Here is a 144,179-nt window from a genome sequence, read left to right on the forward strand (position 1 = left end):
ATACATTGCAAGGGGAAAGGCCAAAAGCTTCCTTGAAGTGACACTCTGGCTCCTCATGGCCCACCAGGCATGCTGAAAGAGGCTGTTAACTTGTGGAGCCGGCAGTTCCCCACTCCCTTTCACTGCCTGGTTTCCCGACTATTGGGAAACTTGTGCAGCAATAGTCAATTAAAAATTGGGCTCCCAATTGAGCCGTGGGAACCCAATTTATATATGTTAATTAAGTGTCCTGCCCTGGCCAGGATGCCCCGATATTCCACGGCGGGTGTGTGCTCATGTGCAGCAGGTTGGGGCTGCATTCCCCGTATTTAACCCTGTAACCCCCTCCCTCCCGACCCTCTCCCGCACATCATGGAGGGGGCTAAATTGGGACCATTAACTTAAAAATAAACAAAAACAAATTCTGACAGACAGAAATTAATTATTAATAAAAGCAAACTTGATCTCAATGTATGACTTCTGAGCACAGTGGCTCTGCTCACAGCTAAGTGTCAGTCAAGAAAAACACTGTATTTAATAGGCATTTTGTATGCAAAAATTCTCCTTATTTTACTCAGAACACACGTCTTAGATGAGCGAGAAGGATTATAAATTATTGAAATCACATCAAAGCTATTCTGTAATAATGCCAAGTTTTATTTCACAAAGCTTCAATGGGGGAATTAGATAACAAAGCTAATGCACAAAGTTAAGGCACTTTTTGCTACACCATAAATGCCACAAGCAGCACAGAATGAACAGTTGGATTGGACTGTATAGTTGCCATGTACCACAATGCAAATAAAAGACATATCTTTGGTTAAAGATCGGGTTGTAAACAGATCCAGCTAATTTTGCAATTACATTTATAACAGTAATCTTAATAGAGTGGGCAGTAATGGCCACTGCACAGCATGGACCTGAAACTTGGTGATAGTGTGCTGATGACAGCATTGCATTACCAGCGCTCTTCAAAGTTCTCTCTGGATGTGTCAGGAGGCACTTATATTTAATACGCAGCCCCAAGAGGGCACCACTCAGAGACATGTGACGCTGTGTGCTGCTGCTCCTGGTTTATGGTGGTGCTGCTCCTCAAAAAATCTCTCCTTGGTAGATAAGTACGACCGACAGCAGTTCATGGGACCCATCAAAATGTGAGTTTCTGATGCCATTTTGTACCTGGAGGTCAACCAGCTTAATACTAGAGTGCTGTCAATGACAGGAGAACCGTGTTCTTCCATTGATAGCATTGTCTTAATGTAAAAGTGCCTATGCTCTGATTCTCTATCAAGCATTCAGGACAGTTTTCTTAACTACATGAATTATGTGCTTGTACGGCCTGGCAAATGACCAATGACAGTGCCACGTTAAGTGGGAAACTTGGTCTCTCCAATGCATTCACTTAGGGATTATTATGCTCAGCATTGGTGAAGAAAGGAAAAAGGGCATTTGATGCAACTGAGAGAATTTGAACTTTTTGAACACTGCAGTTCAATTCTAATTTAAAAATACAAGTGCGCATGCATGGAATTTTGCACACAGGCAGTTGTTCTCTTAATAAAGACAAATGACAAGGTAATTTACAACTGAATGTGTACATATCTTTGCATATATACAAGTACACTATCAGTGCATTCTGCAGTTTGAATTGAGAAAATCTGAACCAAAAAAGACTCACTCATCTGTATTTCTTAGTTGCACACCAACATTTGTACAATTTTCACTTTCAGCAAGGCTTGAGAACAGGTATAACACAATCTGAGCTGACAATTAAATTTTGGATTGCTTACTGAGTAAGTACCGAAAACATTGAGTGATGATCCTTGAACGCTTCATTTGACCTGACTTTATATTGGGTGAAGGGCATCTTCAACATGTACTTAATCTGTATCAATAGTAAAAATCCAAAGTGAGCATTTAAATATAAAAAACACACACAGGCCAAATGACCTCATGATGTGAAATTCTGCAACTTTCACCAAATTAAGTTCTGACTCAAAAGGATTTTTTTTCTCACAGTGGTGTAAATCTGTCATTTTGTCAGTATCGTGAAGCTTTTATTGAATTATAGAGGCAGAGTGTATTGGAAGGAAGTAGGGGGAGTGGGTGGGCGGGATGTGAATATCACCCAAGAATACCAAGTTAACAAAATTCCTCTTCCATTCATGCCAGGGGAAAGCAGCATTTGCTAAATACTATAGTTACAAGTGTTTCTGAGAGTGAAAGTATTCGGAATAGCTCAGGGAGAAATATTAGCAATCAATTGCGCCCTTATCTATAATCCAGCCATTCTTCTTCAACCAAAGTGAATGGAGCCTTATAACCTGAAGCTCGCAAGTGGCACCACTATGCCACAGTACAGAGAAAACACTTCAAGGTCACCTTCAAAGCCTCCTTGAAAAAATGTAACATCTCCACCGGCTCTTGGGAATCACTGGCCCAAGATTGCTCAAAGTGGAGGAGAAGCAATCGAGAAGGCGCCGAACACTTCGAGTCTCTTCGCCGGGAGCACGCGGAAGTCAAGTACAAACAGCGGAAGGAGCGTACGACAACCCAAGCACCCCACCCACCCGTCCCTCCAACCACCACCTGCCCCACCTGTGACAGATCCCACATAAGACTCATCAGTCACCTTAGAACTCATATTAATGTGGAAGCAAGTCATCCTCGACTCCGGGGGACTGCCTAAGAAGAAGACAATAACTGCCCAAAGAATGGAAACTCCCGCCAGCACTGTCATGTAGACCTCTTGTTCAAAAAACAAAGATATTCCAAATGGTAGTTCAACGGTGCACTTAAACCATGTGGCTAACCATAAATCAGTCAGTTCATGGCCAACCTTTAAACATATGGTGGATTGTGATGGATGTTAGTGTTTAACACTATACGCCAGACCATCCAATTCCTATTCTTGTATCTTGATATGAATAATGACAATGAATGTGCTTTCCATAAAGTGATTTATGGACCATCTGCTGAAGAAGAGTCTGTAAGATTCTGTTTTGGGAGTGTTAATGCATAGAGAATAAGCCCACCCCGAGTCCTTGGATGCAGCGTGGTTTGCTGCAAACAGCGGTGTGACAATATCTCCCAGTGAATGAAGGAGTGATTGAGAAAGGTCCACAGCTGAAAATAAACAGGGATTGTAGACAGGAACAACAGCAGGTGAACCAGCACAGTATTGTGAGAGCACGAAACACAGAGAACTCTTCCGATTCACAGAGCTTCCATAGATCGACAGGGGCGGAAGAGCATCAGAATCTGGGAAGAGGAATACAGGGTAGAAGATCCAACATATTCAAGAATGAGAATGGACACAGAAGAAGCTTTCGAAGAATAGGGCCGAGCAACGGCGCACGGGTGGCGGCCCACCAGTGCTCAGTGAGCTGACGGACATTGAGGAGTAGGCGCTGGCACTAGTGGGGAATCCACAACCGCTCGTTCACCCATGCAGCAGCAGAACCTGATGTTATGCCACTTCAGCCAAGAGCGCAGTCACTGCCAACAGCACCGAGGCGAGGTGATGATCCGGCGGCGGCATCTGCAATGGATCATGCTTCTGCTGGTGTTGAGGGACCCCGTATATCGCCCGTTGAGCTGCAGGATGTCCTCTCCACTGAGGACAGTGAGGAGTTGGACATCGTGGGCTGCCCTGACCTGTGTGAGAACACCACCGCAGGGCTATAGAGCTGGAATGCCGGGCCCTGGAACATCGTGGGTGAAGGTGCGGTGAATGAGGGTACGGGGCCCAGAAGAGCCGAGGGCCCAGGGGCAGCATGGACCTGCCCACACTGTGATATGTGTGCGCACTAGGTCCGTGCAGCAGAGCAGGTCTCCAGTCGTCCTGGTTCAACCCTTGTCACTGGATAAAGACTTAGCTTTGTCGAGCCCGTGTGGTGGCTGATGTGCAACAGTCACCACACGTTAAAAAAATCCACGCACAGGCATCTTCCACCCCCTCAATTGGAGTTCAGGACTGGAACATCGGGTCCTTCATTGAAATATCTGTGAACTCTTCTGGAAGCAAGTCATCCTCGTTCGAAGGACCGCCTATGATGATGAATGACCCATTCACTTATTACAAATAATATAGAAAACTGTCTCCATCCACTGTACAACATGTTTTGTAAATTGCTTTCAAAATCAGTGTAGTTCTTTTAATCAAACTATCCAGGGTGTGAAGCCAAGTGGTTTACAGATTTCACATGAATTGAAACTCCGTAGAAAGACACTCATCATTCATTTAAAAATAAAATGTCTCTATTGTGTGGTCATCATGAATTGTAACAAAGTTCTGTCATGGTCCTGACAGATTTAGTCTTCATCTGCTCTTAGGTAGCTTAACCACGAACACCATTGGGTCCAGGGATTTGTTACTGTAAGATCGACGGATAATATCCACTGCTTGTCGGTGTGTGACATTTTGTAGGCTTTCTCCATCAACTGAAACCAATTCATAACCAGCCTGCAGCAAGGGAAGAAAAGATCACAATTACTGCTTGTAATGTATTTGCTTCATGGGTTCTTTGCTTAAGAATTCATAGCGACACATTGCTATTAAGAACTAATTGGTTTATTGGAAAAGGTTTAATAATCACACGACACATTACCAGTTCATCCACCAGGCTCACAACCGCATGCTTCAGCGTGGATCCCCCAAACCGAACAAGCTGGGGATTCACTAGGTTGATTCTGGAGATGAGGGGGTTGACTTATGAAGATAGGTTGAGTAGGTTGGGCCTATACTCATTGGAGTTCAGAACAATGAGAGATGATCTTATTGAAATTTATAAGATAATGAGGGGGCTCGACAAGGTGGAGGGTTGTAAATCTATGGAATTCTCTACCCCAGAGAGCTGTTGCGGCTAGGTCATTGAATATATTTAAGGCGGGGATCGACAGATTTTTGAGCGATAAGGGAGTAAAGGGTTATGGGGAGCGGGCGGGGAAGTGGAGCTGAGTCCATGATCAGATCAGCCATGATCGTATTGAATGGCGGAGTAGGCTCGAGGGGCCAAATGGCCTACTCCTGCTCCTATTCCTTATGTTCGTATTGAGTCTTGTGAACATCACGTGACTGGCTAAGCCACTCCCAACTCAACAGCTCAGCTAAGAACTAGTAAGTATGTGCGCTGCCATTCGGATGCTGTTGTTAAGAGGGCATTAATGGAGATTTTCCAGTCCTGGTGCTGAAATGGAAGAACCCCAGTTCAGAGAGCATTGCACGCACCGAAGTTCAATAGAGCTGACCCTGCCAAAGTTTCCAGGATCTGCTCTAATTACCTATGCATGGCGAGCTCCGATTGAGCCTGAGGGAAGGAGTTTGCCAAAGAGGAGAGGGTGGGAAATCAATGCTAACAGCTGTCGACCTGATCATGGTTACACTTTTGGGCCTTTTTATCCTTTTTATTCCAATTGTATTTTTAGCTTCAGATCTTCAGACAGCTCTCATAAGTCCCAGTTCCCTTTTGTGTTCAAGAATGTTTTCACTTGCCCCGCTATCCATGTAAAATATTGCAGTGCATTTTTTTAAATGTATTAATTCATGGGATGTGGGCATTGTCGGCAAGGCCAGCATTTATTGCCCATCCCCGATTTCCCTCAAGAAGGTGGTGGTGAGCCGTCATTTCAGAGAGCAGTTAAAAGACTCACATGTAGGCCAGACAGGGTATGGACAGCAGATTTATTTTGCTAATGGACATTAGTGAAGCAGATGGGTTTTTACCACCATCTGGTAGTTTCATGATCGCCATTACTGATACTAGTTTTTTTATTATTCCAGATTTATTTAATTAACTGAATTTAAATTCCCCAGCTGCCATGGTAGGATTTGAACTCACATCTCTGGATCATTAGTCCAGACCTCTGGATTACCAGTCATGTGACATAACCACTGTGCTGCCGTACCCGTGCACCCAGGAGAATGAACTGGCAATCCTATTTACATTACTTCAGTGATTAGTTCTATCCTGGAATCTTCCTCATTTAAATAAGGCAGCAGACTAATATTCCACTGGAACTTGTTTAAGGCAAACCAATTTATAAAATATTAATAGAGCACCTATCTCCACCTACAGTAAGAAAAATAAGTAGTTCATAACTGTTGTAATAGAATGATAGTGTAATCAATTTTCTTATGTAGTGAATAATTTTTCTTTATTTCATTAGTTACAGAAGTTATTTGTCTTAATGAGCTTTCTTCAAAAGTTGTAGACAAATTGTCTTCAAATATTCCAGATCAAACTCACTGACTTGGAAAGGGTTTAGCTCATAAATACCTCTGAAATGGTGACCAGGCTTTGTGAATTTAAATAACTGCTGGTTATTTAAATCTAAAAGCAGCTGCCCATTAAACACATATATGAAGACATTACACAGAATAGTTGTATTTGAATTCAATGGTTTGCTCCCCAACTTCCTCAGACACTTGTATTTTCAGACAAACCTACAGATTATTGCACCAAATGTGCCAAAATGAGCTGAAACATTCTTCATAATTACAGAATAGTTGTATTTGAATTCAATGGTTTGCTCCCCAACTTCCTCAGACACTTGTATTTTCAGACAAACCTACAGATTATTGCACCAAATGTGCCAAAATGAGCTGAAACATTCTTCATAATTAAAATTATTTTTAAAATGCCAATATCAAGCTAAATCTCTGACAAAATTGCTTAATCCTTTTGTCCTTTTGTGTTGCTGGTTTATTCCAGGTTATGCCTGTTTGTTGTTCACAGATATGTGAAGGAGGACGCAGCAGGGCCAATGATTTCACTACAGTTGTAGCTCTCCTGTCTGACACCCTTGGGAACTGACCGGTGCCAGACCAATTAATTTTCCGGGCCACGAAAGGTCACGCTGACCCTAGCGTTGTCAGCAGTACCCTAGACTTACCGGGTACTGCTGACAACGCTGCTGACAACTTCCCAGCCACGTTCTACGCATGTGCTGCCCAAAAGCCTACTGCGCAGCATTTCTCAGGCCTAGCTTCGGCGCCTCAGTCAGCTGCCACGCTTCTCGCTCCCTCTCCGCGCCAACCCAACCAAGAAGGGAACACCGGAGGCAGCGGGGAGAAGAGGAGCAGCCAGCCCCAGGATACAGCGCGCTGACTCAACCTCGGAGGGAACATCGGAGGCAGCGGGGAGAAGAGGAGCAGCCAGCCCCAGGACACAGAGCAGGTCGCGACCCCCCGCCAGGAATGATGCCTGACCAAAGAGTCTTGGACTGGACAGGTACAACCTGTACTTTGTTGCTGACCTATAGCACCAATATGAGACCAACACGATTTTGCAAGACTAATGGCCTGGATTTTGCAGCGCCGGGAGTGAAAACCCGGAACATACGTTCTGTCAAGTTTCTCCTTGACAGATCGTCTGCATGCACCCAAATACACTGGCGCAGAGTTGGGCTATTTGCCCAATTACTGTCCACAAAATCCTTAATCCTGATAAAAGCAGGTGTAAGGGTTAAAATGTTAAATTAAAATTCTAAAAATGATTAAAACATACAAAAACAATGAGTTCATGCAAATTTTGGGGTGGATTAAAATGTTATTTTTTTTCAAAAAATTAACCTTTTGTTTTAAATGCTTAATCAAGGGGACATTTAATAAATTTTGAACATGGAAATATTTATTTTTATTAGAATTATGTTAATTATTTATTTATTTGGGGGATTTCTCATAAGCTTATGGGGATACCGTCGTAAATGGAATCCCCCTTTCTAATTGATTGGCCTGGCCCACCTGCATCCCTGGGATCCGTGGGCCTTTACGCAGGCGTATGCCTGGAGGCCCAGGAGCCAAAGACTCTGAAGCTCAGGAGCCAACAGATACTTTTGGGTTTTTTTTCCGGGTTGGAGGTGTACTCTGGAAGTATGCCTCCGACCGCAAATTTCAGCCCATTGTTTTTCCCCAGAATCCAAAGCGTCATCATCTGCATCCATGTTACCATTTGGCTCCCTGTGAACAATCCTGTTCCCGATAAGGAACTGAAAAGATTTATTTCCTGGTCTCAATATGCACAGGGTAGATGAGTGGATGAACGCTGGGAATTTTCCCAGAAACAAATAATTGTAAAGAAGCATTACTGGAATATCCTTTAGTGTTGATCACATTTTGCTTAGGTGTGGTAATGAACCGAAGAACATAGCTTCAACCTGGGCAGTTATCAAATCTTACATTACACTGAAGATGAGGGACATATTGGGTTGCAGTATAAGTAACACTGCAGCAGGAGAAGAGGGAATCATGTTAAAGGGGAAGATGAACCCTTCCGAAGGCATCAGGTGAGACTGAGGTCTGTAGCAGGCAAGTGTTTGGGAATGAAATAGAGAGATAGAGAGAGGAGGGTGCTACAAGGTTCTCTCCCTCCAACAGGAGATTTCAGATTCTTCTCGTTCCTATCCCAGGGACTTTCACCAGAGGTTTGACAGGAATAGCTTCCCGGATCCAAGCAGCGGGTGAGAAAGGGATGACAACCAGCGAGAACATGGTAGCCACATTGCAGCACCACTGCCATTTCCCTCAGCGCTCCTATTTACTGGTGGGCATTCTGCTGAGTGTCCGCAAGGAATAGCCAATGACCCCTGACCCAGGAAACTGGGTTGGAATCATGATGCGATTGGGGTGGAGGGTGGAATTCCTGCCCCAAACTAGCTTGTGCGGGAAAAGGAAAATCTAGTTCTCGCAATCTTGGCTCATAAAATTAAGAATTACTGGGGATGGTATTAAAGGATATCAGGGCTCAGTACTATCAGAAGAGGAGAAAGAAAGACTTGCATTTATATAGCGTTTTTGTCGACCACTGAACGTCTCAAAGCGCTTTACAGCCAATTAAGTACTTTTGGAGTGGTCACTGTTGTAATGTGGGAAACGCGGCAGCCAACTTGCGCATAGAAACTCCCACAAACAGCAATGTGATAATGATCACTATTTTTAGTGATGTTGATTGAGGGATAAATATTGGCCAGAATACTGGGGATAACTCCCCTGCTCTTCTTCGAAATAATGCCATGGGATATTTTATGTCCACCTGGGAGGGCAGACGTGGCCTTGGTTTAACATCTCATTTGAAAGACGGCACCTCTGACAGTACAGCGCTCCATCGGCACTGCACTGGAGTATCAGCCTGGATTTTTTTTTATTAGCTCAACCTACAACCTTCTGACTCAGAGGCGAATGTGCTGCCCACTGAGCCACAGCTGACAGAGGGAGAAAACTGGTGTAAAAGAAAAGGAAAAATGAACTTTTAGCAGACATACTGAGTAATTACGGGGCCAGAATGAAACCACTTATGTCTCTCCTGGGAAAGGTATCCAATCTTTCAGGCAAAAATGTATTTGGTCTGGAAAAACTCAACTAAAATTACTATAATCTACCCTGCACATTCTTTTACCTTGGGCATTTATTATGATGTACTGTTCCTCACAATGGGCAGTGCTGCTTAATTTAAGAAAGAGCTCCAGGCATTTTGAAGCATAGGAGTAGAGAATAGATATTTATTTTTTTCAAGTGTTGGTATTTGTTAACAGGGTATCCTTGAAGCAGAATGAATTGTGCCAGAGTAAATGAGATTTTCTGCGCAGCAACTTGTAATCCATTAAATATGAAACGAAAAACAAAAAGGACTGCGGGGTAAACCCTCAATTCTTCATAATACTGCTTACAAACCTTCCGGGAACATTATCAAAAAAAAATTCCTATTTCACACATTGTCCTTAAATCAACCAAAAAGACGAACTTGGAACTTGGCCCGAGACCATTAATGCATGGTTTCCTCTTCCATATCACAATTGCTCAGACATCATGGTCCTTCTCAAGGCATAAACAGATCTCATTCCATCAAATTAATTTGTTAGTGACTCACAGTTTTCTTCATTAACAGAAGGGATGTGAAACTGCATCAGTAAGCAAAGTGACAGATGGGCTACACTGTACACAGCTCAAAGAAACTGCTGGATAAGGATGCCAATTTCCATAATTATTTCTGATTTGGAAGTAAAAATCTGTTCCATACAATGCCATCACTTCGCTAGGGAAGACTTGTCAGGGGCTATCTTAAGTAGCAATTACTCAAGGATACAATGTACCAAAATAAAAGCAGGAACGTGCTTAAAATCGTAGGATGCTTTCGCCGGGCATTTTTACATGCAAGTTTTTCATAATAAGGTCAAAGTTTTTAAAAACTGTGCTTATTAGAGTGTACCAATAAACAAAAGAGATTATTGCAATATAACTGAGACAATCACAAGAAAACCACGGTCATACACTGTTTTTCAATTGTCAACTGTCGTTTTTCAGGCAAGAAATGGGGGCGGCTCAGAAAAATCAAGGCAGAGCGAGTCCTGCTCTTTGTCACTGTGTCTCTGCTTCCACCCACCTGATTGGTCCTGCTGTCTCTTCCTGTCCACTTGGGGACTGTAAAGATTATGCACCTACTCTATGAGAGTGAAATGAGATACGATGGGAATAAAAAATAGATTTAAAAAAAATTTTGATTTTTAGAACAGGCCACTGGTCTTAGAACCGTAGTGATTATGGCAACTTTTCTTGACCTTAAGTGTAGTGCTGAGGGAGTGCTGCGCTGCCAGAGATGCCGTCTTTCGGATGAGACGTTAAACCAAAGCCCCGTCCACTCTCTCAGGTGGATGTAAAAGATCCCATGGCACTATTTCGAAGAAGAGCAGGGGAGTTACCCCGGTGTCCTGGCCAATATTTATCCTTCAATCAGCATAACAAAAACAGTTTATCTGGTCATTATTACATTGTGGTGTGTGGGAGTTTGCTGTGCGCAAATTGGCTGCGGCGTTTCCCACATTACAATAGTGACTATACTTCAAAAGTACTTCATTAGCTGTAAAGCACTTTAAGACCACCGGTGGTCGTGAAAGACTCTATATAAACGCACATCTATCTTTCTTTCATAAAATTATTGGTAACTGCACAACACTCTCTTCATCACTCCTTGTCTGGACCGAGGAAAACTTTGCAACAGGCAGCATGATGATTGCCAAAGGGTTATGCCCTAGTTCTTTCACTCACTCATGTTCTGCCTCTATCCTTGTATTCTCTTTATCAAGTAGAGTAACAGATGTGACAATGATACAATCACATCTGTTATCAAACCATGAACTGCTGAGGAAATGGAATCAGACTCCAGCTGGGTAGGAACATCCAGCTGCAGTTCCCTCCAAACACACCTATTGAACCAATTGAAAAAGGAAGCCATAATAGATGTTTAATGAATTTGGCTTTGAAATTACATTGTGTGATACTAAAGTAAATGGATTAAAGCTTCTGTTGAAATAAATAAATTTTGTACAAAAGTGTTAAGAATCCATACACTAATATTGCACAGTCATCTCAGTCATTTTTAAAAAGATTGAAAGGTAGAATGTTAGAAATAGAACTGCAATGCTGACAATGTCAAATTAAGGGACATGTCAGCCATGGCTCAGTGGGTAGCACTCTCGCCTCTGGGTCAGAAGGTTGTAGGTTCAAGTCCCACTCCAGGGACTTGAGCACAAAAATCTAAGGCTGACACTCCAGTGCAGTACTGAGGAAGAGTTGCACTGTTGGAGGTGCCATCTTTCAGATGAGACATTAAACCGAGGCCCTGTCTGCTCTCTCATGTGAACGTAAAAGATCACATGGCATTATTTCGAAGAAGAGCAAGAAGGTTATCCCAAGTATCCTCGACAATATTTGTCCATCAATAAACAGATTATCCAATCATTATCACATTGCTGTTTGTGGGAGCTTGCTGTGCATAAATTGACTGCTGCATTTCCTGCTTTACAACAGTGATTAAACTTCAAAAAGTACTTCATTGGGTTGTAAAGTGCTTTGGGATGTCCGACGGTTGTGAAATGCACTATATAAATGCAAGTCTTTCTTTAAGCATGCAACAAGGAGTTAACTGTGTGCAGTAATTGCATGCAAATTTTAGTCTGGACCAAGATTTTGAACATTCAAGTCATGAATCTGTGGTCAGGTTTAACCACATTTAAATACTACAGCTGTGGCAAGTGTGGTAGGATTATCAGATTTTCATTGAGTAAATAAAAGCCCTTGAACATCAAACAATGCAATGTCATTTTCCTCTTTCAGGCAAACATATACAGTGTAATGATTTTTCAAAGAGAGTTCAAGTTTCCCCGACAGCCATAGGGCCCCTTGGGATACTGCAGAGCAGCTATCTCCCTTTTCCAACAGTTATAATTAGCTAACATCCACTGACATCATTTTAATCTAATCTTTTAATTGCGAGCAGTACCTCACTGAATAGCTCTCAATTTGATCAAGTTACTGCGTGTGGATACGAGTCCTGAGAGTCCCCATTTATATTCTGCAGTTAAGAAAGTATAATTTGTTTTTGCATTCCTTATTTTGCCCTTTTTAATTCTCTACTTGGACAAAATATTCAAAATATATTGAAGATTAGACACCGGGAGTGTCAGTTTTAATTGCATGGTTATTTAGATTTCTTTACTTAACACCAATGCTAGTGGACTTATCCCTGTCCTTCAAGGAACCTTAGTGTGGCCATCTCTAATGTTGACACCGTTTATGTCCCTTCTGGGAGTGATAACGCTACACCTGTAAGCAAATGGGCTCACAGTAATTAAGCAATATATCTTCTACTACATAATAAACTGTTAAAATTACACTGCCTAAAATTACCTTCATGAATAATTGAGAAATATTTAATTATTCTTCTTTTGTTAATAAACTGTAATCTGTCATACTCCCATGCAGAGTTCATTAACTGCACAGACAGAAGCCAAGTGATTCAACCTGCATTCATTACTTGCAGAAGAACATAAGAAATAGGAGCAGGAGTAGGCCATGTGGCCCCTCGGGCCTGCTCCGCCATTTAATGAGATCATGGCTGATCTGATCATGGACTCAGCTCCACTTCCCTGCCCGCTTCCCATTACCCTTTATTCCCTTATCACTCAAAAATCTGTCGATCTCCGCCTTAAATATATTCAATGACCCAGCCTCCACAGCTCACTGGGGCAGATAATTCCTCCTCCTCATCTCAGTTTTAAATGGGCGGCCCCTTATTCTGAGACTATGCCTCCGAGTTCTAGTTTCCCCTGTGAGAGGAAATATCCTCCATGCATCCACCTTGTCGAGCCCCCTCATTATCTCATATGTTTCGATAAGATCACCTCATATCCTTCTGAAGGCCAATGAATACAGGCCTAACCTACTCAACCTATCTTCATAAGTCAACCCCTCATCTCCGGAATCAACCAAGTGAACCTTCTCTGAACTGCCTCCAATGCAAGTATATTCTTCCTTAAATATGGAGATCAAAACTAAATAAGGACAGGTCCAGCTGTGGTTTGTATCTACTGTCTTTCAGATGAGACGTTAAACCGAGTCTCCGTCTGCTCTCTCAGGTGGATGTAAAAGATCCCATGGCACTATTTCGAAGAAGAGCAGGGGAGTTATCCCCAGTGCCCTGGCCAATATTTATCCCTCAATCAACATAACAAAAAACAGATTATCTTGTCATTATCACATTGCTGTCTGTGGGAGCTTGCTTGTACGCAAATTGGCTGCTGCGTTTCCTACATTACAATGGTGACTACACTCCAAAAGTACTTTATTGGCTGTAAAGCACTTTAAGACATCCGGTGGTTGTGAAAGGAGCTATATAAATCCAAGTCTTTCTTTCTTTCGATCTCCAGGACTGATGGTGACAATTTGGCACATAATGCATACCAAGTTGCTTTCCTTCCCTACATTTGTTCAGTCACCAGTATTGCCTTCTTCCACCTTTGCAATATCGTTCATTTCTGCCTCTATCTCTTCCCCACTACGAACAAAACACGAATCCAAGCTTTAGTTACTTCAAGGATGAATTACTCTAATGATCTCCTAGCAAACCACCCCCACAAACTACAACTCTTTCAGAATGATACTGATTGAACCCTCACTCACTCAGTTCCTGCTGGGCTCCAGTAATTCCCTGTGCCCCAAGAAATGGGCTTCAAGGTCCTTGTCTTAACCTTTAAATGCCTCTCTAATCTCACTCTATCCCACCTCGGTGACCTTCTTCACCTCCATGTACACGTTTTCACTCTTTGTTCCTCTCTCCCCATCCTGTTTGCTCTATTGGCAGCCATTCTTTCAGTCGCAATGCTCATGTTCTTTTAAACATCTTCATAAAATCGCTCTGCCTTCCATCCTCACTTCCTACTAAAGGCTTCAACTATCTTTCTGTCCTGGCGCTAACTCTATTCTGCCTGCTTCATTTCCCCCACTTGATTATCATTTTCTCCTTTTCTCTGAATAGTCTGCTAAATATATGCAAGTTGCTGTTGCTTTGAAAACTTCAGTTCACAACATGAAATGTGAAGGTTCTGAGGTAGTGCCCTTTATAAATAATAGATATAATACAATCTTACTTCCTGCGGTTATTCTGTGAATGTGTGGCTGCACTTTGATAATGTGTAACAAAGGTTGTGGTGGAACTGAGATTTTATAAATTTGAGATGAAAATAATGAAACATATAAACTACTTATTCACAGCCCATTTATATCATTCATAATTCAATTCTGTCATATTTGTAACTACAATGTAACACCGCTGTATTACTGTATACACTCAACACAGATGCACACCTTGACCACAGGGGGTGAACTTGTGGGAGACACTCCTTACCTGATCACTCAGGTATATAAAGGGAGGTCCCACGCAGGGTCATCACTTCTGGAGTGCTGTAATAAAGAGTTAAGGTTACTGAGTGGCCTTGTCCCTGGAATGTGCCTCGTGTGGTTTCATGCTGTAGAGTAAGGACCTTACATTGGTGACGAGAAACGGGAATTCACGACCCACGAGAATGGCCACCGGTAGCACAGATGAACGGTACTGTGTTAGGGAAGACTGGGACGATTTTGTTGAGAGGCTTCAGCAGAGCTTTGTCACGAAGACTGGCTGGGGGATGCAATGGCCGACAAGCGTCGGGCTCAGCTTTTGACCAGCTGCGGGCCAAAGACTTATGTGCTCATGAAGGACTTACTGGCACCCAAAAAGCCGTCAGACAAAAACCTTTGAAAAGCTTAGCAAGTTGATTGGGGAGCACCTCAAGCCGATGAGCAGCATACACATGGCTCGACACAGATTCTACACCCACCGACATCGTGAAGGACAGAGCATACCGGACTTTGTAGCAGACCTCAGGCGCTTGGCCAGCCTCTGTAAGTTCACAGATGTCTGCAGGGGGGAGATGCTAAGGGACTTCTTTATCGAGGATATCGGTCATGCGGGAATTTTTCGCAAGTTAATTGAAACCAAGGACTTGACCTTGGAAGCGGCGGCGTTGTTGGCTCAGACTTTCATGGCGGGGGAGGAAGAGACGAAAATGATTTCCGCGCGCAATTCTGCCTCCAATGCGGCGATGGATTAGGGAGTCAACATCCTCAATGCTACTCAGAGCCCCGCGGGCAGGCAGGGGCAATCCGACATTCATCAGGCAGTAATAGACCCCAGAGTAGGACCTCAAAAGAGACAATGGCATGCTGAACGGATGTTCACGCCATCACAGTGGACTATGCGGCCCGGGATGGGGCCATTGACACCGACTAATAGGGTACTTAAGAGCAGTCAGAGGGACAGTCAGCACAGAATTCCTGGCCACAGCCCTTTTGTCCCCAACAATGGAAATTTTAACTCGTGCTGGAGGTGTGGGGGAAAACACTCAGCCAGATCTTGCAGATTCCAACAGTTTATCTGCAGAAACTGCAACCTCAGTGGTCATTTAGCTCGTATGTGCAGAAAGCCTGCAACCAGACTGATATATGAGGCAGATGGACTAGAAGAGGGTTCTGTGAGGCAGGATGACTTTTGGGACAAATCGATGGACTCCGAGGTTCAGCGGGTCCATGCGGTGAATATTCACAGTCCATACACCAAAACGCCACCAATGATGATGAGGGTTTTATTGAACGGTATCCCAGTACGCATGGAGCTGGACACGGGAGCCAGCCAGTCACTCATGGGCGTTCAACAATTTGAGAAGCTATGGCCACTCAAAGCCAGTAGACCCAAATTAGAACGTATCGAGACACAATTAAGGACTTACACCAAAGAAATCATTCCGGTGCTAGGCAGTATAATGTTGGCTATCACGCACGATGGCTTAGTGAACCGGCTGCTGCTCTGGATTGTCCCGGGCAATGGTCCCGCATTGTTGGGGAGGAGCTGGTTAGCCGAGATGAACTGGAAATGGGGGGATGTTCATGCAATGTCCTCGGTGGAGAGAAGTTCGTGCTCACAAGTCCTACAACAATTCGAGTCACTTTTCCAACCGGGCGTCGGGACTTTCAAAGGCACTAAAGTAGTGATACACATCACCCCGGACGCCAGGACGGTGCACCACAAAGCCAGAGCGGTGCCGTATGTAATGTGGGAGAAAATCGAGAGTGAATTGGACCGGCTATTGCGAGAGGGCATCATCTCGCATGTTGAATTCAGCGACTGGGCGAGCCCCATCGTCCCCATTCTTAAAGCGGATGGCTCTGTCAGGATCTGTGGCGACTACAAGGCCACCATCAATCGGGTGTTCTTACAAGACCAATACCCGCTCCCAAGAGCGAGGACCTCTTCGCCACGCTGGCAGGCGGCAAGCTGTTCACCAAGTTGGACCTCACTTCAGCCTATATGACCCAGGAACTGGCCGACGAATCTAAACTGCTGACCACCATCACCAGGCACAAGGGACTGTTTGCGTATAACAGGTGCCCATTTGGTATTCGATCAGCGGCCGCGATTTTTCAACGCAACATGGAAAGCCTGCTTAAATCCATCCCTGGAACGATCGTATTCCAGGACGACATCCTCATCACGGGTCGAGACACCGAGGAACATCTCCACAACCTGGAGGAGGTGCTGCGCCGACTGGACTGGGTAGGCCTGCGACTCAAGAAGTCTAAATGCATGTTCTTAGCCTCCGAGGTTGAGTTTCTGGGCAGGAGGGTTGCTGCAGATGGGTTTCGGCCCACCGAATCCAAAACAGAGGCGATTCGACGAGCATCCAGGCCCTGCAACACATCGGGGCTGCGTTCATTCCTGGGACTGTTGAACTATTTCGGGAACTTTCTGCCGAACTTGAGCACGTTGTTGGAGCCGCTACACATGCTCCTGCGTAAGGGTTGCGATTGGTTTTGGGGGGACGGGCTTTTGATCGGGCGCGAAACCTACTGTATTCAAACAAGCTGTTGACCCTGTACGACCCTTGCAAAAATTTAGTTATGACATGTGATGCATCGTCCTATGGGGTTGGGTGCGTGTTGCAGCAGGGTAATGCTGAGGGTCAGCTACAACCTGTGGCTTATGCCTCCAGGTCACTCTCTGAAGCAGAACAGGGCTATGGGATGGTTGAGAAGGAAGCGCTTGCATATGTCTATGGTGTAAAGAAAATGCATCAGTACCTCTTTGGTAGGAAGTTTGAATTAGAGACGGACCATAAGCCACTCACATCCTGTTGTCAGACAGCAAGGCTGTCAATGCCAACGCATCAGCTCGGATACAGCGATGGGCTTTCACACTAGCGGTCTATGACTACGCCATCCGGCACCGGCCCGGCACTGAAAACTGCGTTGACGTGCTCAGCAGGCTCCCACTGGCCACCACCGAGGGGGCAGCTGAGCAAAGCGCTGAGATGGTCATGGCTGTCGATGCCTTCGACAGCGCAGGCTCGCCTATCACAGCCCGCCAGATCAAAATCTGGACAAACAGGGATCCCCTCCTATCCCTGATTAAGAAATGTGTCCTGATTGGGGATTGGGCGCCCACACACGGAGCATGCCCTGAGGAGGTCAGACCATTTCACAGACGGATGGATGAGCTCTCCATCCAAGCTGACTGCCTACTATGGGGCAGCCGGGTAGTCATGCCCCAGAAGGGCAGGGAGGCATTTATCAGGGAACTCCACAGCGAGCACCCAGGCATTGTGATGATGAAGGCCATTGACCGGTCACACGTTTGGTGGCCCGGAATTGACTCAGACCTGGAACACTGTGTTCGCAGGTGCACGACATGTGCCCAGCTGGGCAATGCCCGTGGCCCTGGCCCACCAAGCCATGGTCACGCATTCACGTTGACTACGCGGGCCCATTCATGGGGAAGATGTTCCTTATCGTTGTAGATGCGTACTCAAAATGGATCGAGTGCATCATCCTGAATTCATGCACGTCATCCACCACCGTGGAAAGCCTACGTGCGATCTTCGCAACCCATGGCTTGCCGGACATCCTGGTTAGTGATAATGGCCCGTGTTTCACGAGCTATGAATTCCAGGAATTTATGTCGGGCAATGGCATCAACCACGTCAGGACTGCGCCGTTCAAGCCGGCCTCCAATGGCCAGGCGGAACGTGCAGTCCAAATCGTTAAGCAAAGGATGCTCAGGATTCAAGGGCCCTCCCTACAATGCCGCCTATCGCGCCTCCTGCTGGCCTATAGGTCCCGCCTGCACTCGCTCACGGGGATCCCGCCCGCAGAGCTACTCATGAAACGGACACTCAAAACTCGTTGTCCCTCATCCATCCAGTCCTGACCGACATAGTTAAGGGAAAGCGTAAGGCACAAAACGAGTACCATGACCGTAATTCGAGGGGGAGATGTATAGAAATAAATGATTCTGTATTTGTCCTCAATCACGCCATGGGGCCCAAAGGGCTCGAGGGTACTGCAATTGACAAAGAAGGGAATAGGGTCATTGTGGTAAAACTCAACAATGGCCAGATGTGCCGTAAGCATCTGGACCAAGTAAAAAAAAGATTCAGCAATGGAGGAACCCGAAGAAGACCATGGGATGGAGCTCACACTACCGCCAGTGAACGTGCAACAAAAGCAATCAAAGGAATGCACAGTTCCTGAGGTCAGCTCGGAATCACCACAGGTGACAGATACTCACGTCAGTGTCCAAAAACCAGAGCCCCAACTGCGGCGCTCCACGAGGAAGCGCAGACCACCTGAAAGACTAAACCTCTGATCCTAATCCGACTTTGGGGGGGGAAGGTGATGTCATGTTTGTAACTACAATGTAACACTACTGTATTACTGTACACACTCAACACAGATGCACACCTTGACCACAGGGGGTGAACTTGTGGGAGACACTCCTTACCTGATCACTCAGGTATGTAAAGGGAGGTCCCACGCAGGGTCATCACTTCTGGAGTGCTGTAATAAAGAGTTAAGGTCACTGAGTGGCCTTGTCCCTGGAATGTGCCTCATGTGGTTTCATGCTGTAGAGTAAGGACCTTACAAATTCAAACAAGGTCTGAAAACACTTAACATATTTTACGCAGAAGTGATTAGAGTACCAAACCTTCTGCTCTTTACAAGTAAAAATTGAGATTGGACAAATTAGTTTAATAGGTTGAGGATTAAACTTTGGTTGGGTATCTTATAACAACTTACATTAGTGCCTTTAACGCAATCAAACAACCTAAAGCACTTCACAGAGCTCAAAATGGACATCGGACAGTGAGGGTGAAGAGTTAGGTGAGGTGAACAAAGATGAGATAGTAAGACAGAGATGTGGGGGACGGGGGGGACAACTCGAGAGTGCGAGTCCTAGACAGCTAAAAGCTCTTTCTGTTTCAGGATTTTGTGTAGAAGAGCTAAGCTTGGATTGAGAATCTTTGCTGTTGAAGCAAATGGAGAAGGGTTTGCTAGACCAGGTTTGTATATAAATTTAAAATGAATGAAGTTTGGCACATTAGACAGTGATTTGGTACACTGATTCTACGTCTTTCGGATGAGACTTTAAACTGAGGCCCCATCTGCTCTCTCAGGTGCATGTAAATAATCCTTGCCACTGGACCATGACCTAGCTCTGTCAAGCCCGTGTGGTGGCTGGTGTGCAACGGCCACCCCACGTTAAAAAAAATTCACGCACAGGCATCTTCCACCCTTCAGAATGTAGTTCGGGTCTTTCATTGAAATACCTATGAACTCGTCCTTTTTTGGCATGGAAGCAAGTCATCCTCGTTCGAGGGACCGTCAATGACGATGATGAAATGATCCCATGGCACTATTTTGAAAAAGAGCTGGTGTCCTGGCCAATATTTATCTTTCAATCAGCATAATAAAAACAGATTATCTGGTCATTATCACATTGCTGTTTGTGGGAGCTTGCTGTGCGCAATTTGGCTGCCGAGGTTCCCACACTACAACAGTGACTGCACTTTAAAAGCGCTTTGGGACGTCCTGAGGTTGTGAAAGGTGCTATATAAATGTAAGTCTTTCTTTTGCTTCAATCAGGCAAGCATTTATATCTATTCAACATTCATTAAAAATAATCCAAAAATCCAAATAATTATGTCCAAATTCATACAGCTATGACATGCAAAACAATTTTTTATTAACTCGCCACTTTACACGAGAACTACATTGGAGGCTGGTATGTTGGGAGAGAGGTGTGACAGGAAAGTATAACTTCTGGATAATCTACAAGTGACAATATAATGACTAGGGTATTTTATCAAATTTTATGATAGGATTAATCTGCTAAATAGTCTCATCGGTGACATTCTATTTATGTTACATAAGGCATTAAGTGCTTTAGAATACATTGCATCTTTTTGAAATCTACAATATTTGGATAGTTTTCATGAATTCTAATTCACAGGAGATCAACTAGTAATAATTCAAAATGATAGCTGCAGAACTATGAAATTTTGAAACTTTGCCACATTTTCAGGAGTCCAAAACTGAATCGCAGGAGTATATAATAAACAGGTTTCATAAATCTAAGGTGGCCACTGTATTTACAAAATGCAGAAGATATCCAACGACAGAATGTCATTGTTGCACAAATCTTTTACTATATATTAACAAGCTGGCACACTTGGAAGGCTGGTATGTGATTTATTGGATGGTTGAACCATCGCTACATCCAACACTATTTTCCAATGTGTAAATTGCCTGCTGCAAGGTCCACATTGATATTGCACATTCAATAATGTACAGACGGTTTAGACATGCAAAATAATACCAATGTGAAGCATGTTTGCGGAATAATTATCATATAAAGCACAAGGGTCCTCAAGTTATGCTGTGAGATACAACAGTATGAATCTGATCATCTGAAACTTCCCTCTTCTCTATTTTATGAGAAATGTTAATTTATTTAAATAGGTTAATGCCTCTGTAGTGGAGCGGGGAATTTCAGATGAATGTATTACGTCTTCGCATACTAGCCTCCCACACTACAATTTCAATGTAATTTGAACATCAAATTGTTGAAAGATTAAGACAATACTATACCAACCATGGAATTCTTCCAGACTAAATATGTATTGCGTATTTTAGATTTTACAGCATATAATTGACATACTGATGGATCTGCCTCACCCAGGGAGATTAAAGCGTGTAAATAAATTCAGAAATGCAGTTCATAGGTGCAAAAAAAGCCCTTTAATACCAGTTAAAATTAAGTCTGTATTTAAATTGTGCATTACATTTCGAGCAAAGATGGTTGTTACTTTGAAACTGCAATTTACAATTAAGATGTCAGTGCACGATTCCATCTAAAGTAGTGGAAACTTTGGGGTCAAGTTTCGGCCTGAGTTGCTCCTATTTTTTTGGAGCAACTTGTTTAGAATGGAGTATCTTAGAAATTGCAATTCTTGGCATTTAGTTTGCTCCAGTTCTAGTCAGTTAGAACAGTTTCAGTTTGGAACAGATTTTTTTTTTCCAAAAGGGGGCGTGTCCGGCCACTTACACCTGTTTTGAAAGTTTAGGCAGTGAAAACTTACTCCAAAATAACTTAGAATGGAGTAAGTGCAGATGTTTGTACGCTCAGAAAAACCTTGCCTACACTTTACAAATCAGGCGTAGGGAACGAGGGGGGGCGGAGGGGGAAGGGAAGTAATTAAATTCTACGAGCATTCAACAGTCTTACTTACACAAATAAAGAGCCATCCTGAATAAAAAATTATAAACAAAGCAAAGACAAAATATTGAATATTCCTACCTGTGTGAAGCAGCAGCAGCAGCCTTCGAGCTGCGGTGCTTCAGGCAGGCCTTCTATGTTGGAGACAGGGATGGCGTCAGTGACTCGACGGCAGCCCAACAACGGCAGCAAGCAGCCTTCGAGCTGCGGTGCTTCAGGCAGGTCTTCCTTCCATGTAGGAGACAGGGGCGGTGTCAGTGGCTCGACGGCAGCCGAAGACACAGCAAGCAAGCAGCCTTCGAGCTGCGAGGGAAGCTGAGGCTATTCGGCCACGGGATAGGGGCAGCGGCAGTGGCTCGATGGCGGCCGAAGACACAGCAAGCAAGCAGCCTTCGAGCTGCGAGGGAGACTGAGGCTATTAGGCCAGGGACAGGGAGAGGCAGCCAGATAGCCAGTTTGAAACTTAAATTTGCAGAATGGGTGCTGCATTGTCAACACTACGGATTATGCAATGGTTCGCCATCAATTCATTGCATAGGAGACAACTGATTAGAGCTCACCGCACCAAGCCTTTCCATGAGTTCAACAGACAAATGAACACTTTTCTTTAAGTCCCTTTAAAAATGGCCGAGTGCCAATGTTTATGGGCTACTGTGCGTGCGCGCGCGCGCTCCAACGCGCAAGGCTGCCGGCACGACATTGTACCATTTATATTAGCCCTGCCCCCCACCACTTGTAGAATCGGCGCGACTCTGTGGCTCCACCCCCCGCTGCTGTGTGTGCGTCGCGCCGAGCTAGCTCCCAGGGACCTGCAGGGTGCCGGAGAATCTGGAGGTATTTTTCTGTCGCACTTTTAGGCGCGAAAAACGGGCGTCCAGGTTGGGGCTGCGCCGTTCTAGGCGCGGCCCGAAAGTTGACCCCTTTGTTTTTGCCTTTGGCTACTGTAAGATATGACCCAAGTTGAACTTCCTTTTTCTCTGGCGTGAGAAGTTGTTAATGTTTGGCAACGTAAAATGGTGATGTGACTATTTTATGTATTGCAGCATTTACAGGTTTTGCTCCAGTTACTCTATACAAAATTGTTGGATTCTTAGCTGACTTTTTCTTTTCTTCGGTTCCCATTACTTTTGCCAATGTGATTATGCACGCAATATAATACAATGCAGCCCTCATGAGATCAATTCTATTTTGGCAAATGACAGCTCATCTTAAAACAGCTTATTCGAGATGAAATGCCATTAAAAATAACAAATTTGACTTTGATCTTATTAGAAGTGAAACTCCATTAAAAACTAGGCTCAGATATTTGACGTGCAGGGCTGTGGCCATTCAAAAGTTAAGAAGAAAATTGTTGGGAGAACTTTATTCAAACTAGTTAATGGGCTAAAATAAATTTTGTAATATATATTTTTTTAAATACATATTTTTTAAATGATCCTTACTGTGTACACAAATTGTCAGTGCATTCTCATTCATGCCAAGTGTTCAGCAGTGAGCGAACATGCAGATGGAGGCAGATAGTACAATGTAAGCAGGAAACGTTGCTCGTACAGACTCCAGCCCTGTCAAGTTTTGCTTATTTTTATTGATTTGATTTTTTAAAGTAATGTATAACTCACTGTAAGTTCTATTCATTTCAGGAAGTTTGCAATCAGCCTTGCTATTTTCTGTAAATAAAATCTCAATGTTGATAACTGTCTGACTTTGTTAAATATAAAGCTTCATCGAATAGAGGCGGGTACTGTGACAACTGGGATTCCAGGGATGGCTGTACTGTCATATGAGGAGAGACTGGATCGACTGGGCCTGTATTCACTGGAGTTTAGAAGGATGAGAGGGGATCTCATAGGAACGTATAAGATTCTGACGGGACTGGACAGGTTAGATGCGGGAAGAATGTTCCTGATGTTGGGGAAGTCCAGAACCAGGGGACACAGTCTTGGGATAAGGGGTAGGCCATTTAGGACTGAGATGAGGAGAAACTTCTTCATTCAGAGAGTTGTTAACCTATGGAATTCCCTGCCGCAGAGAGTTGTTGATGCCAGTTCATTGGATATATTCAAGAGGGAGTTAGATGTGGCCCTTATGGCTAAGGGGATCAAGGGGTATGGAGAGAAAGCAGGAAAGGGGTACTGAGGGAATGATCAGCCATGATCTTATTGAATGGTGGTGCAGGCTCGAAGGGCCGAATGGCCTACTCCTGCATCTATTTTCTATGTTTCTATGTAAGTATATGAAACTAAGATGGGCTCGCTCACACTCTGAGCTTTATTCCATCTTTCTAAGGAATTAAGTCACCATTCCTCTGTATGCCCTTGAATTTTCTTGTTATTTTGAACCCTTTTATTTTCTAATAGTTCATTGAGTGGAATTAAATGCTTTAAAGTATCATAACACAGACTCTACATCAGTCATGCTCCTTAAACTGAAACCAAACTATTGCTGTGTCATCAGGCACATCCGGTTAACTCATCTGACAAACAATTACTGATGTAAGAATATTACAATTAACTAGACAGTTCTTTTAAATTCCAGCATGTTGTGAAGATTTCTTTGGTAAAGATATACATTTCAATTAGCTGAAAGTAGTATTCTAAATTGGAGTTTTTTCATTAAACTTGTATGTACTCTGATATTCAATCCATCCTCTCTGCTGATTCACATTTTACTTGGCTTTCAATATGACTGCGAATTACCTCTACTGCATTTTTAATTAAGTAACCATTCACTGCATCACGATAGCCAATTAGAGACTAATTATGTTGTACAAAATTCAAACAAAGGGGTCTTTACAGAACAGCTATTGTTCACACTGACTTCTTCTTGGTTATTGAAAGAAAACTACAGCCAGCAATTTGGTTCCAATAGCTAAATTGTACCCACACCCTGGACAACACTTCTTTGTTGATGGTGGTTAATAGTTTAATATGCTGTCACTGCAATCTCACATCAGCATGCTCACAGATTCAAGCCGAGGCAGTCTGTTTCATTTTCTGACTTCAAACGATGATGGATTAAACTAACGCAACAACTATTTTTATCATCTAACTATAAACTTCATTCTTTAAAAATTCTGTAGATGTGAAAATCCAGTACATCTTTTTACTTAAGACTTAAGAAACATAGAAAATAGGTGCAGGAGTAGGCCATTCAGCCCTTCGAGCCTGCACCACCATTCAATAAGATCATGGCTGATCATTCCCTCAGTATCCCTTTCCTGCTTTCTCTCCATACCCCTTGATCCCCTTAACCGTAAGGGTCATATCTAACTCCCTCCCAATGAACTGGCATCAACAACTCTCTGCGGCAGGGAATTCCACAGATTAACAACTCTGAGTGAAGAAGTTTCTCCTCATCTCAGTCCTAAATGGCCTACCCCTTATCCGAAGACTATGTCCCCTGGTTCTGGACTTCTCCAACATCGGGAACATTCTTCCCGCATCTAACCTGTCCCGTCCCGTCAGAATCTTATATGTTTCTATGAGATCCCCTCTCATCCTTCTAAACTCCAATGAATAAAGGCCCAGTTGATCCAGTCTCTCCTCATATGTCAGTCCAGCCATCCCAGGAATCAGTCTGGTGAACCTTCGCTGCACTCCCTCAATAGCAAGAACGTCCTTCCTCAGATTAGGAGACCAAAACTGAACGCAATATTCCAGGTGAGGTGTCACCAAGGACCTGTACAACTGCAGTAAGACCTCCCTGATCCTATACTCAAATCCCCTAGCTATGAAGGCCAACATACCATTTGCCTTCTTCACCGCTTGCTGTATCTGCATGCTAACTTTCAATGACTGATGAACCATGACACCCAAGTCTCGTTGCACCTCCCCTTTTTCTAATCTGCCACCATTTAGATAAAATTCTGCCTTCGTGTTTTTGCCACCAAAATGGATAACCTCACATTTATCCACATTATACTGCATCTGCCATGCATTTGCCCACTCACCTAACCTGTCCAAGTCACCCTGCAGCCTCTTAGCGTCCTCCTCACAGCTCACACCGCCACCCAGTTTAGTGTCATCTGAAAACTTGGAGATATTACACTCAATTCCTTCATCTAAATCGTTAATGTATATTGTAAAGAGCTGGGATCCCAGCACTGAGCCCTGCGGCACTCCACTAGTCATGGCCTGCCATTCTGAAAAGGACCCGTTTATCCCGACTCTCTGCTTCCTGTCTGCCAACCAATTCTCTATCCACGTCAGTACATTACCCCCAATACCATGTGCTTTGATTTTGCACACCAATCTCTTGTGCGGGACCTTGTCAAAAGCCTTTTGAAAGTTCAAATACACCACATCCACTGGTTTCCCTTGTCCACTCTGCTAGTTACAACCCTCTGAGAGAAGAAATTTCTCCTCATCTCAGTTTTAAATGGACAGCCCCTTATTCTAAGATCATGCCCTCTAGTTCTAGTCTCCCCCATCAGTGAAATATCCTCTCTGCATCCACCTTGTCAAGCCCCCTCATAATCTCATATGTTTCGATAAGATCACCTCTCATTCTTCTGAATTCCAATGAGTAGAGGCCCAACCTACTCAACCTTTCCTCATAAGTCAACCCCCTCATCCCCAGAATCAACCTAGTGAACCTTCTCTGAGCTGCCTCCAAAGCAAGTATATCCTTTCGTAAATATGGAAACCAAAACTGCACGCAGTATTCCAGGTGTGGCCTCACCAATATCTTGTACAGCTGTAGCAAGACTTTGTTGCTTTTATATTCCATCCCCTTTTCAATAAAAGCAAAGATACCATTGGCCGTCCTGATCACTTGCTGTACCTGCATACTATCCTTTTGTGTTTCATGCACAAGTACCCCTAGGTCCCACTGTACTGCAGCACTTTGCAATCTTTCTCCATTTAAATAATAACTTGCTCTTTGATTTTTTTCTGCCAAAGTGCATGACCTCACACTTTCCGACATTATACTCCATCTGCCAAATCACTTAGCCTATCTATGTCCTTTTGCAGATTTTTTGTGTCCTCCTCATACATTGCTGATGATACAAAGATGGGAGGAAAAGCAAACTTGGCTACATTACACTCAGTCCCTTCTTCCAAGTCGTAACAGGGTAAGGAATGGTAGAATGTTAACAATTTGGTGGGGATAGTCCACAAATGTAGCAAAGTCATGTGGAGGGTCAGAGGAGAGGGTGTTTGATAGGATGCTAGAATGCAAACATTAAGATGTTATTCTTTCTCGGGAGAGTGGGTGATGATAAAGGGCTGGGGTGGATAGAGAGCTGAGGATTACAAAGGAAATTATTAAGTTCCCAGAAATGGCCTTGTCAGGACATCTTGGAGGTGGCCAGGTTCTACATGATAACAAGTTTGAGGGGGCAGCTCTGGATGTGACTGATTTGCAAGGTGCAGCTGAATGAGGACTTTAGGGAGAAGTCATAGAAGATGGGGTAGGAGGAATTTAGGCATAGACTGAATTTATTTGATGCAAAAATTGAACAAAGAAAATAAGGAGATTTTGGCGAGAAAATCTCCAGGAACATAAAGAGGCTGAAAAGTTGGCAAAGGATAAGTTGTGCGAATGAAAAGAAGCTAGAAATTAAGAGAAGAGGGTGAGGTGGGACCTGGAGATGATTCTTCTTTTCTTCGACGGTCCCTCGTATCGAGGATGACTTGCTTCCTTCAAAAAGGGATGAGTTCACAGGTGTTTCAATGAAGGACCTGACATTCCAGGTCCCGAACTACACGTTGAAGGGTGGAAGATGCCTGTGCGTCGATTTCTTTTTAACGTGTGGTGGACGTTGCACACCAGCCACCACACGGGCTTGACAGAGCTAGGTCTTGGTCCAGTGGCAAGGATTAACCAAGAGAGCTGGAGACCAGCTCTGCTGCACGGACCTAGTGTGCACACATATTGCAGTGTGGGCTAGCCCATGCTACCCCCGGGCCCTCGGCTCTTCTGGCCCTGATCATGTCACTCTACAATCTCTCGCCGCTCCTTTACCCTGACCTCGCCGCTCCCGCTGTAGCTGCCCACGCTCCAATCAGCGACCTGGATTTTGGTGACGCTGATGATAGTCTAGAGATGATAGTCATGCAACGGCCACAGTGTTTTGGGTGGAAAAAGTGGTGGAGCATGTAGCCAAATGGGGAAGCTTTAATGAGAGGACAAGAGTCACTGTAAGTGAGCAATGCTTTGGTCAGGCCCAAAATGTAAATGGATTCATCCAGGTTGATATTATGGATGGAGAGGATTTTATTTGTAGGGTAGAAGTCATTTTATATTGTGACATACAGTGGAAAGATTAACAAAGTCAGTGGGACAAGTGGGTGGAGTGGAGAGAGCAAAGAAAGACGGTAAGACAAGTTTACCTATACAAAGCAGGGTGGGTAGTGAGCACATCAGGAGAGGGCAATGAGGCTGTATGGAGTTCCAGTTTGGGAGAAACTGCAGCCTGCAGAGGGCACTATAATGATCCAAGCAGAGGGAATCCAAGAGGGCATGCTGCAATAAGGTTGTGGGGGATAGTTGTAAGAGTGAGTGGCACGAACTGGGACTGGAAGAGGAGCGAGTACTGGAGCTGGAAGAATGGCAGACTGACCTGGGAAACATCAAGGTGGGGGAGCTTGGTTTCAGCAGCATATCAACCATGACATCAGGCTTGCCTTGCAGTTATGGTCTTGGGCTTGAATGATATCATGGTAGCCGTGGCTCAGTGGGTAGCACTCTTGCCTCTGAGTCAGAAGGTTGAGCACAAAAATCCAAGCTGACACCCCAGTGCAGTGCCGAGGGAGCGCAGCACTGTCGGAGGTGCCGTCTTTCAGCTGAGACATTAAACCGAAGCCCCGTCTTCTCTCTCAGGTGAGCATAAAAGATCCCACGGCACTAATTTAAGGAGCAGCAAGGGAGTTATCCCTGGTGCCTTGGCCAATATTTATCCCTCAGTCAACATCACTAAGACAGATTATCTGATCATTTATTTCATTGCTGTTTGTGGGAGTTTGCTGTGCTCAAATTGGCTGCCACGTTTCCTACATTACAACAGTGACTACACTCCAAAGTACTTCATTGGCTGTAAAGCACTTTGGGACGTCTTGTAGTCGTGAAAGGCACTATATCAATGCAAGTCTTTCTTTCTTTCATTTGGGTAGTTTGAGGCCATCTGGGTATTGATGGTTTGGGTTATTGAGAGGAAGATGATTGCCAACATGTCGGAATTCACCGTTGTGTCGGTGATCTAGTGTTCTCTGGTGATTTTAGCCCAGGGTTTGCAATAGCTTCAGACAAGTCAGCAGATTGGAACAGAGAGAGGATGGATAGCAGTAGCAATTATATTGTCGCTGGGGAGAGGCCTTGCTAGTAGAAGATGATCGGATTACCAAGGGAGATGACATGGCATTCGAGGCGCTTCTTGCAGTATTGCCTGTGCCTTCAGTGGTGGTTTAGCTCCACCGGTGAAGTTGAGAATCCGGAGGGGAGCACCTGTGAAGGGTTTATAGTGACGTTTTCCTGCTGTTGGTGCCTAATTGCCAAAATTGGATGTTTACTGTTGGAAGTTTGATTGTGCATTAACAGGAAACAAGAGCATCGGGTGACAGGGGCTAACTGGCACAAGGGGAACAAATCATGTGATACAAGGATTTGAAACCATGGAAGAAAATATTTAGTTGTCCTCACCTTCTGCACACTTTGAAGAATGCATTAGCATTGCTCCAAAATCACATTAAAAACAATCTTCTTTACATTTTTTCAGATAATACTTCAGAATAAATAACAACAAAACCTTATAAAGAACAAAACATTAACTTTGTTTTTCTCTCCACAGATGTTGCCTGACCCACTGAGATTTCTAGCATTCTCTGTCCTTATAAATTATTATCTGTGCAGACTTCACACAAGCGTTTACACATCACTGGAAATATATTTTGTATTCAAAGGGTTAACAGGAAACAATGATTCACATTTATTAATTTGTTAGAAATTCTTAGTTTCTTTGACACTTTTCATTTCTGTTACCACAAATATGATTTTGGAACTGATCTGCCCTCCTCAAAACATTACCTATAGGCATGGGACTGTTAGCCCAATAATCGATTTTTTCATTAAAAAAATTGAGTAATTGCATGATTCTAAATATGTAAATCTTATTTTGTTTATATCCACTGAGAAACAGTTCTATCTTCAAAGCCAAAAATACAAAGGGCTGGATTTTCAGCTTTGCTGATTTCGGGGTGGTAATGGCGGTGGGCCGGTAAAGTTTGCGCCCGGGAAAAGTTTGCGCCTCAGTCATCAAAATTCATCAGTTGGGCCGAGTGTGGGGCGAGGCGCTAAGGAAGGCATTGCACACCTCTCTTAGGGCACTAGGCCGACTGAGCATGAGAAAATCCTGAGCTAAACAGCCGGTCACGGAGCACTCTAAGAGAAGCCTGGGGAGAAACCCCCCTGCAAAAAAAACCCCAAAAATATTCCAATAAATAACTCACGCCACCACAACATAAAACGCAAAAAAATAAATAAAAAACAATCACCCTTACCTGAGGTGGACATTACTTACCTCACTGCAGCCGTTACAGCTCGGATCGCTCGCTTTCACAGGCATTCCCAGCATGGTGCTCTACGGAGCACTACAGATCGGGCAGGAGTCAAAAATCGAGCTGGTGTCATAGCCAGGGATGTTGCACACCGTCTTGCTTCTTCCGGACGGTAATGCTCCGTGCCCCGCCAAAACCAGTCCCGATAACCCGGCAGGGCGTTGGAAGCTGGCCGCCCGCCCGGAAGAGCTTATTGCCGCTATTGCCGCCCCTCCATGGCGAAAACAGAGGTGAAAACGAGCCAAAAATCCAGCCCAAAGTTCTAACAGTAAGGGATTGGGTATCTCTGTGCTTCAATTATCTGAGAATTTTCATAGGAACGATGGAGATGAGTTTTCCTGAGGGGCTGAGACAGGTAAGCAGGGTGAGGTAGAGCTTTCAAAAGTCAGAGCAGCGGGAGTTGGGCTGCTTGATATTTTGTTCCTCGCAAAATAATCAGACTAAATGCTTTGCGACAATGGTCCTCCTGCTAGTAAGATCATCGGGCATGGCAACAGATGATCAGCCAACTGCTTTGGCAGCTTACAAGGTGTCTGTGAACCTCCTGTAATCAGATGCCAGACCTGTCACGAACCTGAGAGAACTGACTAAAAATGCTCCCAGCTGGCAGCTTTGCATTGCAAAAGCTGTTGATGGAATTAGTGGAGGTGAGCACATGTGGTCTCCCCTTTGTTGTTGGTGGCCAGGGGGCGTTTTGGCCAACTTTCTCGGGTCTGTAGGAGGTCTGGCATCTGTAGTTACATGGACAGATGGATGGTGGATCTGTGAGCTGGCAGATCAGCTGATGGATCAAGTGTTGCACCACCAGCCAATATTGCTGACAGCAACAACGTAGGTGATGGAGTAGAATGAGGTAGGCTGGTGGTGAGAGGCTGGATATTCAAAATTCAGAGCAATCTGCATTTTAATTTGGAAGCTCTTGATGATCTACCAATTTCCATTATCCTCCAGGTGGGCCCTCTCCCATTATGGTAGATAATTGAAGCTCTGCTGTAATCCTGAATATCATAAGAGAAATAGATACTTGAACACTGACTGGTGCCTTTCAGTCCTCCCTTGTTACTGTGTTTTATGTTTTCAACATAGAGTGATGTTCCCTTTTAATTGAGATGTATTTTTCACTGCCTTTAGGGCTGGTTGTCAGTATTAATTAAAACCCTATGGGAAAGTAGAATTAATGCCTTTCAGTTCTTTACAGCAATGCAAAAATAAGACAGATAGGTGAAATAAACAGTGCAACATATAAAGAACTGACCAATGACCAATATCCTAAAGAAAACAAAACTAAACTCTAGGTATATTCATTGCCTGAATGATACCAGCTACCAAAAACAGCCTTATAAAATCAGTCAGCGTACAGCTGAAGGAAGGGGCTCTAAACACAAAGCAACTGACATGATCGATCGGAAAGGACCTGCTTCTGCAACAATTAGAAACAACTTATTATGCTTCATGTTTTCTCGCTTAAGCAGATAACATGAAGAAAAAGTAAGATTACCAAGTAAGAAAAACCAGACCACCCTGAATCTTTCTCTAGATGTTGTTTATCAAGTTAAATCTGCCGTTAGCTCTTTTTGTCACTTTAAAAACTTGGAGGTTCAGGTTAATAATTTTACTGCTCTAGTTTTGGTTCTCTTATTCTGTTCCTTCAGTGTTAACTCAATACCATCTGGATTAATAGCAGGGAAATCATTTTATCAGTTGTAGTCATTCCCCATTCACATCACCAATTAAAAATTGGTCAAAAATTGTATACACAACGGTGGTAGCAAAGTTCAAGATTATTCAGGGTAGATTGTGACTTTGTGCGATAGTGTAAAACGGGTGATAGCGAGTCGGCAGCCCATTTTACATCACTCCAGAGTTTTATTTCTATTGAGTTCAAGTGTAAACAATTCTAATCTTCAATTCTGTGACACCTTTGGTGGAAGATGGATAGCAGAGAACATCCAACAATCTATAAGGGGTATGGTTTAAAAGGGAAGAGTTGTATCATTTCCTGCCCCCCCCCCTCCCCCCAAGTCAAAACTGGATGCCACAATCACCATAAATATTTGAAACCAAGTTATTTGTCCTTTAAGGCACCAATGAACAGGTGCAATATTTGTTTCTACTATGGGACTATAAATTTTATAAGCCTTTTAGTAATCTATCTCATCACTGCAACTGTAGACAAGTATCATCAATCTTTCAAAGAACAGTCCAACAGACTTACAGGTTTAGTTTATCTCTGTGCAGGGAAGTAGAACTGTTCAGCGATTGCATTACCTTAAGAGTTTCACTGACTGACGCAGCCCCTCCTGGGAAAATCTTCTCTATTTTCACAACAGGTTGGACTTTGGATTCAATACCACCCGAAATGCTGATTCCTATATTTAAAAGTCAAAGCAGTACAACTGTTTTAGTCTTACACTGCAAATATTGCTTAAAAATTTTTTTTAGTTATTTAAATAAACATAAAAACTGGCGTTCTTGTAAGAATCATGCAATGTTTTGCACAGAAACAGGTCGTTTGGACCATCATTGCCTTTCAACTAGTCTAACCCCAGTCGCCTGTATGCTCTAGTATTCCAAGCAGAACTCTTCCTGAGAACTGAAACAGAAAGACAAACAAGGATTTTAGAGGAATCAGGAAAAAAGCAGTAGGGAAAACATCAAAATACAATAGATACTCTAATCACAGAGAGGAAGTTACTGGGCTAAATGATCTGAAACCTGCTTAAAGGAAGGAGATTGTTAAGTTCCATAAAGGATCATGTCAGTGAGGGAATGAAAGACATAAAAAAAACAAAAGATGCAAAGGGCTCCGATGGCAAGAGGCCCACCCAAGGAAAATGTTCTTTCATTCTCACACGGAGACAATCTTTTACACCAACAATCTCCTGCCTTCTTTTTTTTTTAAGCAGGTTTCATTAGCATCCTCTCTCTGACAGTGGAGCAACTTGTGTTTTTTTGTGTTTTTCCCGCCCCTTTTTTCTCTATTCCACTAAAATGTTTGTATGCTTATCTCTCATTTTCAATTCTGAAGAACTCTATTTGAAATATTAGATACCGACTGACTTGTGCATTTATATAATTTGCTTTTGTTTCAGTTTTTCAGCATCTGCAGGGTTTTTCTGAATTTGGATCCGTTAATATTCCTCTTTTTCAAGCAGTTAACTAATTTCCTTTTGTTTAAACCTTGTTTCAGCAAAGAAAGAGCAAAGCATTTGAGCATTTTATTATTTGTTTTCGGGGTGTGGTAAGACAGTATTTATTGCCTATCATTAGTTGCATTGAGGTCAACCAGAGTGTGGGATCAGAGTCACATATCGATCAGACCAGGCAGGTTCCCTTTCCTGAACCAGTTAGATTTTTTATAAAGATCCAACAGTTTCATGGTCTTTTTTTCCTGGCAACATTGCACAGATTACCAGATTTATTAAATTCACAAGTTTCACAATTTCCTGAGGTGACATCTGAATTTACAAATGTAAATTTACATTGGGTTACCAGTGCACAACTATAACCACTACACTGCCAGTAAGTAGCAGAGGTAACAAAAATATGCTTATTTTACAAGATTTACGTTACCACAAATCATTTATATAGAGAATTGAGTTCATGTGAACAGGTTGCTAACATTGTTAAGAGGTTTGCATGATTTATCCTCAATGAACTACTGCGTGAAAGTCAAATTTAAAGGGATGTCATAAAAGAGGTGGACGTTCCACTCGTGTCTGTTTCTGATCAAGCCCTTGAGCAAAGTACATAACAAACAAGGTACTTATATGCAGCTAAATGTACCCACCATTTTGGTTTGCAATACATCCAACTACATTTTGAGTGTGTGCTTCAAGACGGTCATTGAGGTGTCACTGTCTCATCTTGTGGCAATCCGCATATGGTACCAATTTTGTTCCCATCCCCACTTTACTCCTAAACTTATGCTCACTAAAGGAGTGTTCCCACACAAAACAATTGATCACACTCGGAATTCACAGACACATCACAATAGATTAATTCTTTGTTACACAATTCAAACCAAAACTTAATTCATGATCATTAAAAATATGGGGCCAAAATCTGCGTTGGGGATGATGGCATTGAGTACGCCATCATACTGCCTTTGAAATGAAAGCGCATGCGCTAAATTCCGAACTTGCGATCTATCAAGTTATGCCTTGACAGCGGGTCCGCAGCGCTTTGAAAATCCCAATTGCTGACACAGAGTTGGGTTAATCGCCCACAAACTACATACCAAAATGTTACGGTTTTTGCATCAGCGTAAGGGGATTAGATAGAGACAGTTACACATTCTATTAGCTCCAGAATGTGATGAAATGTATTGTAAAACTGTCCGAAACACCTCCAATGATTAATGTACCGATTTTTCAGATCTTTCTTTGGGCTCTGTTATAGATGTTACATGAAATTTCACAGAGCTTGAACGATTTATCAGACCTTTAATTCCTAAATTCCATTTAATAATTAATCCCCAAATCATTTTTTTAGGTAGATCTGTGAGAGAGAGCAGGTTATTTTGGAACTATTTATTCTCCTAGTCCTTATAATTATTCTGAAAATACATCGGATAAAATGCACTGCAGGGTATAAAGAAAGTTACCAATATTGGAGGTAGACACTTTCCCTTCAGTGTACTGATTGGAGCCGTATTCCATACACGCTGTGCCCCTGGGGTCCGTGGGCCATTGTACTGCCCTCGAGTATGCAGCGACTGAGAACAAGTTCACTCCCATAATCGGTGGAGGTCTGGAGCAACTGAGACTGTGCCTCATTTTGAGGGTTTCTGCTGGTCTCCTGCCAGTTATGGTGGGAGACCAGCAGAATCCTTGAGGAATTTTAGGCTCAAGATCATTGCATTCCTGATCATGATTATATGCAGGAAAGTAGTTACAGTTTGACTAGCTTCTGTGTCATTTCAAACACGTGACTTTGAGGCCCCAATATTGACTTGGCAGGTGGCGGGGGGTGAGGGGGAGGAGTTCTGGTCCCCTCCACAGCATGCATTTTTTAAATAATCCCTGCCCGGAAGCCAGCCTGATTGATCCCTGATCCCAGGAGGGGTCCACTCCCCAAGGACAGTGGGTGGGGGAGGGGGGTGGGGTGGGGGGTGTCTGATGGCAGGGAAGAAAGTAAGCTTGGGGGATTGGGCAGAAAGCACTCCTGTTCCTCCTGGCTCACAAGCAGTGCTGTAAAGGAATTTACCTTTTCCATGAAGCTGTCTTCTCTTTATCTGCTGGGTTTCCCAAGGCCTGGAAACATAGCCAGCCAGAGTTAAACATGGAAGACAGGTTAAAAATGAAGCATGCGGCCTCATTATAATATTTAAATGGCCAACCCACCTCCTGGGACCAGGTTGGTCACCCCGCCCCACCCCCCATTCTGTCCCGCCTCCGTTAAACCCGGAAAGTGGGCAGGTTGGGGTTGTGTTTGAAATTTAACATTTTTTTACAACTCACCCAACTCCAACCCACCCATTTTGGAGCTAAAATTACCCCCTGAATGTCACCATGCAGTAATTACATATTTACAGCACGAACAGTATTGACTGAAAATGGATTTTAGGATGGTCTTTTAAGATCAGTACCTACCTACTCCCAGACAGCAGGCAAGCAATAACCTTACAAACATATAATTAGACAAGTTTACTGTGTGGAGCCTTCGTCTCATAGTCAAGGCCACCAGAAAATTGAATAAAATTGTTGCAAATATTGGAGGGATGTTCTGTCATTTTCTGCAGAGAAATTGAACACTATCGTGGATACTTTCAGAGACACTCCTCACCCCAGTTCACAGAGGCTTCCTTCTCATCCCGTTCCCTAAATCCAAAGAGCCAATTACAGAAAAGACAGTTTACTGCTTGGAGCATAGACCTTTCATCAGAGTTCCTTTCAAATGGGGAGGAACCAACTGTGTGTTTCCAATCTTAAGGGCAAAAACTGCTCTAGTTGTTATGCAAAGTCACATTGTAACGGTATCCAAAAAGTACATGTTTATGATTTCATAGAGCAATTCATACTCAAAGGACTAGAATTCAGCGGATATGCAATTCAAGATTAAATCTGCGGATAACTTACAAAGTATGTTAACCCTCCCATGCATAATGTATCACAGTGCTAACAAAATACTGAAAATTTAGTACAGAAATTGCAAAAACTATGGGACAGCAGTTTTAAAACCAACTGTACCTCTGACAAATGCCTGCACAAAGAAACCAACAGGAAGGGCATTTACCCAGTGTTCCAATGCCTGTATCTCCAAAGTTTTGCAGTTTTGATATAGTTAAATATGTATAAGTTAGCGCACTAAATTTTCATGAAGCAAATGTGTCTGTTCTCACCTTTCCACTGCAATTATTTAATAGTTCATTGTCAGAGGCGGTAGTTAGATACTTGTCAGATACAGGAACACGGTCAGGTGGAAACTCCCAGTCAGAAAGGGTAACAGTCTCCACAGGACAGAAGTAAACAGCTGTTCAAGTTGTGTTGGGCGAGCACCAATGTTCCCATTAAGCTGTGTGGCCTCGCAGCAGTCTGGAGCTCCCGCACAGGCTGCTTGGCGGCTTTATAATAGGAAAAACTGCACATGCGCGGGAAATTGAGTGGGCTGCGCACCCAAAAAATAATTAAAGGAAACATTGGCGAGCACCCTTAAAATACGTTCGGTGTGTGTGTGTGTGTCTAGGCTCATATGTAAAGAATGGACAGTTGAGCACACCAGTGCATGTGAAATAACATCTCACCAAGAGCAAGTGCCTTCAGGAGAGAAGTGGAGACAAATACTGAACATGGAAGAAAAACAGCTAAGAAATAATTCTATCAGTTTCTGGACAACTCAAGATGCAGTCCATACCTAATGATTGTTTCATCTTGGAGATTTTGACTGTCACCAGCTCATATTCTTGTATTTTATTTTCTGTGCTTTTCACTAATCTTGTTTTTATTCCTTCACTGGTGCTCTTCCTTTCTGCATGACCATTTTCCAAGAATTCATCAATCTCTGCGTATATTGGTTCTTCCTCGAGGTCATTTTGACCGTGTGTCATTGTATTTACCTTGTGTAAATGCCCTCTGCTATTGGATGACACAGGCAAAGTTTCTCCAAACACGTGGTCTAATAGGGGTCTTGGTTTGTTAGGTTTGTTCACCACTGAATACAATGGCGTGTCTTTAACCTTCTCGGCTTTCTCCTTTTTAGTTTTGTGATGGCTCAATTTGGTTGTTCCAGTTTTGCCATTGCCAGACTGTTTGTCTGACTTCTCAGATCGGGTTGTACTGACATCCTGCTCTGCCAACAACCAGTTTGACCTGACTGGACTGCCTGAAGAAGATTTAAACGAAGTACTGTCTGTGTTGTACATATCCACTGGTACATCTTCTAAAGCTGTGAATGATTTAGTGTTATTTTCTTTCTGCAGTGAGGCAGAGATCCTCAGCCTCTCAATTTCCTCCATCATCATTCTGTCCTTTTCATAATCTTGAGATGGTTTCAGATGAAAGCCACCTCTGTAATCTACAGAGAGTAAAAAACAGTCAACATTTTAGATACATCTACTCTAAAACTACAAGCATAATTTATCAGATCCAATAAGGAATAAAAAAACTCTGTAAAATTTGAAGGGGTAGAAATTGGCCATTGCTGCACCAGACAGAAAATGGGATGGGTGGGGGGGAAATGACCAATTTTCCAGGCATGCCCTGTGCCCCAAAGACCCCTGAAAAATACCTGATTCCATATTATTCGCAGACTTCTTTTTCAGGCATCCGGGGTAGCCACCTAAAACAAGGATAGGCCCCTTGTATATGCAAATGAGAGTCCTAACGCATGTTTTAGGACCCATCCGAGAAAGTGAGCTGCTCTGCGTGGAGCAGATATTGGGCCTGGTCTGCTCAGGTTTTCAAGGCATGGATGCAGCTGAGCAAGCAGCCGCCATCAAAAAAGCAGGTAATTGTTTTTTAAGTTTGATGCGGAACCAGGAAGGACAAGAGTGCTATTGGCCACTTCTGTAACCCTCGGGGCAATATTATAGCACTGGAGCTATCAAGAATGATCAATATTTGCAGAATGTAGCTCCCTACATTGTGCGCCATTTTCAAATCTTGTAGCTAACGCATTTTGTCACATTACAACAGTGACTACACTCCAAAAGTACTTAATTGGCTGTAAAGTGCTTTGAGACGTCCGGTGGCCGTGAAAGGCGCTATATAATTGCAAGTTGTTCTTTCTTACCCCTTTGATGGTACAGATTAATTAAACTGCAAGCGGAGGCTCCAGCTATGTGTCTCGAGATACTAACCTGGAATTGGTGTGATCAGGTGTCTCTTTGGGGTCAGTCCATTGTCAGCTGGTCTAAGTACTGGAGATCTCCCTGGTGGAAGATTTTTATTGACAATAAATTAATCAACGGTATAAAATATACAGCTTAAATATGGTTGATGCATTTTCTCTAAGTGGAAAGAGTAATCTGATATACAGGTACAGCGTCTCAAATCCGGCAACCTCGGGACTGAGACTGTGCCGGTTTTTGGATTTTTCCGGATTTCAGACAAGAAAATCTATGGGCCGAAAATTCCACGAAGTGAGCATAGACCTGGCAAGACCTCGCAAAAGCCGGTTTTCGGGGCGTGATGCGCATGCACCAAAAACCGGTTTTTCGATCTGTCAAGATTTCTCCCAAGAGGATCCTCCACATCCCCGAAGCCGATAACTAGCCCGGCCCACCGGTTTTTGGACAATAATTTCAGATTCCGGACTAGTGAAAATCAAATGGGATTTTTTTCAAAAATGTCCAATTTTCAGACAGCTGGATTTGAGACCTTGTATCTATACTGTAATTGGGCATTGTGCTAGAAAAACAAAACTGACACCACCACAGTAATTGCCACGTGAAGGCTTCTATCTTCAATTCTTGGGTCACAATTCTGTTTAGTACCCTGTTACCAATGCACATTTCCTCTATTGTACTCAACACATCCAACACATAATGAAAAGATTAAAAAACTTAAACTGTATAGGAAATATCCATCAGCGAATTTTAACTTTAAAAATTCATATAGAAATGGCATTAATATGGTAAACTAAAAAGTTAATTATATTAAAGAATATAAATAGAATAAAGAAAATATATGTAAATAAAATAGGGAAAATGATAAAGTCATAAATGATGATATTTGAATAATAGAAGTTTCTGATTATTGAAAGGGTCTTCAAAAATGAGAATATTTATTTTTCTATTAAAAATAAACATTTGTTGGACTTTTGTCCAACTTTACAAAAACTTACATGGAGAATGTAACACAGAATCTGGCCATTCAACTCAATCAATCTGTGTTGATATTTATCCTCCACGCAGTAATCCTAATCCCACATGCCTACCCTGTTCCCGTGTCCCTTTTTCCCCTTTCCTTCAAACACCTATCTAATATATTCTTAAATGCTTCAATCATTAATTCTAGTGCATTCCACAGCCTCACAACATGCTGTGTAGAAATAAGTTCTCTTGCTCTCTGTCCTAAATCTTTTACATTTAATCTTATATCTATGACTCCTCATTCTAGATCCCTCAACCATTGGAAACAGTCTGTCTATATCTATCCTGTCCCATCATTTCATAACTTTAAACATCTCTTTCAAATCACCCCATAATCGCCTCTGTTCAAATGTAAACAGTCCCAATTTTTCATGTCTTTCTTCATATTTGTACTTCCTCCTACCACGCAGCATCCTAGTGAATCTGTGCTGTACACTCTAATTGTCTCAACATCCTTCCGATAGTGTGGGCATCAAAACTGCATTCCAATTGCAGTTTTATATAGATTCACTGTTACATCTCGACTTTACATTCTATACCTCTTGCCATAAAACCCAGTATTCCATTAGAGTTTTTTATGACCTTATCCAATTGAAGTGCTGATCTTCATTTCTTGTGAATCTGAACCTCCAAATCCCTCTGCTTTTTTCATATCACCCAACCGTCCCCCATTCAAAGTATAATTATGACTTCATTTTTTTAACCAAAATATACCACCTGTCACTGACATTGGATTCCATCTGCTATTCTTTTGCTCATTCCAATTACCTTATCAATATCTCCTTGCTGCTTCCTTTGGTCCTCAGAATTATTTACAATGCTTTCTATTTTTGTATTGTCTGCAAATTTGGCACTACTCCCTCTAGTACAGAACACTGCAATGAAAAAGCTGTCCCGGGCTGTGGGACTGGCAGAGAGGGAATGCTGACACTGGGAGACACTGTTAACCACTTTCAACAACTCTGAATAACTGCCCTTTGCTACTATCCTAATTCCATACCTGCTAATTTTCTCCAATAGTTTCCTGTGTGGTACCTTGACAACAGCTTTCTGAAGGTCTGTGCATGCCATATTTCGCTGCATATTCCCTAGTCACCATATCTGCCACCTCTTCAAAGAACTCTTTCAGATTTGTCAAGCATGATCTTCCTTTATGAAATCTGTGTTGGCTGTTTATCATTATTTTCTCGTTATCTAGATATTTAATAATTTCATCTTTAATTAAAGATGCCAAACTTTTCCCTACTATAGATGTTAAACTACCTGGCCAGGTTAGCTCTGTCTCCCTTTTTGAAAATAGGTATTAGATTGGCTACTATCCAAACCTCTGCCACACGGCCATTCTCAATAGAACCTGGAAATATAAGGCCCAAGTTTCGAACCGTGCCTAGAACGGCGCAGTCCCGACCTGGACGCCCGTTTTTCGCGCCACAAAGTGCGCCTAAAAAAAACTTCCAGATTCTCCAGCTCCCTGCAGGTCGTTTGCAGCTCGGCGCAGTGCAGCCGGAGCTGTAGAGGGCGGAGTCAGGTCCCTGCGCTGAAAACAGTGCCGGGACCTCTGCACATGCGCGCTACAGTGGGCGCGCATGTGCAGTAGCTCCAGGTGCCCAAAACTGTGTGGGAGGGGCCGAAGCACGCAGCCCCTAGCCCTGGCCGAATGACCTCACTGGGGTTGCGTGCATAAGGCTCCTCCCACAGCCAGCTCTTGCTTCCTCCCGACCTGACTCCCGCTTCCCGACCCCCGCCCCTGGACCGGACCCGATCCCGACTCCCCGGACTGGACCCGACCCGACTCCCGCTTCCCCCCGTCCCCTGCCTCCGGACCGGACCCGACCCCGACACTGACCCGACTCCCGCTTCCCACCCCCCCGCCCCCGACCCGATCCGGACCCCCCGGACTGCACCCGACCCACCTCCAGACCGGACCCGACACCGACCTGACTCCCGCTTCCCCCTCCCACCACCCCCCCCCCATCCCCGACTGGACCCGACCTGACCTCCCTCTCCCTCCCTTCCCCCCGACCCGAACCGAACCGACCTCCCTCCCACCACCACCCCCCCCCCCGACCCGACCCAACGCCACCTACCTGTAAATCTGGTGCTGGGGACGGGCCCTGCCCGAAGTCTCGGGCCGGCCGGGTTCAGCCTCCCTCCCCCTTCTCCTTCCCCCCCCCCCCGCCATCTCCTTTCCCCTCCCCCCATCTCCTTTCCCCCCCACCTCCCCTTCTCCCTCCCCCCTCCCCTTCTCCTCCTCCCCCACCCCCTTCTCCCCCCTCCCCCTTCTTCCCCATCCCTCCCCCTTCTCCCCCATCCCTCCCCCTGCTTCCCCCCTCTCCCCCTCTCCTCGCTGTCAGAAACACAGACACTCACAGACAGAGAGTGAGAGACACACAGACAGACAGAGAGATAGAGACACTGACAGAGACACACTGGGGGGGGGGGGGGGGGGTATCCCAGCACGCTGTTGGAGGGCTCCCGGTGCTGCAGTCGGTAAGTAGAAAATGTTTTATTTATTGATTTAAAAAAATATATATTTCTTATTAATTTTTTTTGATTGATTTATTGGTTGATTTATTGATGTTTTTATCATTTATTATTGATGATGGCTCTTTATTTGTAAAACTGAAGTGTTTAATGTTTGTAAACTTCCCATTAAACCCCCCCCCCCACCATTCCCTACGCCTGATTTGTAACCTACACCTGATTTTCTAAAGTGTAGACAAGGTTTTTTCGAGCGTACAAAAATCTTCACTTATTCCATTCTAAGTTAGTTTGGAGTAAGTTTTCACTGACGAAACTTTGAAAACAGTCGTAAGTGGCTGGACACGCCCCCTTTTGAAAAAAAAATTCTGTTCCAAAGTGAAACTGTTCTAACTGACTAGAACTGAAGCAAACTAAATGGCGAAAATTCCGATTTCTAAGATGCTCCGTTCTACACCAGTTGCTCCTAAAAATCAGGAGCAAATCATGTCGAAACTTGGGGCCATAATTTCTAGGGCCTCTTACTTCTTCCTCCATTCCCCTGCAGGATCCTTGAAGGTATCCCATCAGCTCCTGGCACTGTGTTCTCCTTTAGCTTAACTAACTTCTCTAATATTTATGTTGGACGACATCAGCGAGAAACATGTAAAAAACAGTGCAATCTAAAAGGGGAAATGTGATTTGATTGTTTTTGTTTCAATTAACTTTCATTTTTCACATTTTTATTTCACTGACGAATCCATTTGCCAATAAATTACACTATGATGCTTTTCAGTGACCATTTTATTCATGTTTTAATAACACCAGATTGCAATTTATGGAAAAACGTGCTCCTGGTGCCATGTTAAATTATTTTTGCCTGTTTAATCTGCATATAAATTTAAGGTATTATTTCTGCAATAGATATAACATCTCATTCTGTTTCTGCAGCTGAGAAGATAATACCACATTAATACATAATTTGCAGAATTAATACAGCAATAAAACAAAGGGAAGAAATACCCATATAACCTCATCTATACTGAAACAGTGAAAGCTTTTGTCTAGATGCATGGATCTGTGTTTAATCAGTAACTATTTAATATATTTTTATATTCATGTTAATTGAAACTAAATGGTCTAGAAATGAATGTGGGCCCATTTTCAATGAGAGGCCTGAGGATCGATGGAAATTGATCCTCAGGCCTCATCAACAGACGAGGTGCGAACTGCCGCCGCTGGTTGTGCCTCCACAGGCAGCTTGACCGAGCAAAGGCATCAATGCTGGCAATGGCCCTTGGGTAAGTCCCGATGGGGGGGGGGGGGGGGGGGGGGGGTGGTGGCATGGAGTAGGTTAGGGGGTGGGTAGGAGGGCATTCCTGCTCCAGGCCCAATGCCTGTCCCGCACATTGCCAACAAATTTTGAAAAGGGATCCATTATCGGGTGTTCAACCCCTAATTAACATATCCAAGTGGCCTAAGGCCTGTTTTAGGCATCCGCCCGTGACGTCTATAAAAGGGCACCATGGGTTTGGTAGTGGGACCAACGCCTGCACAGAATGGGCACAGACCATCTCATTGCTAAATTGGTATGCTTCGCCCCCATATTACGCCCGAAAAACAGGCACAACGCATACCGATTTCTACCCAAATATGTTTTCGCCAGCAAATAGCAATCCTGGGAACATACCATTTTCTCAACCTGCTTTTTAAAAAATTTACTCTTTGGAAATAATAATAAAAGATACTTGTAAATATTTTTTAAAGGATTATTAAAAAAAATCTTTCAGTTTTCATTAGAACTTGTTCCAGGGCTGATTACTGACAAAGGACTTCAGACACTAAAAAAAAGTTATTATCTTAAAAAAATAAATTTCAATTTAAAAAAATGCAATACTACTGTGCTGCATACCATATAAACTTCATCTTGTACAAAATTATATTGTCTAATCTTATCCTGTACTAAGTACTGTTCCTCTATCGCCTCTGTTATACCAACCTCCATTGCCTCCCCATTCCTCAAAACATTGATTTCAAAATCCTCATATATTTATAAATCCCGCCCCCCCCACCCTTGCTCCACTACCTCAGCAACTTCCTCCAGCCCACTTCTTGCCTTATACCCTCCATACTTCTGACATCTCTCCCCACCTTCCAAAGCAATCTCAACACCTACATCTTTAATCACACCTTCAGTTTCCTCTCGCAACTTCTTCTAATGCCTACTCAGTATCCATTTCCCCCATGTGTGAAGTATCCTGGGACATGTTGCTATGTTAAAGGTGCTACACAGGTGCTACACATTGATTAATCTTCTTAAAGAGGACAGTTACTGTGCTTTCAATCTAGAGTACTGTTTTTCAAGGCTATCATTAAAAAGGGGCTTCTCCACTGCTTTATGGAGAAATATTGCATCTGGAATTCACTGAAGAAACACTCAGCCAATGGCAGCAATTAGCGTCTTCAATATACCAGAAGACAGCATCATTTTCAGGCCCGAGTTGTCAGTGATTATAAATTCAGGTCCTGCTGTGTACTCATCTGATGCTGAAACTTGAAGGCCAGTTTTAAACCCCGCCCGGCGGAAGCGCTGTGAACAGGAAAATAAGATGATGGGGGAGGGGGTTCGTGTTGTGCACCCGCCTCTCAGTATTTTTACTTATCTAACTTCAGGCACAGGAGGGCCACCGCCCCCAGAGGAGCGGGGGTCTAATTTAAATGAGTGCTGCATCCTGATTATATGGTCGAGACACGCACGGCATTTTAACTGCAGCTCCCCGTGGTCTCCGGCTCACCAGCAGCAGTTGGTGGCAGCAAGGATCCCGGCCTAGGTAAGTGCTCTTTGTGAAAAGTGTTTTTTTTTTTTAAAAAGGATCCTTGTGGGTCAGGAGGAGGAGGAATGCTCCTCCTGACGCCACAAGAATACCTTGGGCCTCATCTGCCTCAGGCTTCCCCGTAACCCCCCCATCGGAAATGTGCAGATTTCCAGAACCCGCACTTCCTAGCAGGCTCCCCCCCACCCCCACCCTACCATTTGTGACTTCCGCCCACCCACAGTGACGTAATTCCTGGCGGCATCAGCTGGCAGTCAGAGTCAGGACTTGTAAATAAGGCCTGCGAGTTAAAATCTCCCAGGCCTCATGCTCAGGAGGCTGGACAGTTCACCGCCTGCTTTGGCCCCCGTACCCCCGAATACCTCCAGAGTTTAAATCAGACCTTTGAAATCACTGACGGCTTCAGATTATCATCCAAAACTAAAAAGCATGGCGGTTACTGATGATTCTGAATAATCTACATTAGTCCTGAGCCAAGTTTAGTCAAGTTATGCCCCAAATACCAACCAGACATCACACAAGAATTCAACATATTTCAGCTGCCTTGTTGACTGTAACTGCTCATTTCTCACATCAATTCTCACCACTCTTGTACAACTCTCCCACCTGTTCTGTTCTTCAGAATATCATATGCTTCCAGTTCATAAGGCATCACCATACTGTCAAACCTCCCCATGTCAGTTGGTCCAATGATAGCCCTTTAGAGATAAGACAGATAACAAAAAACACAATCAGGTAAATAGTCAGACCCTTATTGAGGTGTGCAGAGGCTATTTTAATAATATAGACAGCATAAGGAGCTGTAAATAATTATGAATAAATATATTAAATCAGATTTACAACAGGACTCAGGCGGTGGTTGCAAACAAGTTTCTGAAGTCATCTGAATATTAGGATGAGATTTGTCACTTATAATTGCTCCAGGTGATCAATTACAAGGTCTAATGGATTTTTCAATTCAAACACAAACAGAAACATGAAGCTGGCAAACATTTAAAGAAAAAAACATTCTCCCTTTGACCTCATCAAAGATCCTAGGGTTCACGATGCCCCCTTGGGATGACTGAAGACAGGTATCCTGGGCTGCAGGAATCTTCACCATTTTAATGCCAATGACACTGCGTACTCACCCAATGGGTGGTGGAATTAAATGGGAGCAATTTCACACTGCATCAGTTTTCTAGTTGGGAAAAGACTTCCTGCTGCAATGAGGTAGTCCACCTATCACCGCTGGAATTAATTTCAACCGTGGCTGACAAGTTTGAGTGGCATATATCCCTTAGACTCAAAGCATCAATCAGTGCTCTATCAAGTGGGTATCTTAATTGTGCAACATAAGGTTAGTAGGCAAAAGCTCATTTCCATTGGAGGAAAAAAATGAAATATCTTTGCTTAGAATAGCGTTAACAGCCTGCTTAATTTTTTCTTTTACAAAAAACATTTGTTTAGTTTAATATTTTGTAGGATACCAGGGAGTTTTTGTATGTAAAGTTATTTGAACTGTAGTATCAAAGTTAAACCATTTTCTTAGTAAGAAGACAGTTTCAATGCAAAACTAGACATAGAAAAAATCCTTCAGGCACTTTGTCTCATGGGAACTATACACTACTGTAATTACCACAGCGCTTTCATAAATTGGTTCTTACTTCTTTCACTGATGAAATACGCAGGTTTAATTACCTCTTGCTAATTACTGTGTCAAAAAAATTCAAGGCTAATAATTTTCATGTTTATGCAAATACAAGACGTATTTAAAATAAACCATTAGGTGAGGCGTGTTGGCATGTGAACTGTTTAAATATTTAATGCAGTACCACATTAGTACAAGACCTTACCCATTATAATGTTAGCCGTGGCTCAGTGGTAGCACTCTCGTCATAAGATTGTGGTTTCAAGCTCTACTCCAAAGACGTATGCACATAATCTAGGCTGACACTCCTGAGGGAGTGCTGCATTGTCGGAGGTGCCATCTTTTGGATGAGACATTAAACTGAGGCCTTGTCTGCCCTCTCAGATGGGAGTAAAAGCTCCCATGGCACTATTTGATGAGTTCTTCCCTTGTCCTGGCCAACATTTGACCCTCAACCATCATTAACAAATTGGCTGCCCCGTCTCCCTACATTACTAAAGTAGCTACATGTCATGGTAATTAATTGCTGTGAAGAAGTTTGGGACGGAAGAAGGTTTTGAAAGATGCTCTATAGATGCAAGTTTCATCCTTCCTTAAAAGTGCAATGCCTTCTGCACCAACCTGCAAAAGCCATTCTCCTCTTGGGTCAAAATGACTATGAAGATATAATTATCTTAATTTATTACTCTGTCACCTGTAAATAAACAAGGAAAACTCAACAATGATGTGTGCAACATGCAACGTTCCTAGGAAAAGGTCAGATATATTGTGGAAGTTTACTTATACCAATATATGGGTAGTTGTTACATTTGTGTGTGTGGATAAGAATTGTCTTCAACTTCAACCTAGCTGTGTTGGTGCTCCTCTGGGACGCACAAAAAATGTTTAAGTCTTCCCTGCCCCGGATTCCACCCCACCTCTCCCCATCCCCCACACCCGTTCCATACCACGAGATCCGACCCAGAACCCAGGTCTGCATTTTAACCGAGTGCCAGTGGGTGGACAAATTTCCACAGGCCAGCAGCTGCTTCTCATCCACCTCACACCCATTCCAGGCAGGAAGTTGCCCAGCGGCATGTAACGAGGCCCGGTGGTTAAATCCTGCCGAGGGCGGGCAGGAATCTAAGCAAAACTTGTGGTTTCCTGCCGAAAACCTGCTGAGAGTTAAAATTCTCCTTCGTATACTGTTAGCCGTTGACATATTTTATTGAAAAGCGATAGAGAATATCTCATGGCTCGCTTACAACCAAATATTAACATTCAAACATAAGAAGTAGGAGCAGGAGTACGCCATTTGGCCCCTCGTGCCTGCTCTGCCATTTGATAAGATCATGGCTGATCTGATCATGGACTCAGCTCCACTTCCCTGCCTGCTCCCCATAACCCTTTATTCTTTTATCGCTCAAAAATCTGTCTATCTCCGCCTTAAATATATTCAATGACACAGCTTCCACAGCTCTCTGGGGCAGAGAATTCCACAGATTTACAACCCTTTGAGAGAAGAAATTCTTCCTCATCTCAGTTTTAAATAGGCTGCCCCTTATTCTGAGACACATTGAGTGTTCTCAAACAGGTCTTTTGATAGAGCACTATGTGGCAGCACAGCATGGCATCTCAGATAGGGGAAACAAATCAGCAAGAGCAATCATTCTCTGAAGCAAAGTATCTCAAAAAGAACACCAAAGGGTGTTCGAGTTAATCACAGATCTGATAAAATTGAAGATATTGCGAGTTCCCAACCTCAGTTATACTGTCAGAAGATGGTCCAACACCAGGCACTTCCCCATTGTGAAAGAAAGAAATCCAATGCTAAGTACTCTTGGTCATGGACCTCTAAGCAGCCAGTTACAGAATCTCCTTAGCCAGAGTATGATGTATGTTGTGGGGAGATGAAAGGAGGGATAAGGAAAGACTTGCATTTATGTAATATCTTATTCAGAAACTTCTCAAATTGCTTCATATACAATGAATTACGCTGAAGTACAGTAACCCTTGTCATGTAGGCAAACAAAGGGAAGGGAAGAAAATGCATTTCTTTTTTTTAATAAAAGGATGGAGATTAAAGGCAATGCAAGAATAACAGAGAATGTAGTTTTATATTAACAAAATTATATCCCTCTGTTGTAATGACTGGGAAGTCATCATATGTGGAGTTTAAATTTGGTCTTACCACTATGTGGCATGGCACACTGCTACATCAACACACTGTGATATTCTATAATTCGTCCATTATTTCATTAAAGTTTGAGAAATTTAATGTAGCGAAATGTGTATGCATTCAGTATACAATGGTTCTCCTCTCCTCAAATTAATCATCATTATTTAATATTTTTGCCCTCTATTACACATAATGGGGGAATTAAAATGGTTGCATTATTAATGGAGCTTGATCCGACATTACAGTATTCCTATTACCGGATCTCTCTCAGTATCAGCAGCTTCTCCGGTTTATCTAATATAGAAAGTAGAGGCCGTACCAGATCTTCCACTCCACCACCTGAAACAAACTACAAACAACATTCATATTTCAGTTTTATTTAAAGCACAAAGTACTGTGAATGAGATGTTGAATAATGATGTATTACCTGTAATATATATCTAAGCTACAATAAAGTCCGATACCATAGCACAAGAGTACCATACCATAGCTATAAATTAAATGTGATTTCGGACAGAGAGCAGGAGAAACATTTTTACACAGAGAATTGTATGGCAGTGGACTGCACTAATGGAGTTAGCGATTGAAAAAGAGAGTGTGACCAGGAATTCCCTCAGAATTGCTCCAGTTCTGCCATTGTAACTTGGAAGTATGGCTGAAATTCCAATTGTGTGTGTAAACGCAGTTTCCACTTCACTTCCGGCTAAGTTATGGCAGCAGAGCAGGAGCAACTCCGAGAAAATTTCGAAATCATGTCAACAATCACAAAAATGTTAGTGGTTCAAGGAAAGGGGTATGAGAATTTGGCAGGCACATGGGATTAGGACTACTGCTCGAATTCACGCTAAATACCAACACCGACTGGTTGGTCCGAAAGGCCTGTTTCTCTGTTGCAATTCTGTGTAATTCTCTGTAGTAATGTGTGAAATAATATTTTAACGCCATCTAGTGGAAGATTAAATATTAAGAAAGCCGGTGAAATTTTCTCTCTTAATATTATGAATATTTTTGGATAAGAGTACTTCTGTACACTGTGCATAACAAAATCACAAACCTTTATAAAGAATGCATTTATAATTTTGTTACAAGTAGTCCACAGAGGAATCTGCCCCATGGTGCACTTTGGAGGGAAGGATGTATTAAATATTTGTTTCTACATTCCACAGAATATATATAGGCAGTTACAAAAGTACATTTTGCAGCAGATAGATTCCATAGCACGAATGTATTTTTTCCTTTGAAAATATTTGCAGCGAATTTTTCCTGACCTTACTCAGCAGTGTAATGCTATGTTGCTGATTTTATATTTATGATTGAGCAGAAATAGTTTGTTCTTGCAGTGGTAGTCTGTGATTGCAGTGAATGAAAATACTGCTCAAGGGAAATACCTGCTTACAGTGCCGCAAAACTGCATTTACTTCATCTTGATTCAGGAGTTTCCTAGCAATGTCTTCAATCACAGTCAGGCCATGGCTATACATGTCTGTTGTTGAGGGGCCATTTTGATCTTTCTGTGAGCCCAAAATGTTAAAGCGATGGCCTCTTTCTTTATCTTAAATTAAAGGTAAACGCAAAAATTCTAATTTTGTTCATTATTTTAATCATAACATAATTTGAAAGAAAAATAGAGACTAGAATCACGTAACAAGGATTTGAAGGGATCCATGCTGTCTATTTAATCAATATAGATATTGACACACAGTGAAAACCAACACACAATGACTAGTACTGTATGCACAATAAAAACACATGCAAAGATCCTTGTCAAGGAAAGCAAATGCTGTTGTTTTGCTTGCCTGTTGTCCAAAAGATTAAAAAATGCAATAAAAACAGAATTTCTCCACAACCAATCATTTTTAAATCATTATAAGAACATAAGAAATAGGAGCTGAAGTAGGCCACCTAGCCCCTCGAGCCTGCTCCGCCATTTAATGAGATCATGGCTGATCTGATCATGGACTCAGCTCCACTTCCCTGCCCGCTTCCCATTACCCTTTATTCCCTTATCACTCAAAAATCTGTCTATCTCCGCCTTAAATATATTCAATGACCCAGCCTCCATAGCTCCCTGGGACAGAGAATTCCATAGATTTACAACGCACTGAGAAGAAAAAATTGCTCCTCATCTCAGTTTTAAATGGGCAGCCCCTTATTCTGAGACATAGGTCCCAATTTTCCCCAAGAAAAAATAAAGGCGTACACTGACCTGTACGCACATTTCGTTGTGGACCGTCTGCGCTGGAAAAAAAAAATCGCAAGTTGTCTGCAAACATATGCATTCTGTCGTGCCGGCGCTACCAGAGTCGATCTCGGGGGGTGGTGCTTCGTGTGTGCGCCTAAAACGCACATGCACTCAAAAAAACCGACCAACTCATTGCACATGGGTAACGCGCATGCGCAGAAGAAAAAAAAAGCACTGCGCATGCGCGTTGCATATGTGTACATCAAAAAAAAAATCTGCCAAAAAATCTGCACATGCGCAGTAAAACAATAGTAAGAAATCAGTACGGGTGGGGACTGTGTGGATCACCATTGAGTATCCATTGGTGGTAGAGGTGGCTGCAAGGGAAGAGCACAGAGAAGGCGAAAGGGGCAGAGATGGAGAAGAGGAAGCTGTAAGGGCCAAAAGACTTCTCGCGGAAGAAATTGAGTCCCTGGCAGACTTAATTGAGAGTAGATGGAAAGTTCTTGAAAACACGGGGAGCTTTGGAAAAAAGAAACTTAAACCCTCTGTACTCGCAAAAGTTTGGGACAGTCGAGTTTAATGGAACGTCCATTACCCTGAGAACCGGTGCGCAGCTGAAAAAGAAGTGGCATGACCTCGGACAAGACTGTAAGTAATATTTTATATTTAGATTTATTTAGGTTTTAAAATATATTTATATTTATGCACTGCAATAACATTTGTAAATGTGATCCGTGTGTGTGTGTGTGTGCGCGTGTGTTCAGATGGACTCTCTCTTAAAAGATTCCATTTTCAGCTTTGCAGAAGATGGTGTCACAGATCAACCGAGAACAGTCACAAACTGGAGGAGGTCCGCCAAGTAGGCTGCGACTGACAGCCATAGAATAGCGTATATGATTAAATGTTACAGGAGAATACCAACCATCAACGCAGAAGCTGGTCCCAGTTTTCCAATAGAGGGTAAGCCCTGCAAATGGCACAGTCTGGGTTGGCTAAATGTTACGTACTGCGTACGCTTCTCCTTCCTCAATGCTGCTAACCAAGCATCTATCTTTTGTTTCGCAGATATTGCACATCAGGAGGAGACAGAGGGTGCACCTAAAGTTGAAGAAGAGCATGTTTAGGAAACCGCCACTCCAGATATTCCAAATCAGGAGAATGATGGGCAGCAAGAAGATGTCGACGACAAGATGGTTACCCTGGATTTGGAGATGCTGAACCCTTCGAGGATTCCAAGCCCTTTCATGAGTGAATCAACTGACGGGACATTTCTAGGTGTGCTGTCTGAATCTGCGGGTCCCAATGTTTCGCAGCAAGCCACACCTGCGAGATGTCAAAGGAGGGTGGAAATGAGAGCTGATGCAGAAACACAGGATTCAGAGAACATCTTGTGGGGATGAGCAGGGAGAACATCCAACAATCGCAATTGCTCCCAGAAAACTTCAGTGGGGTGAGGGTAGAGTTAGGGGGACTACGAGATGAAGTAGCAACACTGGCTGGAGGAATGGATGAAGTGAGGGGAGAAATTGCGGGACTTCATTACAGATGGAAAGACTTTCGGGATAGATGACAGTGGTAGCAGCAATAGGGGGGGCTCACCCAGCTGTCATTGATGCGAGAAATGTTTTCTACTCCGCACCAAAATCAGGGGTTGATCCAGAGGCTGAGGATGATTACGAAGAGGAACCCACAATGACACATTTTGGCTCTGTCCCTGTCGTAACCCAACAGCAAGAAACTCCGCGCCGGAAAAAATACAGATTAAACCTCGGGTGAATGGGGCCAAGGAAGCAGAAGTCTAAAACAACGGGCATACGTAGGGGTAGCGACATCTACTTGGGCAGGAGTGGCGCGCACAGCGCTAAGGAGGAAGACAGATGGCTTGTTTATTCTTTTGAAAGTTTGCCACGTAATTCATTAAAGTTTTTAAAGTTATGAAAGTTTAAAGATAAGTCATGTCAAGCTAAGAACAACTGTTTTATACAAATGTTTAATAAACATATCTATTTTGGACTTTTAACCTGACTCCTGCATTTCATTTTTTAATGCAGCACTACTAAATATTTCTGGATAAAGGAATGGACTCAACATGCCAAATGGCCTCATTGCTTGTAACCTATGGGTTTAAATGATACAGGGGCAGGTTCGAGTACAACGGTGTTCATGGATCCTGACTTGTTCTGGGTCATTGCAATGCAGGACCACGGTGTATTTATCAGCGACCCTAACCCAGTCTAAATCCATGAACACCTTAGTGCAAGAACATGCCCCTGTTCCATTTAAATGTATAGGTCACAAGGAATGAGGCCATTTGACATGTTGACATGTCAAGTGTCAAGTTGAATCCGTTGACATGTTGATATCGTTAAGAACAGCTGATTGGTAATTAAGTTGTCATTAGGCAAATCCTATTGTAAAGGAGCTTTAAATGCAGCAACCATATTTTAAATTACGCCTTTAACATTTAAAAATGCCTCAAGGTGCTTCACACAAGTGTACTCAGACCTTAACGGACATCCAGCCGAGAAAGGAGCCATTAGGAGGGGGGACAAAAATCACGGTCAAAAAAATGGGTTTGTGAGGGTCTTAAAGAAGGAGAGGGAGGTGGAGAGGTTCAGTGAGTAAATGCCTGCACATGGGGCTTAGACGGCTTAAGGCATGGCTGCCAATGGTGGGTCAAGAGATGAAAAGAATGTAGAGTTCTGGTGGGAATTTTAGGGCTGGAAGAGGTTAGAGTGTTAGAGTGGCTGAGGTCATGAAGGAATTTAAAAATAGAGCTGAAAATTATAAACTGGAGGCGTCTTTGGACTAGGATCCAATGTAGGGGTGATGGGTCAGCGGGACTATATGCAGCTGAGTTTTGGATGAACTATAGTTTGAGGAAGGTGGAGGATGCAAGCCCGTTTAGAAGAACATTGCAATAGTTGAATCTGGACTTGAACAAGGTACACATTAGGGGATCAGTTGATGGGCTAAGGCAAGAGTGGAGGTAAGCTTCAAAACAAGGTACAAAACATACTTATGAGGTTGATCAGACCCTATTCCATTGTATAAAGACATCTTTATGCTAATTTAAGATTCCTTAAAATATATTATTGTTTATTATTGTCCACCTAAGCATTATTACAACATAAAAAATTTTAGGGAGATTATTTAATAAATAAAATTTAATGTCCACGCTTTATTAAAAATCAATGATGGTTTCCTATGTGTCTGGAGTGTCTTGCACTGTCTTGTGTGGCGGACCTTCGGCCTGGGATAGCAGCAGGCCGCATGCATGGAGGATCTTCGGCCGGGGATAGCAGCAGGTCGAGTCGGTTGAGTGGAGGATTGGGAGAAGGCTGCCCTTGATGTTTTTCGGTTGAAGACTCCTATATATCTGATGCTTTTGCCTGCAGTGTGGATTTAGAAGGCTTCCCAGGATTTCAGGAACATCTTAAAAAATTTTGGGCCACTTGGGACATCGATGGAAAAGGTGATGAAGATTTATTTTTTATTTGAATGCTTACAGTTCTATCATCAAAAGGAGTAGCATTAATGATACATTTTCTTTTATCTGTTTTATTTTTAAAGTTCATAAAGTTGATGTTTTATTTTTAAAGTTCCATAAAGTTTATCTAAAATAGCCAGGGAATCCCTTCGGCCGGGGATAGGAACGTGCCAGCGCAGCTTTCTTTAACTGCAGGTAAGGCATTTTCCGAAGGTGTTTCTAGTGTCTGTGCGGCGATTTGAAAAATATCGCTAATGAGGAAACTTGGCCTTATGTCCCGAAATGGCGCGTATGGTACTTCTCAATGTACACCAGTGCTAGAATGTATGGCGCCAAACATTCTGGCGCTGGTAGTCGACTCCGGCACCCCAACATTGTGGAATATTTAAACTAAGCTTCAGCTCCAGAAATATTCACTGGGCAAAATTGAGGCCTATGTCGCCTAGTTTTAATTTCCCCTATGAGTGGAAATATCCTCACTGCATCCACCTTGTCGAGCCCCCTCATTACCTTATATGTTTTGATAAGATCATCTCTCATTCTTCTGAACTCCAATGAGTATAGACCCAACTTACTCAACCAATCTTCATAAGTCAACCCCCTCATCTCTGCAATCAACCTAGCGAACCCTTCTCTGAACAGCCTCCGATGCAAGTATATCCTTCCTTAAATACGGAGACCAAAACTGTGTGCAGTACTCTAGGTGTGGCCTCACTAATACCCTGTACAGTTGTAGCAGGCCTTCTCTGCTTTTATACTCTATCCTCCTTGTGATAAAGGCCAACATTCCATGTGCCTTCCTGATTACTTGCTGTACCTGCATACTCATTTTTTGTGTTTCATGCACAAGGACCCCCAGGTCCCTCTGTACTGCAGCACTTTGCAAGTTTTCTCCATTTAAATTATAATTTGCTTTTCTATTTTTTCTGCCAAAGTGGATAACTTCACATTTTCCCACATTATATTCAATCTGCCAATTTTTTGCCCACTCGCTCAGCCTGTCTACATCCCTTTGCAGATTTTTTGTGCCCTCCTCACAATTTGCTTTCCCACCCATCTTTGTATCATCAGCAAACTTGGCTACATTACACTTGGTCCCTTCATCCAAGTAATTAATAGGGATTGTAAATAGTTGAGGCCCCAGCACCGATCCCTGCGGCATCCTACTAGTTACTGTTTGCCAACCAGAAAATGACATATTTATCCCGACTCTCTGTTAGTCAGCCAATCCTCTATCCATGCTAATATACTACCCCCAACCCCGTGAACTTTTATCTTGTGCAGTGACCTTTTATGTGGCACCTTATCAAATGCCTTCTAGAAATCCAAATACACCACATCCACTGGTTCCCCCTTATCCACTCTGCTCATTACATCCTCAAAGAACGGCAGAAAATTTGTCATACATAATTTCCCTTTCATAGGGGTTATGGGGAGCGAGCAGGGAAGTGGACCTGAGTCCATGATCGGATCAGCCATGATCGTATTAAATGGCGGAGCAGGCTCAAGGGACCGTATGGCCTACTCCTGCTCCTATTTCTTATGTTCTTATAAAACCATGCTTACTTTGCTTGATTGAATTACGCTTTTCCAAATGTCCCGCTACTGCTTCCTTAATAATGGACTCCAGCATTTTCCCAACAACAGATGTTAGGCTAACTAGTCGATAGTTTCCTGCTTTTTGTCTGCCTCCTTTTTTAAATAGGGTCGTTACATTTGTGGTTTTCCAATCCACTGGGACCGCCTCAGAATCCAGGGAATATTGGTTTATTACAACCAATGCATCCACTATCTTTGCAGCCACTTCTTTTAAGACCCTAGGATGTAAGCCATCAGGTCCCGGAGACATGTCCGCCTTTAGTCCCATTATTTTACCGAGTACTACTTTTTTAGTGATAGTGATTGTATTTAGTTCCTCCCTCCCTATAGCCCCTTGATTATCCACTATTGGGATGTTTTTTTACCATGAAGACCATCACAAAATATTTGTTCAACGTCTCTGCCATTTCTCTGTTCCCCATTAAAATTCCCCAGTCTCATCCTCTAGGGGACCAACATTTCCTATAGCCACTCTTTTCCTTTTTATGTACCTGTAGAAACTCTTATCATCAGTTTTTATATTCCGTGCTAGTTTACTTTCATAATCTTTCTTCCCTCTCTATTATTTTTTTTAGTCGTTCTTTGCTAGCTTTTAAAAGTTTCGCAATCCTCTGGCCTCCCACTAGTCTTGGCCACATTGTATGCCCTTGATTTCAATTTGATACCATCCCTTATAGCCACAGATGGTTATTCCTTCTCTTACAGTCTTTCCTTCTCATTGGGATATATTTTTGTTGCAAGTTATGAAATATCTTCTTAAATGTCTGACACTGCTCATCAATCGGCCCATACTTTAAACTATTTTCCCAGTCCACTTTAGCCAACTCTGCCTTCATACCTTTGTAGTCTCCTTTAGTTAAGCTCAGGACACTGGTTTGAGATGCAACTTTCTCACCCTCCAACTGAATTTGAAATTCAACCATGTTATGGTCACTCATTCCTAGAGAATCCTTTACTAGGAGATCATTTATTAATCCTGTCTCATTACACAGTACCAGATCTCAGATAGCCTGCTCCCTGGTTGGTTCCGCAACGCACTGTTCAAGGAAACTATCCCGGATACACTCTGAACTCTTCCTCAAGGCTACCGTGGCTAATTTGCTTTGTCCAATCAACATGAAGGTTAAAATCGCACATGATTATTGCCGTTCCTTTTTTACAAGCCTCAATTATTTCTTGATTTATACTCCATCCAACAGTCTAGCGACTGTTAGAGGGCACGCCCACAAGTGACTTTTTCCCCTTATTATTCCTTATCTCCACCCAAACTGATTCAACATCTTGATCTTCTGAGCCAATATTGTTTCTCACTAATGCACTGATCTCATTCTTTATTAACAGTGCTACCCCACATCCTTTTCCTTTCTGTCTGTCCTTCCAAATTGTCAAATACCCCTGAATATTTAGTTACCAGTCCAGGTCACCTTGCAACCCTGTTTCTGTAATGGCTATCAGATCATACCCATTTGTATCTATTTGTGCCGTCAACTCATCTACTTTGATACGAATGCTGCGTGCATTCAGATAAACAACTTTTAAATGTTTTTTTACCATTTTTTCCTGCTTCGACCCCACTTTCTGATTCACCTTTATCTTTATTATATATATAAAATGGAAAAGAGTGATGAAAGTAAATGTTGGTCCCTTAGAAGATGCGAAGGGGGATTTAATAATGGGAAATGTGGAAATGGCTGAGACCTTAAACAATTATTTTGCTTTGGTCTTCACAGTGGAAGACATAAAAACCATGCCAAAAATTGCTGGTCACAGTAATGTGGGAAGGGAGGACCTTGAGAAAATCACTATCACTAGGGGGGTAGTGCTGGACAGGCTAATGGGACTCAAGATAGACAAGTCCCCTGGTCCTGATGAAATGCATCCCAGGGTATTAAAAGAGATGGCAGAAGTTATAGCAGATGCATTTATTATAATCTACCAAAATTCTCTGGACTCTGGGGAGGTACCAGCGGATTGGAAAGCAGCTAATGTAACGCCTCTGTTTAAAAAAGGGGGCAGACAAAAGGCAGGTAACTATAGGCTGGTTAGTTTAACATCTGTAGTGGGGAAAATGCTTGAAGCTATCATTAAGGAAGAAATAGCGGGACATCTAGATAGGAATAGTGCAATCAAGCAGACGCAACATGGATTCATGAAGGGGAAATCATGTTTAACTAATTTACTGGAATTCTTTGAGGATATAACGAGCATGGTGGATAGAGGTGTACCGATGGATGTGGTGTATTTAGATTTCCAAAAGGCATTCGATAAGGTGCCACACAGAAGGTTATTGCAGAAGATAAAGGTACGCGGAGTCAGAGGAAATGTATTAGCATGGATCGAGAATTGGCTGGCGAACAGAAAGCAGAGAGTCGGGATAAATGGGTCCTTTTCGGGTTGGAAATCGGTGGTTAGTGGTGTGCCACAGGGACACCTGTTTACAATATACACAGATGACCTGGAAGAGGGGACAGAGTGTAGTGTAACAAAATTTGCAGATGACACAAAGATTAGTGGGAAAGCGGGTTGTGTAGAGGACATAGAGAGGCTGCAAAGAGATTTGGATAGGTTAAGCGAATTGGCTAAGGTTTGGCAGATGGAATACAATGTCGGAAAGTGTGAGGTCATCCACCTTGGGAAAAAAAAACAGTAAAAGGGAATATTATTTGAATGGGGAGAAATTACAACATGCTGCGGTGCAGAGGGACCTGGGGGTCCTTGTGCATGAATCCCAAAAAGTTAGTTTGCAGGTGCAGCAGGTAATCAGGAAGGCGAATGGAATGTTGGCCTTCATTGCGAGAGGGATGGAGTACAAAAGCAGGGAGGTACTGCTGCAACTGTATAGGGTATTGGTGAGGCCGCACCTGGAGTACTGCGTGCAGTTTTGGTTACCTTACTTAAGGAAGGATATACTAGCTTTGGAGGGGGTACAGAGACGATTCACTAGGCTGATTCCGGAGATGAGGGGGTTACCTTATGATGATAGATTGAGTAGACTGGGTCTTTACTTGTTGGAGTTCAGAAGGATGAGGGTTGATCTTATAGAAACATTTAAAATAATGAAAGGGATAGACAAGATAGAGGCAGAAAGGTTGTTTCCACTGGTCGGGAAGACTAGAACTAGGGGGCACAGCCTCAAAATACAGGGGAGCCAATTTAAAACCGAGTTGAGAAGGAATTTCTTCTCCCAGAGGGTTGTGAATCTGTGGAATTCTCTGCCCAAGGAAGCAGTTGAGGCTAGCTTATTGAATGTATTCAAATTACAGATAGATTTATTTTTAACCAATAAGGGAATTAAGGGTTTCGGGGAGCGGGCGGGTAAGTGGAGCTGAGTCCACGGCCAGATCAGCCATAATCTTGTTGAATGACGGAGCAGGCCCAAGGGGCTAGATGGCCTACTCCTGTTCCTAATTCTTGTGTTCTTATGTTCTTATACATTCTGTCCCTTCCTGGCACGCTCTGGTTTTCATTTCCCCCAGTGCTACCCTGATCTATTGCCTTCTCCTTATTCTTTGGCTTTTTAAATTTTCGCTCACCTGAATCCTCCCCCCCACTAATTAGTTTAAAGCCCTCTCTACCAGGAGCAACATACAGACGTTAGTTTCAGCTACTCAATCACTAACTCATATGCAGTCAAAAAACGGTTTCTTATTTAACATAGTAACTGAATTTTTGAACACCTGCACCGCTCAATTATATAATGCAGTACAAGAAAGTGCTCCCCACATAGTAAGAGGTAAATAGATTTTCATGGTGCCTCAAGTGCTTTTGCATTTTCTAGTAGAAATAATGTCAAAATAGAAGATTTCATAGCAGTTCAAATGTTCAAAATAAGCACATGAAAATAAACGCACGAACACTTCAAAATCATCCTTAAACACCAAACATTCTCAGGCATATAGCAAACATTTACCCCGCTTAAGACTTCTGATGACAAATTTTTGAACAGCAGTTGCTGAAATAGAAAGAGTGGTTAATAAAGCAGCTCTCTCTTTACACTGCAACATTAACTCACTAGGAGCCATCATTGGCATTGCTATTTTCAAGCAGTTAGACTTAAAATTTAAGAAGACATATTTTGAGAGCAAAAGAAAAGTACTTCTCATGGAAGATCATAATTCCTTTGGTGACAGAAGCTCAGAAGTAATATTTTTCCATGACTATTACTCACAGATATAATCACTGTGGCTCTCTAGCTGAGAGATCTTAATACAACAGTAATTCTTTATCAACCAGGAGCAACATACTGTCGTTCATTTCAGCTATTCAATCACTAACTCATATGTGGTCGAAAAACGGTTTCTTATTTAACATAGTAACTGAATTTTTGAACACCTGCACCACTCAATTTTGGAAAAGAATTGGGAATGTGGGGAGAGGTATTCTGCAGTTTTTCTTGACTTACTTTGAGTTTGAAAAAAAGAAGCAATTTAAACAAGTAGGAAAGAATCCATTGTAAAGTAAATTGCACATGGTCTGTGGAAAAAGTGGGCTGCATGGGACAAACAATTTTCATGTTCTTTAATATTATTCTCCCAGTGTTCCCACCTTCTTTCCAAGACACTGATTTATGTTAAGGCTACAGTTTCATGGTTACAGCACCTTCATGTCCTTTGGCCAGAAGGCCATTTTTATATCTGAGCCTAGACATCAAGTGCTGGTAGACCTTTGACCACAATAGACCAGTGAATACTGACTGAGTAGGAGCAGGAACCCTCGCTGATTTTTACTCTCCCTAGTCAAAAAATATAGAAGCCAGTTGTAGCATCTAGATTTCCATCACTTCCTCATTGGCGGCCGAATGTTCAGCTGCCTAGACCCCAAGCTCCGGAATTCCCTCCAAAACCTCTCCATCTCTCCTCCTTTAATATGCTCCTTAAAACCTATCCACCTGAACTATTATCTCCTTATGTGGTTCGGTGTCAAATTTTGTCTGATAATGCTCCTATGAAGCGCCTCGGGACATTTTACTACGTTAAAGGCGCTATACAAATGCAAGTTGTTGTTGTTGATGTTAACTCGTGCAATGAACACTCCCTCAGTACAAACTGGGATATCAGTCTGGATTATATGTGGTCAAGGTCTGCAGTGGAGGTCTTCAACCGACACCCTCTTGATCGAGAGATGAGAATGCTACAACTGACTCAAGCCGAGTAACACACAATAGTATTTCAATTTGATGTTTGGGAAAGTTTAAAATCAGTCTCAAACAGCCCAAAGAAGATATTGCAAGTTTCAGCCTGTGAACTGATGAAAGCCTGACAATATGTGGACAGTCAGGTAAAGAGATAATGAGGTATTTAGTATATCAGAGTAAGATTTATGTCACTTAGCTTTAATACTCATCTAAAGAAACTGGAATAAGCGAGAAGGAATTTAGCAGCTTAAGGGGAAATAACTAACTAAACAAGTCCCAACAGTTTGCTGAAGTGAATAGAAATATTTAGCTTTTCTGTGTGGTTTGCTTAAAGAATCAGTTGTATTGTTGTTTGATACATTATTTGCTTTTTTAAATTTTATATTTGATAATATTTTGTTATTGCGCTTGATGCTTGTTTTGCACGCAAGAAATTGTAAATATAGCTACTGAATGAAAAGAATATTATCAAGAGTTATATTAAGACTATTTGTAATGTGGCTCGAGTAGAGCATTAACGCAGGCTTGAACTGTTGAGCCGAATGGCCTGTTGCTGTGCTGTATATTCGATGTCATTCTGTGTATTATTAAACACATGTAAATTTGATTCTTAGATATTTCGGGGTTTCCTTGTTTTACTTTTGTTTAAATACACGCTCAACTTTTTAATCAAAATATGTTGGCATCTAGAATTTTTGGGAATAAAATATGTTCTAAAAGGATGATGAAGTTTGTTAAGGATGACAGTGATAAAACTAGAACAAAGTAACACTTAAGTTAATCAAACAGAGACATCCAATTCGTGCAATACATTTATGATTCTTCCACATATTGCAGTATGTAACAGCTAAAACATTTAACAAAGTCATAAAAGTAGCTTTCTGGGTTTTCTAATGTGTTCGGGAAATAGCAAGTTAGTTTAGAACAGAAAAGAATATGGAGCAGAAACAAAGTTAAACTGGGAACTGAGCATAGGTCAGGGAAGAGCCCAGATGGCCCGCCCGTTGTAGAAACTGCCCTGTCTTCCTCGCTGAAATCATTTATTTTTGTTGAGATGTGAATGAGTAAATATTTTTTGGTGGAATGAGTTTGGGGAGAAATTGAAGGGAGAGATTTTGTATAATATAATTGGTGAATAAACAGGTAACAACTAATTAGAAAAACACAGAGACTAAACCAGTAAGAAAATAAAAAAACTGACAGTCTCAACAGTCATGATGTAGTTGGCAGACACAAGAAATATAAACCTAGGTGCCCATAAATTGAAAATTGTAACTTAATCTGCTGCATAGTATACATAAACAGCTGTTATTTTGCTCTCCTGCAAAAGGAATGAAAATGGTTCTTTACTTTAGAAGTAAATTTAATATGGAAATCTTTCAATAAAATGTATACGGATTGTTTTCAGGATATAAGCACTGATTTGCGGTTTGCATGGAAAAGTGGATGGAATCACAGAATATGATACCGAAAAGAAAACACTAATTAAAAATCCAGAATTTCTTTGTAATAAAAACGTAGCTTGATTTATTCATCTGCTATAAACCAGTAGCCCTGGCTACAAGGTGAACTATTACTCTTGGTTATAAAACTGGCATCGGCTTTAGCACAATAACATACTCTTAACAACTTCTTAAGTCTCAGGTCTATGTAATATAGGTTGCAATATTAGTTTGATTCCCTGGAGTTCTGAATCAACTACCATGTGGAATTAGGGAGAAATTTGAAAGTTTCCAGTTATTAGAAGTTTTATCTGTTTGCTTCCCTCAGGAAATTAAAGAATTGACAGAGAATGCATGGAAGTGGAAAGGTCTTTTGGAAAGTGAACGATTGATCTTTTCTCATATTTTTGTAATGATTCAATACCAAAGTTCTGAATATTTGTAATAGTATATTTGTTAAACCCCTGGAATGAAATCCGGAATGAGACTAGCACAATATCTGAGAAAACAGTTTTTATTGCTAGCTGCCAATGAACAGCAATGGTCAACAGTTGTTACTAAGTAACATTAAGAATCAACAATATCGAAGTTATTATCCAATATTAAAAAAGTATTTACGCTGTCTCTCCAGGTTTTCCACCAACCTTCAACCCAAGTTATGGCGGGAGATCAGAGCACCCTCGTGCAAATTCTACCCAACACCAAAAGACGTTTTTGGACTATGAGGCAATTGATTGACCCAAGTACAGAATTGACCAAGAATATATTATAATGTTCAAACTGTAAGCCGCCTTTGGCCACTTCTATGAACCTCTGGCTAATAATTCACTATATAGGCTAACGATTGCAATCGATATTTGTTTGCTATGGAACATAGGGGGTGAAATACGCTTGATAACGCTGCCTGTTAGGGGTGCTAGGCGGCTAACGGGCGCCAAAGGCTTACCTTTGATGGTAAGCGGCGTCAATGCCTCATCCTAAATTCAGTTGGCCCTTTGGCAGAGGCGCCAAGAGGCAACGCTGCGCTGGCTAACGCCACCCACGTGGTGACGTCGTCCAGCATACAACGCCTCTTTGATGCCTCTATCGTGACATTTCCTTTGTACAGCTGCCGAAACAGGAGTCGGTCATACAGCCTGGAAAAAGTGGTCGTAAAAGAGCGGATCGAGGGCGGAATCGCCCGAAAGGAAGGTAAGTTTTTCTCTTTATTTATTTCTGCATGTTTTCATTAGTTTTAAGAGTGAGGAAGTGTGTGTGTGTGGATTGGAAAAGTTTTAGTTTTTTTTTCCATTTTTTTTTCTCTAGCATGGCGGCAGCCTCCCGTCGGGAAATTCAGTCGGCCTCCTGAGCTCCCGCCCGAGGATGAGTGTGTAACGCCACTTTTTAGCGCTGCTCTCTCATCTTTGGGCGTAAAAACTGAATTTAGGACTTTGAGGCTGCACCTTACATTCGGTGCTAAAATCAGCACTCAGGTGGTGACACCGTCTCAAAAACGGTCAAACAAATTTCGACCCCATAATCTGACAGCGAGTCAAATGACTATAGCCTAGAAATTCAGGCCACACTTGGGGCATGAAATTGTCACAATCTATGTGGGAGGGAGAGTAATTTGGGGGTGAAACCTGTTTCCATCAAGTTTCTATTTCTTAAGCTGTAAAGCTGTATTCAGCTCAGCTGTCATGACATGATACCAGGGGGCCGAAATTTGGTAAAGCCTCTTTTGGGAGCGGTAACCGAGACGAGGTGAGGCGGGACTTCTTGCACTCGGCACGAAGTCCCGCCCCAGCTGCGAAATTGGGGTTACTGCCCCCAAGAGGAAGTGGAACGCAATGTCAGGCGCTCCACTTCCTCTCGGGGTCGGGACCGGGGCGGTAAGCGCATGAATTTTCCAGTGTTAAAGGGGAGGACACACAGCGAGCTTTGCAGTGGGGCGAGGGGCCACCACTTCGACACCGGGGAGTGGGGTGCCATGGCAGCAGCCCGGCACAGAAGCAGAGTATTGGTTTGCAACATGGCGGTACGAACCCCGTGAAATATTCAACGAAAGGCCGGACCAATAAGTCGTCAATTTAAACAAAATGTCGGCCGCACCTCCCCTTTCATTTTTGCCCCGCAAGCGGAGTGCAGCCCAGTTCGTGACCCATAAGGCTGGCGCAGACATCGCCAATAGCGGCCTCACGGGCGCTTCTGAATTTCTGCTCCGGGGCTAAAACAGGTCACCACGCATGGCGATGACATCATCTTCGATGACACAGCGGCCCGGGGCGCTACCAGTGGGAGCGGGACGCTGCCGATTTGCGCCTCAACTAACTCCCGCGCAATTTTGCGGGGTCGGTAAACGCCCCGGGCGAGAAATTGTTTGTGCCCCGGGGGTTTGGGGGGAAGGCGCTAACGGGAGGCGCAAACAATGCGAATTTCTCCCCCCCCCCCACTTTGCTTCTTCAATGACATCTCTATTGTTTTCTTACCTTTATCTGATTCTGAGCAAGATGGGGATTTGGATCTGATTTTTTCCTTTGGATTTTGCTCAGTTGACTGCCTCGCAGATCGAACACTTCTAAAAAACATGTTCACAAATGTTTTGGAACGCTCCAACTTTGTTCCTTCCCCAGAAGCCTTTTGTTTCTTTTTCTTTTTTTTCTTGTCCTCTAGCAAAGTGATAAAAAAAAATGAAAATTGAGACCCAAGATCGGTAACTATTGCTCCGAAATTGCGAAACTATTCTCTGCATGTGGAGATCCCATCAGTGGAAGCACAGATTGAAGAATTGGCCATGGGGGTTAACATGGCTTCACAGTCGCTAGAGTTTTGTGTCATTCAAATCAGTAACTGGAGAATCGGGACTTCCACTGCCCCATTGTTATTTGTGGGATCTTGCTGTGCACAAATTGGCTGCCGTGTTTCCTACATTACAACAGTGACTATATTTCAAAAGTACTTCTTTGGCTGTAAAGCACTTCAGTATGTCCTGAGGTCGTGAAAAGCGCTATATAAATGTAAATCATTCTTTCTTTCAATCTGTGATTTCCAAACGATACTCAATGTCAGGGGCAGAGTTTTGCAATTTCAGGGTTTATATTTGATTTGAAAGTTATAGTATTAAGAAATAAGGTTGTTTTACCCGCTTTTGATTCTTATACAGTACACTTCCACCAGCACCAGCCACGCTCTGGTACCTCAGCCAAGTGGCCATTCGTCTTCCAGGGCTCTCTGTTTGTGGAGACAGCCTAGCTGAGCCCAATTCTTGTCATCACCTTTTAAATAGTGAAGTTGCAAAGGACATCAAATGCCAATTGTCTATGTTTGGCCATTTATTTCAGTCAGCTATACCCCTAAATTTCTCTTTTCCATTTACAACCATAAGATTAATGGCCGTGGTGTTACAGATTTCCAATGGCACTAGTAAGAGCAAAGAATTCCCTAAGTGGAAAACGTGGTGATTTTCAATGGAACAATATTAACCTTTAATCCTCTAGAAAAACTCTTGTTCCTAGTGGAAACAGTTCAGCACTCGTTTCTCAGAAATTAGAACTAGACAAGTTAAACTAGTGTTTCACTGCTCTCCCTTTTAGTTATGGAAATCAGATGGGATTAATGATCTCGGATAAAATCACTTGCACTTTAAGGGCTCAAGTTTCAGCCTGAGTTGCTCCTATTTTTTTGGAGCAACTAGTTTAGAATGGAGCATCGTAGAAATTGCAATTCTCGGCATTTAGTTTGCTCCAGTTCTAGTGAGTTGGAATAGTTCCATTTTAGAACAGATTTTTTTTCCAAAGGGTGCGTGTCCAGCCACTTACGCCTGTTTTGCAAGTTTAGGCAGCGAAAACTTACTCCAAACTAACTTAGAATGGAGTAAGATTTTTGTACGCTCAGAAAAACGTTGCCTACACTTATAAATCAGGCGTAGGGAACGAGAGATGGGAGGCGGGGGGGGAGGGAAGTTTACAAACATTAAACACTTCACTTTTACAAATAAAGAGCCATCATCAATAATAAATGATAAATAAATCAATAAAGCAACCAATAAATCAAACAAAAAAAATGTAAAAATCAATCAATAAAAAATTAAGTTTCTACTCACCGACTGCAGCACGGGGAGCCCTCCAACAGCGTGCTGGGACAGGGCCTCCCCGCCCTCCCAGTGTCTCTGTCTCTGTCAGTGTCTCTCTCTCTGCCTCTGACAGTGTCTCTCTGTCTCTGTCAATATCTCTCTTTCTCTGTCTCTGTCAGTGTCTCTGTGTTTCTGACAGCGAGGGGGGAGAAGGAGGGAGGGAAGAGGAGGGAGGGAAGAGAAGGGAGGGACGAGGAGGGAGGGACGAGGAGGGAGGGACGAGGAGGGAGGGACGAGGAGGGAGGAGGGAGGGAAGAGAAGGGGGAGGGAGGAACGAGGAGGGGGAGGAAGGGAAGAGGAGGGGGAGGGAGGGAAGAGGAGGGGGAGGGAGGGAAGAGGAGGGGGAGGGAGGGAAGAGGAGGGGGAGGGAGGGAAGAGGAGGGGGAGGGGAGGGTAGAGGAGGGGGAATGGAGGGGAGGGTAGAGGAGGGGAAGGGATGGGGGAGTGGAGGGGGGAGAGGAAGAGGGGGTAAGGAAGAGGGGGGAGAGGAAGATGGGGGGAGGAAGAGGGAAGAGGGGGGAGAGGAAGAGGGAGGGAAGGAGGGAAGGGGAGAGGAGGGGGGAGAAGGGGGAACGGCTGAATGGGAGGGGGGGGAGCGGGAGCTGAACGGGGAGGTGGGGGGGGGGGGGGGGGGGGAGTGAGAGCTGAACAGGAGGGAGGGAGGCCCGAGTCCGATCTTCGCCACCCCGATGAACCCATTCGTCCAGGGCTAGGGGCGGCGTGTTTTGGGCCCCTCCCATGCAGCCTCGGAGGCGAGGAGCTATACACATGCACGCACACTCTATCGCGCATATGCAGAGGTCCTGGCATTGTTTTCTGCCGGGACCTGGCTCCGCCCTCCATGCGTTCTGCTGCGCTAAGGGCCTGGATCGATCGGACGGAGGGGAGAATACCAAGGTAAATAATAGGTGCCGTTTCTGTTCTAAAAAGTCGGCGCACCACACGGAGATGCGTCGTTCTAATCCTGGGGGCAAACTTGGGCCCCAAGTTTCCACATGATTTGCTCCTGATTTTTAGGAGCAACTGGTGTAGAACGGAGTATCTTAGACATCGGAATTCTCGTCATTTAGTTTGCTCCAGTACTAGTCAGTTAGAACAGTTTCACTTTGGAACAGAATTTTCTTTTCAAAAGGGGGCGTGTCCGGCCACTTACGCCTGTTTTCAAAGTTTCGTCAGTGAAAACTTACTCCAAACTAACTTAGAATGGAGTAAGTGAAGATTTTTGTACGCTCGAAAAAACCTTGTCTACACTTTAGAAAATCAGGCGAAGGTTACAAATCAGGCGTAGGGAATGGTGGGGGGGGGGGGAAGTGTTTAAAGGGAAGTTTACAAACATTAAACACTTCAGTTTTACAAATAAAGAGCCATCATCAATAATAAATGATAAATACATCAATAAATCAACCAATAAATCAATCAAAAAAAATTAATAAGAAATAATTTTTTTTTTTAAATCAATAAATAAAAATTTTCTACTTACCGACTGCAGCACCGGGAGCCCTCCAACAGCGTGTTGGGATGCCCCCCTCAGTGTGTCTCTGTCAGTGTCTCTATCTCTCTGTCTGTCTGTGTGTCTCTCATTCTCTGTCTGTCAGTGTCTGTGTTTCTGACAGCGAGGGGAGGGGGAGGAGGGGGGTGGAGGGAGAGAGGGGTGGAGCAGAGGGAGGGAAGGGGGAGGGAAGGGGGAGGGTAGGGGGAGAAGGGGGGAGGGGAGGAGAAGGAGAAGGGGGAGAAAGGAGATGGGGAAAAGGAGATGGGGGGAAAGGAGATGGGGGGGAAGGAGATTGGGGGGGGAAGGAGATTGGGGGGGAAGGAGATTGGGGGGGGAAGGAGATTGGGGGGGAAGGAGATTGGGGGGGGAAGGAGATTGGGGGGGGAAGGAGATTGGGGGGGAAGGAGATTGGGGGGGGGAGGAGATTGGGGGGGGGGGAAGGAGATTGGGGGGGGGAGGAGATTGGGGGGGGGAGGAGATTGGGGGGGGGGAGGAGATTGGGGGGGGGGAAGGAGATTGGGGGGGGGGAAGGAGATTGGGGGGGGGGGAAGGAGATGGGGGGGGGAAGGAGATGGGGGGGGGAAGGAGATGGGGGGAGGGGGGAAGGAGATGGGGGGAGGGGGGAAGGAGATGGGGGGAGGGGGGAAGGAGATGGGGGGGGGGAGGAGATGGGGGGGGGAAGGAGATGGGGTGGGGGAAGGAGATGGGGTGGGGGAAGGAGATTGCGGGGGGGAAGGAGATTGCGGGGGGGAAGGAGATTGCGGGGGGGAAGGAGATTGCGGGGGGGAAGGAGATTGCGGGGGGGAAGGAGATTGCGGGGGGGAAGGAGATTGCGGGGGGGAAGGAGATTGCGGGGGGGAAGGAGATTGCGGGGGGGAAGGAGATTGCGGGGGGGAAGGAGATTGCGGGGGGAAGGAGATTGGGGTGGGGGAAGGAGATTGGGGGGGGGAAGGAGATTGGGGGGGGGAAGGAGATTGGGGGGGGAAGGAGATTGGGGGGGGAAGGAGATTGGGGGGGGGAGGAGATTGGGGGGGAAGGAGATTGGGGGGGAAGGAGATTGGGGGGGAAGGAGATTGGGGGGAAGGAGATGGGGGGGGAAGGAGATTGGGGGGGGAAGGAGATTGGTGGGGGGAAGGAGATTGGTGGGGGGAAGGAGATTGGTGGGGGGAAGGAGATTGGGGGGGGAAGGAGATTGGGGGGGGAAGGAGATTGGGGGGGGAAGGAGATTGGGGGGGAGGAGATTGGGGGGAAGGAGATTGGTGGGAAGGAGATTGGGGGGAAGGAGATTGGGGGGAAGGAGATTGGGGGGAAGGAGATTGGGGGGAAGGAGATTGGGGGGAAGGAGATTGGGGGAAGGAGATTGGGGGAAGGAGATTGGGGGAAGGAGATTGGGGGGAAGGAGATTGGGGGGAAGGAGATTGGGGGGAAGGAGATTGGGGGGAAGGAGATTGGGGGGAAGGAGATTGGGGGGAAGGAGATTGGGGGGGAAGGAGATTGGGGGGGGAAGGAGATTGGGGGGGGAAGGAGATTGGGGGGGGAAGGAGATTGGGGGGGAAGGAGATTGGGGGGGGAAGGAGATTGGGGGGGAAGGAGTTTGGGGGGGGAGGAGATTGGGGGGGGAGGAGATTGGGGGGGGAGGAGATTGGGGGGGGAGGAGATTGGGGGGGGAGGAGAAGGGGAAGGGAGGCTGAACGGGCCGGGCCCGAGACTTCAGGCCGGGCCCGTCCCCAGCACCAGATTTACAGGTAGATGGCGTTGGGTCGGGTCGGGGGGGTGGTGGGAGGGAGGTCGGTTCGGTTCGGGGAGGGAGGGAGGGAGGGAGGGAGAGGGAGGTCAGGTCGGGGGGAGGGAGGTCAGGTCGGAGCCAGTCCGGGGGCGGGGGGGGGGGGAGGAGGGGGGCAGGTGTCGGGTCCGGACCGGGGGCAGGGTGGGGGGGGGGTGTCGGGTCCGGTCCGGGGGGGGGGTGGGGGAAGCGGGAGTCGGGTCGGGAGGAAGCAGGAGCTGGCCGTGGGAGGAGCCTTATTCACGCATCCCCAGTGAGGCGATTCGGCCAGGGCTAGGGGCTGCGTGCTTCAGCACCTCCCACACAGTTTCGGGCGCCTGGAGCTACTGCACTTGCATGCCCACTGTAGCGTGCATGTACAGAGGTCCCGGCACTGTTTTCGGCGCAGGGACCTGGCTCCGCCCCCTACAGCTTGTGCTGTGCTGCGCCGAGGGCCAGAGGACCTGCAGGGAGGTGGAGAATCTGGAGGGTTTTTTTAGACACACTTTGTGGCGCGAAAAACGGGCGTCCAGGTCGGGACTGCGCCGTTCTAGGCACGGCTTGAAACTTGGGCCCTTGGGCCCTAAGATAGCAAGTCTCTCAAGAATTAGATGTAGGCAAGGCTGATTTTTATAGTTTCTCATGGTTCTTAGTGTGAAAATTTGATAAAATAGCATTTACTAATTTAAATTGAAGGTTACTGTCAACTAAGTTTCAGAATAACATTATTGTCATTTAACGTTGATGTTTTTACATACCTACATATTGCCTAATTTGAATATTTAAAGTAAGAAGCTCTTTAAAAGTATATACTACACTGCATTTTATAATCTTTGCTTTAATCCTAGCTTTGAAGTGCCATCCTCCTCCAAAGAGCACTCCCGAGGAACCCAGCTTACTAGTATTTCACACAAGTGCATGCATTCTGCTATATTCAGCAGCTCTTGACTATGCAAGACTAAATGGCTGCTTGTGGAGGCACTGCATTGAACTTTCCCTCTCTGATATCAATGTAATGTGTCCCCTTCCATTAACTGTCAGTCAGCTGGGCTCTATAGGGAGTACTTCAAAAGGAGATCTTTCCTTTTCTTTAAAATCCGTGTTCTCTATCACCAAGCCCAAGCCCCATCCGGAGTTTCTCCTTGGATACCGTCGCTCCTTTCCTCCACCAGCCTCTGCACTGAGCAACTCTTCTTCTTGGTGATTTCAATATCTATCTCAACTCACCTTGCCCTCTCTCCTGTGATTTCACTGCCCTTGCCTACTCCCTTAACTCCCTTCCTCCATATAAACGCTCCTATTTATAGCCACCACCTTGACCTTACCATCTCACGTGGCCTCTTTACTTCTATGATCTCAATCACAAACATTACCATCTCTGACCACTTTTTGTATCTCTTACGATCTAGATTCCCCCTAAGCTCTACCAACCAACACTTCTTCAGTGTCCGTCCTGAGTAAAAACTCTTCCCAAGTCGCTTACAACTGCATTTTAAAACTTCCAACCACCTGGCCTTTGGACTTCCATTCGCCATGATACTTCTGCAACTGTTGATCTGCTCAACTACACCCTCACCTCCACCTTTGATGCCTTTGTCCCCAGTAAAACATTTGCATGCTTCCATCATGGTCATTCTCCCTGGTATGGCCCCACCTTCAATCCTTCAAAGACCAAGGGGTGCAAAGGTGAGTGTATCTGTCGTACAACTGGTTCAGTCATCCATCACCAGGTCTTATAATTTTAATGGAGAAAAATTGCATAGTGCTGCAGTACAGAGAGACCTGGGGGTCCTTGTGCATGAAACACAAAAAGTGAGTATGCAGGTACAGCAAGTAATCAGCAAGCAAATGGAATGTTGGTCTTTATTGCAAGAGGGATAGAGTATAAAAGCAGAGAAGTCCTGCTACAACTGTACAGGGTATTAGTGAAGCCACACCTAGAGTACTGCACACAGTTTTGGTCTCCGTATTTAAGGAAGGAAATATTTACATTGGAGACAATTCAGAGAAAGTTCACTAGGTTGATTCCGGAAATGAGGAGTTGACTTATGAAGATAGGTTGAGTAGGTTGGGCTTATACACATTGGACTTCAGAAGAATGAGAGGTGATCTTATCGAAACATATAAGATAATGAGGGGGCTCAACAAGATGGATGCAGAGAGTATTTCCACTCATAAGGGTAAAACTAAGGGGCATAATCTCAGAATAAGGGGACCGCCCATTTAAAACTGAGACGAGGAGGAATTTCTTCTCTCACAGGATTGTAAATCTATTGAATTCTCTGCCCCAGAGAGCTGTGGCGGCTGGGTCATTGAATATATTTAAGGCGGAGAGCGACAGATTTTTAATCAATAAGGGAATAAAGGGTTATGGGGAGTGGGCAGGGAAGTGGAGCTGAGTCCATGGATCAGATCAGTCATGATCTTATTGAATGGCGGAGCAGGCTCGAGAGGCCAGATGGCCTACTCCTGCTCCTATTTCTTATGCTCTTATGTTCTTATAATGTACTTGCTGGACCATATCAAGCACTATCAGGCATCACTTCCCTCTGCTGCACCCAGTGTTCCAGAAGTCATCAGGAGAGCAACAATAACCCCGGTTTCTTTTCTCCACTGCCAACTATCTCCTTAAACCCTCTTCCCTGCCCCTCCACCCTCATCTCCAACAAGTGCGAGGAGCTCATAAACCTCTTTGTCACTAAGATTGAGACCATCTGCTCAGCTGCCTATGCTACTTCCCCCACTCCCCACTCCACTTGCCCACCAAGCCAAACCTCTCCCCAGGTTTTCCCTTGTGCTAACCCTGATCCCACATCCTTTTCTAGTTTGTCTCCTATCTCTCCTTATGTCCTTTACAATCTAAACTTACCCATAAGACTCACTTTCTTTTCCCTTGAACTCATTTCCACTAAAAAGCTGACCACCCAACTTCCCTTCCTGGCCCCCCATGCATGCTGACATTGTACATGGTTTATTCTTCTCAGACACTGTCTCCTTCTTTTCAAAACTGCCATCATCACCCTTTCCTCAAAAATCCACCCTCACCCCTGTTTCCTTGCAAACTATCACCCTATGCCTTACCTCCCTTTCCTCCACAAAACCCTCGATTGTGTTGTCGTCTCCCAAATTCCGGCCAATATCTCCTTCTCTGGATTAGCGTCCACCCTAGTCTGATTATGCCTGTGAAGCACCTCAAGACTTTTATTTTGGTAGAAGGCACTATATTAATACAAATTGTTGTTGTTACCTATGAATCCCAAATCTTGCACTATCTTCTTTAAGGTTTCATAATTAATTTTGCGTTCATTTTGAATGCTTTTACACCTATGCTCGTCTTGCATTTGCTAACATTTCAGTTAATTTGCTGATGCAATGCCTGCCCTTTCTTGTACATTTTTGCTTCCCACATAATTATGTATTCTCTGCAAGTTTACATATTCTCTGTCTAATCTCCTCTTCAAGGTCACCGACTGTATGTGGATTATGAACAGCAGTGATTTGAGGACTAATCCCTGAGGAACCCCACTGGTCACTGAATCCCAAAGTAAAGCTCTTTAAAGCTTCTCTATCCTACCCCAGATTTACATGCAATGATTTTAGGTCAATCTCATAAACTCAATATCATCTAACCACCAAGATGAGTGTACTTGGAGTGACTTTGAAGCAGTGCAATTAGCAAATAGGTTACTTCATTAAACTATTAAATGAACACAGAACAGTACGTTCTTTATCTTAACATTTATCATTTCATATCTACTCACGCTCCTTTATTATCCTATGCAAATACCATGGCCATTTCAAGGACACCAAGTTTAACTATCAGTGTTGATCTGTAATACCTCATTAGCTATTCTGAGGTTGAATTTGTTGCATAATCACAGCCATTCAATATGTATTAAACAGCTCTTTAGTCTTCCTGTTTATTATAACTAAACTACAAATGCTGGAAATCTGAATTCAAAGCTGATAAAGCTAGAATTACACAGCAGATCAATTAGAAACTGTAAAAAAAAAGTTAATGTTTAACTGTTTTTTGTATTCATTCACGGGATGCGGGCATTGCTGGCAAAGCCAGCATTTATTGCAAATTCCTAATTGCCCTCGAGAAGGTGGTGGCGAGCCGCCTTCTTGAACCAATGCAGTCCGTGTGGTGAAGGTACTTCCACAGTGCTGTTGGGAGGGTGTTCCAGTATTGTGACCCAGTGATGATGCAAGAACCCCGATATATTTCCAAGTCAGGATTGTGTATGTGACTTGATGGGGAACTTGCAGGTGATGGTGTTCCTAGGCGCCTGCTGCCCTTGTCCTTCTAGGTGCCTTTTTCTTTACAGTTGCTGACTGGCCTACTATTTATTTTCATCATTTTCTGTTTTGATTTCAGTGCTCTAGTTATACTCAGTTTAGGAGTAAAACACTTATTTGACTCATCAATAATTAATTAGAACTGTTTGCAATCATTTTTCAGTCACCTAATTTTTAAAGAATAATTAAGAGCTCCTGCTCCAGTCCATTATTTGTTAGATCAGTTTAAAATAAGTCAACTTCTAGGATTGAGTTAGCTTTGGTTTAGGTCCATTAATACAAATTACAGCCAAGTAACAGCAATAATTTTTAAAATAGTGCAATTTGATTAACTCATTCTAATACTTCAAAGATAAGTAAATATATTTAAGAATGAACATCAAAAAATATAAACATGCCAAAACCTATGGAAGCTAAAACAAAGAACCTGCGATTCTGTACATTTAAAGAATCTCACCTCCAATAGTAATATAACTTTGTGATCGTCTGATTGGTTTTCTTGGTTTGCTCAGGGCCATCAGCACTGCCGTTTTTGGAGAGTCCAAAAGTTCATCAGCGGAATCCCCAGTGGAGTAAGTTCTTGGTTTGTTGTGAGTTTCCTTAAAACTCTCTGATCTAATGGCTGTCTCCTTTAAGAGCACTGTTCGCCCAAGTGTCCTGCTTCGTTCTGTCACTGATTTTCCTGTTCTCTGCTCACCTGAAACGTCAATATTTGAGGAGGGGGACAGCTGGAGGTCTGTCTGCATAGCAGTCTCTATTGTCTCTAGACGATTGTACTGCAGAGATTTGGAGTCCTCTGTGGAAATACATACATCTACCATATCAGTTGAACTGTGGGTAGTTGGGAGGAAGACCTGTAAAGAATCACTGATGGAGCTCAAAGGTGTCCCAGATGAATGAGATGAAGTGGAAGAATTTGTGTCTGAGCCAAAACGCTGAGAATGATTATTTGTCACTGAAAAAAACAAAATGGCACTGTAATTTAGGATTAGGAATCGTCATCTGGAAGACTAAAGGTTGTATAGAACAGTATCTGCAGAGCAAAAACTTGGAATGACTCTTCTTCAGATGATTATTCTTCCGAATGCTAGCAAAATATTCATAACTATGTGTCTGATCAACCTGTTTACATCATAAGCCCATTACTTTAAATGGAAGGAAAATTGGATGGAGTCCCTTTACAGGCATGCACTCTAACCCAGTTGATTTTCCAATCGTTGCTGTGCTCATACAATCCAGTGCCCCATGGCACAGAATATTAAGCAGTATTTACTCACCAATAAATTGCTAACTGATGCTCAGTTTGGGTTCTGCCAGGACTACTTGGCTCCAGACCTCATTACATGGACAAAAGAGCTGAATTTCAGAGGCGAGGTAAGAGTGACTTGCCCTTAACAACGAGGCAGCATTTGGCCGAGTGTGACACCAAGGAGCCCTAGCAAAATTGAAGTCGATGGTGACCAGGGGGAAAATTCTTCATTGGCTGGAGTCATACCTAGCACAAAGGAAGATGGTTGTAGTTGTTGGAGGTCAATCATCTCAGCCTTCGGCCATCACTCAGAGCAGTGTCCTTGGCCAACCATCACCAGCTGCTTCATCAATGACCTGCATCATAAGGTCAGAAGTGGGGATGTTCGTTGATGATTGCACAGTGTTCAGTGTCATTCGCAATTTCTTAGATAATGAAGCAGTCTGTGCCCATCTGAACAACATCCAGGCTGGGGCTGATAAGTGGCGGGTAACATTCACAACATACAAGTGCCTGGCAATGACCATCTGCAATAAGAGAAAATCTAACCACTTCCCCTTGACATTCAATGGCATTACCATCGTTGAATTAACCACCATCAACAACCTGGGGGTCACCACTGACCAGAAACTTAACTGGACAAGCCACATAAATACTGTGGCTACAAAGCAAGTCAGAGGTTGGGTATTCTGGGGCAAATGACTCCCCAAAGCCTTTCCATCACCGACAAGGCACAAGTCAGGAATGTGATGGAATGATGTCCACTTGCCTGGATGGGTGCAGCTCCAACAACACTCAAGAAGCTTGACACCATCCAGGACAAAGCAACCCGCTTGATCGGCACCCCATCCACTACCTTAAACATTCACTCCCTCCAACACTGGCACACTGTGGCTGCAGTGTGTACCATCTACATGATGCAGTGCAGCAACTCGCCAAGGCTTTTTCAACAGTACCTCCCAAACCTGGGACCTCTACCACATAGAAGGACAAGGGTAGCAGATGCATGGGAAAACCACCACCTTCAAGTTCCCCTCCAAATCACACACCATCCTAATTTAGAAGTATATCGCTGTTCCTTCAATGTCTCTGGGTCAAAATCTTGGCTAACAGCACTGTGGGAGTACCTTCACCATATGGACTGCAACGCTTCAAGAAGGCTCACCACCATCTTTTCAAGGGTAATTAGGGATGGGCACTAAATGTTATCCTTGCCAGCAACGCCCACATCCCGTAAATGAATTACAAAATAAGATTCAGGCAAATCTCCCCATATGTTTTAATTAAAACGCATGCACTAATAATTTAAACAGGCATTGATCAGGCATAGATTCATAAATATTTTACTAGTTTATGTTTCATGGCTATTTTCAACTTGGCCGCCTAGGCCGTACCTGCTGCAGTGGATTGCCCACCCATTGTAGAACCTGCCCGATTTTCACTGTATTGATTTCAATGGGATTAAAGGCGGTGAAGTTGAAAATTACCCCCATAATCTGTTTACATGGAGATTATATATAAAACTGATAAATTTATTCCAAGTCTTCAGTTTAAATATAGCCTGATCAATCACTAATGATGTAAATCAATAGAAAACTCACCCTTCTTCTGTCCCTGTTTCTGTGTTAATATCATATCAATACATTAATGAGTATATCAGCGATTGTATAGATACTCAAAGCGCACTGAGGCATAAACCTAATCCCTTTTAAAATCTAAGTTCAATACATGAGCACAGCACAAACTGCTTGGATTTAGTGTTCTATCTCCCTTATGAAGAGAGCTGATGGGTGTCTAAAAATTTCTTTCTGGTGCCCCGCTCAAAGCAGGCCAACTTTGGCCAGAATTCCTGGTCTTCTGAGAGATAGGTGCCTAGAAATGCTCTTGTAGCACAAGCAATTCATCAGGAGCATGTAAAGTAGGGATCGTTCTTACAAGCTCTCTCTGCGGGGTCAGCGAGTGAATGCGGGCCACATCATTAGCATGCCCGACACGAGACTCCCATAGCAAGCACTCTACTCGGAGCTTCATCACGGCAAGCGAGCCCCAGGTGGACAGAGGAAACGCTTCAAGGACACCCTCAAAGCCTCCTTGATAAAGTGCAACATCCCCACCGGCACCTGGGAATCCCTGGCCCAAGACCGCCCAAGTGGAGGAACAGCATCCGAGAGGGCGCTAAGCACCTCAAATCTCATCGTCGAGAGCAAGTAGAAACCAAGCACAGACAGCGGAAGGAGCGTGAGTCAACCCAAGCGCCCTACCCACCCTTTCCTTCAACCACTGTTTGCCCCACCTGTCACAGAAACTGTAGGTCCCACATTGGACTCTTCAGCTACCTGAGAACTCACTGAGAGTGGAAGCAAGTCATCCTCGACTCCAAGGGACTGCCTATGATGATGATGATGAATCCCAGTACTGCCAGGATGTTTATCCCATAGATTTTTGGTCCTACCGTGTTTCTTTTTAGTCATTAGAATAGACATACATACTCTTAAAAAAAAATCTACGAAACAATAATTAAGTTGGTGTACTGCAATGCTGACGAATTCACAGTACAAGGTGCATTTCCAGTAGTTAAGTAGTTGTTTTCCCCTCTTAGTGTAAATTTATATTTTATAAAATTATGAAGTGCAACACAGGGGACTATCAGTGCCTGGTAACCTTCTGATATACAGAAAAATATTTATCAAGGAGTCAGTGTTGAGGCTGTGTGAAAACGCTGGCTTAAAAGGGAAAAAAACTTACAGCATCTCACACCTAACAAATATGTTCCACCCAGGATCATTTTTACCAGGAGATCTGGTTGTTACGGAGTCATAAATATCCAGGAAAGGATAAAATGTACTTCCCATATGCTGGAAAACTGCAATGTTAGATGTTGAATTTCCTCAGACACAGGATAAGAAACTGTAATTTTTTAGTATTCTATTGAAGTGTACTATGTAGTGTCCGATTCACCTTGTACTGTGAATTCATCAGGATTGCAGTGTGCCAACTTAATTATTGCTTCGTAGATTTTTTTTTAAAGAGTATGTATGTCTATTCTAATGTCCAAAAAGAAACACAATAGGGCCAAAAATCTACGGGATACAATATATGGACACACACATACACCTAGAATTTCCACGGAGGTTCTCCAGTGGGAGATCGGCGAGAGCTCCATAGAAATGGCAAAAAACGGATGTTTCTTTAGGTTGTTCCTCTACAGTTTCCACTCACCTTCTGCCGAAGTTCTGTCAGGATCTTGGGCGAACCCCGTGGAAATTCAAGGAAATAATGTCTGTCGTGGTGAGTTCCCTATTTCAACTGTCAGATGGGGAAAGAGGGGAGTAACCAGTCAAATCAAGGGTTCTCCGGAGAGAGAGAGAAAAAAGAGAGAAGATACGTTTATCCATGGTACTCCTAATGACTAACTGAACAGTGGGATAGCCAGAGTAGGTGATCTAATTCCTCTCATTCCCTGGTGAGAAAGGAGATAGACCACTTTTGAGAAATCCTGATTGCTTAAAAATGTACTTTTAAAAATTATAAACCAGGAGTTTTGGTTTGGTTGAAGGAAAATCTTTTTAACAAACAGTTAACGATTTACAATGATAGTTTTGTAAAATAGATTTTCTTCAACTCTACGTACAGAGAGGAAAATATCCTTTGTATCTTACTCCATTTGATTGAAGAAATATGGCAAAACAAAATCTGAATAAAAGTTGCCTAGTTCTTCAAATCAGAAACTTGACAAGCAGTGTCAGATTGTAATATTTATTGAGACTTCTGTATTGTACTCACATTTAGTTAGCCAGCTGTATTCTGCCACCATTTCCTTGTACGCAGGATATCTGCCAACCTCCTGAGCAGAGACATGAATTATATCAGTGATTTCACCAAAGTGTATTTAGAAGAGAACTTGATCTGAGAACCTGCTAAATAATAAATTGCCTAAAGCACTCTTCACAGGTGAAAAGGTATACGAGGACCATTACAATCTATATTAACGACTTGGAAGAAGGGACTGCGTGTAACGTAGCCAAGTTTGCTGACGATACAAAGATGGGAGGAAAAGCAATGTGTGAGGAGGACACAAAAAATCTGCAAAAGGACATAGACAGGCTAAGTGAGTGGGCAAAAATTTGGCAGATGGAGTACAATGTTGGAAAATGTGAGGTCATGCACTTTGGCAGAAAAAAATCAAAGAGCAAGTTATTATTTAAATGAAGATTGCAAAGTGCTGCAGTACAGCGGGACCTGGGGGTACTTGTGCATGAAACTCAAAAGGATAGTATGCAGGTACAGCAAGTGATCAGGAAGGCCAATGGAATCTTGGCCTTTATTGCAAAGGGGATGGAGTATAAAAGCAGGGAAGTCTTGCTACAGCTATACAGGGTATTGGTGAGGCCATGCCTGGAATGCTGCGTGCAGTTTGGGTTTCCATATTTACGAAAGGATAGAAACATAGAAAATAGGTGCAGGAGTAGGCCATTTGGCCCTTCTAGCCTGCACCGCCATTCAATGAGTTCATGGCTGAACAAGGATATACTTGCTTTGGAGGCAGTTCAGAGAAGGTTCACTAGGTTGATTCCGGAGATGAGGAGGTTGACTTATGAGGAAAGGTTGAGTAGGTTGGGTCTCTACTCATTGGAATTCAGAAGAATGAGAGGTGATCTTATTGAAACATATAAGTTTATGAGGGGGCTTGACAAGGTGGATGCAGAGAGGATGTTTCCACTGATGGGGGAGACTAGAACTAGAGGGCATGATCTTAGAATAAGGGGCCGCCCATTTAAAACTGAGATGAGGAGAAATTTATTTTCTCAGAGGGTTGTAAATCTATGTAATTCGCTGCCTCAAAGAGCTGTGGAAGCTGGGACATTGAATAAATTTAAGATAGAAATAGACAGTTTCTTAAACGCTAAAGAGATAAGGGGTTATGGGGAGCGGGCAGGGAGGTGGAGCTGAGTTCATGATCAGATCAGCCATGATCTTATTGATTGGCGGAGCAGGCTCGAGGGGCTGTATAGCCTATTCCTGTTGCTATTTCTTATGTTCTTATGACAACAGCACATGCAGAGCCGATGCAAATACGGACAACCTGGAAGCTTTTAACTGTCCAGCACATTCAAGATCATTCTTGCAGTCAATGTAATCTTCACTCTGCTTATATTGTGTAAAACACTCTTAGCTCTTCAAATTAATTAGAGTTCAGCAATTGTAATACTACACTCTGTTTTAGAATATATTTTTCTGAATTTATTGATGGTCATTTACATTAAAGATAACTGGTTCTATACTGTTAGTTGATCTTAACCAAGGCAGCAGTTGGGAGCACCACAATTGTCCTCAGTTGCCCAGACCTATGGAGGGGAGGGGGAACAAAATCAGTCAGCTCATTGTTGCTATCCACTGACTCCTACTGGAAGGTGCATGTATGTGGACATTAGATGAGGTCAGGGTTTGTCTTAACTGAGATGCCCTTATGTCCCTACAATCAAACCATCCATCCACACTCATTGTCTAGGAACATAGGAACAGGAGTAGGCCATTTAGCCTCTCGAGCCTATTCCACCATTGAATGAGATTATGGCTGATCTGCGACCGAACTCCCTATACCCACCTTTGTTCCATTTCCCTTAATAGCTTTGGTTAACAAAAATCTATCAATCTCAAATTAAAAATTAACGATCGACCGAGCATCAACTGGCATTTGTGGAAGAGAGTTCCAAACTTCTACCACCCTTTGCATGTAGAAGTGTTTCCTAACTTCACTCCTGAAAGGCCTGGCTCTAATTTTTAGGCTAGATCTAGACTCTCCAACCAGCGGAAAAAATTTATTTATCTATCCTGTCCGTATCCCCTTATTATCTTGAAAACTTGGACCAAATCATCCTTAACCTTCTAAATTCCAGGGAATACAACCCTAGTTTGCATCATCTCTTCTTGTAATTTAACCCTTGAGTTCAGGTAGCATTTCTAGGTTCACAAATGGAAAATGGCCACTTGATTCAGGTACCAGAAGGCAACTGTCATCTGTAGAACCATACTCTAATGGGAGTCAGCACTTTCAGGAGAGGAAATTGGCTAAAACAAATGGTGGAGAGGCATTCAGATCTTAACGCAGCAGGTTAAGTACTAACAGGCCACATCCACAGTGGTCGCATAGTAATTTGCTTCCACAATTTCTCACACAAGTTGGTAAACTCAGTTACATCACAATGTTAATTAATTACAATATAGAAAGTTTAAGAAATCCTAATTTTTCCTGTTAAGTAACAAGGAAACCAACTTATTAAGCATATAATATAGACAAACGTTATATTATGTTTGAGATATTGCAAGCATAATGTTCTGAATCTTTGGTGTCGATATTAACCCTCCCCACCCCCCATGATGGACGGGAGAGGATCGAGGGTTAAAAATGCAAAATTGCGAAATGTGACCAACCCACATGTATGTGCTCGTTGCCGTATTTGGGGTGGTGGGTTGCATGGCGTGCCTGCGTCCCGGTTTCGAGAGGCGGCACACTTCATTATAATATTTAAATCAGGCTCCCACAGTGCAATTTAATGCTGACCAGCCTGATGTCTCAGGGCTCAGGGAACCCGACAACAAAATGGAGAGGGGAGCAGCTGGATCAATCAGGTAAGTGCTTTTTATAGCACTGCTTGTGAGCCAGGAGGAACAGCAGTGCTCCCCATGGCCTTTCAAGCAAATCTTCTGCTAATCACTGCTGCGATTGCCAAACACACCCACCCACCCTCAACCCCTGATCTCAAATTCAACACTCCACCACCAACCCCGATCTTCACCTCCCTCCCTCCCTGATTGCCATGTTCTGACCTCCCCCACCTCCAACCCCTCTTTGCCGATTACAGGGGAGTATTGGAGATGGTCATACTTAATGGATCTGAGTAATTTTTATATAGAATTCCTAATCTAAAACATAATTCTTTTACCATAATCTCGGATTTAAAAAAAAATTGAAATGCAAAGCTAAATGTAGAAATGGATATTTAACATCAATGGCAATATCACCGGTTACAATTTAATTGCAAGGTTCAGTTGAGATTACTGACATCAGTGGAAGTAGTGACTAAATTATAGCCAGTATGTTGGTGTTTATGACATATAAAAAAAAACAGTAATTTTTTTTAATGTTGTTAACCTACCAACAACACTGAGAGCTACAGTTTGCCAGGACTTACCTGTCATACAATGCAATTATCATGGTCCTGAAGAAACTGCAAAGATTCATATTTCTCAGTAAAACTACAGCGGTAATTTTAACCCCCTAGAATGGCTGGGTTGGGTGCTGGAGAGCAGTTAAAAATGTCAAATCTGACCCTCACCCACCCACTTCCGGTTTTAATAGAGGTGGGCAACCAATCCGCTCTCAGGAGGTGGGTTAGTTGGTAAAATCTTTTAATGAGGCTGCATGCCACCATTTTTACAAGCTTTTAATTTTTTTTACTAATTTCGGCGGGATTTCCCAGGCCTCGGGAAACCTGGCAGAAAAAAGGACTGAGTAGGGCCGGATCTATAATGTACAGCACTACTTGTCGGCCAGGTCAGGTTGGAGTGTTTCCTCCAGGCCCAGCAAGCTTACTTTCTTCCTTCCACGCAACCGAGAGCTCTTCATCGACCACAATCCTCGCCTGCCTGTGATCTCTCCCTCAGTCGCTCTCTCCTCTCTGCTCCCTGGCTGGCTTTCCCACCTGACAGTCAGGCAGCCTGCCAATCAGGGCAGAAAACCTGGTGAAAAAATTTAAAAGGAGTCCTGCTGTTAATTTCCGCAGGACGTCCAGGAAACCTGTATTTCCGATTTTCCCGTCCAGATCTCCTTCTCACCCATTCCATCTCCGCCTTCCCATAAATATCATAAGAACATAAGAAATAGGATCAGGAGTAGGCCATCAGGAGCCTTGAGCCTGCTCCGCCATTCAATAAGATCATGGTTGATCTGATCCTGGCCTCAACTCCACTTGCCTGCCCGCTCCCCATAACCTTTGACTTCCTTATCAAACAAAAAGCTGTCTCTCTCTACCTTAAATATATTCAAAGACCCAGCCCCCACGGCTAATTCACGAACCTCAGAGAAGAAATTCCTTATTTCTGTTTTAAATAGGCGACCCCTTATTCTGAAACTATGCCCCCTAGTTCTAGATTCCCCCATGAGGGGAAACATCCTCTCTGCATCTACCCTGTCAAGCCTGGAGTCATCTTCGTAAACTTGAAGTCATCCAAAACTCAGCAGCCCGTGTACTAACCAAATCAAGATCACCCATCACCCCTGTGCTTTCTGATCTACATTGGCTCCCAATTAAACAACGCCTTGATTTTAAAATTCTCATTCTTGTTTACAAATCACTCCATGGCCTAGTCCCTCCCTATCTCTATAATCTTTTTCAGCCTCACATTCTCACAAAATGTCTGCGCTTCTCAAATTCTGGCTTCTTGAACATCCCTCATTATAACTGTTCAACCATCGGTGGACGTGCCTTTAGCTGCCTAGGCCCTAAACCTCTGTGCCTCGCTACCTCTTTTTCCTCCTTTAAGAAGCTCGTTAAAATTTACCTCTTTAAACAAGCTTTTGATCACTTGCCTTAATTTCTTCTGTGGCTCGGTGTCAAATTTATCTGTTTGTCTATACCACTGTTGTGAAACGCCTCGGGACATTTTACTACATTAAAGGCACTATATAAATACAAGTTATTATTATTATTATAAGCCCCCTCAGAATCTTATATATTTCAATCAGATCACCTCTCATTCTTCTAAACTCCAAGGAGTATAGGCCCAACCTGCTCAACCTTTCTTCATATGACAACCCCTTCATCTCAGGAATCAACCTCGTGAACCTTCGCTGAACTGCCTCAAATGCAAGTATATCCTTCCTTAAATAAGGAGACCAAAACTGTATGCAGTGCTCTAGATGTGGTCTTGCCAATGCCCTGTACAGTTGGAGCAGGATTTCCCTACTTTTATATTCCATTCCCCTTGCAATAAAGGCCAGCATTCCATTTGCCTTCCTGATTACTTTGCTGTACCTGCATGCTAACTTTTTGTGTTTCATGTACAAGAACCCCCAGATTCCTCTGTACTACAGCATTTTGTAATCGCTTCCTATTTAAATAATTTGCTTTTTTATTTCTCCTACCAAAGTGGATAACGTCACATTTTCCCACATTATAATCCATCTGCCAAATTATTGCCCACTCACTGAGCCTTTCTACATCCCTTTGTAGATTCCTTGCGTCCACTTCAGAACTTGCTTTGCCACCTATCTTTGTATCATCAGCAAATTTGACTACGTTACACTCGGTCCCTTCATCCAAGTCATTAATATAGACTGTAAATAGTTGAGGCCCCAGCACTGATCCCTGTGGCACCCCACTAGTTACAGTTTGCCAACCGGAAAATGACCCATTTATCCCGACTCTCTGTTTTCTGTTAGTTAGCCAATCCACTATCCACGCTACTATATTACCCCTAACCTCGTGAGCTCTTATCTTGTGCAGTAACCTTTTGTGTGGCACCTTATCGAATGCTTTCTGTAAATCCAAATATACAACACCAACTGGTTCGCCTTTATCCACTCTGCTCATTACATCCTCAAAGAACTCCAGCAAATTTGTCAAACATGATTTTCCTTTCATAAAATTATGCTGACTCTGCTTGACTGCATTATGATTTTCTAAATGTCCTGCTACTACTTCCTTAATGATGGACTCCAGCATTTTCCCAATGACAGATGTTAGGCTAACTGGTCTCCTGCTTTCTGTCTCCCTCTTTTCTTAAATAGGGGTGTTACATTTGCAGTTTTCCAGTCCACTGGGACCTCTCCAAAATTCAGGGAATTTTTGTAGATTACAACCATTGCATCCACTAAGTCTGCAGCCACCTCTTTTAAGACCTAGAATGCATGCCATCAGGTCCAGGGGACTTGTCCAACTTTAGTCCCATTAGTTTGCCTAGTACTTTATCTCTAGTGATAGTGATTGTTTTAAGTTCCGCCCCCCCCCACCGCAATAGCTCCTTTATCATCAGTTATTGGGATGGTTTTAGTGTCCTCGACCATGAAGACCGATACAAAATATTTGTTCAAAGTCTCTGCTATTTCCCTGTTTCCCATTATTAATTCTCCAGTTTCATCCTCTAAGGGACAAAGCTACTCATTTCCTTTTTATATACCTGTAGAAGCTCTTACTGTCTGTTTTTATATTTCTTGCTAGTTTACTCTCATATGCTATCTTCTCTATCGTTATCATTTTTTTAGTCGTCCTTTGCTGGTTTCTAAAAATTTCCCAATCTTCTGGCCTTCCATTGTCCTTCGCAACATTGTGTACCTTTGTTTTCAATTTGATACCAGCCTTTGCTTCCTTAGTTAGCCAGGGATGGTTCATCCTTCTCTTAACATCTTTATTTCTCACTGGAATAAATATTTGTTGAGAGTTATGACATATCTCCTTAAATGTTTGCCACTGCGTTTCTACAGTTTTACCCTTTAATATATTTTCCCAGTCCACTTTAACCAACTCTGCCTTCATACTTTTGTAATTACCTTTATTTAAGTTCAGGACACTAGTTTGAGACCTAGCTTTCTCACCCTCAAACTGAATTTGAAATTCTACCATGTTATGATCACTTGTCCCAAGAGGATCCTTCACTACAAGATCATTAATTAATCCACTCGTTACACATTACCAGATCTAAAATAGTTTGCTCCCTGGTTGGTTCTACAACGTATTGTTCCAATAAACCATCCCGCATACACTCTATGAACTCTTCCTCAAGGTTACCATTGCCAATTTGATTTGTCCAAAGATTAAAATTGCCCATGATTATTGCTATACCTTTCTTACAAGCCTCCATTATTTCTTAATTTATACTCTGTGCTACTGGTTGGGGACCTGTAAACCACTTCCACCAGTGGCTTCTTTCCCTTATTACTTATCTCCACCCAAACTGATTCTACATCTTGATCTTCTGAGCCAATATCATTTCTTACTACTGCACTGATCTCATCCTTTATTAACAGAGCTACCCCAGCTCCTTTTCTTTTCTGCCTATCCTTCCGAAATGGCAAATACCCTGAATATTTAGTTCCCAGCCTTGGTCATCTTGCAACCACGTCTCTGTAATGGCTATTAGATCATACCCATTTATTTCTATTTGTGCCGTCAACTCATCGGGGCCAATATTTCCATTCCATTGTTGCAGAGCAGACTGTTAAAATACATTTTGGAAGATAGTCAGCACTGAGATTCAATAGCTTCCAGATTTGTGAAGTTTTTATTTACTTTACCATCTGTTATTTTCACTGATACATCATCAGATGAAAGCACTGTCAATTGCTGTGAGCTCAAGGGTATAATTACCTTCTGTAACACTGTAACAGCAAAATGATATAGCTACATGATTCATGAAAGAGTGCCGTCATTTTGTAATTTGCAGTATATTGCCAGGGTATTCATTATACAGTATATATTATAATAATTATAATTTCAATACAAACCATTCACACAAAGTACTCTTGAACAGCAGATTACTTTCACACTTCTTTATTTTACAGCTGTTAGTCTAGTTGTGTACACACAGATCAGTTTAATATCTCATTAATTGATGAATACTGGAGTTTAGCCAAGGTAAATGTAATTTGCCAAATCCCAATGTTAATATGAAAATAGAATGTTTTCTACATAAATATATTCATACGGGTCGCCGGTTGGAGCGTGGGCAGGAGCATCGATGGGGCCCAATCCTCGCTCAGCCAGTTCAGAAAGAAAGAAAGACTTGCATTTCTGTGGTGCCTTTCATGACCTCGGGACGTCCTGGGGCGCTTTGCAGCCCACGAGGTAATTTTTGGAGTGTAGTCACTGTTGTAATGTAGGAAATGTGGGCCACCCCTACTTGCGAGGCAAATGAGGACATGGGGCCCAGGGGAGCCGAGGGCCCGGGGGTGGCGCAGGTCAGCCCATACTGCGATTTGTGTGCACACTAGGTCTGAGCAGTAGAGCAGGTCTCCAGTCGTCCTGGTTTAACCCTTGCCACTGGATAAAGGCCTAGCTCTGTCAAGCCCGTGTGGTGGCTGATGTGCAACAGTCACCACACATTAAAAAAATCCATGCACAGGCATCCTCCATCCCTGGAGTTCAGGACTGGAATATCGGGTATTTCATTGAAATATCTGTGAACTCATCCCTTTTGGTGTGGAAGCAAGTCATCCTCGTTCGAGGGACCGCCTATGATGATGATGATGATGATTTATACGGTAGCAATTTAAAAAAATACAGCCAGTAAAGCTGTACTGTGTCCTGCATAACAGTGTTTGGAAAGAGAAAATCCAATTCTGCACTAACATACAATGCAGATACAGTGATATTTTCACGTTTACCTTTATTGTCAGCATAATGTGGGTGTAACTCTTCAGGATTTCTACTGCCTTGCTGTGAGTGATTTTCTCAAAGCTTATTCCATTGGCTGCCAGGATCTGGTCACCAACTTTAATGCCATTCTGCTCTGCTAGTCCTCCAGGATCAACTCTGCCATTAAATAATTATCTTTAATACAGAGGGGCTCAATAAAACAGAAGACAAAAAGACACAAGCAATCAGAGCATTTGTGATGGTTCTGCTGATTTTTTTTACTGTATAAATCAGCAATATCTGGCTGTACTAAATTAGTGATTTCTGGCAGGGCAGTAGTGGGGTGACTACAATTGGCCATAGTTCCTTTAGATTAGGAAGGGTAGAGTAAAAACAGACAGGATTTCTGCTTCTGATAGATATCCTGAAATTGCTGCTGGAAATACGGGTGTCAGTTGGGGGCAGAATTGGGCTCAGCTGTGTTGCGCCCCACAACTGAATGGCCTGTGACACTCACTATCTCGGCTCACAGATAGATAGATAGAAAATAGGTGCAGGAGTAGGCCATTCGGCCCTTCGAGCCTGCACCGCCATTCAATGAGTTCATGGCTGAACATGCAACTTCAGTACCCCATTCCTGCTTTCTCGCCATACCCCTTGATCCCCCTAGTAGTAAGGACTACATCTAACTCCTTTTTGAATATATTTAGTGAATTGGTCTCAACAACTTTCTGTGGTAGAGAATTCCACAGGTTCACCATTCTCTGGATGAAGAAGTTTCTCCTCATCTCGGTCCTAAATGGCTTACCCCTTATCCTTAGACTGTGACCCCTGGTTCTGGACTTCCCCAACATTGGGAACATTCTTCCTGCATCTAACCTGTCTAAACCCGTCAGAATTTTAAACATTTCTATGAGATCCCTCTCTCATTCTTCTGAACTCCAGTGAATACAAGCCCAGTTGATCCAGTCTTTCTTGATATGTCAGTCCCGCCATCCCAGGAATCAGTCTGGTGAACCTTCGCTGCACTCCCTCAATAGCAAATATGTCCTTCCTCAAGTTAGGAGACCAAAACTGTACACGATACTCCAGGTGTGCCTCACCAAGGCCCTGTACAACTGTAGTAACACCTCCCTGCCCCGTACTCAAATCCCCTCGCTATGAAGGCCAACATGCCATTTGCTTTCTTAACCGCCTGCTGTACCTGCATGCCAACCTTCAATGACTGATGTACCATGACACCCAGGTCTCGTTGCACCTCCCCTTTTCCTAATCTGTCACCATTCAGATAATAGTCTGTCTCTCTGCTTTTACCACCAAAGTGGATAACCTCACATTTATCCACATTCTACTTCATCTGCCATGCATTTGCCCACTCACCTAACCTATCCAAGTCACTCTGCAGCCTCATAGCATCCTCCTCGCAGCTCACACTGCCACCCAGCTTAGTGTCATCCGCAAATTTGGAGATACTAAATTTAATCCCCTCGTCTAAATGTAAACAGCTGGGGCCCCAGCACAGAACCTTGCGGTACCCCACTAGTCACTGCCTGCCATTCTGAAAAGTACCCATTTACTCCTACTCTTTTCTTCCTGTCTGCCAACCAGTTCTCAATCCATGTCAGCCCACTACCCCCAATCCCATGTGCTTTAACTTGGGGAAGGTACTGAAAATCCCCTGATGCCCACGGAACCATAGCCCAGAAAGGAGTTAACATCTTCAAGAGAAGAGAGGTAAAATGTTGGTGGTAGATAAAAGTAATCATTGTGCTTTTGAAAAAAACTTTCAAGAAGCTTTCAAAAAGGCAAATGGTCTGGACTTAACTGTGTTGTGAGCCTTGCTTCAAGGCATTGTGCAGAAAAATAAATAAATGGGAGGGATTGAAAATGGTCAATGCCAGTAGTGCAAAACAGGCTGATGGCAAATCGTGCCCGATTTATATTCCATTGACTTCAATTAAAAATAAATTTGGGTGCAGTGTAAAATGGGCAGCCAGTTCGCCAATTTGACAAGCCGATGATCAATTTAATCGCCATAGACTCTGTGTAACATAGAAGCAGAATGCATTGTTATATAGATATACTTTAAAATATTTAAATAGCAGAGCAAAATGATGCACATCTGATGAACAAAGTATATGAAATTTGCACTGAAGCATGAAAATGCTGTTTGTGACAAGCAAGTTCCACTGCAAACAGCATGTATGAAATCAGACCCACATCCTTCTTGTTTTGTGCAGTCATGTGCATGATCACATTTACATCATCCCTCTCTTAACGAGAAGTTCATGTTCATGTTTTAAACTACAATTCAACATGATTAGTTAGAACAAAAAAGAATTTTGGTTGGCATGAATGAAAATGCTTTCATTTGAAATCCATTTGCTGCTGTGTCTTGCTATTGATTTCTGAGCACGGCATATTTGACCTCTCGCAAGCACATAAGGGCATATTTTCCAATCAAGGATGAATCTGCTATGAATGCTGAATGTGGTTGAATTAAATTTCTCCTTGCATTATTTTAAAATAGGCATTAATCAGTTTTAAATCAATTACATTAAAAAAGGGTGGATCATAATCCTTTTTATCACAGCGCTTGTAAGGAGTTTAAGGGTTAAATATTTGATGTTTTAAAAAAATATAAAATAGGGATCATGAGATTCACTTGTTAAACACGGCTACCACACGTTAAAAAAATCCACGCACAGGCATCTTCCACCCTTCAACATGTAGTTCGGGACCTGGAATGTCAGGTCCTTCTTGAAACACCTAACTCATCCCTTTTTGGTGGAAGCAAGTCATCCTCAATACGAGGGACCACCTAAGAAGAAGTCTTTAATATGCAGCAAAATCAATATCCTGATTATTTTTGTATATCACTTCAACAGAAAGCTGGACCTTACCTGGACACATATATTCCCAAGCCAAATTCTTTCCCACCTCTGATATTAAAACCTAGGCACACATCATCTGAACTGGTGTAAAGATGGATAATTCTCCTGGCCCCATCCTCAGATATACTATCTGCAGAAGTTCGAGATCTTTCTGCTATTATCCTTCTTGTTGCTGTGTCAACCCTAATTTAAAAAAGAAACAGGATTTCCAGATCTGTATCCTCTGAAGCATTAACAACATTTTATATGCAGTAAATAAAAATGAGATGTTTGGTTGTGACACCAATCACAATTTTACACAGAATTACATAGAAATTACAACATGGAAACAGGCCAATTGGTCCTTATCCGCCACACCAGCAATCGTCCAAATCTCAATTGCATGCCCTATTCCCACATCCTTTACACCCTTTCCTTCTATGGGCTCAAGTTTCAGCCTGAGTTGCTCCTATTTTTTTGGATAAAACTAGTTTAGAATGGAGCATCTTAGAAATTGCAATTCCTGGCATTTAGTTTGCTCCAGTTCTAGTGAGTTAGAAAAGTTTCATTTTAGAACAGATTTTTTTTCCCCAAAAGGGGGCGTGTCCAGCCACTTACGCCCGTTTTGCAAGTTTAGGCAGCAAAAACTTACTCCATTCTAAGTTAGTTTGGAGTAAGTGTAGATTTTTGTATGCTCAGAAAATCCTTGCCTACACTTATAAATCAGGCATAGGGAACGAGAGATGGGGGATGGGGGGGGCGGGGGGGGGAGGGAAGTTTACAAACATTAAACACTTCACTTTTGCAAATAAAGAGTCATCATCAATAATAAATGATAAATAAATCAATCAATAAATCAATCAAAAAAAAATCAATCAATAAATAAAAAATTAAGTTTCTACTCACCTACTGCAGCACCGGAAGCTCTCCAACAGCGTGCTGGGATGGCCACACCGCACCGCCCCCTCCCAGTGTCTCTCTCTCTCTCTCTCTCTCTGTCGGTGTCTCTCTCTGTCTCGGTCAGTGTCTCTCTGTGATTCTGACAGCGAGGAGTGGGAGGAGAGAGGGGGGTGAGGGAGGAGGGAGGAGGGAGGGGGGGAGGTAGGGGTGAGAGGAGGGGGAAGAAGCGGGGGGAAAGAAGGAAGAGGGGGGAAAGAAGGAAGAGGGGGGAAGAGAAGGAAGAGGGGGGAAGAGAAGGAAGAGGGGGGAAGAGAAGGAAGAGGGGGGAAGAGAAGGAAGAGGGGGGAAGAGAAGGAAGAGGGGGGAAGAGAAGGAAGAGGGGGGAAGAGAAGGAAGAGGGGGGAAGAGAAGGAAGAGGGGGGAAGAGAAGGAAGAGGGGGGAAGAGAAGGAAGAGGGGGGAGAGAAGGAAGAGGGGGGAGAGAAGGAAGAGGGGGGAGAGAAGGAAGAGGGGGGAGAGAAGGAAGAGGGGGGAGAGAAGGAAGAGGGGGGAGAGAAGGAAGAGGGGGGAGAGAAGGAAGAGGGGGGAGAGAAGGAAGAGGGGGGAGAGAAGGAAGAGGGGGGAGAGAAGGAAGAGGGGGGAGAGAAGGAAGAGGGGGGAGAGAAGGAAGAGGGGGGAAGAGAAGGAAGAGGGGGGAAGAGAAGGAAGAGGGGGGAAGAGAAGGAAGAGGGGGGAAGAGAAGGAAGAGGGGGGAAGAGAAGGAAGAGGGGGGAATAGGGGGGAGAGAAGGAAGAGGGGGGAGAGAAGGAAGAGGGGGAAGAGAAGGAAGAGGGGGGAGAGAAGGAAGAGGGGGGGAGAGAAGGAAGAGGGGGGGAGAGAAGGAAGAGGGGGGGAGAGAAGGAAGAGGGGGGAGAGAAGGAAGAGGGGGGGAGAGAAGGAAGAGGGGGGAGAGAAGGAAGAGGGGGGAGAGGAGGGGGAGGGAGGAGAGAGAACGGGAGGGAGGGAGGGGGTAGAGAACGGGAGAGAGGGAGGGGGAAGCGAACATGAGAGAGGGAGGCTGAATGGGGAGGGGGGGAGGCAAGGAGGCTGAACGGGGGGGTAGGTGGGAGGAGGCTGAACGGGGGATGGAGGGGGCGGAGGGGAGGCTGAACTGGAGGGGGGGGGGCGGGGGGGAAGGCTGAACGGGAGGGGAAGCCCGAGTCCCGATCTTCAATGCCTGGGGAGCCCTTTCGGCCAGGGCTAGGGGCGGCGTGCTTCGGGCCCTTCCCACGCAGCCTGCACGGATTCGGGCTGCGAGGAGCTACTGCACATGCGCACACAGTCGAGTGTGCATGTGCAGAGGTCCCGGCACTGTTTTCAGCGCCGGGACCTGGCTCTGCCCCCCACATGTTCTGCTGTGCTGCGCCAAGGGCCTGGATCGACCAGACAGAGGGGAGAATACCAAGGTAAATAATAGGTGCCGTTTCTGTTCTAAAAAGGCGGCGCACCATATGGAGGTGCGCCGTTCTAACCCTGGGGGCAAACTTGGGCCCAAAGAATCTTCGAATTTCTGCTTACAAGTTGGCATGAACTCTATTTCAAACATTAGTTCCACTAATGTATTCCAGTGCTTCACTATCCTTTTTTGCCATATCACTCATATTTTTACCTTCAAAAGTGAAGGTAATTTAACGATTTTGTGGTAATTGTTTCAGAAAGATGCATATATGTGGCACAGTATACAATTACGGAAAGAAGTTGGTAACTGGACAAAGAGGCAATCTCTGATACTTGTTAATCGTCTGGAGAAATGCTTTTGTTGCAACAACTTGTATTTATATAGCACCTTTAATGTAGTGAAACATCCCAAGGCGCTTCACAGGAATATTTTGAGATTTAAAAAATTGTCACCGAGCCACACAAGTAGAAATTAGCGCAGGTGACCAAAAACCTGTTCAAAGAGTTATGTTTTAAGCAGCGTCTTGAAGGAGGAAAGAGAGGTAGAGAGGCGGAGAGGTTTAGGCAGGGAGTTCCTGAACTTGTGGCCCAGGCAACAGAAGGCACGGCCACCAATGGTTGAACAATTATAATCAGGGATGCTCAAGAGGGCAGAATTAGAGGAGCGCAGACATCTAGGTGGGCTGTGGGGCTGGAGGAGGTTACAGAGATAGGGAGGGGCGAGGCCATGGAGGGTTTTAAAAATAAGGAAGAGAATTTTGAAATCGAGGCGTTGCTTAACTACAAGCCAATGTGGGTCAGCGAGCACAGGGGTGATGGGTGAGCGAGACTTGGTGCTAGTTAGGACACAGGCCGCGGAATTTTGGATCACCTCTAGTTTACATAAGGTAGAATGTGGGAGGCCAGCCAGATGTGCGTTAGAATAATCAAGTCTAGAGGTAACAATGGCATGGATGAGGATTTCAGCAGGGGATGAGCTGAGGCAAGGGTGGAGACGAGCAATGTTTTAGAGGTGGAAATAAGTGGTCTTAGTTATGCTGTGGATATATGGTTGAAAGCTCATTTCAGGGTCAAATATGACACCAAGGTTGTGAATAGTCTGGTTCCACCTCAGACAGAAGTTGAGGAGAGGGATGGAGTCAGTGGCTAGGGAACGGAGTTTGTGGCAGGGACCGAGAACAATGGCTTCGGCCTTCCCAATATTCAATTGGAGAAAATTTCTCTCATCCAGAATTGGATGTCGGACAAGCAGTCTGACAATTTTGAGACCATGGAGGGATCAAGAGAAGTGGTAATGAGATAGAACTAGGTGTTATCAGTGTACATGTAGAAACTGATACTGTGTTTCCGGATGATGTCGCCAAGGGGCAACATGTAGATGAGAAATAAGAGGGGGTCAAGGATAGATCCTCAGGGGGGGACACTAGAGGTAATGATGCGGGGGTAGGAAGAGAAGCTGTTGCAGGTGATTCTCTGGCTACAATTAGATAGATAAGAATGGAAACAGGCAAGTGCAGACCCACCCAGCTGGATGACGGTGGAGAGGCATTGGAGAAGGATAGAGTGGTCAACCGTGTCAAAGGCTGCAGACAAGTCAAGTAGGACGAGGAGGGATAGTTTGCCTTTATCACAGTCACAAAGGATGTCATTTGTGACTTTGATGAGAGCCGTTTCAGTACTGTGGCAGGCGTGGATACCGCCAGCCGGGACTATTCCAATGATCTCCTGGCTGGCCTTTCATCTTTCACCCTGCATAAACTTCAGCTCATCCAAAATTCTGATGCTCATATCCTAACTCACACAAGTCCCGTTCACCCATCAGCCCTGTGCTCTTTACCTACAGTGACTACAGGTCCAAAACACCTCAAATTCAAAATTCTCATCCTGGTGTTCAAATCCATCAATTGGCTCGCCCCTCCCTATCTCTGTAACTTCCTCTAGCACTACAAAGCTCCGAGAACTCTGCGTTCCTCCAATTCTGGCCTCTTGTACATCTCCGATTTCCTTTGCCACATCATTGGCAGCCGTACCTTCAGCCCTAAGCTCCGGAATTCCCTCCCTAAACCCCTCTCTCCTTTAAGATGCTTCTTAAAACCTACCTCTTTCACCAAGCTTTTCATCACTCGTCCTCATATCTCCTTAAGGATCTGATTGTTAAATTTTGTCCGATAATGCTCCTATGAAGAACCTTGGGATGTTTTACTATGTTAAATGTGCTATATAAATGCAAGTTGTTATTGAATTTATTGTTAATTATCTTGGATAATTTTACTATGTCTTTTCAGCGGTGTCCCTGTAATTATTTATAATTGGTACCTTGTAATAAGATACACTGCAGTTACTGAATCAGTTGATAAAATACAGAGAATGAGGAGCGATGCAATATATGTTAAGGGCCATTAATCTCTTATGATGCAATTTTAAAATGTTCATGTATGTGCAGAACGACTTTCAAATCTCAGAACCATAGGAGCTGTTATTTTGAATGAGCATTGTACCAATTTTGTGTATTTGTATTTTATTAATGCAAATGGCAGCCATTCCTTGCAAGCATCAATGAATGTACATGTTGAAATTGGGCACTTTGAAATCATTATAGATTATATTGAGATATATTAGTTCATGTAAATGACCCCAATTGATCCATCAGTCATACCAGTGTAAAAGTCACACTTGCTGATCCTGTTGGCAGGTTTGCAGATTGTAAGAAGCTCTATGATAGTGCAATTTATTTACCAAATTTTATATTATGAACTTTTTCTCAGGAGACAGAAACTTTGAAACAATTTGGCACTTAGCCCAAAGATGACAGCTTTGACAGCAATACAAACTATTCAATTCTCTAGCGGTTTTTGTTATATTTTTATCTTTATTTGCTGACTTAAATAAAATTTTAATGAAATTATTTGTATTCCAGAATGTGAAAATTAAAACAGTATCAGTGGACCATTTAAGTGGGAATTTATAGAGATTGAAAGATTAAGAACTACTTCATATAATAAATACTTTATTTTCTAGTTCTAGTGTATTAATGCACCTTATTTTTTTTTTATTTGTTCCTGTGATGTTGGCTTCACTGGCAAGGCCAGCATTTATTGCCCATCCCTAATTGCCCTTGAGAAGGTGATGGTGAGCCACCTTCTTGAACTGCTGTAGTCCATGTGGTGAAGGTAGTCCCAAAAGTACTGTACGGAGTTCCAAGATTTTGACCCAGCGACAATGAAGGAACGGCAATATATTTCCAAATCAGGCTAGTGTGTGACTTGAAGGGAAACTTTTGAAGTGATGGTGTTCCTGTCATGTATCCTACATGGTTACTGCTTGTACTATTACAGGGCGTGCCACCAGAGGGCATTGCAGTGGGAGACTTTTAGGTTACCTGTACCAGGCATAGTATAAAAGGCAGGCCACCATGTGTGATCCTCACTCTGGGAGTTACATTAAATAGACTAAGGTCACTACAGTTCAAGCACAACACATTGTCTCGTGGAGTCATTATTAGCGCGTCTGAAGATATAACAGTTCCATTGTGCCTGCTGCCCTTATTCTTCTAAGCGAAAGAGGTTGCAGGTTTGAGGTGCTGTCGAAGAAGCCTTGGTGAGTTACTGCAGTGCACCCTGTAGATGGTACAGACTGCAGCCACTGTGCGCCAGTGGTGAAGGGAGTGAATGCTTAAGGTGGTGGATGGGGTGCCAATCAAGCGGGCTGGGCTGCTTTGTCCTGAATGGTGTTGAGCAAATACATGCAACAATCACAAATTCTCAAATTGGTAGAAAAAGTACTCAACATATATACACTGAATTTAATTGTTGAATTAGGTGATGAAGCAAGACATCAGAAATTGAGGTAAATATATTTAAATAAATTGTTTCATTTGCTTTTGACTCCAATAAGATGAAAATTACTAGTTCAAGACTGACAATAAAATAATTAACCCAAATATATAGTCCAAAATGTCAGTTATTTTTCAAAATTATTTTATAGTTTAATCAATAGGTTGTGATGAAAACTCACCAAACTGGCAACAGTTCCATTGGTGTCCCTCTAATACTTTGTTGAAGTAGTTATTCTTCATACAAGATTACATGTAGTGAGTGTTGGCAGACTATTCAACTGTGGCAGCATCACAGTCAAGACATCCCTTATCCTCAACATTTTGCCAATCTCACCAGCAGAAATTAAAGTTAAAAATCATGTTCAAGTACAGCTCACTAACTTTATGATGACTTACCAGTTTTAAAATATAGCTATATATAGTGCTAGAACATACTGAAATAAAGTTATAATAATAATGTGACCAATGATGAACATTAACTATGGACTAAATTGAATTAATGGAATATTGTTTCAAAATTATAAACGAGGTGATATTAATTCATGTAAAAGCCCTGATATGAAACACTGGCAATTTGATTTTCCTTACATAATTGAGTATTCGTGATGTCACCTCTTCTATGGGAGTATAATTTTAAATCCAATTTTCTTATTCAACGATCTACTATTTATTCAGATAAAGAGTTTGGGATTAATTTCCTGTTTCTCTCAAACTCTTAAGCAGCCAATTAAGGTTCCACACCTAGTTAATGTTCATCATTGGTCACATTATTATTATAACTTTATTTCAGTATGTTCTAGCACTATATATAGCTATATTTTAAAACTGGTAAGTCATCATAAAGTTAGTGAGCTGTACTTGAACATGATTTTTAACTTTAATTTCTGCTGGTGAGATTGGCAAAATGTTGAGGATAAGGGATGTCTTGACTGTGATGCTGCCACAGTTGAATAGTCTGCCAACACTCACTACATGTAATCTTATATGAAGAATAACTACTTCAACAAAGTATTAGAGGGACACCAATGGAACTGTAGCCAAACATGACGCTCCATCTTCAGGAAAGGAGGAAAAGGAATAAAACTGGGGGAAGAATAAAGTTAGAGTGAAGTGTAAAAAGTATGCAGTTTCATTATTGTTTTGCTTTCTTTGGACAATCTTTGATTATACCAATATGCTCATATCTTGCTCTTTCCTAATTAATTCACACCAATTTTCTCCCCTGCTATCCTTTGCTGAAGATACTGACTGCATGGTGGGGCATGTTTCCCTGCAGTACCTGCCAAAAATGATTATACATGTGCGAGCATGGTCAGCGAGAGTTCGCAACTATTCAACTATGGAGTTATCAGAGCCCACCCAATCTGGTTTTCACCAATATCCACTCACACGAACTTCCTGCAGGAGTCAGTGGATAGCAAAAAGCAGTGGGGATTGTGGGGGCGGGGGGTGGGTACTGAAGCCGATTATAGTGCCCCAATTATCATCCCAGCACAAGTCAATTAGCTCAACACAGAACAGTGAATTGCCACCTTCACATATTTTGTTTTTATGCTCTTCATTCTAACTGATACACAAGTTCACTGTTGAGACCTGTTTGTGATGTCAGCTGATAATACCTGTTCTCACAAAAGGGTAGTATAATTGGGCTTTAATGAAAAGGATCACCTTCTCAGATAGAAAATAATTCACAAATGTACCTCTGTAAGGCACAAGGGTCGAGTACCCTACACTGAAAGTACTTTCCGCTATAGCTAGTTTCCTTTAAATCACATAATTTTATCACATATTCCTTCTCGTTTAAAATTATGGGACTTGATCTTCAACTTGTTCTGCACCCTATTCGTAAACTTGCTGCCTTTGGCACCTTTGTACTCTCATTTAAAATGGGACAGTTGTGTGGTTTATTAATATTAGAACTAAATATATATCACGCAGCCTGTATGCATATGCACCATGTACACCTCTACTTAGTACAAAAATGAGGAAGAATAAAACAGTAAAAAATGTGAATGCTTATACACACAGTGCTAAAGGTAATTTCTTCCTGTGCCTGGTCTGACACACAAGAAAAGTGCCTATGGAGACTGCAGTGATGGTGCTTCATCACCATTTGTAACTGGCCAAAAAAAACATTCAAAATGTAAAACGTTATGGGCTAGACTTCCGGCACATGATCGTCCATCTAAACAGGCTATCGCCCTATAGGTCTGAAATTGGTGAAGGCTCCCGCCCACCCCTGTGCCGCCCAAAGGAGCGCCGATGGTCGCCGAAGTACCTGATGGTTCTTTGGGCGGGATATTCATCAACAAAGTCCCTCGAAGGTCGGCGGGCAGCAAATGAGGGACTTATGCCACCAATCTGGGCGGCAGCCAGCAGGAGCTCCCATTCGCGGCGGCAAAGGCGCTTGCCGCCCAAGTGCCGCCAAGATGGAGTTGGGCCCACGGAGGGTCAAACAGCTGAAAATAAAGATAATCAGGAAAAAATAAAAAAACTATTGGAAGAGCTTCAGGGGACCACATCCAGGTAAGTCGCTGTGGAAAAAAAAAAAATGCTCAAAACCTTTTTTTCAGGATCTTCAGACTTACCATCGGGGACCGACCAGCCTCCAGCCAGCAGTCCTTCCCCATTCTAGCGCCGACTCCCGCCTGCACCAAATTGGCATCTTGGCGGGCGGGAATCCACTTACACCACTCGGCCGTCCGCTGACGTCAGCAGGCGGTTCCCAGCGGTTCTCCCCTACCGCCCACTCCAGACCAGATCGAAACTGCCACTGGACGGAATCCGAAGAGGAATGAGGGTGTCAGTGGGCAGTGAGTACATCAATTTTGGGCCATATATATCAATTGTCCTTGATGTGAGAGAGGTTCACAGCAACTTTTGTAATCCCCTCCCCCAACCAAATCATCAAGGATGCTAGAAAATGCTCCTTCAAATCTCAACTGGTTATACAGCTTTCCCTCTTAATTCCCCAACCCCAATGCATATGAAAGTACTAGCATTTGACTGAAAGACTGGAAAAATATTATAATTTATGAATTATGTGTTTATCTAGTGGTAATGTATGGAATTTTTACACAAAATTGCTTGTACAGCTGTAGTTCCTATTAGCACTGGCATTAGTACCAAATGTAGAATCATGCTTACTTTATTTTCACTTAATTGTGTCGTAGATACCTATAAATGGCAAGACTGAATTTTCCCGATTTAGGATAGGAAAACTACTGAGAATGAGATTTGGCAGATGGAGTATAATGTGGGAATATTTGAGGTTATCCACTTTGGCAAAAAAAATAGAAAAGCAAATTATAATTTAAATGGAGAAAACTTGCAAAGTGCTGCAGTACAGAGGGACCCGGGGGTCCTTGTGGATGAAACACAAAAAGTGAGTATGCAGGTACAGCAAGTAATCAGGAAGGCAAATAGAATGTTGGCCTTTATTGCAAGGGGGATAAAGTATAAAAGCAGAGAAGTCCTGCTACAACTGTATAGGATATTGGTGAGGCCACACCTAGAGTACAGCGTACAATTTTGGTCTCCGTATTTAAGGAAGGATATACTTGCATTGGTGGCTGTTCAGAGAAGGTTCACAAGATTGATTCTGGAGATGAGAGGGTTGATTTATGAAGATAGGTTGAGTAGTTTGGGCCTATACTCATTGGAGTTCAGAAGAACGAGGTGATCTTATCGAAACATATAAGATAATGAGGAGGCTCAATAAGGTGGATGCAGCGAGGATATTTCCACTCATAGGGAAACTAAAACTAGAGGACATAGTCTCAGAATACGAGGCCTACGAAATACGAAAACTGAGATGAGGAGGAATTTCTTCTCTCAGAGGGTTGTAAATCTATAGAATTCTCTGCCCCAGAGAGCTGTGGAGGCTGGGTTATTGAATATATTTAAGGCGGAGATAGACAGATTTTTGATCGATATGGGGAGCAGGCAAGAAAGTGGAGCTGAGTCCATGATCAGATCAGCCATGGTCTTATTTAATGGCGGAGCAGGCTCGAGGGGCCAAATGGCCTACTCCTGCTCCTATTTCTTGTTATTATGTTCTTATGAGATGGAATAAAAAAGATCGGTTCTCCTTTGCATTTTGATAAGATGTTGAAATAACTCACAGAAAGGTGCTTCTATATCAAATGTGATGTTGATCAGGTCAGAGCCTCATCAATTCACACTTGGGAGATGAAATTGCTCCTATTCAAATTTTAACAAAAAAAGACATTGTGCGTGCACGATGTAATTTCCCGTTTGTACTCTTGACCTTTTTTTATTGATAAGACAAATTTTGCCCCAGAATCTCTTATGATCCAAATAACTGCATGAATTCTGCATCAAGTTATACCTGCCTCTTCCTTAATGTGCATTTTAAAATTGCCGGTGGTGTTACTAAGGCTTTAAGCTAGATTCAGCATCAAATACTCGTCACTTGTATCCAACACAAACTACGTGCTGCTTCCAGTTGTTCATACACGCTGTTTACTTACCATGTGGTCAGTTCTCTAGAAAACTTGATCCCTGGCACTTTTCCCAAGCGTCTCACTATCAAACGTAAGCGATGGCTTCCAGTGAGTACAGTGACAGCACTTCCCATAGTGATATTCTCTAAACTGATTCCATTAACCTCCATGATTTTATCACCTAAGCAGAGGCCACTTTGCTCTAGGCAGAAAAAACAAAGCAAAAATAAACCCATTGATAATATATGAACGTTTCATTGCTCAATGGTTGCAATATATTGTAGACACAAGCTTGATAACAAGCAGCAGATCTTAAAAAGAATCATAGAAATTTACAGTACAGAAGACGGGCATTCAGCCCATTGTTTCCGTAAAGAGGGAGAGGGATAAAGCAATGGTAACTGCTAACATTTTTAAAGGACAAGATAATACAGGTACAGCTAACTTGAGTCCTTCATCTCCAAACCAAAATTCAATTAGTGCATTAAAATTAAAGGAAAATAAATTCAGAATTTCCTAGAATGTTATTTTGAATAGAGTAAAAGACGTAACTTACCAGCTGCACTTCCTTCTTCTACTCTGCTAACAAATATTCCAAGACCATGTTCAGAGCCCCCACGGACACTGAATCCCAGCTTTCCATCGAGATTTTTCCCCACTGTGATGGTGTGGATCGCCTCAGCTGAATCGCTTTCTTCAATGCCAGCTGTGGGAAATATTAGCAGAGCTTAATATATTTCATTACATTAATTTGATCTCTATCTGAATCTCTCAATAACAGATGAAGGACAGGTACCTCCCTACAGAGAATGAGAAATGAATTCAAAGAAAGCAGTCAAAGAATCACCTCTCACACAATTCTTGAGCTCACTTAAAACAGCAAAAGCCACTCTGCATTCATGCTGCAAATACTAATACTGAAATCAACACTGATAGTTACAACATTCACATCCTAAATAATGGCATAACATCTTAGTAATCAGCATTAGAGATGCTGCAAATGCCAGTATTAGTTTCATTACCAGAGAAGTGTCAGCCGGACTCAATTGGTTACACTTTCTCCTCAGTCAGAAGATTGTGGGTTCCACCCACATTCCAGGGCCTGAGCATAAACTTTAGGCTGACACTGTAGTGCAATACTGAGGGAATGCTTCATTGTGGGATGAAGGTTTGGTCCATTTGTTCAGGCTTGGTCTGTCTGTTCAGGGGAATGCTAAATGTCCCATGACAGCAGGAGCATAGTCAGGTGTAAGCAGTAGGCTTTTTAATATCCTGGGGTACTCCCCATTCCGTCCCCGATCCTACCTCCTGCTGCTCAAAAGAATGAAACCACGTTATGGATAAGAATATTTCTAATCTCACAAAACTATCATAAGAATTTCCATGCACATCAGCGTTTCATTTCAGCAGCAACTGAGGAGGGACAGGGAAGGTGTAGTGAATAGCACCAGCATGGACTAAAGAGAGAAGATGTCAGCATAAACTGAAGGAGAGGGTAGTGTGAAAGATGCCAGTATGGACTGAGTGGAAATTGGATGGAAAATGCAAACATGAACTGAGGGAGGGGCAGAGGAGAGTGTCAATGTGACCTTGGGAGGGAGGAGAAGATGATGGACAACATAAACTGAAGGGGGAAGAGGGATGAGAGTGCCAGCATGAACTGAGGGAAGAGAGAGAGTAGAGTGCCGACGTGAAATTTTGGGAAGACGTGTCAGCATGAACAGAGTGAAGGGGAAACAAGAGTGCCATCTTGCATTGCAAAAGGAGGGAGAAGTGAGTCAACGTAAGCTGTGGGAATAGGAAAAAGAGTTTGTGCATGGGGGGGGGGGGGGGAAATGAACCAGAGTGCACCACTCTCAATGTAAAATTTCTAAACTTTCCAGGGAAGGCATGCCCTCAGACTGCCTCGCAATCTGTGTAGCTGTGTGTGAGGGCAACATCTGGAACAAATGGGTAGTATTTTGAATTTGCTATCTACTCCCCTGTATGACACTACTCAAAGAAGAGCAGGCAGCTCTCAGTGTTCTAGCCAACATCCATTCCTCAACAAGCACCACCAAAAACTATTCATTCGCCTTACTGCTGTTTGGAGGATCTGGCTGCGTGCGGCATCTCTGTGGTATTTCCCTACAATCACGATAGTTCAAAGTAATTCACTGCCTGTGACATCAGTTGCAATGTTTCTGAAAGGTATATATGGTGCTACAGAAATCCAAGTCTTTTGTCTAAATAAATGTAAAACTCCTGTATTGTTTTGAGTAAGAGATGTAAAGATATTAATTGGCTGCATGGTCAGATATTAAAATGTTATATTTTTGGCTTATCCTAGATTATTAATAACAGAATAGCATATAGCATAGCTTAATATCTATTGTACTGCACTTAAGATAAATATCAGGATTCTTTGATCATTTTCCCATGGAAAGGTTCTAGTTATGAGTTAAAGGGGTTCGTTCCTCAGGACAGCCCCATGCTTGATTAACTTGACTGGGTATTTGGAAAGACAGCTCACACCATGGTGTTGGGAAATATTTTGTTCACTGCTGGACTGCGAGCGAGGCTCTTAAAAATCAGAACCCAGACACCAGAACATCAGTCAGGTAGAAAAGGGCTGTAGGAAAGTTGAAAAGTCAGGAGATTGAAGGGAGAGAGGTTCTGCCCTGGCTTAAGACAGGATGCAGAGAGATTATTCTGTTTAACTAAGATTGGAGTGGGAAAAGTATTGTATGTTACAAGAAGGAACTTGCATAGTGCCTTTTACAACGACGTCCCAAAGCACTTTACAGCCAATCTCTGAAGTGCTATTGAATGAAGTCACTGTTGTAATGTAGGAAACATGGTAGCTAATTTGCACACAGCAAGGTACCACAAACTGAAATGAAATAATGACCAGATAATCTGTTTTAGTGATGTTAGTTGAGGAATAAATATTGGCCAGGCCACCAAGGATAACTCCCCTGCTGTTCTTTGAATAGTGCCATGGGATCTTTTATATCTACCTGACAGAGCCTTGGTGTAACGTTTTATCCGAAAGATGCACCTCTGACAGTATAGCATTCCCTCAGTACTGCACTGGAGTGTCAGCCTAGATTATGGGTCGAATCTTGCTGTAGTAGGGCATCTAACATTAGACAAACTTGCTCTTGCACGTTTAGGTTTTTAAATTATTTTCCTGGCAAGTTGCTAAAAGTGCAAACCTAAAACGGTGCAGTGAGGGAAACCGGGCATCTGGGACCTGAGTCAACAGGGTAATCAACTGTGTATCTCCTTAACCAGTCAAATTGAAGAATTGAGAAATAAACAGCACAAGGAGTGAGAAGGAAATGTAAATTAGAGTGGGTGAATTCAATATCAAATCAAGTACAGAAAGAGAGAAAAAAAAAGAGGGAAAGTTGGATTGAGAAGAGAAAAAAGATACAGAAAGGAAAATAGTTTAATTTGACATTTTTAAAATCTCCAACTATTCACAACCTGAAGCTTTGAGACTCCAAACTTGTAATAGTTCATTTTCAGTGCCAGAGAGGTTGACTGGCAGTAATTAACATCAATCATATTGTTAAAGGGGCATTTACATTTGTAATGACTTGACTTAAGTTTCTGTGGTGATTTAGATTGTATCTACCATGCAAATACAGCAACTTCATGCCATTCAATGCATTTCAATGGCCAGGTAGAAGCAAGATGCTGTTTATGCGAAGCTAATGGCGCAACTCGGACAGCAACTTTTGGATATTCGCATTTAACTGCATATCTTCCCCTCGCCTGAAGTTGCTGTACCATTTGCACAAAAAATAATGGTGAACGGCAATAGACACACTGTTACTTTGACAGCAATATCTGGCCCTATATGCTCAAATCTTGGAGTGGGACTTCAACCCATAGCCTTCTGACTCAGAGGAGATATAGGGCAATGTAGTCAACTCCCATAAAAGTATGAAGTACAGAATGCTTACAGAAACAACTGCCGCTGTTGAACTCAAGGCGGCGTCCACGGAAGGCTCAAATCTGGAACAGTATCTAACTAAACAAGAGCTATTGCAGTTGCTTTTCCTCATCCCAACATAGGCCGCGTGGTGCACTTTTCACCCATGTCAGATTGACTGTTGTTTGTCAGCTGACATGCTGGGCAAGCACCAGCTGGGATTACTGCTTTGAATTCAGTTTTCGCTCCATTCAAGAGGCAAGAAGTTATGTGCTGCTGCAGGCCTTAAAATCCTGCAGCAGTATAAAGTCCCGATACAGTTTTGAGCTGTTGACTGCTGTCAGAAACAGCAGGCAAATCGCCTTCGACCATGGAGCAATGTTGTTTTATTGCATTTATTTCAACAGCATTTGTTCTGTGACTGAGTACCAACCTTGAAAATGGAGAAGCAGTAATCTTATGGGTTTTTTAGATTGCCAAAATTATGTTTCTAAACACAAGGACATTATTCATTCTGACCAGGCATTTGCCAGTGCCAAGTACATTTATGGACAGATATGGCACTGGTTAAACAACTGTATACTCCAACACTAACCTTAGCAAACTACATGCTGCAACTATTTTAATTATACCGTTAAATCAAGTGCCCCCTTTTGTAAGGGCACAACAATCCACAAATTAACCAATAAACATTAAAGGGAACCTTGACAAATCATATTAAATTAAAATGTTGTTCCCTGTTGAAATGATGCACTCCAGTCCCTTTGGTACCCACCTCTCGCGGAAGGCTGCGAGCGTACCGGTCGGTGGACACCACGTGCTCCATCGCCAAGGATACCCTGGCGTAAACGTAGTCATGGAAGTGAGGCAGGCAGTCGGACTGAACGGCCCCCTCGACCGCCCGCTGCCTGGACCTGCTAATGGCCACCTTGGCCAGGCCCAGGAGTAGTCCTGCGAGGAGGCCCTCCGACCTGCCTGCTTCCTACATGCTGCATCCTCTGAGTAAGACTACTAATTAATTGCCATTTGCCAAATTACGGCAGATTTGTGTTTGGCCCCAATAAGAAATTGGTTGAAACTGCCGAAACTCACTTTACATCGGGCCCTTATCCACTAAAGGGAATAGATTTGCATATTATTATTTTCAACTGAATTCAACCCAGAACCTAGAAATGAAAGACAGCTTTAATCCATTGCACTATTGTTAAAAGCTTTTAAGGCTGCCAAACTGCTAATCATCTCAGTAACTTGATTCAATTTAAAACCGATTGTGAAATGGAGATTTTTCATTCATTGTAATGTTATTATTCACATACCTTCAATTGGAGAAGTACCAGTGATAAGGATCACCCTGCCCATGGGTGATGTGGATCGGGTTGCTCTAGGCTGTCCATTCATTTGCCTGTGCTGCTTCTTCAGCAGGTACTTTGTTGCTGTGTTTGCACCACCAGCATGATTGCTGGGGTGTATGGTATTAGTCATCTCCCTTCTTGCGGAGTCAAATGAATGAGCCATGCTAATGCAGTGCACCAACAATTCATCAATAATCAGGGTTGCAACAATTTGAGTGTAGTGATCAGGCGAGAGAGATGGGGCTGCCAATTACTTTCATTTTTAAAATCTGAAACGGTATGAATGAATCTTTGCCTTACATCTTCCTTCCCAATGAATTGGCGACACCATGTAGTAAAAAAGGATCAGAAACAAATGTTTTGTGGCAACATATACTTGCCAATCTCGCCACCATTTTGCCTCAGTGATTATCTGAAAGTTGTTCAATTGCAAAAAAAAAAATCAGTTAATCGAACTAAACAATGCAAGTTTCGTATATTAAAATAAATACCACAGGGCTAGAAGTAAATTACATGTACTGCACAAAACGCAGAGAAAAACCTAAAATTTATTATTCATTCAATTTCAGGTATACATAAATTTAGGCGAATTCCATTTTGGAACAAAACGGTGGTTGATGCTGTAACCAATGACTTCTCTAAAGACAATGTAAATATTCTGAAAGGGGGCAGGGGTCTTAACGTGCTAACATTGATTACTAATTTTTTAATTATATAGCAAAAGGTTGAAAAACTCACTGTATATATTGCTCTATAATTGGCATCAGATTTTGTTGCAGATTGTAATTGCAGAAAATACATTATTGTAAGACTTGTTACTGAAAAATAGACTAAAATGGCATTTGTAGAAGAACTGTTACTCACATTCATCCAAGTTTTCACATTTTAATTTACAAAAAAGGCAGATGACCAATGCTTGCACTGAGATAATATAACCCATTCTCTAGTGAACCATGACACAACTCATCCTTTACTAAATCATGATGTAACCCATCCTTTGCTGGATCACAGTGGAACTCAGTATTTACAAGATCATGATTTAACCCATTCTTTACTAGATTGTGCTTTAACTCATCCTTTACTTGACCTTGCTTTAGCCCATCCTTTTTACCATGCTTTAGCCCATCCTTTTTATCATGCTTTAGCTCATCCTTTACCAGGTCAGAACATAACTCAGTCTTTACTGAATGCAAGGAAATGTAAACATTTCTGACAACTGGAATTGTTGAATCAGAAGCAATCCTCAACATTGAACAATAACAACTTGTATTTATACAGTGCCTTCAACGCAGTAAAATGTCCCAAGACGCTTCACACGAGGGTTATAAGCAAAATTTGACAGAGCAACATAAGGAGAAATGAGGGTAGACGACCAAAAGCTTGGTCAAAGAGGTAGATTTTAAGGAGCGTCTTATAGGAGGAAAGAGAGGCGGAGAGGGAGAGGTTCAGGGAGGGAATTTCAGAGCTTGGGGCCTAGGCAGCTGAAGGTATGGCCGCCAATGGTGGGGCGATTTAAATCGGAGATGCTTAAGAGACCGGAATAGGAGGAGCAGAGAGATCTCGGAGGGGATTGCAGAGCTGGAGGTGATTACAGAGATGGGGGGGGGGGGGGGTTGGAGGGGGGAGAGGAGTTGAGATCGTGGAGGGATTTGAAAACATGGAGGAGAATTTTTAAATTGCAGGAAGCTGTATTCTGAACATTCACCAATAACTGTTTATAGAAAAAGCCAAATTGCATGTGCATGCTGGCAAGGGATAATGACAAGCAAAGTGCATCATCACCCATTCTGGGCAACAGTAGTGGGTCCCTGTGGCGCGGGTGCGCCGGGTATCTCCTCTTTGAAAGAATAAAGACTTGCCTTTATATATTGCCTTTCATGACCACCAGACGTCACAAAGTGCTTTAGAGGCAATGAAGTACTTTTGAAATGTAGTCACTGTTGTAATGTAGGAAATGTAGCCGCCAAAATGCGCAGAGCAAGCTCCTACAAACAGTGGTGTGATAAAGACCAGATAATCTGTTTTCCTTAGTGATATTGATTGAGGGATAAATATTGGCCAGGACACCGGGGATAACTACTTTGCTCTTCTTCAAAATAGTGCCGCAGGATCTTTTCCATCCACCTGAGAGGGCAGACGGGGTCTCGGTTTAATGTCTCATCTGAAAGACGCCATCTCCAACAGCGGATAAGACGTTAAACCGAGGTCCTGTCTGCCCTCTCAGGTGGCCTTAAAAATCCTATGGCACTATATCGAAGAAGAGCAGGGGAGTTATCCCTGGTGTCCTGGGCCAATATTTATCCCTCAATCAACAAAACAAAAACAAATTATCTGGTCATTGTCACATTGCTGTTTGTGGGAGCTTGCTGTGTGCAAATTGACTGCTGCGTTTCCCACATTACAACAGTGATTACACTCCAAAAGTACTTCATTGGCTGTAAAGCGCTTTGAAACAACCGGTGGTCGTGAAAGGCGCTATATAAATCCAAGTCTTTCTTTTCTTTCTTTCCGCGGGATCTTTTGCGTCCACCTGAGCGAGCAGACGGGGTTTCAGTTGAATGTCTCGCCCGAAAGACGGTGCCTCCGACAGTGTAGCACTCCCTCAGCACTGTACTGGGATTGTCAGCCTAGATTTATATGCTCAAAGCAGTGGAGAAGTACCAGCAGCCATGCCTCCGCAAGATCCTGCAAATCCACTGGGAGGACAGACGCACCAACATCAGTGTTCTCGCTCAGGTCCAGCATCGAAGCACTGATCACACTCGACCAGCTCCATTGGGCTGGCCACATTGTCCGCATGCCCGACTCGAGACTCCCAAAGCAAGCGCTCTACTCGGAACGCCTATACGGCAAGCGAGCCCCAGATGGGCAGAGGAAACGTTTCAAGGACACCCTCAAAGCCTCCTCGATAAAGTGCAACATCCCCACTGACACCTGGGAGTTCCTGGCCCAAGTCCGCCCTAAGTGGAGGAAGTGTATCCGGAAGGGTGTTGAGCACCTCGAGTCTCATCGCCGAGAGCATGCAGAAAACAAGCGCAGGCAGTGGAAGGAGCGTGCGGCAAACACACACACACACACACACACACACACACACAGATCCATTGGAGTTCTTGTTTCCGTCAAATAGTCCCTGACACGATCAAACATCAGCGGAGCCTCCCCACCCACATTTTCCTTCCCCACCTGTGACAGAGACTGTAATTCCTGTATTGGACTGTTCAGTCATCTGAGCACTCACTTTTAGAGTGGAAGCAAGTCTTCCTCGATTTCGAGGGACTGCCTATGACGATGATGTGCTCAGGCCCCTTGGAGTGGGACTTGAATCCACAACTTTCTGCCTCAGAGGCGTGAGATTGTCCTGCCCACTGAGCTGGCACTTTACTATCAGAGGTAGGAAGGAGCACATTTATCGGAGGGGGTTACAGAGATGGGGGGGGAGGGCGAGGTCGTGGAGGGATTTGAAAACAGGGAGGAGAATTTTCAGATTGAAAGGAGCCGTATTCTGAACATTCACCAATAACTGTTGGAGGGAGGACAAAAAACCACCACAGCGGGCGGGGATGGAAGGGGAGACACCCTCACAGCTTCATTTAACTTCGCCACTGGTCACAAGCCAGGTTAAAATAAAAGTTAAGAGCAGCCGGCGCTGCCCCGGCGCTCCGAGCGCCTGTTCGGTCCACCTTGGACAGCTCCCGCTAGGCCCGGCATCCCAGGGAACATTCTCGATTGCTGATCCACAGACACAGAGCGAGAGGGGGGGGGGGGGGCAAGGTCGGGCGGTGAGCATTATTGGCACGATTTAAATTCACAATTCACCCCAACTCACCTGTCATATATATTTTTTAATCTTTTACTCGGCGGGCTGGAGGTTTTAATCCCCCGCTCAGGGGCGCTGCGACTCGTCCATCCCGCCCTCCGACCCCCGGCTTCGCTCCTCATTGGTGCTCCGCGCCGTCACTGCAGCAGCTGCTGATTGGTCCACGCGGCTGTCGATCACCAAGTCGACCAACCATACCTCCCCGCCCGGATACCCGGCCTACCCTCCTCACTGGAGCGGCTGCTGATTGGTCCGCACAGCTGCCCATCACCCAGGTCAACCAGCCCCCGCCTTCCGACCCCGGCTTTCCTCCTCATTGGACCTTCGCGCCGTCACTGGAGCGGCTGCTGATTGGTCGGCGCGGCTGTCCATCAGCAAGGTAAACCAGCTCCCGCCCCCAATCAGGACAACAACTTACATTTATATAGTGCCTTTGACGCCGTAAAACGACCCCAAGGCGCTTCACAGAAGTGTTATAAGAACCCCCCACCAAAAAAAATTTGACACCAAGCCACATAAGGAGAAATGAGGGCAGTCAAAGCTTAGTCAAAGAGGTAGGTTTTAAGGAGCATCTTAAAGGAGGAAAGAGAGGTAGAGAGAAAGAAATAACAATCGTAGAATGGTGACATGCAGCGCAAAAGCAGGCCATTCGGCCCATCGAGCCTGTGCCGGCTCTCTGCAAGAGCGCTACAGCTAGTCCCACTCCCCCGCCCTTTCCTCCGTAGCCCTGCATTTATTTTCTCTTTAGGTACTTATTCAATTCCCCTTTGAAAGCTGTGATTGAGTCTGCCTCCACCACCCTTTCAGGCAATGCATTCCAGATCCAAATCACTCGCTGCGTTTAAAAAGTTTCTCCTCATATCGCCTTTGTTTTACCAATCACCTTAAATCTGTATCCTCTGGTTCTCGACCTTTCTGCCCATGGGAACAGTTTCTCTCGATCTACTCTCTCTAGACTCCTCATGATTTTGAATACCTCTATCAAATCTCCTCTCAACCTTCTCCTCTCTAAGGAGAACCAGCCTAGCTTCTCCAGTCTATCCGCATCACTAAAGTCCATCATCCCTGGAACTATACATGTAAATCTTTTCTGCACCCTCTCTAAAGTCTTCACCTCCTTCCTAAAGTGCGGCGCCCAGAATTGGACACAATACTCCTGTTGAGACAGAGCCAGTATTTTATAACACCAACAACAACTTGTATTTATATAGCACCTGTAGCACAGTAAAATGTCCCAAGGTGCATCACAGGTGTATTATAAGACAAAAAAAATTGAAAAAAAGACTTGCATTTTTATAGCACTTTGCATGACCACCAGATATCCCAAAGCACTTTTCAGCCAATTAAGTGCTTTTTTGACATGTAGTCACTGTTGTAATGTAGGAAACGCGACTGCCAATTTGCACACAGCAGACTCCCACAAACAACAATGTGATAATGACCAGATAATCTGTTTTAGTGATGATAGTTGAGGGTTAAGAACATTAAGAGCAGGAGTAGGCCATTCGGCTTGTTCCTGTTTGAGCCTGTTCCGCCATTCAATAAGATCATGGCTGATCTATCTCAACTCCTCTTTCCTGCTCTATCCCCATTTCCCTTGATTCCCTTGATATCCAAAAATATTGGCCAGGACACTGGGGACAACTCCCCTGCTCTTCTTTGAAATTGTGCTATGGGATCTTTTACATCCACCAGAAAGAGCAGTTGGGGCCTCGGTTTAATGTCTCAGCCAAAAGACAGCACCTCCGACAGTCCAGCACTCCCTCATTGCAGCACTGGACTAATGCCTCGATTTTTATGCTCAAGTCTCTGGAGTGGGATTTGAACCCACAACTGTCTGATTCAGAGGCGAGAGTGCTACCAACACAGCCACTGGCTGGCACATTAGAGTCCATCTCAACTGGAGTTGACTGTTTTATCCACCGTTTCTTCCTTGCCCGCCCCACAGTTGATATTTTGCATTGATTCGGTTTTGGGTGCAAATGGCTAGCAAGCTGTTTACAGTTGTCTTAGGAGTATTTTTTTTTTACAGTGAATGTTGGAAGTCTGAAGTAAAATGCTGGCCATGCACAGCAAGTCAATCAGCATATGAAAGAGAGACAAACGTTAGACTTTTTTGTTATTTGCACAAATTATTAAAGGTGGCTGGACAGGTTAATAAAGCATATGGGATCCTAGGCTTTATAAATAGAGGGATAGAGTGCAACAGCTATGCTAAACATATATAAAACACTAGTTCGGCCCCAGCTGGAGTACTGTGTCCAATTCTTGGCACCACACTTTAGGAAGGGCATGAAGATTTTGGAGCGGGTACAGAAGAGATTTACTAGGAGAGTTCCAGGAATGAGGGAATATATCTATGTCGATAGATTAGAGAAGCTGGGATTGCTCTCCTTGGAGCAGAGAAGACTAAAAGGAGATTTGATAGAGATGTTTAAAATCATGAAGGGTTTGGATAGAGTAAATAAAGAGAAACTGTTTCCAATAGCTGAAGGGTCGATAACGACAAGGCACAGATTGGCAAATGAACCAGAGGCGACATGAGGGAAAACTGTTTTTACACTACAAGTGAACACGAACAATGATGGACAGGAAAATACCATCAGGTCCATCAAGCCTGTCACACACAATTGTGATACCTTGTGTATCACAACATATACACTCCACCCCACCCAAAACCATGTGATCTCCTTGGAGAGGCAATAAAACCAGATTAAAAACCCAAGGCAATTTGGGGGGAAAAAAATCTGGGAAATTCCTCCCCGACCCATCTAGGCGATCAAAGCTAATCCAGGAATCACTCTGGCCTTGAATTCCCTGCAGTACCTACCTAAGAAGTGATCTCTGCCCAAGCCAGAAACAAATCCAGCTTTTGCTTGAACGAATTCAGCGAGTCTGCATCCACCACATCAAAGAGTTAGGGTTTGGAATGCTCTGCTTGATAGGGTGGTGGATACAGATTCAACAGTAGCCTTCAAAAGAGAATTGGATAAATACTTGAAGGAGAAACAATTGCAAGGATATAGGGAAAGAGCGGGTGTGGAAGAAAATGGATTGCTCCTCGAAAGAGCCGGTGCAGACTTGATGGACTGAATGGCCATTTCTGTGTTGGACTATTCTATGATTCTGTACACTCTAATGAAGGGACTTCAGAAAGTGACACGTCTACCCAAATGTGTGCTTTTTCTGGCATTTGATACTTTGCAGGTAACTATGTGGCCCGCATTTAGTGGGTGCTTCACAATTAATATTGGCATTCTAGCCATTCAGCAATTGAAAATCCTCATTGTACAATGTTAATAACTCTAGTGTTAATATCATTGTGTTATTTCATTTTAGTAAACTTTTTTATTAGGATCTCAAATGTACATTTACAGTTTATGAAGGCAGTTTATGAAGGTGCCACATAAAAGGTTACTGCACAAGATAAAAGTTCACAGGGTTGGGGGTAATATATTAGCATGGATAGAGGATTGTCTAACTAACAGAAAACAGAGTGTCAGGATAAATAGTTCATTCTCTGGTTGGCAACCAGTAACTAGTGGGGTACCACAGGGATCAGTGCTGGGATCCCAACTATTTATTATCTATAGTAACGACTTGGAAGAAGAGACCGAGTGTAATGTAACCAAGTTTGCTGACGATACAAAGATGGGAGGAAAAGCAATGTGTGAGGAGGACACAAAAAATCTGCAAAGAGTCATAGACAGGCTAAGTGAGTGGGCAAAAATTTGGCAGATGGAGTATAATGTTGGACAGTGTGAGGTCATGCACTTTGGCAGAAAAAAATCAAAGAACAAGTTATTATTTAAATGGAGAAAGATTGCAAAGTGCTGCAATACAGCGGGACCTGTGGGTACTTGTGCATGAAACACAAAAGGATAGTATGCAGGTACAGCAAGTGATCAGAAAGACCAATGGAATTTTGGCCTTTATTGCAAAGAGGATGGAGTATAAAAGCAGGGAAGTCTTGCTACAGCTATACAGGGTATTGGTGAGGCTACACCTGGAATACTGCATGCAGTTTTGGTTTCCATATTTATGAAAGTGTATACTTTGGAGGCAGTTGAGAGAAGGTTCACAAGGTTGATTCCGGGGATGAGGGTGTTGACTTATGAGAAAGGTTGAGTAGGTTGGGTCTCTACTCATTGGAATTCAGAAGAATGAGATGTGATCTTATTGAAACATATAAGATTATGAAAGGGCTTGACAAGGTGGATGCAGAGAGGATGTTTCCACTGATGGGGGAGACTAGAACTAGAGGGCATGATCTTAGAATAAGGGGCCGCCCATTTAAAACTGAGATGAGGAGAAATTTCTTCTCTCAGAGGGTTGTAAATCTGTGGAATTCACTGCCTCAGAGAGCTGTGGAAGCTGGGACATTGAATAAATTTAAGACAGAGATAGACAGTTTTTTAACCGATAAGGGAATACAGGGTTATGGGTAGCAGGTAGGGAAGTGGACCAGAGTCCATGATCGGATCAGCCATGATCTTATTAAATGGCGGGGCAGGCTCGAGGGGCCGTATGGCCTACTCCTATTTCTTATGTTCTTATGTTCTTATTTTATGAAGTCATTCTATGATTAAATTATTGTTTAAATGCAAAATGCACATGAAAATAAAGGTTACTAGAAATAATTCGTATTATTTTTGTTTTAAATTCACAAACACTTTTTTCAGAGGAGTATTGTAGATCTGGCGATCGGGCATTTTTGCACTTTCTCATCGCAAGTGATTAAGCCTCTGTTTCCTATTACTGTATCGCCTTCGTCTTGTTAAATTGTTTTTTACCACTTCTCGTTCAACGTGTTTTGAAAAATGAGATCGTGGTAGTGTGAGTCACTTTGAGGATGTGAGGGTGCCGTTTCCTTCCAGTCTGAAACAAGGACGTATTCGTGCGAGAAGGGCGAGCAGACCGCCAAATGAATTGCTGAACTGAATGAGTTGCAGCCTTTGATATGGGCGAGCTGTGCAACACAAAACCCAACTAAATCAGCACCGCGGACAGCTCACAAGATTGGGAACAGCCACGTTGCGAGGAACCGCAGAACGCCAGCTCATGTGGCAAATAAATGTGCGTTGTGAGCATGTCAATACATCTCGCTGAGAAATATGAGCACTGAATAAAATCCCTGTGAATAAATCAGTGTCTGGATGCGTCATTGTGAGAAATAAGAACGGTGCATCGAGTCACATGAGAAATTAGGCTGTGCGTCATTGCAACAAACCAATCATTTTGGCTTTTTTGTTGCTACAAATTAGATTGTCATGGCAAGTGTCTTGGAGGGAAAGGAAAAGATTTGCATTTATATAGTGCCTTTCACGACCTCTGCACATCTCAAAGCGCTTTACAGTCACTTTTGGAGTGTAGTCACTGTTGTAATGTGGGAAATGCAGCGGCCAATTTGCGCACAGCAAGCTCCCACAAACAGCAATGTGGTAATGACCAGATGATCTGTTTTTGTTATGTGGATTGAGAGATAAATATTGGCCAGGACACCGGGGATAACTCCCCTGCTCTTCTTCAAAATAGTGCCATGGAATCTTTTACATCCACCTGAGAGGGCAGACGAGGCCTCAGTTTAATGTCTCATCTGAAAGACGTCATCTCTGATAGTGCAGCACTCCACTGGAGGGTCAGCCTAGATTTTTTTATGTGCTCAACTTCCTGAAGTGTGACTTGAACCCACAACTTTCTGACTCAGAGGCAAGTGTGCTACCCACTGAGCCAGAGTTGACAGCTAAGAAGCAGGAAGGCCAGGTCAAATACTCATATAAAGTGACAGGGTGGTATACCAATTAGTTGCCAGAGGCAACAATGTTCCATATGTCATGATATCATGAGAGATTAGTAGGACACAGTTAGCCTTTGCAAGAAAATATGGAAATTATCACGATAACTGAAAGCATTGTGATTCACAACTACAGGAATTGGGATCATTGACATGTTCTTGTCAGAAACAATACATTCAAAAATTATGGGAATAGATTAATTTGAAAATTAACATTTTGGAAGCAGAACAAGTGTGTTTAATGTGTCAAGAAGCTTCCGGATTGTACAGGATAACCGTGATCATCTTTGGAATGTGCCATTTTGACTTTTTCCTGACACAAATGTGCGTTTTAAAAAATTCATTCTCAGGATGTGGGCGTCGCTGGCAAGGCCAGCATTTATTGCCCATCATTAGTTGCCCTTGAGAAGATGATGGTAAGCAGCCTTCTTGAATTGCTGCAGTCCATGTGGTGAAGGTGCTCTCACAGTGCTGTTAGGGAGGGAGTTCCAGGATTTTGACCCAGCAACGATGAAGGAACAGTGATATATTTCCAAGTCCGGATGGTGTATGATTTGGAGGGGAACTTGGAGGTGGTGGTGTTCCTATGTGTCTCCTGCCTTTGTCCTTCTAGGTGATAGAGGTCACGGGTTTGGGAGGTGCTGTCAAAGAAGCCTTTGCAAGTTGCTGTGGTGCATCTTGTAGATGGTACACACAGCGGCCACAGTGTGCGGTTGTGGAGAGAGTGAATGTTTAAGGTGGATGGGGTATCAATCAAGTGGCCTGTCTTGCCCTGGATGGTGTCGAGCTTCTTGAGTATTGTTGGAGCTGCACTCATCTAGGCAAGTGGAGAGTATTGCATCACACTCCTGACTTGTGCCTTGTAGGTGGTGGAAAGCCTTTGGGGTGTCAGGAAGTCAGTCACTCACTGAAGAATACCCAGCCTCTGAACTGCTCTTGTAGTCACAGTATTTATGTGGCTGGTCCAGTTAAGTTTCTGGTCAATGGTAACGCCCAGGTGCGGGATTTGGTGATGGTAATGCCATTGAATGTCAAGGGGCAGCGGTTAGACTCTTGTTGGAATTGGAGAATGCTTGGCACTTGTATGGCACAAATGTTACTTGCCACTGATCAGCCCAAGCTTGAATGTTGTCCAGGTCCTGCTGTTTCAGGCACAGACTGCTTCATTATCTGAGGAGTTGTGACTGGCACTGAACACTGTGCAGTCATCAGCGAACATCCCCACTTCTGATTTTATGATGGAGAGAAGGCTATTGATGAAGCAGCTGAAGATGGTTGAGCCTAGGACAATGCCCTGAGGAACTCTTGCAGGGATGTCTTAATTAGGTTCTTCATTGGAGTCTCTCAGCAAGTTTTGAATGAAGTACGTCAGATACATTAAAATATATGTGGGCTATATCTAGGTCGTTTATATTTAAACATATCAGTAAATATCTTTCAGCCTGGCACAATATCAGAGGTCATTGGTTCAATCCCCAATCTAGGACTTGTGTATGATGAACATAAACTAGGCTGGTACTTCAGTACAATACTGAGGGAGTGTCGCATTGCCAAAAATGCCATCTATCAGATGAGACAGTAAACTGAAGCCCATCTACCTGTTCAGGTGGATACAAAATAGCACCATTTAAAGAAGAGCAGCGCAGTTCTCCCAGTGCCTTGGGCAGCATTCATCCCTCAAACAACACCACCAAAAACTAGATGAACTGGTTGTTATCTCACTATTGTTTGTGGGACTTTTCTTCCACATTTGTCTGCAAGAATGAGGTAGGTGATGGAGAAAACATCCACCATTTCTAACTGTGACATTGCTGTGCTTTGTCTCACCATCAATTTGGTCTAAAAAGTAAATTATATTGTGATAGCTGGATCACAAATCATTTTGCTTATTCTCTAATGTGTGCATGCTGGGCTTTATATTAAAAAAAAACCCTACAGAAAGGTAATTGTCATGCAACTAAGTAGATTTGGGCAGAATTCTTGCAGTTAATGCTCCTTTATGAAATAGCTCACCTATCTGGCCATCAGTTTTATTCTGATTAATGCCAGATTGCACCATTATTTAAGCAACATCAGTTCTCCGTTTCTTTTTTCCTTTGGAAGCAAGTGATAGTTTCAGAAGTGTGGCAGATGTGTGGGTACTACAGCACCATTTTTGTTAGGTTTTTCAGACTGATGTGTCTATGGTTGGTAAGTAATCAGAGGAGGTGAAGATAAAACAGATAACATCACGCAGCAAAACTTGCATATCAGATAGTACTTTTCTTTGATGTTCTTCACAACAAAATCATTATACTTATGTGCTAACTCCTCCACAGTCTTCAACTCCACTCCACGACTGAGCGATCCGACCTCCAGTTCAGTGAGCATGTGAAACTCATTGCTTGCTTGATGGCTGTGGGCTGAATGCGATGGTGTTGTTTAAATTGTTCACCAAGCTTTTAAAAATGTATTCATTCATGGGATGTGGGCGTTGCTGGCAAGGCTGTCAATTGTTGCCCATCCCTAATTGCCTTTGGTGGTGAAACAGGGTAGGTACGCCACGTTTCCGGCGGTGGGCAATTTCAGCCCCTATAGGTCTAGTGTACTCAATCTCTCCTCATAAGACCACCCCCATCCCATGAACCAGCCTGGTGAGCCGCCTTCTTACACCTCTGCAGTCCTTGTGGTGAAGGTACTCCCACAGTGTTGACTTTGTCGTAGCAGTTTGGTACAACTGAGAGGGCAGTTAAGTGTCAACCACATAGCTGTGGGTCTGGAGTCATATGTAGGCCAGACCAGGTAAGGATGGCAGATTTCCTTCCCTTAAGGACATTAGTGAACCAGATGTGCTTTTACAACAATCCGGTAGTTGCATGGTCACCATTACTGATACTAGATTTTATTCCAGATTTATTTAATTACTGAATTTAAATTCTCCAGCTGCCGGAGTGGGATTTGAACTCATGTTTCTGGATCATTAGTCCAAGATTACTAGTCCAGTAACATAAACACTATGCTACCGTACCACACAGTCTATCCAGTGAGCATTCACACATACACGAAACTGAAAATCTCTCAAAGGAACATGAAATATTATCTTGAGAGGCTATTTTTGTAGTCAGCATTCAATCGGTTTCTAAGAAATTTATTTCATGCCGAAAATCATTTCAGAATTTTTTTTCTGGTGTTAATTTAGCACCTCATTTTTGTAATCGAAAACTGGAAATCACTGTTTTAATTCCGAAACCGTTTGCTACCTTTTTTTGTCTGTCATTTTAATGTTATCAAGGAGAAGCACTATGTACTGCTTGGGGAAATGACGTGTCGCTTCAGTTCGTTGTTTGAACGTACCACCATAAAGTCATCATTATCATAGGCAGTCCCTCGAATCGAGGATGACTCGCTTCAATGGCAAAAAGTTCACAGGTGTTTCAATGAAGGACCTAATATTTCAGGTCAAGAACTAAATCTTGAAAGGTGGAAGATGCCTGTGCGTAGATTTTTTTAATGTGTGGTGGCCGTTGCACACGAGCCACCACATGGGCTTGATAGAGCTAGGTCTTGATCCAGTGGCAACTGGAGACATTCTCTGCTGCACGAAGCTAGCGCCCACACATATCGCAGTGTGGGCTGGCCTGTGCTACCCCTGGGCCCTCGCCTCCTCTGGGCCCCAAACTCATGCCTCTCCTGGCCCCCGATCATGTTGCTCCATGATCTCTCGCTACCCCTTCACCCCCACCTTGCCTCTTCTTCACCCTGACTTCGCCGCTCTTTCACCCCCAAGCTCACCGCTCCAGCACCCTGACCTCACTGCTCCTTCGCCCCCCCCCCACCTCGCCGCTCCTTCCTCTCCACCTCGCTGCTCCTTTGCCCCGACCTCGCTGCTCCTTCGTCCCCCCCACCTCACCACTCCTTCACCCCGACCTTGCTGTTCCTTCGCCCTGACCTCGCCTCTCCTGCACCCCAACCTTGCCGCTCATTCGTCCCAACCATGCCGCTCCTGATGTACCTGCTCGCACTCCAATCACCGACCTGGATCTTGGTGGCGTCCAATGCAGCCGCAGTGAATCCAGTGGCTGTAAGCAGAAGGTGACTGAAGCTCTGAGGTTACGAGCAGGCGGAGGGCGACTAGCCTGGATGGTTCAGACGATGCCTGTTCAGAGTGCTGACAGAATGCCCGGGTAGTGTTGGTGTTGGGGGTTTGAGGTACTTACTGACTCACCCGTGGCTACCTAACAACCGCCCTCACTGCACCTTTGCCCCGGCGACCCTCACTACAGCCAGCTGCGCCGCAACCTACTGAAATCATTATAACATGCACGACTTGTATTATTTTCTAGAAGCCATCAATTGATTAATTTTTAATACACTTGCAATAATTATGGCACTGTAGACTCAGTGTGGATGTCATTGTGCATCACTGACACCCAGATCATTGATGTCAACACTGAGCTGCTGTCAGCCAATATTTAGACCCAAGACTGAATGCCATCCTTTGAAACTCTTGGCATATGTATACAGTATTTGCAAAAAATGATTTGCAGACTGTAATCTCATCTCGGAGTCCTGTATTTCTTTCATGAAGCCACTCATTCATCTAGGTTATTACACAATTTTCAGCAAAATTGAAAAATAAATCTTCGGTTTTCAGGGTCCCTCACCCTCAATCAGCACACAGTCGGAGGGAATATCGGATGCATTACTTGGAAATATTAAAATAATTCTAAATGCACTACTTGTATAATTTTGCAGAAATAATGAACTGATGGTCATAGTAATGCATCTTACAATGATTTCAATATTCCAATGGTAATACATTTCAAATAATGCACCCATTCTTCATTTGTACCGTATCCTGATTGTTACGACAGCTGAAGAAATATTGGAGTGTGAGGCAGGCTACAAACCATTCTAAGTTGTACTATCCAATTTAGCTGGAAACAATTATGTAATAAACTATATGAATAAACAACTTCTTGAGAAAATAATTACATTGGCCTTCTCAGTAAACATTTGAAATGAGTGTAACAGATTTTTCTGTAAGAAAATGACAGAGGTCCTATTATCTCTAGATTTGAGAAACGAAGCACAGTCAATGGTAGGCAGTACATTTCCTGTCAAAAGCGTTTCATTTAAAATAATCTGATTATTATATCCTAACATGAATGTAAGCACATATGAAGTTTGGAGTTCAGAAGAAGGGACATTCAATGTCAATAACAATTTCACAAATACATTGAATACATAATAGTGCTGTTATGTTAAAATAATGACACTTTTTTGACATTTTGCAAGCAAATTCTAGTAGCTATGTTGTGGCATTAGATGCAAAGTCAGATTCCACAATCCGGCCTGATTTATATTGGCCATTTTCTTTCATCTTGTAATTATGATGAGCAGAAAAAGAAGATTGACTACAACAAAACCACTCAGAATTAAATTGACTTTTAAAGAGGAAAATTGATGGCTCAGCTGGTTAAAGCAGGGTGGACATCTTGATGTGAATCGGAGTGAGAAAGTAGTGCTTTTTCAGTCACGAAGTAAGTGATCAAATAAGCTGCTCTATTTGGCATGTTTTCCTGTCCTCCGATTAGGCACACAGAAGCTCAAAATAGCTTTCAAAACTGCTGTTAGAAAACTGTGAGCACTATCTGACTGCTGTTTAATGCCTACTTATAATGATGTTGATAACCAAAGTGTGTATTTCTTTGCAATTTAGGGCAAAGTTATGTATTAAATGTGTTGTTACCATTCATTTTGAAGGGCTTTGGTTACTGCGGTTTGTTGCAGTAAAGCTAACTCTCGCAAATTAATTGCGAGATGTGCGATTTTTTTAAAATGAAAATTTACACCAACTTGCGAAATGGGTATTTGCAAAGGATTTTCAGATGCAGTAATATAGCTGTTGTAAAAAACTGTGACCTGTTAGAGATTAAGTAAAGCTACTAATGAGGTTATAAACCATAAAAACACCAAGTCTTGATTTCTTACCAAATCTCATGATTTTTTTAAGAGTTTGTCTCATGATTATGAGATGGTGGGACTGGCATTACTGTTGTTAGGCCAACTGGCTGGTTGGCTTTGTCAGGGAGAGATATCAGCTTGTCAGGGAGAGATATCAATATTAAGTAGTTTCCACTGCTTCTGAAACATTTTCAGAAATGTTTCCGTTTATTTATAATTTGTGATGTCTGTTTATACAGACTCTCCCTCTTCCCCTCGTGCTGTACACTATTTCCTGACTTCACGGAGACAGCTGATTTGCTGGCGGTTGCATTCTAGAGAAGCCACTCCTATGGCATGTGGACACTGGGAGAAAAAGAGCTGCATTGGTTGGATTTCATCTTCTCTGTGGCAGGATTTTTGCCCTTACTGTATCATCATGAAGATGAAAATCCCATGGGGCAAAGTTTTGAAGCGTCCCACATGATGGCAATGATGTGATTTCATGACAACAATATTTTTGTTCAGCTTTAAAATATTACTTTGATCACATTTTGGAACCATTCAAAAAGAATGGTTATTAAATGGTAGAATCAATGAGCATTGGTGGCAATGAGTACTCTTGCAACACACTGTCAAAAAGTAAGAGATAGACAATTGCTTCATAGAACATGTGGCAGAAGTGTGCAGTGCAGATGCAATTGTATAGACAATGATCATCATCATCATAGGAAGTCCCTCGGAATCGAGGAAGACTTGCTTCCACTCTAAAAATGAGTCTTTAGGTGGATGAACAGACCAATACAAGAACCACAGTCCCTGTCACAGGTGGGACAGATAGTCATTGAGGGAAAGGGTGGGTGAGACAGATTTTCTGCATGCTCTTCCGCTGCCTGCGCTTGGTTTCTGCATGCTCTCGGTGATGAGACTCGAGATGCTCAGCGCCCTCCCTGATCCATTTCCTCCACTTAGGGCGGTCTTTGGCCAGGGACTCCCAGGTGTCAGTGGGGATGTTGCACTTTATCAGGGAGGCTTTCAGGGTGTCCTTGTAACATTTCCTCTGCCCACCTTTGGCTCGTTTGCCATGAAGGAGTTCCGAGTAGGGCGCTTGCATGCCTCCTTGGATGTCATTCTAGTTTATTCAGATTATTCTTCATAGTGAAGGTTACTGACAGTAACGGGGTACGGTAGCATCGTGGTTATGTTACTGGACCAGTAATTCAGAGGCCTGGACTAATGATCCAGAGACTTGAGTTCATGGCAGCTGGGGAATTTAAAACTGGAATAAAACAGTATCAGTACGCGTGACCGTTAAACTACCAGATTGTCGTAAAAACCCATCTGGTTCACTAATCTCCTTTAGGGAAGGAAATCTGCTGTCCTTATCCGATCTGGCCTATTTGTGGCTCCAGACCCACAGCAATGTGGTTGACTCTACCTGCTCTCTGTAAGGCAGCTCATCACCACCTTCTCTGCAATTAGGGATTGGCAATAAATGCTGGCATTGCCAGTGATGCCCACATCCTGTGAACGAATAAAAAAAAGTGTGCAAGAAGGTGCATATAGATCTTGGACAGCATATTTCCAACTGCAATTAAAAATCTGAATAAACTAGAATGGCATCCAAGGAGGTACAACTTGCCCTAGGCCATTGGAGAATCTTACATGTACTTCCTGTTAGATAAGGACATAAGAAATAGGAGCAGGAGTTGGCCATTCAGCCCCTCGCGCCTGCTCCATCATTCAATAAGATTACAAAATTCCTAAGGAATCTGACCATACATTTCATTAGACTACCAAGGAATCAGTCATACCTAGCACAAGACCAGTAAGTATTGGGTGACACGTAGACATTATTTGATCATCAGAAGAAATGGACGTCAAGAATTAGGAGCACACGAATCCCACTCTGCTCACTAACGTATTACATGTTTCCATTTCCAGCAATGGCAACTGAGCATAGGGTTACAAAACCACAGTGTGAATAGGTGAAGGACACAAACCAGCAAATTGGCTAATTTTGTTAAAGGAGGAGGTATGTATGAACATCCCTAATTCCAAGGCTATTCAAGCTGCATAAATACCCATTTATATTTCATAATAGCTGTTTCCTTTAATACGGCATTGTTGCCATAGAAGGAGATTAAGCTCTAGGAATAGCCCACTCCCAAAACTCCACGGAATATCTGCCATATTAGTTATGAGGCTAATCTAACCACTGGAGCAGGCACCATTTGCTGGGACAAGAATTTTGCCTTTTGTGTAACTTTACCAGCAGCGATGCAATACTGTATTATTGATTTAATCATTGAGCTTACTTACAAGCTTCCAGTGTCTCACAAATCATTAACAGATGGAAATAGTGCTTGACAACAATGCCCTGTTAACAGATGACTAACGTCACACTACACAATATATAGTTCAATTGATTATGTTTATGAGACAACGAAATAGAAGGATATGTTCGCAGAATCATTCAAAATGAATTTCACAAGATGGATAATTCATTTGCAACTTATAATTCTAAACACATTTTACCAAAAAAAAAACATTAAATACCTTTTCTGGCTGCAGTGTGCGCAGATGGGTCTCATTGGAATATAATTATTCTGGTTGATTGTGAAAGTCTTTCATTTCCTTGAGTTGTTTTATTGATTCATCCATAAACAACATTCATCCACGTCAGTACAGCAGTGGCCAAAGTGTGCTTCAGCCCAAGCCTGCACAAGAGATTTTATTTCCATTTCAACACCCTGAAAGGTATTTTCTACAGAGATTTCTTTAGAAAGCATAATTTAGAATGCACCATGAGAAAATAGCAAGGTAAAGATGGGGGTCTTAGAGTAGAAGTTAATGTCGGTGATTTATACAATAATGAATCCCTGATCTAGGCCCTGATAGGGTGAGGGGGGAGATGCTGATGTTAGAAATAAACTCCTTACAGCTATCTCTGGTCACATTAAATAATCAGGTTCGAGTGCAAACCAATCTGGTTGGTATATTGTGTTTAATCTGAGTTTAAGACGAAATATAACATATTAGTTATACAGCAAAAACATACGACCATGACAAGTAGCTGATACCGATCCGATTGGACAAACGGCTGGTGCACGAGAGCAGTTCTCTTGCCTGCAGCTTCTTTCTCTTCGTCTAGAGCTTCCTTTGGCAAAGTATGGAATTGCTCAAAGTGCGTTTGCCCAGCCCAATTTCTGTTTCGCAACCTTGAGCAGGCTACTTTTATTCTCTTTTTAGGGGTGGACCTAACATGGGATATTGGCAAGACCTTTTGACCTATAGAGGTTTCCCTAAAAACTTACTGTCCAATGCCGTATCGAGTTCTTTGTTTTTGATTCTGGATCAAGTCCCCCCCCTAAAGATGTCTCATGATTTCGGCCACATGTCTTGTTGTTTATACTTTCCTGAAGATGCCTTCCTGTAGAATTTGTTTCATCTCTCTCATCCTTATTCTCTCAGTACAATCCTGAAGCTCAAACCAGAAAACTGCTCGCTTCAGGGTCATTATCTCCTTTATGACGTAGCAACTTGTTTATGTTAACTTCTACCACAGAACTACAAGTGTTCTGTTAAACTAACTACAATCCCCTATTTTAACATTATACATAAAATACATAAACAAGGTTCAAGCCTTAACTTAAAAACAACAGATAATTGCTTAGCAACAGGGAGATTGTATATAGTACATAATATATCCTCCGTAGGAAACCAAAACATTAGCACTTCTTAGCATCTATCTAGTCTGAGGAGACTTTCTGTTTGCAATTCGAACATAACCATTTAAACACAGCATTCTTCACATCATAGTTTAAATCACATAACGATATACATTTTTCGGAATTTCAAGATTCTAACACTGAGAAGTAGTAAACTGATTTTAAAATAAAATTGTATCGTCAATGCCAGGACATTCTGGCTGGAAGATTATCATGGATTAGTTGCTATTTTAGAATACTTATTTTACTAACTTTCATGATATAATCATCAGTAATGAATTTATGATTGTGTGTAAGAATGAAATACCTGTATTGTAGAATTTACCAATATCTCACAAAGATTCCAGGTACCTTTCCCCTGCAGAGGAGAAGAATCCCTTTCTGGACTTTTAAAATGGAAGGAAAACTTTGGGACACAAATAAATTTTAAAGGGGCAGACAAGGCCTGCAGGGGATAAAAGGGGGTGCATTCATGGAGACCCCCCCCCCCCAGTGTTTGGACTCATAGGAAAGGGAATTTAATTTGGAACTATCTACCAGAAAGTTTGAAATCCTAAAGTGCACATGGAAGAAACTACGAACTTTAATCGAATTTGGGATTTTTAAAAGGTGTATGTTGGGTCTGCAAGAAAAGGGGTGGGGTCAATATCTAAAGGGCCAGTTTGGACATTGGAACTAATCAAATTGTCTGGGAACTGTATACCCTCGAAACTTGCCCCTTGAAAACATTAGCATTTAAACAATGCCACATACATATTCCAACACCTTTTCAACAGGCATAGAAATATCTGGCTCAGGCCAGACTAGCACAATGGAGAGCTCATCAACTTCGAAAAGCCTATTAACGCCAGATTAAAACCACTTAATCAAGTTTCAGTTAGCTGGGCTAGATTTGGTGAGAGGTAAGGAAGCCTTTGGTGAGTATATCTATTCCCAGTTTTACCAAGGAACAGAACACAGAAAGCAGGACACAGACTCGAACAGCAGAACACAGACTCAAACACAGACAGACACAAGCAGCCGGAGGTGGGGAGTGAAGAAATGGAGTAGTGAAGGAAACTACAAGAGATCATCAAGGACCGACCGAGCACGAGGCCCACGAAATGGAAGGTTGTCAGCAACCAAATTGACAACCCGGGCCACCACAACCAGCGAAACGACCAACCAAAACAAACTCAGCAAAAACCGAAGAATCAACATTTATTTCCACTCTACAATCTACTTCGGAACGACCAACGGGTGAGAAATTACCAAAAGGGACTAACTAAAACTATTCCTAACCAAAGAAAGTGGGTACTTACCCCATACATCCAAAACGCAACTTACCGCATCAATGGACGCACCCCAACCGAAGACTACGCAGTCCGAAGTCCTCTCCTCCGACCGGGGTACGGCTCGCCTAGAAGGCCAAATGCAGCGAACCCCGAAACCGCGATTCACCGGCAACTGTCAAAAAGGGGATTGGTGAGCATGGCCCCTGAACCCACAGAGCTATAACTTAGTTAGTTAGGGGAATTGGGGGAGGGAGGCTGGGATAACTTGTGTAAATGTATCTGCATTCTCCTCTTTACCCCATTTAGAGTTTAAGCTGTATTCTTTTCCCCACAGACTGTAATTGGACAATTTATTCAATGTGTTGTACCCCTCAGTGTGTATTGGTCTGTGTGTGTTATTAAAGGTGTGCCTTTTACTTCTTTTTTAAACACAATAAAGCCATACCTGCTTCCTACCTTGAAACCGATTGTCTGTCCAAGTCTGTCACAGTCCCTTCATAATTCCAGTGTCTAGAACCAAGGGTGTGGGAGTGATTTGGAACCGCTCATATAAGGTCAGAAGGGAAAGCTGACCCTCTGCAAACCAACCCTTACAGTATAGAAGTCTGTAATCATCAACTGTATGCAGTGATAATCTGAATTATTTTAGACACGTAACCCTTTACTTATAATTAAAAATCTGTGAGTAAGCCTTAACCCAGACAGCCAGGGGTGAGTAAAAGGAATGCTAGAGTCGACTAGGGAAGCTATTGGGCGAATTTTAAAAAGTTGGATATTAAGGATGGGGCATAAAGTGGAGCGAGCTATGGGAACCACGGTCAGTTGTAACTGCAAATGTGTTGGAATCTTATGATGTCTGGCAGTGAGTTAAAACCATAGGCCTTTTCATGGGACCTTCAAGAGCACAACATCTCTACAGTATGGAACATGGGGGCCGAAATTGCACCTTTCTTGCGGCCTGTTAGTGCCACTGAGAGGCGCTAATGGGGCACAATTGCCTTTTTGTCCAGGGGTGGGTGGCAGTTGCGCCTGAGGCGAAATTGCCACCGAAATTTTGGGGGTGATTTGCGGTTTGCGCCGTGCCACATTATTTGCGCCCCGGACCGGCGCGTACCTGGCGATGACATCATTGCCGTTCATGCCGTCCCCTCACCGGCCAGCGCGACCCCTTTGCACCCTGCGGGGGACATTGCCTGCGGGACACGAGGCTGGCGCCAGTGGACATCCGCCTGGAGCGCCCCTTAAAGGGGAGGCCATGTGCCCCCTCCCCCCCCCCCCCCCCACTGCCCACCTCCCCGGGCCGCCATTTTTTTTTGTTGGCAGACTCTTCCGTCGGTCTGACAATGGTGGCCCTCATCTCGACCGGGCCGCCATCTTGCAGCCCGGCCCTCCTCTTCGGCTGTACAGCCTGAAAAAAGTGATGGTTACAGAGCGGCTCTCAGGAGGAATCACCTAAAAAGGAAGGTAAATTTTTCTCTTTATTTATTTCTGCAGGTTTTCATTAGTTTTAAGAGTGGGGACGTGTCTGTGTAGATCGGCGAAATGTTAGTTATTTTTTTGATCGTCCCTTTTCTTCCCATTTTTTTTCTAGCATGGTGGCAGCCTCCCTTTGGGAAATTCAGTCGGCCTCTTGCGCTTCCGCCTTAGGATGAGTGTGCAACGTCACTTTTTAGCGCTGCTCTCTCATCTTTGGGCGTAAAAACTGAATTTAGCAATTTAAGGCTGCACCTAACGCCCGGCGCTAAATTCAGCACTCAGGCGGTAACACCGCCTCAAAAACAGCCATAACCAATTTCGACTCCAATACACCCTAATCTCCCATGAACTTTACCAAAATGCCTAAAACTTAAAAAAGCAAGAATGAGAAAAGACCCCTCCTTCTGCAGCTCCATGTACAATCTATCCATTCATAGACATCTATCCATTTTATTTCCCGAGGCAATGTTGTGCATAAAAACTCCCTGATCCCCAATCATCCTCATCTTCATTATTCAGACCTACCGCCCTCTACAGTTCTTTGACCTGCTCCAGCAGTCTAGGGATCATTGTGCTCAATTGAATATTTGACCATCTCAGTCTATAACTATCCTTAAAACCTTCAATTGCCTTGCCAACTAGACATATATCCAGCTTCTATATTGATTAACTCTCAACTGTTTTTCTGGGAGATGAATTTGATGCAAAAAACAATTTCGCAGTTACATAGGCATTGATAATTCCACTGACTGGTTCACATCTATTATTTAGTCTGACATCCTTTTAAATGTTCACATTGGTTTGGCACAGAATTGATGAAAGTACATTTTGTGTAGCTGTTTAGACATGGCTAATGCCAATTAACTGCTCAGAATAATAGAACAAAGAAAGATTGGGAAGTGTAGTAAGGATTGTATACAACCCGGACAATTAAATACAGCTATAATAGAATGGAAGGCACAGAGCAGTGGAATATTTGATTGGGCCACTGATATTGTACATGCTGAACTTTCAACCTCACCTGCGTCACTGCAGGAAAAGGACCAAGAAGAGATCAGGAGGAAAAGAATTCCTCCATTTGCTATTTGTGGCAAAATGGTAAATACACATGTTTAATTATACTACCATTGAAAAATAGAGAGGAAACTAACCCGACCCCTGAGGTATTTCATCCATGGAGGGAGAAAGGGCAAAAATAGAGAAATTGGACAAAAATGTCCACATTCCCAGCCAAAGATTATCCGCCCATTAACGGTAAAGGATGGAAAATTTCAGGTTGGAGTGTAATATTCTTGCCCTAGACCTTCTTTAATCACCAACTGGCATGTGGACAAGACTGACCCCAGGTAATCTTCCCTTTTACTCTGATGGGAAAACACTCCTGTCTGGAGTACTGTGCACAGTTTTTGTCTCCTTATCTAAGGAAGGATATATTTGCCTTGGAGGTGGGGCAACGGAGGTTCCGCGATTGATTCCTGGGTTGAGAGGGCTGTCCTATGCTGAGAGATTGTGTAGAATGGGCCTATACACTCTGGAGTTTAGAAGAATGAGAGGTGATCTCACTGAATCATACAAGATTCTGAAGGGGATTGACAGGGTAGAGTCTGAGAGGTTGTTTCCCATGGCTGCCTAGAATTAGGGGGCACAGTCTCAGGATAAGGGGTCAGCCATTTAAGACAGAGATGAGGGTTGTGAATTTTTGGAATTCTCTGCCCCATAGGGCTGTGGATGCTCAGTCTTTGAATATATTCAAGGCTGAGATAGATAGATTTTTGGAGTCTAGGGGAATCAAAGAATATGGAGATCGGACGGGGAAGTGGAGTTGAGATTGATGATCAGCTATGATCTTATTGAATGGCAGAGCAGGCTCGAGGGGTCATAGGGCCTACTCCTGCTTCTATTTCTTATGTTCATTCTGTGCCTCCTGCCGATGATTGTGCGTGCAGAGAATTTCAGGGGAAAATTGAGATCCATGGAGGTGAAATCAGGCTCGGGCGGCATCACATAGAAACATAGAAAATAGGTGCAGGGGCAGGCCATTCAGCCCTTCGAGCCTGCACCACCATTCAATATGATCATGGCTGATCATGCAACTTCAGTACTCCTCTCCTGCCTTCTCTCCATACCCGCTGATCCCTTTAGCCGTAAGGGCCACATCTAACTCCCTTTTGAATATATCCAATGAAATGGACTCCACAAATTTCTGTGGTAGAGAATTCCATAGGTTCACAATTCTCTGGGTGAAAACGTTTCTCCTCATCTCGGTTCTATATGGCTTACCCCTTATCCTTAGACTGTGACCCCTGGTTCTGGACTTCCCCAACATCCGGAACATTCTTCCTGCATTTAGCCTGTCCAATCCCGTCAGAATTTTATATGCTTCTCTGAGATCCCCTCTCATTCTTCTAAATTCCAGTGACTATAAGCCTAGTCGATCCAGTCTTTCTTCATATGTCATTCCTGCCATCCCAGGAATCAGTTTGGTGAACCTTCGCTGCACTGCCTCAATAGCAAGAATGTCCTTCCTCAAATTAGGGGACCAAAACTGCACACAATACTCAAGGTATAGTCTCACCAAGGCCCTGTACAACTGCAGCACGACCTCCCTGCTCCTATACTCAAATTCTCTCGCTATGAAGGCCAACATGCCATTTGCTTTCTTAACTGCCTGCTGTACCTGCATGCCTACTTTCAATGACTGATGTACCATGACACCCAGGTCTCGTTGCACCTCCCCTTTTACTAATCTGTCACCATTCAGATAATATTCTGCCTCCCTGTTTTTGCCACCAAAGTGGATAACCTCACACTTATCCACATTATACAGCATCTGCCATGCATTTGCCCACTCACCTAACCTGTCCAAGTCACCCTGCAGCCTCTTAGCATCCTCCTCACAGCTCACACTGCCACCCAGCTTAGTGTCATCTGCAAACTTGGAGACATTACATTCAACTCCTTCATCTAAATCACTAATACATATTGTAAATAGCTGGGGTTCCAGCACTGAACCCAGCGGCACCCTACTAGTCACTGCCTGTCATTGTGAAAAGGACCTGTTTATTCCCACTCTTTGCTTCCTGTCTGCCAACCAGTTCTCTATCCACGTCAGTACATTACCCCCAATACCATGTGCTTTAATTTTGCACACTAATCTCTTGTGTGGAACCTTGTCAAAAGCCTTTTGAAAGTCCAAATACACCACATCCACTGGTTCTCCCTTATCCACTGTACTAGTTACATCCTCAAAAAATTCTAGAAGATTTGTCAAGCATGATTTCCCTTTCAGAAATCCATGCTGATTTGGACCGATCCTGTCACTGCTTTCCAAATGCGCTGCTATTACATCTTTAATAATTGATTCCAGCATTTCCCCCGCTACTGATGGGCACTCGTGAATCGTTAGCCTGTTTTACACCTACCCCGCCCAATTTTCTTTTCCATCGACTGCGGTAGAAAAAAAAAATGGGGCGGGTTGTAAAACGGGCTGGTGATTAGTGTTGTCCATCCTGAGCTACCGCCCACGACCAGTTCCATGTGTATCTGCATGAGACAGTAGGGGTGATTATCAACTGCCGGATGCCCGTTTCTCATCTAAAACATAGGCGGCTGGTAGTTGGGGTTTGGGGTTTGGGGGGCAGGGGGCCGGGGGGGGGGGGTGGGTGCAGCACCTCAGCCACACATTTAATGCAATTTACAGGTGGGTCCTGTAAATGGGTGAGTAGCCGCTTGTCTGCCTCCGGTGGGACGCTGCTTAAATATGGAAATCAGGGTCATAAGCGAGTTGTGACTCGCGCAGACCATTTGTACCAGGCATTAAATGCTCCTTCCACCCCGCCTGTCCCCTCCAGTTGTCTTTAAGGAGACCGCTGAGGCTGCTCAGAAAATGGCAAAAATACTTTTTATTTCGGTGAGGCCAGTAGGAGCAGCTCCTGCTGGGTTCCCCCCTACACCACCACCTCCAAAAAAAACTCTGCCAACCCATGCAAGGCCCCTCCCTGGAATCACTTCCCCACGGCCCACCCCCTGACCTGCCGGCTGATTCAGTGTCGGACCCTGCTGATTTCCCACCTTTCCACAATTGGCAAGCTGGAGCAGGGTGTCTATGTTGCTCCCAACACGGGGAAAAAGTTGAAGATCAAACTGACGTTTGTTCCCCATGCATTCTAAGAAAGAAAGACTTGGATTTATATAGCACCTTTCATGACCACCAGATGTCTCAAAGTACTATACAGCCAATTAAGTACTTTTGGAGTGTAGTCACTGTTGTAATGTGGGAAAAGCAGCAGTCAATTTGCACACAGCAAGCTCCCGCAAACAGCAATGTGATAATGACCAGATAATCTGTTATTGCTATGTTGATTGAGGGATAAATATTGGCCAGGACACCAGGGATGACTCCCCTGCTCCTCTTCGAAATAGTGCCATGAGATCTTTTACATCCACCCGAGTGGGCAGATAGGGCCTCAGTTTAACGTCTCATCTGAAAGACGGACCTTCCGCAGTGTAGCCCTCCCTCAGCACTGCACTGGAGCGTCAGCTGATATTTATGGGCTTACATTCCTGGAGTGGGACTTGAACCCACAGCCTTCCAACTCAGAGGTGAGTGTGGTACCCACTGAGCCACAGCTGACACTTATACAACACCACAATTAATTCTATATAACAAGATCTGTGTATGTGCTTACCAAAATTGCAGTGAATATGGCTTGAACGAATGGGTACAAAACCATAATGTGGACACACAATGCAGAATCTCCCAGTATTACCCAATGTGGGAACACTCTGGTAGCAATGAAGCCAATGGAAATAGTGATAATCAACCTGCAAAACAGCACGATACAAGGCAGTTACAGTCTTGTAGACTCTGCCTACCATGTACCCGACATGACCGATAATAATTAACTGACTCAAAGCCGCAACCACTACTGAAACCCCCATGTATAACAATCAGCAGAGAGAGAGAGTGGGTTAGACAGCTTAAGATATATTTTTAGAACATGTAGGGAGGCATAACTTGCATATGTTCTCATCAATGTGGTGGCAGGACAAAATATGGGCCCATTAGCAAGCAAACCTGCAATGTCAAATATATTTGTGCACATTTCTCATCAACAAATACCTTCAGCCCTCTCGTCGCTGGTTAAAATGAATATATCAGTTTCCCAGATTTCATGCATGGTGCTGAAGTGTTCTGTCACTCGGTGCAGTCATAGACACAATGACAAGAATGAACTAATGGTACGTGGCACTGTAGCAATGAGCCATTTCAGGCCTCATTAAAAAAGGTAACGAGTACTACTTGACTGGAGGGGTCCCAGTTGGACCTCATTTAGATGTCTAGTGCCACTGCAGTGAATGTGTTTTGTTGTAGTGCTGTCTATGATGACTGTTTTTTGTCGGTCGGAGGCTTCCATTATATCTGTAACTTCAGGCTGATCAGTTCTCACTTATTTCGAGTGACAGCAGTTATTTTCGTGCAATAAGTATAACTTTGCACTGCAAAAAAAGTAGTCATTTCGACGGGAGATTGAGCTGACTCCTAGCTGCCGTTATATCGGGTGGCCCGGCAGAAATGTAGGTTCGGGGGGCGGCGGGGGGAGGCGGTGGGGGGGGGGGGGGGAGAGGGAGGGGGGGGAGAGGGAGGAGGGGGGTGGTGTTATGTATGGAGAAAGAGTCAGACTGAACTCTGTGAGCTCAAAGTAACGTGTGACCTTAGTCTTTTATTGCAGATCTCCAGAGTGCCTCTCCAACCTGTGAGGCCTCCTTAAATACCTGTGCTCCCAAGGGATTATGGGATCCCTTGGGACTCCAGGAGATGAGCCCTTTGGTGGCTATATAGAGTAACTACAAGTTTACATATATAACAATACTTCCCCCCGCCTCCCCCCCGCCCCGCCCCATGGTCAATAGTGTAATTATTTACAATGTCAGTCGATCTGGGGCCCTTATTGCCCTGGTTGATCGTCTCGGTGTGAAAGCTGGTGATGTTGAATCATTTGTTGGGTCCTCGCAGGGCTGCTGTGCAGCTGGCCTTGCTGGGCTGCCTGGTGTGTTGTGCCCTGCTGGGCTGCTGTGGATGATGGGTTCTGCTTCGTGGTCAAACGTGGTGCCGGTTGCCACTGGTGTGTATGTTGGGGGATTAAAAAAGGTAGGGTCCAAGGTGGGTTTTGCTCAGGATAGTCCGTGAATCTGCGTTTGATTTGGTCCAAGTGTTTTCGGTGAATGAGTCCATTTGAAAGTTGAACCCGAAACACCCTGTTCCCCTCTGTGGCAACGACAGTGCCGGGAAGCCACTTGGGACCTTGTCCATAATTCAATACAAATACAGGATCATTGATTTCAATCTCGCGTAACACATTTGCGCTATCATGGTATGTATTTTGTTGAAGCCGCCTGCTCTCTACCTGTTCATGTAGATCAGGGTGAACTAACGAGAGCCTTGTCTTAAGTGCTCTTTTCATGAGCAGTTCAGCAGATGGGATCCCAGTGAGCGAGTGGGGTCTCGTGCGGTAGCTAAGCAGGACTCGGGCTAGGCGAGTCTGCAAGCCTTGCTTGATGGTTTGCACTGCTTTCTCTGCCTGACCATTGGACGCTGATTTAAACGGGGCAGATGTGACATGTTTGATCTCGTTACGGGTCATGAATTCTTTGAACTCAGCACTGGTAAAACATGGCCCGTTGTCGCTCACCAGAACATCGGGTAGGCCGTGTGTGGCAAACATGGCCCGCAGGCTTTCAGTAATGGCAGGGGACGTGCTAGCCGACATTATCCCACATTCAATCCACTTGGAGTACGCATCTACAACCACAAGGAACATTTTACCCAAGAACGGGCCTGCATAGTCGACGTGTACCCTAGACCACGGTTTGGAGGGCCAAGACCATAAACTTAGCGGCCCCTTCCTGGGTACATTGCTTAACTGCGAGCATGTATTACATCTGTGAACGCAGGACTCTAAGTCCGCATCGATACCGGGTCACCACATGTGGGATCTGGCTATCGCTTTCATCATTACGATGCCTGGGTGGGTACTGTGGAGATCATTGATGAAGGTGTCTCTGCCCTTCTTGGGCACCACTACATGATTGTCCCACAGAAGGCAGTCTGCCTGTATAGACATTTCAGCTTTGCGCCGCTGGAACGGCTTTATCTCTTCCTGAATTTTGACTGGGACACTGGACCAGCTCCCGTAAAGCACACAGCTTCTGACTAGGTAGAATAAGGGGTTCTGGCTCGTCCAGGTTTTGATCTGCCAGGTAGTGACGGGTGATTGCTCACTCTTAAATGCTTCCATAACTATGGCTAAATCTGCGGTTTGTACCATTTCCACCCCCGTGGTGGGCAATGGCAATCTACTGAGAGCATCGGCGCAATTTTCTGTGCCTGCCCTGTGGACAATGTGAGCGCCCATGTCTGGATGTGGGCCAATTCGTTGGTATTTATCCCTTTACTCTCGGAAAACAGGGATATGAGTGGCTTATGATCAGTTTCCAATTCGAATTTTAACCCTAACAGGTATTGATGCATTTTCTTTACCCCATAGACACACACTTCTTTCTCAGTCATGCTGTAGGCTCTCTCAGCCTTAGACAGAATCCTGGATACATAAGCAACTGATTGCAGTTTCCCGAAATCATTAGCTTTTTGCAATACACACCCGACGCCATATGACGACGCATCACATGCGAGTACCAAACGCTTACATGGATCATGCAACACAAGCAATTTGTTTGAGCATAACAATTTTCCCGCTTTTACAAAGGCATTATCTTGGCTTTTGCCCCAAACACATTCGTAGTGAGACATGCAGTGGTTTTAACAGTGTGCTGAGACCTGGTAAGAAGTTACCAAAGTAGTTCAGGAATCCCAGAAACGACCGTAGCTCCATCACGTTCTGTGGCCTCAGTGCGTTCTCGATTGCCTCCATCTTCGTGTTGGTGGGCGTGATGCCGTCCGCCGCAATCCTCCTTCCCAAGAACTCCACTTCAAGCACCAGGAAAACTCACTTTGAGCGTTTTAACCTGAGCCCCACACGGTTGAGTCGACTAAGAACCTCCTCCAGGTTCTACAGATGTTCGACTGTGTTCCGACCTGTGACCAAGATGTCGTCGTGCAAGACCACGGTGTGCGGGACCGACTTCAGTAAGCTTTCCATGTTTCTCTGGAATATCGCCGCCGCTGATCGAATTCCAAACAGGCATCTGTTATAAATAAAAAGACCTTTGTGCATGTTGATGCAGGTGAGGCCCTTCAATGATTCCTCCAGTTCCTGCGTCATGTAGGCTTAAGTCAGATCCAGCTTCGTGAACGTCTTTCCTCCCGCCAGCGTTGCAAAGAGGTCGTCGGTCTTTGGTAGTGGGTATTGGTCCTGCAGGGAGAAATGATTGATAGTTACTTTGTTATCGCCACAGATTCTGACGGTGCCATCTCCCTTGAGGACAGGAACGATCGGGCTGGCCCACTCTTTGAACTCGATCGGTGAAATGATGCCCTCTCGTTGCAGCCGATCTAGCTCGATCTCTACCCTTTCTCTCATCATGTACGGTACTGCTCTCGCCTTGTGATGGATGGGTCGCATCCCTGGAATTAGGTGGATCTTCACTTTCGCTGCTTGGAATTTCCCAATGCCTGGTTCAAACAGCGAAGGAAACTTGTTTAAAACTTGGGCACACAAAGTGTCGTCAGCGGGCGATAGCGCTCGGACGTCATCCCAGTTCCAGCGTATCTTTCCCAGCCTGCTCCTGCCGAGCAGCGTGGGACCATCTACCACCCAGAGTGGTAGCTTGTGTACCGCTCCATCATAAGAGAGCTTTACGATAGCACTGCAAATTACGGGAATCAGTTCTTTCGTGTAAGTTCTTAGTTTCATACGAATTGGAGTTAAGACTGGCCTTGAGGTCTTGCTGCACCACAGTCTTTCGAAAGTCTTTTTGCCCATGATGGACTGGCTCGCGCCCGTGTCCAGTTCCATTGACACCGGGAGTCCATTTAGTTCAACATTCAGCATTATCGGGGGACAATTTGTGGTGAATGTGTGCACCTCATGTACCTCTGCCTCCTCCGTCTGAGGCTCTGGTTCATCGTGATCCTCCGTGGATCTGTCCTCCTCTGCAACATGGTGGTTTGCAGGTTTAACAGGATTAGCAGCTCACCTGCACACTCGTTGGAGGTGTCCCATTGTTCCACAGCCCTTGCAAACATACCCTTTGAATCGGCATGAATGGAAATGATGATCACTCCCGCAGCGCCAACAAGGTGTTAATGGCCTTGCATTCATCACCCCTGATGGTGGACTCTGAGACATCTGCAGACGTGCAGCTGCAGGTATGTGTGACCTGCCCTGTATGTTACGATTCGAAAACAACATCACTTTGTTCAAAGTACTTGTAGCAGCACTTGTGTGCTGAGAGATTTGCTTAGTATTATCCCTGGTGGCAATGATCGCCTGGGCTATCGCTATGGCCTTACTCAAGTTTGGGGTCTCTACAGTTAAAAGTTTGCGAAGTATGGTTTCATGGCCAATGGCAAGTATGAAAAAGTCTCTGAGCATGTGCTCCAAATGTCCTTCAAATTCGCAATGTCCTGCAAGGCGTCTTAGCTCGGCGACATAACTCACCACTTCCTGGCTTTCAGACCTTTTGTAGGTGTAGAACCGGTACCTCGCCATCAGAACGCTTTCCTTCGGGTTCAAGAGCTCTCGGACCAGTGTGCACAAATCATCGTACGATTTCTCCGTGGGTTTCGCTGGAGTGAGCAGATTCTTCATGAGGCCATACGTTGGTGCCCCACATATGGTGAGGAGGATCGCCCTTCATTTGGCAGCGTTCTCTTCCCCATCTAGCTCGTTGGCCACGAAGTATTGGTTGAGTCTCTCCACAAAGGTTTCTCAATCATCTCGCTCCGACAATTTCTCCAGGATGCCCACTGTTCTCTGCATCTTTGGGTTTGCTATCTGTATCTCATCGCCAATTGTTATGTGTGGAGAAAGAGTCAGACTGAACACTATGAGCTCAAAGTAAAGTGTGACCTTAGTCTTTTATTGCAGGTCTCCAGAGTGCCTCTCCAACCTGTGAGGCCTCTTTAAATACCTGTGCTCCCAAGGGATTATGGGATCCCTTGGGACCCCAGGGGATGAGCCCTCTGGTGGCTGTACAGAGTAAATACAAGTTTACATATATAACAGAGGGATAGCCCCAGGGTTGCCAACTCTTCTGGTTTGCTATCCTCTAATTCTGCCCTCTTGAGCACCCCTGATTATAATCCCTCAACCATTGGTTGCCGTGCCTTCTGTTGCCTAGGCCCCAAGCTCTGGAACTCCCTGCCTAAACCTCTCCGTCTCCCTACCTCTCCTCCTTCAAGACGCTCCTTAACACCTACCTCTTTGACCAAGCTTTTGGTCACCTACGTTAATTTCTACTTATGCAGCTCGGTGGCAAATTGTTTTTATTTCATAATACACCTGTGAAGCGCCTTGGGACATATTCACTACTTTAAAGGCACTATATAAGTACAAGTTGTTGTTGTTGTTGGAGTCTCCAGGAATTGAAGAGCAATCTGCAGGACACTGTTGTGAGCAACCCGGGAAAAAAACCATAGAAGCATTAAACAACATTGTGCTTTTTTTTTCATTTTCTTCTAACACTTCTGTTTGTTAGTTATAAAAGTATTGGAGTTGGTGATGGGGGCGGGGGAAGCCACTTGATTGACAAGATTCATCGAATTGATTAATGAAGAGTCTTTTTGCTTTCCAATTGACGTGACAATTATACTTGCATTGGAGGCTGTTCAGAGAAGGTTCACTAGGTTGATTCCGGAGATGAGGGGGTTGACTTATGAAGATAGGTTGAGTAGGTTGGGACTATACTCATTGGAGTTCAGAAGAATGAGAGATGATCATTCAACCAGAGGGAGCCCACATGTCTGGAGGGGCTGGAGCCAAGAGGGGCAGCAGCCCGGGCTGATTTTGCGGAGCCTGGAAAAGCAGCCCTGCTCTTTCCGACCTACAAATTAAAGAGGAACATAGGAACAGGAGGAGGCCATTCAGCCCCTCGAGCCTGTTCCGCCATTCAATGAGATCATGGCTGATCTGCGATCTAACTCCATCTACCTGCCTTTGGCCCATATCCTTTCATACCTTTGGTTAACAAAAAGCTATCAATTTTCCGATTTAAAATGAACAATTGATCTAGCATCAATTGCCATTTGTGGAAGAGAGTTACAAACTTCTACCTTTGTGTGTAGAAGTGTTTCTTAATTTCACTCCTGAAAGGTCTGGCACTCATTTTTAGACTATGCTCCTTAGTCCTAGAATCCCTAACCAATGGAAATAGTTTTTCTCTATCTACGCTATCTGTTCCCCTTAATATTCAGAAAACCTTGATCAGATTACGCCTTATCCTTCTAAATTCTAGAGAATACAACCCTAATTTGTGTAATCTCTCTTAAAGTCCAGGTATCATTCTAGTAAACCTACTCTGCACTCACTCCAAGGCCAATATATGCTTCCTAAGGTGTGGTGCCCAGAACTGCTCACAGCACTCCAGGTGGGGTCCAACCAGGATTTGTATAACTGCAGCATAACGTATATCCCCTTGTATTCTAGTCCTTTAGATATAAAGGCCAGCATCCCGTTAGCTTTCTTGATTATTTTCTAGACCTGTTCATGGCATTTTAATGATCTATGTACCTGGACCCCAGCGTCTCTTTGGACCTTCACTGTTTTTAGCTTTTCATCATTTAAAAACTACACTGTTGTATCCTTTTTAGGTCCAAAGTGGATGACCTCACATTTGCTTATATTGAAATCCATTTGTCACAGTTTTGCTCATTCACTTAATCTATCAATATCCCTTTGTAATTTTATGCTTTCATCTACATTGGCTACAATGTCATCAGCAAATTTGTGTATATGGCTTTCTATGCCATCATCTAATTCGTTAATAAATACTCTGCATAGCTGAGACCCCAACACAGATCCCTGTGGAACACCACTAGTGACATCCTGCCAATTTGAGTATCTACACATTATCCCTACTGCCTGTCTCCTGCCGCTCAGCCAATTTCTTAACCAGGTCAATAATTTGCCCTCAATTCTGTGGGCTTCTACCTTAGTTAACAGTCTCTTATTAATTGGACATTATCAAATTTCTTCTGGAAGTCCATATAACTAACATCCATAGACATTCCCGTGTCACCTCCTCAAAAAATTCAATCAGGTTTGTCAGGCATGATCAACTGAAAATTTTTGAGGTGTTCAGTCACCCTCTCATTAATTATAGACTCTAGCAATTTCCCGACAACAGATGTTGGACTAACCGGTCTATAATTCTCTGGTTTCCCTCTCTCACCATTCTTAAATAGCAGAGTGACAGGCGCAATTTTCCAATCTAAAGGAACGGTTCCTGAATCGAGAGATCTTTGGAAGGTTATAGTTATGGCATCTGCAATGTGCTCACCTACTTCCTTTAAAACCCTGGGATGGAAACCATCTGGCCCTGGGGATTTGTCACTCTTTAGTGCCATTATTTTCTTCATTACTGTTATTTTACTTATGTTAATTTTATTCAGTCCCTGTCCCTGATTCAATATTAGTCACCTTGGGATTTCTGGCATGCTATCCTCTTCCTCTATTGTAAGTACTGACAAAAAGTCATTATTCAACATGTCAGCCATTTCCTTATTATCATTGACAATATCACCACTTTCAGTTTTTAAGGGGTTAACATTATTACTGACTACCCTCTTTTACCCAATTGGAAAAATTATTTGTGTTGATTTTGATATCTCTTTCAAGTTTCTTTTCATACTCCCTTTGTGTAGCTGTTGCTTTCTGTTTTGTAACCCTTTGCTGTTCTTTGTATCTTTCCCATTCGCCAGAATCTGCGCTAATTTTTTTATTTTTGTATGCTTTTTCTTTTGGTTTTTATGCTGTTCTTTACCTCTTTAGATGTCCATGGCTGTTTTTTTTGGCAAGTAGAGCTATTTCCCCTCAGGGACATAAACTGGTTCTATATTACCCTAAATTATTTTCCCACTGATCTTCTGTCATTTTAACCATTAACACATTTGCCCAGTTTACTGTGGACAGTCTCTGTCTCATCCCATTGAAGTCAGCCTTACCCAAATCTAGAATCTTCATAGCTATTTCGTATTTCTCCCTTTCAAATGATACGTAGAACTCGATCATCTTATGATCGCAATTGGAGAAATGTTCACGCACAGTTAGGTTGTTAACTAAATCTGGATCTTATTTTTGGGATCCTCTTCGGCAGGGCCGTTAGCTCATGTTGGTCAGTTCAGTCCAAAAATGGCAGTTGGGGTCCGAGGTACATCAAGTCGCTGGAGAAATACCACCAATGATGTTTCTGCAAGATCCTACAAATCCCCTGGGAGGACAGATGCACCAACGATAGCATCCTCGACCAGGCCAATATCCCCAGCATTGAAGCACTGACCACACTTGATCAGCTCCGTTGGGCAGGCCACATTGTCCGCATGCCAGACCGCGAGACTTCCAAAGCAAGCGCTCTACTCGGAACTCCTTCACGGAAAACGAACCAAATGTGGGCAGAGGAAATGTTACAAGGACACCCTCAAAGCCTCCATGATAAAGTGCAACATCCCCACTGTCACCTGGGAGTCCCTGACCAAAGACCGCCCGAAGTGGAGGAAGTGCATCCGGGAGGGCGCTGAGCACCTCGAGTCTCATCGCCGAGAGCATGCAGAAATCAAGGGCAGGCAGCGGAAAGAGCGTGCGGCAAATCTGTCCCAGCCACCCCTTCCCTCAACGACTATCTGTCCCACCTGTGACAATGACTGTGGTTCTCATATTGGACTGTTCAGCCACCTAAGGACTCATTTTAAGAATGGAAGCAAGTCTTCCTCGATTCCAAAGGACTGCCTGTCATCATCATCATCGCCGGACAGCTGCATAAAAAATGCAGGGAGCAGCACCAACCCTTATACATGACCTTCTTCGACCTTACAAAGGCCTTCGACGCTGTCAACCGCGAGGATCTATGGAGCGTCCTCCTCCGTTTTGGATGCCCCCAAAAGTTCGTCAACATCCTCTGCCTGCTCCACGACGACATGCAGGCTGTGATCCTTACCAACGGATCCATTACAGACCCAATCCATTGCCTATGATGATGATGATGACATCATAAAAATTAAGTGGACCTCCTGCCTCACTCGGCACAGCTCTGGCTGCCCAGGGATAGGCCCGATGGAACGTCGCCGTGGCCACGGTGCCGGCACCAATTCCCCACCATTTTCGAGGTATCACTGTCTTGTTTCCGCTGGAGGCTTGAAAAGCCACGGGTGGAGTGGAAGGCAGGGAGTTAACAATCATGCAAGATGAGTCATTCTGAGGCACTCTTGCACAACATGTAGCGATCCATTCAAGAATAGTATTACCAAAGGCTTGAAAGATGATATACTTACAAAAAAAGTATTATATATTCCTGAGAAACACTCTTGTTCAAAAAATAGGAAAATGTTCCTCCATAAAAAGCCAGAATAGATTGGAGTTGGGTAATCAGTTACTAGTAATTGTCCACAAACATCAACAGGGAGTTATCCAGCTGGTGGATCAGCCAAACTAAAATTATTAATTAAATGCTCAGTTTTATCTTGTTGTACCTTACATTGAGCTTTGACAAGTCAATCAAAGGGAAGTTGACAATCATGAATATACATAAGATCACAAGAAATAGGAGCAGGAGCAGGCCATATGGCCCCTCAAGTCTGCTCCACCATTCAATAAGATCATGGCTGATCTGATCATGGACTCAGGTCCACTTCCCTGTCCGCTCCCCATAACCCCTTATCCCCTTATCATTTAAGAAACTGTCAATCTCTGTCTTAAATTTATTCAATGTCCCAGCTTCCACAGCTCTCTGAGGCAGTGAATTCCACAGATTTACAACCATCTGAGAGAAGAAATTTCTCCTCATCTCAGTTTTAAGATATATAAGATATTGTATATCTCCCAAGCATAAGGAAAGTAACCAGCTGAGATGCTATGTCCCTGCACACAGATGGGAGTGTGCTCCGTGTTTATTGTTGACTGAGTCACAGGAATGCTAAGCAACACTGTTACCTAACAAACTGTCATCGCACTTCAAAAAGTGATTCATTGCATGAAAACCATTCTAAAAAAGAACTTAATGCTATTAAATTACCCACTCATGCTATTAAATGGCACACAAAGCCATTAAATGCCCTCATAGCAGTATATAAATGTGGATTTATTTGAGACGCAAATATTCCTTCGTACCTTCTAATTTAAGTGTTGATCAGAACTTGCAAGAAAAATCACATCAATTTGAGACAATGCTGCATTTGAACTATGTATCAGTATTGTGGAATGGAGAACAAAATAACCAAAAAGGAGCAGAACCTCACC

At 43.6% G+C, this 144,179-nt stretch overlaps 1 protein-coding gene across 1 annotated transcript; it reads right to left on the reverse strand.

Annotated features, from left to right (window-relative positions):
- Nucleotides 1-2,575: 2,575 nt before the first annotated feature.
- Nucleotides 2,576-110,665, reverse strand: pdzd7a (PDZ domain containing 7a). Its single transcript, XM_070876502.1, has 16 exons — nt 110,579-110,665; nt 106,717-107,164; nt 102,035-102,184; nt 101,506-101,680; nt 90,872-91,045; nt 87,998-88,145; nt 79,399-79,459; nt 74,824-75,321; nt 65,168-65,347; nt 50,238-50,401; nt 49,107-49,198; nt 45,668-45,759; nt 38,754-38,825; nt 37,310-37,969; nt 32,723-32,823; nt 2,576-4,444 (listed from the first exon to the last, which is right to left on the reverse strand). Exons 2-16 carry the CDS (start codon nt 106,913-106,915, stop codon nt 4,301-4,303), a joined length of 2,910 nt encoding a protein of 969 aa, XP_070732603.1. The 5' UTR covers nt 106,916-107,164; nt 110,579-110,665; the 3' UTR covers nt 2,576-4,300.
- Between the last annotated feature and the right edge of the window lie 33,514 nt (nt 110,666-144,179).

Source organism: Pristiophorus japonicus, chromosome 3, assembly GCF_044704955.1.
Source record: "Pristiophorus japonicus isolate sPriJap1 chromosome 3, sPriJap1.hap1, whole genome shotgun sequence".
Classification (NCBI taxonomy): Eukaryota; Metazoa; Chordata; class Chondrichthyes; family Pristiophoridae; genus Pristiophorus; species Pristiophorus japonicus.

Excerpts from the sequence above, each read along its gene's own strand:
- pdzd7a (XM_070876502.1), bottom strand. The coding sequence starts at position 106,915 with ATGGCTCATTCATTTGACTCCGCAAGAAGGGAGATGACTAATACCATA. Across the intron at positions 65,348-74,823 it reads AAGTTATATTACTATTGGAG|AGGACAAGAAAAAAAAGAAA; the intron begins GTGAGATTCTTT and ends TCACTTTGCTAG. Across the intron at positions 49,199-50,237 it reads TTTTGCGGCACTGTAAGCAG|TTTGTTTCAGGTGGTGGAGT; the intron begins GTATTTCCCTTG and ends TGTTGTTTGTAG.